Below are 139,442 nucleotides of genomic sequence, written 5' to 3'. Positions count from 1 at the left end.
ACTACGGAGAGGGGTGAGCTGAGCGCAGGCAGGGCCCACTGCTGATTCTGACCCTGGTTCCTGGGGCCACCTCTTGTGCCTGTTTGCCAGCCTTGGGTGGTGGCCCTGGTTTGCCTGGTTTCCGGCCTGACCCCACCTGAGAGTCCTCTGGGCCTGATTGTGCTGTCTGACTGGAGCCTCTGGACACACCCCCTGGAATGGCTTGTTATCTATTTCATTTTCCTGTAAATGAGGACCCAGATGCTCCTCCCTGAACTTTGGCCTGTGGATCTGGGACAAACCTCTGGCAATCCCATAATCCTGTCCCTGACCCTGCTTACAGTCAGATCCTGATCCACAGGGATAAGTCAGAAGAGGAGAGACCCGCCCCCCCACTCTGTCACTTGTTCCTGTGTGACAACTCACATCCCCTCTCTGAGCTGTGGGCTCTTCAACCTATAAAATGGGAGCGTGGGACCTCCCTCCCGGTGGCTGTGGGGAAAAATCCGTGGGAACCTGTGTACAAGCATGCTCTGGGCACAAAGGTTGGGGATTACTGTGCAGATAACAAGGTTGGTTCTCCAGGAACACATGTGAGCCTGTCTCCTATACTACACCACAAAGGGGGTCCCCTGCCCCTGGGGAGAATGTCCGGTGGGCACCTGGGTCTGCCTCTCCTGGCAGGAATTAAATACTCTCTCCTCCTGACAGGGGAGAATGTAGTCAGGAGAAATCCATCTATTCATTCATTCAGTCATTTATGCATTCGTTCAACATTCCTTAGTTCATTTGTTCATGCATTCATATTTTGCCAGTCCCTGTTTTTGCCACTGGTTTTTGTCTTGGCAATCCTACCTTGAGAATGATTTCATTACACTCTGGACTTGGAGCGGCACAGGCTGGGGAGGTGGGAGTGGCCACAGCAGCCCAGTCCTCCTGGGGGAAACCATTCCAGGCAGGGGTTAAGAGTGAGCATGTTGGAGTCAGACTCCTACGGGTCTCTGCCATTACTCTCCTTGCTGAGTGGCCTTGGGCACGTTACTTAGCCTCTCGGAGTCTCTGACAGCTCAGCTGTAAAATGGGGGTAAGAAATGGCGATCCCCCTGCCAGGGTTGCTGTGAGGTCTGAATGTAATCAGGTGTAGTCCTGAGTGACCAAGGATGGGCTCCATAAATGGGGTGGAGGTTAAGGTCATAGGAATCAGGCGACCTGTTTGAATTTCAGCTCTGCCACTTGCGGGCTGAGGGGCCTTGGGCAAGCCACTTGGCCTTTCCTGCCTCGGTTTTCTCTTCTGTTAAATGGGACTTTGTGAGGTTAAACTTTTTTAGAAGGTAGATCATGTACCACAAGGCCTGGCACGTGGAAGACCTCAATCAGTTGTAGCCAGTAGCATTATTAAATATTCCTCATGATACCTGAGGCCTTCAGTCAGGAACTTCACAGGGAAGCATGTGCCTTGGAGAACGACTCTGGCCACATGGCAAAGAGGGATTTGTCCTGGAGCTTGGGATTCCTTTATACGGAATGAGTGTCCCACACCTGTCTCCCAGTTGGCCCCACTGGAATTTCTAGATTCCTAAGTTACCGGTGAAGGAGGCACCCCTCCTCGGCCCTTGAGTTTCCAGGAAGGGTTTGGTCTCTGTTTTGGTGCTTTGTTGTGGGGTTTCCATGGGGAAACTGAGCTTGAAGATTGCATTCATCTCAGCTGCAACACCCCTGGGACCAAACCTGGCTCACCTTCCTGTGTGGGAGGGGGGAGGGGGCGGGGGAGGGTGCAGCCAGTGCTGGGCCTCAATCAAAAACCTGTAACGGATCAGCACTGCTGGGCTGCAGTTAAGCACGAGGACAGCACCATCCAGGGTCCTGCCCCTCCCTGGCTCTGACACCAGTGTTCTGTGTCCTGTCTGTTCTAGTCTGTTCTAGTTCCCGATGTCTTGGGCTGCCAAGGAGTCCAAGAGTGAATATGAGCCTTGTACCCAGGCTCCAAAACCATGCTTTCATTCACTTATTCATTCCAGAACTGGCATTTGGGGGAACAGTGGTGGACTTGCCCTCAAGCAGCCTGCTGTCCGAGGGACCTGGTCAAATTATAACCCAACTGAAACAGCAGTGTTATGACAACTCTTTTTATTTTTATTTATTTTTTAAAAGATTTTATTTATTTATTTGACAGAGACAGCCAGCGAGAGAGGGAACACAAGCAGGGGAAGTGGGAGAGGAAGAAGCAGGCTCCTAGGAGGAGCCTGATGTGGGGCTTGATCCCAGAACGCTGGGATCACGCCCTGAGCCGAAGGCAGATGCTTAACGACTGAGCCACCCAGGCGCCCCTTGACAACTCTTTAAAAAAAAATTCTTTTTTAAATTTTATTATACATAATCTCTACACCCAATGTAGGGCTCGAACCCACGACCCTGCGATCACGAGTCACATGCTCTTCCAACTGAGCCAACTAGGAGCCCCATGACACTCTCTTGTGTTTGGGCATAACCCCTTTAAGAACATGACAAAAATAAAGAAACTTCTTCCCAGGAGATGTAAGAAGGCACATGAAATTTTGCCTACAATTTTAGGATGTTTGTGGATTCTCCAGCCATCCCTTCAAGAACTTCAGATCAAGAATTCCTCAATCATGGTGGGAAAATTGCTGAGAGAGGCAAGCCAGGAGGCTGTAGAAGTGCAGTTAGGAATGCTCCGTAGTCTAGGAATTCAGGAAAGACTGCAACGAGCACTTCTTGAGCTCCTATGAAATGCTATCCATTGGTGATATGCCACCGAAGAGAAAGTCCCTCCTCTCCTGGAACTTATGGTCTAGTGGGGAAAGGCAAAAAAAAAACAAACGAGCAAACAAATCAACAGACACAGGGATGCCTAGAGGTGATGAGGAGCCTGCTTTAGGGCAAGTACCAGGCAGAGGGAACAGTTGATAGAAAGGTCCTGGGGTGGCTGTGAAAATACAGGGCTGGAAGAATGTGTGAAAGAAAGCTAGTGTGGTTGGAGCTTAGTGAGTGGTGGGAGATGGGTGAGGTTGCTGAGCAAGGGCCGAATCACACAGGCCTTGTGGTCCAGGGTAGGGATTAGGATTTTGCTGGGGAGCCCTGTTTCTCTTTTAAGTTCAGAATTTTAAATTTGTATAAATGAAAGCAGCATGCACATTTCTTTTCACAGCTGCCTTTTTTCATCCAACAGTGCTTGATAGCTGTTGAATTAATTTATCTTTATCTGTTATATATAATTATGTGGCCCATATACTTATCCATTCTCACACTGATGGGCCTTTAGGCTGTATCCTGTTTCATGATTCCAACTGAATCCAAAATGGAAGATCAGTGGGGTTGAAGGGTGTGCACATTTTCAACCTTACAGGAAGCTGCCAGATGGCTCTCTTAAGTTCATGTACTAATTTAGATTCCCACTAGCAGCGTCCGAAAGTTTCCATTTCTTTATATCCTTGCCAACAGTTGATATTGTCAGCCTTTTAAGGTTTTGACAATGTTTTGGGTGTAAAATGGTAACTCGCTTTAATTTGCATTTCCATGATTACCAGCGAGGTGAAACGTGTAATTTCGTATTTATTGGCTCTTGGGAGTTTCTTCTCTTGAGAATTGTCTGTTCATATCCCTTGTCATTTTCCCACAAGGATGTCTCTTTCTAATTGATTGGTGGAAGTTGTTTATATATTTGGGTTACTAATCCATTGTCTTTTATAAATGTTGCAAAGCTCTTCTCCCACGCTGTTTACTGGGGGGTTTTACGGAGAGGAGTGACATGCTCTGATTTACATTTTTAAAGATCACTCTAGCTACTGTGTGAAGAATAGATGGGAACGATGGGCATGAATGAAAGTGGGTAAACCCGTTAGAGGGTCATTGTTGTGGTCCCAGGATGAATGACAGTAGCCTTGACTAGGGTGGTAGGAGGGGAAATAGAGAAAGGTAGACAGTTCCAGAGTACATCTTGGAAGTAGAGTTGATAGAACCTGCTGATAGATTCGATGTGGGGCAAGAAGAAAAGATAGGAATCAGGATGACTCTTAAGTTTTTGGCCTGAGCCATTGGGTGGATGGCGGTGCCATTGACTGAGATGGAGAACGGCAGGTGGAGAAACAGGTTTAGGCTGAGAGAGGGGGAATAAGCACTTCTGTTTTCAACATATGAAGCTTGAGACAGCCTGTGGATATCCAAGCGTTTAAATCAAGAAGGCAGTTGGAATCGTGAGTTCAGGGGAAAGAGCCAGGGCTCGGGATAGACATTTGGGAGTCATCAACACACGGATGGAATTTCAAGCCATGAGACTGGATAAGATGGAAAAGACAAGAGGCTCCCAGGTGAGCCTCAGCACATGACAACATTTAGAGGTTGAGCAAAGGTGGAGAATCGATAAAGAATGCCCTAGAATGTAAACTCCACGGAGCAGGGTTTTGTTCTGTTGACTGTCCAGTGTCTAGCATAGGCCTTAGCAAGTAGTAGGTTCTTAGTAAATATTGGTTGAAGGAACACGTGACAGAATAAACGAATGAATCAAGAGATTGAGAAGGAGTGGCCAATGAAATAGAAGGAGAACAGGTACCATAGAAGCCAAGAGAAAGAGAAAGGTTTCACGAAGGCAAGCATGGTCACTTGTGTTACATGTTGTGAAGAAGTTGTGTACGAGCTGGACAGAGAACGGACCATGGGATTTGGCAACACAGACGTCACTGGTAACCATGACAAGGATAGTTAAGGCTTGAAAGAGGTGGAGTTTGTCAGATCCTGTGAGGTAGGGGGCAGGGTGGGGTGGGGAGTGAAAGGATGTTCTGAGCAGTGGAAGAGCATGGGACAATGCCAGAGGACAAGTGGGGCTGGTTCCTGTCACGGCAAGTAGTTCCAGCTGAGGGGAAGGTAAGAGAGTAGCCAGGAGAGATGAGACTGGGGCCAACGGTAAGACAGGCTGAGAGGCTGAGGGCAGCCCAGTGGTTTTGTTCGTGATCTCTTGGTCTGGAGTTAAGGGAATAAATGTCCATGTGTTATTCAAGATTCAGGGGACAGAATTCCAATTCTAGTTGACTTTTTTCCTCACGTAACTGAAAAGTCCAGGGATAGATCCTGGCTTTAGGTGCAAGACTTGGACTGTTCTTAGTTCTTCTCTCTGTGTTGGCTTCCTTGTTGGGCAGGCCATTCTCTCAGAGGCAAAAAATCTAGGCTTCCATCCTACTCCCTTAATCTCAGGGGGAAAGCCGATGGTATTTCCAATCCTGCCATCAAATGAAGTCTCATTGGTTCTGCCTGGTGGTCATGTGTCACCCCTGACCCAAACACTGTGGGTGAAGGGAGGGTGCTCTTTTCTGATTGGCCAGGCCTAGGTCCTATGAGCATCCCTGGAGCTGATGTGAAGGTGGGTCTACCAGAGGTAATTTCCCATTAGAAAATCAAAATGCCCACAGGAGAGCAGGGTGTGTGTGTGGGGGGGGTGGGGTGGGGGGTAATGCCAAACAAGTCAACCCACAGAATTTAATGATTACCAAGCACTAGAAGAACATAGATTTGTAGAATATCAGGATATTAAAAAACAGGGCCGGGGGATTCCTTAGGGAATTCCTACAGAGATTCCTTAATTCAGTGCTGTCCAACAAAAGTGGACTATGAGCCACAACTGTAACTTTAAATCTTGTAGTACCCACATTAAAAACAATAAGAAAAGAAAACAGAGGAAATTAATTCTAATAATACATTTTAATTAACCAACAAAATCGAAAATATTATCATTGGAAGGTAATCAATATAAAAAGCATTAATGAGATATTTTATATTCCTTTTTCCTATTAAGTCTTCAAAGTCTGTATTTTATACTCACAGAACATCTTAGTCCAAAATCTAAATTTTCCCCAGAAATACTTGATCTGTGTGTAGATTTTATCAAATTCACAATGGAAAAAAGTAGGTTCCCATACCCACGTTGTTTCAAATGTACTTGAGAATTCCCCATGACTTAAGACTTGTATATCTGTTTTAAAATTCAGATTAATTAAAAACGAATACAATTCCAAATTCAATTCCTCAAGTCCCACTTGAGGAATTTCAAGCAAGTGGTTACCATATTGAACAGCAGGCCCTGATCCAATGTGTTTGTCAGACGGAGGGGGAAGTGACGTCCAGGGAAGGGAGTGGCCCTTCAAGGTCACTGAGCTGACCAGGGGCAGATCCCTGGTCTGGCCTTCCGACTCTGTTGGGGGCTTTCCACTCCATCTCACGCCTGCCCTGTTCTGAGTAGGTCAGTGAGCACTGACCAAGGAAGCAGCACTAAGGCAGTGGGAGTCCAAATCTTACTGAGGCTCAAATTCTTGCTCAGACTGTAAAAAGTGTTCCTTTATTTTATGTTAATCTTGTCCGTAACCATCCCTGCTACTGGATGATAAATGTGTTTGGAATGAGTGCATAAACGCATCAGCAGACAGTATGCATTTATTGAATACCTCGTGTTCTAAGCACTGCACCCAGCCTTGGGACGTGGAGGTAAGGCTGGCCCAGCTCCTGCACTTAACGGGCTCACCATCTGGGTGGTGGGGGCAGGGTGGTAAATGCATCATTTAGGGGGCGCACAGGATGGTGTGGGGCAAGTGCTTGTGGGAACAAGCAGATCTCGTGCCTCATGAATGGAAACCACCAGCAAACAGCCTCTGGGGCTGGTTGAGTCCTTGGGAAAATCCACAGGGAGCCCACACCTGGCACTGTTGGGTGTTGGGCCTTGGCCTGTGGGCGTGGGGGTGTTTGGGTAACAGCCCAAAGGCTAGGAGGGGTTGTTTTGGTTGGAACTGAGAGGGGCTATTGTTAGGTGAAGCCTCAGCTTGTTGGTGTGTGGGGTTGGCTCGGGACCACGGGGTGGGTACAGGTTGGAGTGTCTGCCACCAGTTAACATCGCTCGCTGAGCACCCACAGCATCCTCCTCTCTGTTCACCATTGTGTGCTCGAGAGCTCTCTCTCTCTCTCTGTCTCTCACACACATACACACACACACGTGCACGCACACACACGTGTACGCACACGTGATTGCTACATGATTTAATTTGTGGAGCCCCGTGCACTACAAAAATGCAAGGGTCCCTGGTTCCGAAATGAAGAATTTCAAGATGGTGGCATGGAAGCCGCGTGTTGACCAAGTGCAGGGCCCCTAGCGGGGGGTCCTCTACGACTGCCCAGGTCCTGAGTCCCAAGTCCCAAGTCTGGGACGGCAACCGCCCACACATGCACCCCGCAAGGTGCCTGCTGGTGGTGCTGGACTCGTGCCTTCCCTCTGAAAGGCGAAGCAAGTAGGGCCAAGTGTTTTAGGGATTTGTTATCTCTTGCAATCTGCCCATATCCGGCTGTGAACGGTGACGATCATACCCACTGTACATATGGGGACATGGAGATGATGAGAACGACCCAGGACCCGAACCCCACACTTTGCTGAGTCCGAAGCTCAGATTCGTTCCTCGGCCTGCCCGCTTCTCCTGCTGAGAAGAGTAAGCCTCCTTGCTTGGTGTCCTTTCTGATTTTTTCCCTAATGTTCTTTTCCTCTGAAGTTTTAGATGGTGAATCTGATAGAAAAATGGAGTCACCAGGTTCCTCTAGCCACATGGGGTTGGTCGCTCTTCCTGTCAGTGGGTCCCCACCATGAGGACCTGTGGTGTCCCCACCCAGCCCAATCACCAAGGATTCTCCGGGGGCGGATCTGAGTCACCTCCAGCACTTGTCTGCTTCTCTCCACCCCCATGTGGACTCAGAAGCAGCCCATTTTCCTTTAACTCTTTCTCAGGGTGTTGGTCACCTGAGCCGCACAGGCTCTTTCTGAGATTTGGGCTCATGGAGAGAATTGCATCACAGAACAGCAAACAATGGGCAAGTGACATTAGATGCTTCTCCTCTTAGTCATCTCCGGGCCCCCACTGCCTCCCAGGGCTCCTTCCTGACCACGGCTTCCCTGGAACCTCCCGTGTTCCATACCTCCTTACTTCTCTCCCATTCCTCCCTGCTACCCAGGCTGTATCTCCTCCATCTTTCCAGGGATGTCCGTTCATTCATTCATTCATTCATTCACTCACTTATTCACTCCTTACTGAGCATCTAGGATGTGCCAGGCACTGTGCTGGAGATATGGGGCTGAAGTCTCTGCCTTCATGGGCTCCCAGGCTGGTGGGAAGATGGACCTGAAATGCCTGACACAGATACACAGCTTGGCTTCTGAGTTTTGATTGCTACAGACGCTATTGAAGGCAAGGAATGGAAAAGTAGAGCAAGATGGGGAAGACCCTTCTTAGATTGTGTGACATGTAAGCCGAGACCTGGAAGATGAGCAGGGACCAGCATGGGAAGAAGGAGACAGAAGGAGGTCCTTAACAGAGGGTACACATGGGCAAGGTCCCTGAGGCACGGAGGAGCTGGGGAGGTCTATGCAGAGTAGAAGGGAGCCAGGGTGCCTGGGCTGCAGCGAGCAAGGGGGACAGCAAAGGAGATGGGGTTGAGGAGCAGGTGGGGTCCCTTGGTGCAGGGGCTGGGATGTGATTCCCAGTCCAGCAGGAAGCTCCAGGAGGCTCCTGAGCATAGGAGTCACATGGTCTAATTACATTTCAAGAAAGACTTCTCTAGCTGTTGGGTGGAGAACAAGCTGGAGGATGGAAAGGACGAGTGGGAGTGGGGGACAATGGCCCACAACTTTGGGGTTCACATGCTGGATGAGGATGGCTGGGTGGGGAACGGTGATGATAGAGGTGGAAGAGGCGGACAGATTGGACATTTCTTTCAGAGGTAGGACTGGATTGTGCTAGAATTGTGTTTGGTGATGGAAGCTGATTCCTCCATTTCTGGAACTTCTTCCCTCATCTACAGGCCCTTGCCTTCAGACGTAGCAATGATGCATGACAGCAACCACCCAGGGCCCTGGGTACAAAACTGTATTCCTGGGTATTAGAGGTGGGCACGAAAGGCTGGTGGACCGTTGGATGGTGTTATAGACCCAGTCAAGCACCACGTGGAGGGGTTAAATGGGGGTGACCTTTGATAACCCTCTTTTCTTCCTTATCACTGAAGTAATACACAAAAAAGTAAAAAGATTGATGATGTCACTTGTTGTTGGCAAGGACTTGGAGAAAGAAGTATCTTGAATACCATCAGTGGGAAAACCACCAGGCAAATCTTATTTTTGGAGAGTACTTTGGGGTCATATATTTACATTTAAAATATGCATGACCATAGACTCAGCTTCTTAGAATCTTCCTTAAGAATGAGTATGTACGTACCTGCCCGTGTGTCAGCATGGCCTGGGATCTTCACAGCACTGGTGTTTGTACTAGTCAGAAATTGTAAACCAACACCCTAAATAGTCACCAGTCGTGGACAAGTAGACAAACTGTGGTCATCCATACCGTAGACATGACGTAGCAGTTAAAGTGACTGAGGTAGCCATCTTTATGACAAGCTCTCCCAGGCCACCGGGTAAGTGAAAAATCAAGTTACATATTAGCACAGCACATACGTTAGGAGACCAATTATGTAAAAAAAGAAAAAAATCTCCTAAAGAATGCTTGCTGCCTCTTTCTAAATGTACATACATATCCATGCAAAATGCACAGAAAAAAGAACTCAAAGGAATGACATTAAACCGTTCACAGCGGTCACTGATGGGAGGGGATGGGCCCTGCGATGGGGGTTAAAGATGATGCTGGCCTTAGGCGTTTTGTTTGACGGCTTCACCATGAGTCTCTTTTCGTGAATTACTGGTGTAATTAAAAAGTTCAAACTAAAACATGTATTCATTGCAAACCCTCTGAAAATGCAGCAAAATGAAGGGGAGAGAAATACCCACAAGATTACATCCCAAAGGTAACCATTATTAAGGTCTTTGTTTCCAAATCTTTCCTGTATTTTCCCATGCTTTAAAAATATGACTCTATTATTAAACACACTATTTTATGATCTGCTTTTTTTTTACACTTCATATCTTTCCATGCCATTAAAATTTTCCCAAGCCAAGTTTTTTTTTTTTTTAATGCATTGTCTTATGCTCCTGGTTTTACCATTTCATATTTAAATCCTCTATGGTTGACACATAGCACATTTCTAATTTTTCTTTATTAAATACAAACTTTTAAGCACCTCTTTATACAATTGTCCAGTTGTTTATTTAGGAGAATTTTATTAGGAAATTATATCAGTTAAGGTGATTTGGAAGCTCTTTTTTTTTTTTTTTTTTAAGTAGGCTCCGCACCCAACGTGGGGCTTGAACTCATGACCCTGAGATAAGAGTCGCATGCTCTACCAACTGAGCCAGCCAGGCACCCCTGGAAACTCTTGGCATGCAATGCCCAGTTGCTTTGCATGAAGGGGAAACCATTGCAGACTGAACAGGGCAATATGTTCCTGACAGTCCCCTTTGCCCGAAGGTTTTTCAAGAGGAGCTTCTTGTCCAAAGGGAGAAAAGGTTCCCAGTGGTGTCTTCCTCACAGGAAACCTTTAGAGAGGGAGGAGATGTAAGTCTGTCCAGGTTGGTCTTCAGAGAACTGCCCAAGGGACCCCCAAAGTCTCTCCCAGAACTGATTTGAGGTTCCAGTGACAAGAAGAATACCATGGAAACCATGTCGGGGTTAGCCGTGAGTGTGGCCCCTGGGTGGATCTCCAAAGATCCTGCCCTCAGAGGGAGGTCAGGAGTCAGGTTCCCTCGAGGCCCCCAAAGACAGAGTGTCTCCAAGTGTAACCACTGCACAAAGTGTGTTCACCTCCCCAGACAGGATGCTGCGTGTTGTTAGAGGTAAAGACAAAGCCGTGTGAGAGAAGGGTTCTGTGCTGGGCCCAGGAGGTGAGCGGTAAACTCTCTGGAGTTTGCCTGAGGGCTGGAGCGGCTGTGGACTCTGCACGTGGCTGGCAGGACCAGCTTGGGGACAGCTTCTCCAGCAAATCCTCGACTCTCCATCCTTCATACGAGCTCCCCATCGAGCCATCTTTGGTCCAGTGCACGCAACATATTGATAAAAGTGACCACTCACAAGATCACTTTGCAGTATATACAAATATCGAATCATCATGTTGTACACCTGAAACCGATATAGTGGTGTATGTCAATTACACCTCAATAATAATAGTAATAATAATAATAATAATAATAATAATAATAATAATAATAAAAACAACCTGAGGGGCGCCTGGGTGGCTCAGTCAGTTGAGCGTCCAACTCCTCTTGATTTTGGCTCAGGTCATGATCTCAGGGTCATGAGATGGAGCCCCGTGTTGGACTCCGTGCTGCTCCTGGAGTCTGCTTGGGATTCTCTCTCCCTCTGCCCCTCCCCCACTCTCACTTTCTCTCTCTTTCAAAAAAAAAAAAAAAAACCAAAACCAACCCAAACCATCCATATGATTCAAAGGTGCATCCAGAATAGTCATCACCCCCGCAGCCCCCAAATGCTTCTCTTCTGACGGTCCCTGTTCGGTTTTCTGCAAATACTAAGTGCATTCATAAGTGCCATGAAATCATAGTATCGCTGTTGACCCCCACTTTGCAGTCACCCTGAACTTCAAAGATCGCACAAATATATTCCCTCTGTACTCGCTACATCACCCCTGCCACACACTCATCATCGCCATAAGAACAAATACTCACAGAGAGCTGATCACGGGCGGGGCATTCGGTTAAGCACGGTAGCATTCGTGATTTCACTTAATACTCATGAGACCCTGGAGAGGTAATAGCCTCACGGCAGGTCCCCCCTGTCGTTTTGAGTCCGCAGTCCACACCATCCTCACAGTTGCCAGAGTACGGGGGCCTAGGTGTGGTAGCTGCATTTCCTTTTTGAAATTAAGACCATTTCAGGGGCTCCTGGTTGGCTCAGACAGTGGAACGTTTGACTCTTGATCTCGGGGTTGTGGGTTCGAGACGCATATTGGGTGTAGAGATGACTCAAAAATAAAATCTTAAAAAAAAAAAAATAAATAAAATCTTAAAAACAAAAAAGGGAATTAAGAACCTTTCATCCACATAAAACATACCTTACATGTGAGATATTAATAATGATGATGATAATGATGATATTGATAAATTCATATACCCACATCCATCTTGGGAGAGCTGACATTACAAGGTCTTGAAGCTTCACCCTTGTGCCTTGGCAGCTCTTCCTCTCCCTCCCATCTGGAGGCAATAACTACCCTGGATTTTGTATCTATTGTTCCTTTACCCTTTTCCTTATAGTTTTCTCACAGTTGGATGCAGTCTTGAACGATATATTGTCTAGCTTTGCATGTTTTGAAATTCAGAGTAATAGCATCGGACAGCATTTTCCTACAGGGCGTGTGTTTGTTGCATGTTTTGTTTGTGACATTCACCCACGTTGTTGAGTGCAGCTGTAATGTGTTTGTTTTTGCTGTCGAAACACACCGTATTGTGTGAATAAACTGCAAATCATCAATCCATTCTCCTCTTTATGGACATAGGGTTGCTGCCGTCCACATTGATTACATCTCCTGACGCACACATGGAAGGGTTTCCAGGTGAGACTCACAGGAAGAGAAATGCTGGGTAGTAAGGTGTGTGCATCTGAACTTGACCCGACGATGCCAAGTGGCTTTCCAAGATGCCTGTATGAATCTATGCTCCCACAAGCAGTGTATAAGAGCTTGCATTGTTCCACAGCCCTGACAACACTTGGTGTTGTCAGACTTCAACACTGGCGCCAGCCTGGTGGGTGTAAGTTGGCATATTATGGAGGTTTTAGGCTTGCATTTCTCTCATTCCTGATGAGGTTGGGTGTCTTTTCATGCTTCTTGGCAATATTGTTTCCTTACCTGCACAATGCTGGGTTATGTTCTCTAGTCCTTTTTCTAGCATGTTGTCTTTTTCTTATTGATTCTTTAGGAGCTCTTTATATATTAGGGTCCTAATTTTTTGTAAATTACATGCATTCCGGGTGTCATTTCCCAATCCATGGCTTATCTTTTCACTTTCTAAGTGGTGACTTCTTGTGAACAGAAGTTCTTTTTCTTTTCTTTCTTTTTTTTTTTTTAAAGATTTTTATTTATTTATTCGACAGAGATAGAGACAGCCAGCGAGAGAGGGAACACAAGCAGGGGGAGTGGGAGAGGAAGAAGCAGGCTCATAGTGGAAGAGCCTGATGTGGGGCTCGATCCCATAACGCCGGGATCACGTCCTGAGCCGAAGGCAGACGCTTAACCGCTGTGCCACCCAGGCGCCCCAGAAGTTCTTTTTCTTAACATAGGAGCATATATCCAGGTTTTTCCTTATGACGTGTGCTTTTTGTGTCTTTTTAAAGAAACTTCTCCCTCCCCTGAGGTCCTATATTTTCTTTCAAGAGTTTGCTTTGCACATTTAGGTCTTTTCGTCCACCCGAAATTGGTTTTGTATAAATAAGGATCCAATTTCAGTAATTTTCCACGTGCATAAGCAACCATCCTGGCTTTATCTATGGAATGCCTCCTTTCCTTCCTTACTTTGCAAAACCACCTCTTGTCGAGACCACATTTCTATTTATGCTTGAGTCGGCTTGTAGGATCTCTAGTTGGATCCACTGATCTGTCCTGGGCCAAACCCACGCAACTCCAATTACTAATGCTTTGAAACGAGTCTTAACGATCACTTTTGTATTGTGCGTATTGATACCTGGTAAGCCAAACTCTACTTCTTGTAATTCTTCAGGAATGTCTTGGCTCTTTTTGGCCTTTTGCTTTTCCTTATAAAGTACAGAAAGAGACTGTTGCATGCCATGAGCACCTTGTTGGGGTTTCATCTGGAACTGCACTGAGTGAAAATGGATTTGTGCAAAAATATATTTTATATAGTTAATATTTATTCATATTTACCTGTATGGTTGTCTCTTTTCTTCTCATTGTCCTATTTTGTGTTTTGGACCTTTCCTCTGGGATTATTTTCCTTCTTCCGGCGATACATCTTTATTTCTTTTTGAAAAGATTTTATTTATTTATTTGGGAGAGAGAGAGCACGAGCGGGGGTAGGATCAGAAGGAGAAGCAGACTCCCCACTGAGCAGGGAGCCTGATGCGGGCCTCGATCCTGGGACTCCAGGATCATGACCTGAGCTGCTTAACCAACTGAGCCACCCAGGCGCCATGAGATACATCTTTAAAAGTGTCTTTGTGGGGCGTCTGGGTGGCTCAGTCAGCTAAGCATCCGACTCTTGATTTTGGCTCAGGTTCTGATCTCAGGGGCATGGGATCCAGCCCTGCACTGGGATCCATGCTGGGTGTGGAGTCTGCTTGGGATTCTCTCTCCCTCTCCCCCACCCCTGCTGCTTTCTCACTCTCTCTAAAAAAATTAATTTTTTAAAAAGATTTTATTTATTTATTTGACAGAGAGAGACAGCCAGCGAGAGAGGGAACACAGCAGAGGAGTGGGAGAGGGAGAAGCAGGCTCCTAGCGGAGGAGCCTGATGTGGGGCTCGATCCCAGAATGCCGAGATCACGCCCTGAGCCGAAGGCAGACGCTTAATGACTGCGCCACCCAGGTGCCCCAGTAAATTAATTTTTAAAAGTAAAAAATAAAAGTGTCTTTGTTGAAGATTTATTGGTGGTCAAGATACCCAATATGGGCTTATTGGAAAATTTTGTCCTTGTTCTTGAAAGATAGTTTTGCTGGGTATGCAATTCTAGTTGATAGTTATTTTCCCTTGGTCTCTGGCTATAGTTGTTACAGTTGAAAAGTCAGCTGTCCTCAAACTCTTGTGGTTTTTTTTGGTTGGTAATTCTCCATTTCTCGGACTGTATTTTCTCTTTGACCATGTCTCCTGTAGGTTCATTACGTTCTCTATGGATGCGGACTTGAACTTTTATCTTGCTTCAGATTTATTGTGCTTTTCGAATTCATGATGAGCCACATCTTTCATCAATTTTGAAAAATTCTTAGCCATTCTCTTTTTGATTATTGCTTTTCTCCCCTTGTATTCATTTCTTGCGGCCACAAATTTAGTCTAAAAACAACAAAAATTCATTATTTCACAGTTCTAGGGGCCAAAACCCCTTAAACAGTATGTTTGGGCTGAAATCAAGGTGTTAGCAGGGCCATGTTTCCTCTGGAGGCTCAAGAAAGGGAATCTGCTCCTTGTCTCTTCCAGCTCCTGGTGGCCGCCAGTTCCCGTGGGCTGACAGCCATTGTAGTCCAGGCTTCAAGGGCAGCACCTTCAAACCTCTCTCTGCTTTGTCTTCATACTGACTTCTCTTCTGTGTGTTTTCAGAGCTCCCCTGTCTCCTTCTTGGAAGGACACTCTGATGCCATTTACAGATCCTGGACAATCCAGGCTAATCTGCACATCCTAGGACCCTTAACTTAATTACATCTGCAAAGACCTTTTTTTGCCATATGTGGTTACATTCACAGGTTCCAGGCATCAGGGCATGGAAATCTGTGCGGGGGGAGCTATTTTCAGTCTACCAATGACATGTGTGTCACACCCTCCCTCTAGCCCTCATGTCTTTAGTCTTTATTTCATAGTTTATCACATTGTCCCTCTGTGCTGTGTTCTAGGTAGTTTCCCCAGATATAGCTTCCATTTCCCTGGATGATATTTCAGCCCTGCATAATCCACTATTTAGTCCAGACATTGATGTTTACAATTTCACTTAATATATTTTTCTTTCTTAGAAGTTCTATTTGGTTCTTTTTCCTTTCTCCATGGTCAATTTTATAATCTCTTGTTCCTTGCTCAGCTTGATTTTCTTTTTGCAGAAAATTTTTTAAGATTTATTTATTTGAGAGAGAGAGAGAATGTGCATGTGAGTTGGGGGAGGGGCAGAGAGAGAGAATCTTCAAGCAGACTCCCCGCTAAGCATGGAGCCTGACACAGGGCTCAATCCCCAGACCCATGAGATCATGACCTGAGCCAAAATGAAGAGTAGACCCAACTGAGCTGCCCAGGCACCCCAGTTTGATTTTCCTTTTAATTGATTCAATTCTTTACATTGAATGTGGCTGGAGAAAAAGTCACCACTCTTTTATGAAATTTTCCTTTGGAAATGATCAGAGAAATGGGCCAGTAGCTGGAGAGGATTGTAGGGTCAAAGTGATAATCATGATGATGATGACAATGATGATGATGATGATGATGTTGGGGGAAGGTGGACATTTATATGGTGATGAGAATGACCTAGCAGACAGGGGTCAGTTCATGGGGCAATGTTCTTGTGTGGGGGAGAGCAGAAGGTCCAGGGCACGAAGGGAGATATGGGGCTCAGGTATGGCTGGAGAGTTCACTTCTAGCAACCAGGGAATGGCAGAGCCCAGAGTCAGATAGGTTAGAATGAGGTGATGGACAGGTGTGGGCCATCTCTTCCGGTTGCTTTGCTCCCGCAGTAAATAGGAAGGAAGGTCATCGGCTGAGAGTGAGGATGGGGAGGAGGTGTCCAACCTGTGAGAGAGAGAAGGTGTAACATGGTCATCTGTGAGAGTGGGAATTCGATTGGAATAGATCGTCAGCAGCCCAAAACACACGGGATGCTGGTGGGCTGAGTTTAATAGGAGACTGATCAGCATGGTTGTGTTTTTCTAAAGCACAGATTTGACCATGTCCCTCCCTTGCTTAAAACCCACATTCGCTCCCCTGCTCCACACTCCTTTGTGTGGCATTCAAGGTCAGCTGTAACCCAGCTCCACTCAATCCCAGTCCTGCCTTTTACACCCCAGCAACTCAGAGTTACTTGAAATTTGCCAAACAGAGTTCACACTTCTCTGTCCTGGCTCTTACTGTTCCCACTGCCTGGAACGCCCTTCCCTGCCTCACCACTTCCCTCCCACAATGAGCTCCCCTCCAATGATGAGTCTGCCTAGGGAATCTGCTTCACTTTTGCCTCTTGTTCCTCACCCCACAGTGCCCTGGATGGAATTTTCTCATCTGTTACAGCTCCCACTAAACTCCATTGGCAATCATTTATGGTTTTTTCCTTGTCTACCTCATTGAGGGCATAGACCGCCTTCTGTCCTTTCTGTGTCCCTGGCATCCTGCACCGAGCAGGTGCTAAGACAGTGTCCACCGAGAGGACTGACTGATGGCTTCTAGAGGAGAGCTGGGTCAGGCCAGCAGGGGTGTTACCCAGAGGGCCATTAGTGGGATCACTGGACTGCAGGGAAGAGACAAGAACATTAGCCAGGAAGCAGAGCCAAAGCCTGAGGTCAGGAGAAAGCAGGCCAGGCTCCCAAGTGTAGGGCTGAGAGGGAAGTGGAAGGGGAGGCTGAGGGAGCAAGCGGGGAGCCGGCGGGGTGGGGCCTCAGGGTCCATGACGCACATCTTCAAACTCTGAGCAGCTGTCAGGGTGGTTCTGCCTGTCACCTGGTCCTTGGGCTGGGGAGGGGCATGGGCTGCGGCAAAGCACCTTTCTCTCTGGGAATCTTAGCTTTCTAAAGGTAGGAAAGATGTGGGGCTCCCCCCAGCCTCTCATTTGTCAAGAACCAAATGCTCAACTCCCAACAGCTCCAAACATGTGTTTGGGGAATGAGGTCAAATGGGCATCTGGACACAGCCTGGAGTAGTGCCGGGGCGGAGCTTAGGGGTCAGGCTGCCTGTCACCCCCAAGCTGTGGCACTGTGGGGGACAGCTCTGTTGTCTGAGCCACAGTTCTCATTTGTATAAGGAGGATGACGTAGAAGACACCTTAAAAGTAGGCAAAGGAGTTGGCCACAGCATGGATGACCCTAGAGGGCATATGCGGAGTGGAAGAAGTCAGACAGAGACGGACAAACACCGTGCGATTTCACTTATACGTGGAATCTAAAAAAACAAAACAGATGGACAAACAGAAGAAGCCAGAAACCGTCTCATAAATACAGACAACAAACTGGTGGTTGCCAGAGGGGTAAGGGTGGGGGGATGGGTGAAATGGGCAAAGGGGGTTAAGAGGCACAAACTTCCAGTTCTAAAATAAATATCTCACGGGGACAAAAAGTACAGCTGAGGGAATAGAGTCAATAATACTATAGTATCTTTGCAGGGTGACAGATGGTAACTGCACTTACCGTGGGGAGCATTTTGTAATGCATATAAATGTTGAATCACTATGTTGTACGTCTGAAACGAATATCATCCTGCATGTCAGCTATACTTCGATTCATATAAACGGGCAAATGATTTGGATAGATCTACGTCCAAAGAAGACCATACACATGGCCAGGAAGCACAGGAAAGCTGCACAACCAATCCGTAGTCATTCGGGAAATGAAAATCAAACCCACGATGGAATACCACTGCACGTTTGCTGGGCAAGAGTCCAGCCTTGGAACCTTCGTGCGTCGCTGTGAGGGTGTCCCATGGGCTACAGTCTCTTTGGAAAAACATTTTCTCAAAATGGTAAACATGAAGTTAGCACAGGACCCCACAATCCCGCTCCTAGGTGTCTACTCAAGAAAAATGAAAGCAGGGCACCTGGGTGGCTCAGTCGGTTAAGTGTCTGCCTTTGGCTCAGGTGGTGATCTCGGGGTCCCAGAATGGAGCCCCGCATCTGGCTTCTTGCTCAGCGGGGAGTCTCTCTCTCCCCCTGCCCCTCCCCCTCCCCCGCTCAGGCTCTCTCTCTCTCTCTCTCTCTCTCTCTCAAATAGAGTCTTAAAAAAAAAGAAAAATGAAAGCATATATCTACCCAAAAACTTGTACGTGAATGTTCACAGCAACATTATTCATAATAGCCAAAAAATGCAAAAGATGTAAATGTCAGTTCTCTGGTGAATGGAAAAGCAAATTGGTATATCCATTCAGCAGAGTACTATTTGACAAGAAAAAAGAGAAATACGGAATAATCTATAACACAGGTGAACCTCAAGGGCATCATGTTAGGTGAAAGAAACCAGACCAAATGGTCGCACAGGTATGATTCCATTTCTATGAACTGTCCAAGGAGAGAAATCAATGGAGACGGAACATGGATTTGTGACTGCCTAGGGCTGGGGGGGAGGTGCTGGTTGGGGGATGGGGAGCGACTGTAAATGGGCAACGTTCCAACACTAGGTTGTGGCGACAGTGTCCCACTCTCTAAATGTAATAAAATACATGGAGTTGTACACTGCAAATGGGCGACTTTTGTGGCACGTAAATTATACCTCGATACAGCTATTTAAAAGGGGAGGGACCCTCACTGTGATCTATGGAAAGTCAGAAAAAATTTAAAAAGAGAGAGAGAGAAAAGGGGAGGGAGATAATGATGTTCACTTTGCAAGGCTGCGGGGGGACTGAGTGAGAAATCGTGCACAGCGTACCGAGTGCCTGGAAGGGAGTAGGCGCTCGCAGCTGGGGCAGTGGCTGCCCCTGGAGGCCATCACCCTCGCCATGGCAGAGCATGCTGGCCCCTCTGCAGGCTGCCGGGCCCCTCAGTTCTTTGCCTAGGGCTTTCTCATGCCGCATCCGCAGCAGGCACGAGGTGCTGGGGAATGGACCCCTCTTCCCAATACACTTAATGACAGCCACGAATTGGCGTATGAAGGGCTTACCGAGCTCAGCTCAGGGTCTACACTGGCTCCCAGAATTTCCCTGTTGGTGCTGGGCTCCAGCTGCCCAGAGCTTAGGTGGCTTCCATCCCCACTCCCCTACCGGCATCTCCTGGGATGACCTTTCCAGAAAGCTACAGGTTCAGGGAGTGAATCCTTACATCGGGTCTAAGGCCGCGCTCCCAAGCACTAGCTGTGACCACGGTCCTAATGGAGCTGACTTTCGTGACCCCAGCTGGCCCGTCTCCATCCTGCTCCCAGGGCGCTGTCCATCCGCCCCGGCTCTGCTCTGCTCTGAGGAGGGAGGCCTTGTCCTGGAAGGACCTGAGGCCCAGGGAGGGAAAGAGAAGGACCCAAGGATTCTCCAGATGATGACAGAACTAGATGAATTGAAGACTGACTTATGTGCAAAGTACCTCCCAAGTGTTATCCTCACAGCGGCTCTGTGCCTCACCTGATTGAGTTGGAAACTGAGGCTCAGAGAGGTAAAGTGACTTACCTAAGGGCACACAGCGATTAGCTGTGATGTCTGAACTTGGAACCAGGGCTTGCCTTCTTGGTCACTGCACCGGAGCCCTGTTCAGTAGGGACGCACCTTTTTTCTGTTTAGACTTATGGGGAGTCTGGCTTTACCGGGGAGGTTTCGCTTTGCTCTGCATGCTGCTGCGTTGGCCCCGAGCCCAGCTGTAAGGACACCATCCAGGCATGTCTTTGGTTGGGTTATTTTTTTTTTTTTTTAAAGATTTTATTTATTTATGTGACAGAGAGACAGCCAGCGAGAGAGGGAACACAAGCAGGGGGAGTGGGAGAGGAAGAAGCAGGCTCCCAGCGGAGGAGCCTGATGTGGGACTCGATCCCGGAACGCCGGGATCACGCCCTGAGCCAAAGGCAGCCGCCTAACGACTGCGCTACCCAGGCGCCCCTGGTTGGGTTATTTTTCTACAGACTTATGGTTTCGGGGAAACCCACTCTTGGGAGACGACCTGCAGACTGTCTGGGGAACAAGGACGCTAGTGTGGCCTCCTTTGAGGTCCCACTGACTCACAAACAGGGCTAGACTCTAAATCTGTTTCCCGGCCCGTAAACTGTGTTTATGGGGTACTGTCCTGGAAGGGCCACTGTGAGGGCAGCCTTTGGTGTGGCCTTGGAGCCTGGGGCCCCGGGTTTCAGGTCAGTGATCCCTGTGAGAAAGCAAAGCTGTACTTGGGTAGGAGGAGTCCTGACCCTTCCCCACCCCCATCCTCAGGCCAGTTCACTTTGTTCGGCTGAGAGCAGGGGTTGGGGTGGAGGAGAGGAGGGACGGGGGAGAGCCCACTTTTACTGCGTGCTTAGCCCAGACCTACTGTGCATTAAGCACTGAGAGCCAGTTCCCACTCCCACAGAAGTCCCGATACTTGGAGGGCAGGGGACAAAGAAACTGCCAATTACAATGACAGTACAATCATAGCAGCGTTTATTGAGCACTTACTGTATGTAGGAGCTTCATAGGCACTCTGCCATCCAGTCCTCACAGTGACCCACATTGTTGCTGCCCCCATTTTACAGGCAAACAGCCCAGGCACGGCAAGGCTCAGTCCCTTGTCCAACGGTAGAGCGAGAACTGAGAAGAGACAGATTTGAACCCAGGCTGTCTACAGGTGAAGCCTCCCCCTCTATAGCCTCACCAGAAGTGGGGGCATGGAGGCAGCCTAGGGGAACCTACTCTGTCGGGGGTGGGAGTTGGAAACACACTGGTTTTCGTACTGATGCCTGATTGGGGCTTTGAAGGATGAATAGGAGTTGGATGCAGAATGGATGGGGAGTGTGTCCCGTCAGAAGGAACAGCCTATGCATAGGTAGATAGGCCTGAGCTAGCGTGATGGGTTTGGGGAGTTCCAAGCTGTTCTGTATTGCTGGAGCATAAAGCATAAGCAGGGGAGAGGTGAGGTGAGGCTACAGACCAGGCTCTAGGCACGGAGGGCCTGCCCTGTCCTGCTAAATCATTTGCTCTTTGTATAAGTCACTGTCCCCACCCTCCAGGGGCCTTACCTGAGCCCGGGGAGGTGAGCCATATGGTCAGGAAACGATGACGAATAATCCACGGCCTTGTAGGTGCAAGTGTGGGGAGGATGGAGGAGGGAGCCTGCCCTGGGTCTGGGAGGGATGGGTCATGGGGAAGACTTCCTGGAGGAGGTGCCATCTTGCCGGGGGTCCAGAATAGGAGAAGGAGGCATACGGACAAAGGTGCAGAAGTACCAGGTGTGTTCTGGGGCCGTGGAGAGGATAGTGGGGCAGAAGGTATGGAAAGAACGGTCAGCAAGCCTGTGTTCTGTTCGGCCCTGCCTACCTAAAGCCCTTTGCCGTCTGCCTTGGGGTCAACTCCCAACTTGCTGCTTCCCACCGGGGAGACCTCAGGCAAGTCACGACACCTCTCTGAGCCTGTTCCCTTCTCATCTGTAAAATGGGTGGAAAGAAATGACCATACCCTCCCGGAGTTCAGATGAGGGGTTCTCTCAGTCCGGTACCATCACGAGGATCTTCGCCCTGTCGGCCAATCACCTTCACCAGGGGCTGGCAACGTTGTTCTGTAGAGGGGCTAACAACAGACGTTTGGGGCGTCGTGAGCCCTTTGGTCTCTGTTGCATTTACTCAGCTCTGCCATCGTAGCGTGAGAGCAGCGAAACAAAGCGAGAACGAATGAGCATCGGTGTGTGCCAACACACTGTGTGTCTGGACGCTGAAATCTGAACCCCAGGTATTTATCATGTATTCTTCTTTTGATTTCCTCCCAGCCACTTAAAAACGTAAACGTCATCCTTAGTTTGTGATCTGCACAAAAACACGCAGCCGCGGGCCCCCGTTTGCCAACCTCGACCCAGACTACGATTTCTTTAATATTTTCTTTAGCTTCCCCCTTCCCTTGCTGAAATGTATTGGAAAAGGACACTTTCTATCACACCAACGCTTCTTAACATAAATAGGAGGTGACTGTAAGAATAGCATAAAAAAGCGAACGGGCATCATTAAATTCTCACCAGATCCAGCCCTGGGGGGCCTGTTCTCTGTTAGAGCTAGAGAGACGTGTCAAGGACAAAAGAGGACAAGATTGAGACTTTCTCCGGAACAAGTTCAGGACAAAAGTGGAAGAGGAATGAACAGGAGGACACTTCATGACAGAAGCCGATGTTACTTATCTGTGTCTCGTAGGGCCCAGCACGGATGTGGTCTCCTGAGTGCCCGGCGCCTTGCCTGGCGGTGGTGCTGGGCACTGCTGGGCAGCATGGTCCTGAGAGCTTATCAAGGTCACCGACCTTCTGGGGAGAAAAATACTGCCTCTGAGCAGCCCATCGGGCACGAGTCAACGCCTGCTAACTGTCCTGAATCATCCGAAGACAAGATGATGTCCAGAGCAGGGGAATTACTATTGTTAATAAAATACGAATCATAGTGATGGTGGGTGAATTCTGTTGAGGAGACGTTAGTGCCCGAAGGCCTCAGAGCATCTTTTAAAAGCATCTCTAAAAGAAGAATTAAAATTACAACAAGGCTAAGGCAAGTTCAGAGGAACAGCTTAGGCCTGGTGAAAAAGCCAAGTGGGACAGCCCTGGGACCCCAGTGGCCCCTTCCAGGCAGAGCTTCTGGAGGCTCAGGAAACCAGACAGTGGTCAGGGAATTTTAAGGCCCCAGGTAAGATGGTGGCTTCTGACATGTGGCCTCTTGTTTGATGTTTCTGGGCCTCCGTGGCCTCATCTGAAAAATGGGGATAATAATACTTTGTGTGTGGGAGAAAGGGGCTGGACCAGACAAGCGCTTGAGGTTCCCAAGTCCTGCCAGCTCTTCCCTGATGTGCCCGGTCTCCTGGTGGCCGGATGCTTTCCATCCGGGAGAACATACCTCACTCAGGGGCTGCCACCTTGCTGCCTAAGGCCCAGATCTGGCCCTTCACTGTGTTTTATTTGACTGGGATAGTTACAAGTCAAAAACCAGGGGCGTCTGGGTGGCTCAGTCGATTACGCATCTGCCTTCGGCTCAGGTCACGATCCCAGGGTCCTGGGGTCAAGCCCCACATCGGGCTCCCTGTTTAGCAGGGAGACTTCTTCTCCCTCTCCCTCTGCCTGCCGCTCCCCCTGCTTGTGCTCTCTCTGTGTCAAATAAATAAATGAAATCTTAAAAAAAAAAGTTAAAAAACAACTTTTGGGTTTTATTACTTATTATGAGGTACTGACACATAGACAGAAACACGCACAATATGCAACCCACCAGCTCAGCGATCCGTCACATGGCGAGCAGCTGGGTGACCACCAGCCGGGCCAAGAGAGATCGCACGGCACGGAGGGCCCCCAGAAGCCCCTTGTGCCTCTTCCCGTCTCTTTTTAAATTTTTCATGATGTGGTGGCTTTGTTCTGACACCGTGTCTGCCCCTGAGCGGCGTGGGGGTTTTCCACGCAAATGCTGCAATTCTCTGAGGGCAGCTAAGCATCCAATGATTCAGTTCAGTTCTGACGCGAAAGGGCTTGGAGTGCCGGGTTCAGTCCTGCGGGATTGCCCCCCGCTTCAACACCAGTCGCTAGTCCTGGGGGGCACCTGTACTTCCGACCAACTGGCTATAAATCGAGGGTTCCCATGACCCCTTGTTTAGGTGTGATAAGTCACTAGAACAGTTCATGCAACTAGGAAGACACTTCCCTGTGTGCAGTGGGCTGTTCCGAAGGACTGAACTGAGGAAGAGCCGAATGCGAGAGCTGCGTGGGGGACCTCTCACGTGCTTGCCAACTCGGAAACTCTCTGAAACGTGTTGCTTAGGGACTTTATGGAGGTTTCGTCATCCAGGTATATGATTGAGTAAAATCACTGGCCATCGGTGATTGCTGTCCATCTCCAGCCCCTTTTCCTTCCCAGGAGCTTGGGGAGGGGAGGCTGAGAGTCCCAACCCTCTAAATCATGCCTGGGGCTTTCTGGCCACCAGCCCGCCCCCCCCACCTGTGACGCTATCTTGCCCCCCGACCCCCATGACTCATCTCACTAGTGTACAAGGGACAGTAAGTTCCAAGGGTTTTAGGAGCTCTGGACCAGGAACCAGGAACCAGAGACAAAGACCAAATATTTATTTTTTTTATTAGACCACAGACCCTCTTTAAGCAGGGGCATGCACACTCCACTTGGCCACAGGCCCCCCCACCCCCTGTTGATCTGCATGGCCCAGTTCATAGATTTGTATTACGGGCTCAGCCTCGGCAAGCATTTGAAGGGGTGATCCCTGCTTTAGAGCTGCTCTTTGTCTTAATAGTAATAGAAACAGTTGCCGTCATCATAAATAATAATAATAATAATAATAATAATAATAAAGTAGCTATCAACTGTTGGGTATTTATAACATGCCAGGGACTATATTGAAGATATAAGATACAGTATTCCATTTAATCTTCACAGAAATCCTTCCAAGTAAGGACTCTTATGTTCTGTATTTTCAGATAAGGAAAGCGAGGATCAGAGAATTTGAGTACGTTTCCCAAGGCAACATAGCAAGCAAAGCAGAAAGCTGATGGAGCCCAGACCTCGAGGTGGGATGGGGAGTGGGACCTGCTCTAACCCTTCGGGAGCGGTTTTGTATTGGGGAGTGGCACAGGTTAGGGGGTCAGCTAGGCCTGGGTTTCAGCCTTCACACTGCCACCCTGGACAAGTGACTCAGTCTCTTGAGACTCAGCCTCCCTATCTATCTATCTATAGCATGGGAACAATGACAGCAGGGTCACTGTTAGGAATGAATGAGCTAGGTATTGGGTGGACATTCCATAAATAACTCTTCTCTGCATCTGGCCTAAGCAGAGGGGTTGCTAGAAAGGTGGGATCCCCATGAAGCATCCCATGTTTGCCTCCCTCAAGACCCAGTTCCAGGCCACCTCCTCCAGGAAGCCTCCCAACATTCTCAGCATCACCACGGTTCTTGTTCTTACTTTCAAATTCTCCAAGACTTTTGTTTACAGAACAGCATCCCATCCTGCACCTGCTGCCCCTCCTAGCCCAGTGTACTCACTCCTACCTCTGAATACCTTTGACTTTCCAGAGCACCCTGGACCTTGTCACTCATCACTTTTGACTTGCTGTGGGCATCACTGGTGGGAGGTCGGAAGGTCCCATGGATGGATTCCAGCCCAATGACAGAGGTTTGTCTCCGCTGCAGGGAAGGTGGGGACCTGTCTGATTTTGGGGATCCAGGGGTAAAGGGAGGTGTGTGTCCAACCACTGCATCAGGTGGAAAAGTCTAAGGGACAGAGTGTGGGGTTCAAGAGAGAATGTGGACTTTGTAGAGCCCAAATTTGGCCAGGCCCTAAATTCGCTGTGTGACATTTACAAGTTGTTTGAGCTTGCTGGCTCTCAGTGTCCTCATCTGTAAAATGGGGAGGTGAGCACGTGCTCATGGCATCGGTATGAGGACTAAATGTTTCCCCGCACGAGTAAAGCAAAGCGACATGCCTGACCCGTAACAACTGCTCGGCAAGGTCAGCTATCATCATTTCTATTTTCTGCCCAAGGTCAAGCTGCTGGCGTTGAGCTGGGTGAGGTGCTAAACGGTGGTCTTTCCTCCCAAGTGAGGCTCTCCTCAGAGAGGGTCTGTCCTCCAAGACCCCTCTGGCCCCCGGCCTTCATTTCCCATCGTTCCCCATGACACCATCTCCTGCCCTTCTCCAAGAGGTTGGGATGGAAAGTGGTGGTTGCTAACATTCCCTGGGGTGCTTTCATTTAAAGGGGTCCTTTAAGAGCCCCAACAGCAAGGCTCAGAGTCTGGTGACTTCAGAAGTCTTTGGAGTACAAAACAGCAACAACAATAATAATAGCTAGGTATCTAAAGTGCCTACTATGTGCCAGGCATGGCTTTGAATCCCTATCACGTGCATTCTCTTATTTAATTATCCCGACATAAGCATGAAGGTGGGACTCTTATCATCACCCTCAGTTTATAGATGAAGGAAGTCAGGCACAGAAGGGTTGAGTAACTTGTCCCATGTGGCACAGTAAGTGTCAGGGAAGGGACAAAGCCCGGGCAGCCTGAGTCTAGAGCCCCCGACACCAGACGTGTTGTCAAGACGCTTTACACACGTAATTATCTCGACGGCCTCTGCCTCGTAATACACCAGACTTCCCTTTCCTCACGCCAACCTTGTGAAGTAGGTATTATTGCCCCCAATTTAAAGGTGAGAAAACAGAGGCCTGCAGAGAGAATTGCCTTCTGTTGCCTCTGCTGCTGTGGAAATATTACTTATCAAGCCAGTCTGGATTCAAAAGCTGCTTTGTCCTGAACGCGCCCTTGGGGCTGGCTGGTGGGGGTATAGGAGTGGGAGAGAAGGGGCTGGCTTTGGGGACAGGGGTCCAGATCCGGTCTCCACTGCTGCTAGTTTCACGGCTCTGGGAAGATTCTGGAGCCTCGCTGAGCCTGGATTTCCTGGGAGGGCAATGAAGGGAGTTAAGCCCATCTCGAGGGCCGCTGTGAGCCTGGAATGGCTCAGAGCAGAAGGCACATAGCAGGTGCTCAATAAATTGTTCCATTGCCCCCAGAGCTATGTCTTTGGTTCCATACTGTCTTGACACTTTGCCCCGTGCCTCTCCTGTCCCACCTACCAGATGCGAACTAGGATGCTAGTTATTTAAGTACCTGCGGCTGGAACCTTCTTGAAGTCAAGGGCCACACCCATGCATCTTTAGATCTCCCACTTGGCCTGGGGCCTTTTATGTCGCTGGATGCAACCGATTCCTTTTTCAAAGTGAAAATGGTTTTCCATTTTTCTCCTTATAAGAGTAATACGTGCTCATTGCAAAATGGGGAAAGAATTTTATCGACCTTGTCGTCTTGAGGCGAGGATTAGATGAGAGAATACTGATGAAGCGTTACCGTTGTCCCTGGCACAGAGCTTTCGACGACTGTTCTATTATTCAGAAAGTACACAATGGTATTTTTTTAAAAGAAGTAAGAACCATCAGCTGACCTTTGGGATGACCTTACAGACTTTTTCTCTGCGTATACACACAGGCAGCCCCACAGACAGAAGATAAAGACTTTCAAAGTGGAGTTTATAGTGTTTTATCGCGTGCCTCTTCACTTCAGGCTAAATGGTTGGACCCCTTCCTATGCCGATAAATATCGCGTGTATTGGCCTCTGGATTGTCTGCATATTTCTCCTTACGGGTGCGCCGTGGCTCCCTTAGTCAGTCCCCTGTTGCTCTTGAGTTGGGCTGGAAGGTGTGAGGCAGGTGCAGACGAAAGAAGCCTCTGGCGGGCTAAGGCCCTATGGTTTCGAAACAGCCATCCGGGAAATCACCGAGGCTGACACGGTGACTTTTGCAGAGAGTCATTTCGAAGTTGTGCTGAGGACAATAAGGAGCTGGTCCTGTCATCGGGCCCGGGATGAGCTCAGACACATTCCTTCTTTTGTGGCTCTGGAAGGGGCCGTCCTCCGGGAAGGCCTTTGACTCACCCCATTCTTGCTGTCGCTTCCCAGGAGGTGTCCCCGTCGCTGGGACATCTGTTTCAGCAGAAATAGCTCCATGAGGCCACCGAGGGCCTGCCCCACCTGACTGTGAGGGCTTTCCCTGACACGCGAGGTAGCTGATTGCAGACCCGAAGTCGGAGGTGAGGCAAGTGCAGATTGACCCCCCCCCCCCCCCGCTTATGGGGGCATAGCAGCTGGTGGAGGAGAACCCAGGAGGGATCCCGGGGGGTAGGGACTCCCCTGCCCTGCCTTGTGGTTTCTGGAACTGCCAGGGGTCTCCCCGCAACAATCCACTCATCCTGGTTCCCCCACAGGGCTGCAGGGCCCCGCTCCCTGACGTGGGTGTGGGCAGGGCAATTTCCGAGCAGGACCCCACCTAAGGTTTCAGACCTGTGCTCTCTGGGCGCTGGAAAGGGGGAACGAATCTAGCTGCTCCTCGCCAAGTCTCGGTTCCCCATCTGTAAGAGGGGAATGGCGGTCCTTCCCCCCGAACTGATGAGGCTGGGGTAGGCTATGCCGATGCACGTGAAGCCCTCGTACCAGGCCTTGCACGCGGACTCGGGGGCTGGGACTGAGCTGAGCAGGGGAGCACGAAGAATGACTGAGATGCCTCACGGGCAGCAGGGAGAAGGCTCTCGGTAGCTGCCGATCCTTGACATCAGGGACCCATCTCTTTGCCCATCTCTGGGCACTTCATGGAGCTTTCGGATGATGAGAAGAGCCAGGAGACTCATCTCCTTTGAGAGGCTGCAGGCTTTAGAGTGACTTCAGAGAGCCACCCCCTGCCAGGGACACTTCCCGGGACTCAATAGGTAGCATTTCAATTCATTCTCACCGCAGCCCAAGGGGCAGAGGTATCCCTCCCATTTTATAGGTGGAGAAACTGAGGCTCATTGAGGTCTGGTCTCACATACCCGGTAAGGAGCGTCTCCTGGAGCACCGGGGTCGAAATTAATTAGGGCCCCTGAAAGAGGGGGGTCCTGTGTCCTTGGGCCTGGGCTTCTGGCTGCCCTGGAAGACAGTGAGTGTCCGGGGACTGCGGTGATGGGGTCTGGCTTCTCCTTCTCAAGGGAGCAATGGGTCCCACAGATGGTGTCCTCCCCTCCGTCAAGGAGCCCTCCCTCCATGGGATGAGAGTGACAGTGAACTGGAGGAAAGGCCACGGACAAATGAACCCACACGGGGGAAGAACAGGAGCCCCCTAATCTGGCTTGGGGGGTGCAGAGAGGCTTCCCGGGGCGGCACTACCGTTCACATTCACCAGAAAGTTTAAAATGAAAAGGACCGACTGTAGTAAATATGTACCAGCATGTGGAGCAGTCAGAACTCTCACGCACCACCGATGGGGGTGTGAATTGCGTAGCCAGCTTGGAAGGCTGTTCGGCAGTATGGAGGAATTCTAAACACACACATGCCCTGCGGCACAGCTGTCCGTCCACCGCCTTATCCCCCAGAGGTGCTCACGTTCACCAAAACACATACATGAGAGCATTCCTACAGCTTTACCCTGCAGGGCCCCCGGCTGCAAAGCACCCGAATGTCCATCGGCAGTAGAAAGGATCAATGATGCAGCCTGTGCTTATGCCCCGTACCACATACACAGCAGGGGGACAGAGGAGCATACTGCTACACAGAGCTACACGGATGGATCCCACGTAGATGAGACTGAGCACGAGAAGCCCAAAACGCGCTGGATGATTCCACGTACCCGAGGCTGGCGGGGAATCCATGGCGAGAAAAGTCAGAGTCTGATTTCCTTCTGGGAGCCTTTGGGTGTGTGGGCAACGATGTTGCGGGGGTGAGTCCATTGGGGTGTGCACGTGAAGAAATGCATTGGGCTGAACATGTCACATTTGTGCAGTTATTGAACATAAGGTCAACCTCTGTGCAAAGTCAAAACGAGACGGCCCACGAAGGAGAAGTGCTACCAAACTAAGCTCAGGAGGTAAGTAAGAACTGGCCACTAGGAAAGGGGAACCGTGCTCTTGGAGGAGCAACCGGCACATGCAAAGGCCCAGGGGCAGGAGTGTGTGGTGTTGCTTCTTGCCTTGCTCTGGGCTCATTTGATGACGCCCCTGGACCTCCATTCTCTATGCCTCTTTCTACTCATTGGAAGGTTTCCACCGTGGAACAGGCTGGCAGAAATCCCTTTGACAGTTCAGCGTTCCGGTCTACGCTGCCATGTTCTTCCTTTGCGCTGTGGAGGAGGGAGCTATAGCCAGAGTGGGATGGACAGGACTTGGAGTTCAAAGCTGGGTTCAAAGCGCACCTGGGCCATGAATTGTGTGTTCTTGGGTAGCCCTCTCACCCCCACAAAGCCTCAGTTTCCCCATCTGTAAGAAGAGTCTTTAACACATGGAGTTTTGGTAGTAGGGTAAAGGGGATGCTCGACAGATGTCCGTCACGTGGGAGTCAGTCAGTAAAGCCTGGAAGCGAGGGCCACCCGAAGTCACGCCTCCCCCTAGGGTGATCCAGCATGGCACCAATTAAGCCTCTGCAACCCTTGCCTCGATTTCTTGTCACGAGGAACCCAGATCACCACCTAGAATGGCGCCTGGCGGGGTTTCAAGGAACGTTGGCTCGTGACAGCTAGCATATTATACATGCCAGGCACTGCTTTAAGCTCTTCACACATGTGGACTTGCTTAATCCCCACAGGAGCCTCACGAATGACTACCCCCCCATTGTACAGAGGGGGAAACTGAGGCACAGAGCAGTTGAGTGACTTGCCCACAGTCACACGGTTAATCGACAGAGCCTGGCTCTGGATCCCCTCCTCATCACCCCACCGCCATACAGCGAGATTATACAGTGCCGCCCAGGTTGGCCTTCATGAGACAGGCCTGGAGAAGGTGCTGGAAGCAACCGGACCCCCCCCCCCCCGCCCCAAGCCTGCTGCCCAAGATCAGCGCTGTCTGGGCAGCCAGTGGGACACTCTGGCGCCTGACGGTGGTGAAACCCACGCCCTTTTCAAGGAAGGCAAACCCACCCAGAATAATTGTTGAGACAACATGCAGCTTAAGCCGCTTATAAGCCCGGAGGTGCCCAGGAGGGATGAGGCCTGGCAACGTGCTGCTGGTGCGGGCACAGCCAGAGTCGCCCTTCTGCCAAGCCTCCTTCTTCTCCTTCTTTTTTTTTTTTTTTTTTTTTTGGCTGTTGTTGTTGTCGTCATTATTGTTTTCTGGGAGGAGAGACGGAACATCTCAAGAATTTGCCCGTGCTGCTGAAAGAATTAATTTTCACCTCCAGCATCACACAAGGCTTGCAGCCACTCCCTTTTGTCTGTGCCATCACATTTTACTGCACTCTTTCGTTTTATCAGGAAGAAACCTGATGGGAATGTTCTAGAAGCTGCGGCCCGGGGGGGTCGGGGGGGGGGAAGCAGGGGAGAGGGAGCAGTGTATTCTCCCTGGCAGCAGCACTGACCTGAGATGCCAGAGAGGGTCCCTGAGTGTTGGATGGTGGGAGATGCTTTTTTCTCCTGCCTCTTTACACATTTGTGGGCTTTCTGTAGGTGCATAAGCAAAAGAATGGGAAAAAATGAATGGTGCTAATAGCTACTATTTACTGAGCATTGACTACATGCCCATTTTACGTGTATGAACTCATTTAACCCTGACAACCACTCTATTCGCACTTGGTCCCATTTCCAGTTGAGACTGAAGTGCAGAAAAGTAAATAAGGTAATGAAGGATCCAGACTATCAAAATCTAAAAAGGGGATGTCAATCACAAGACAGGGTCATCCACGAAGGCTTCAACATGGCAAAACCATGATGCTCAGTGGAAGAAGAGAGACACAGAAGACCACGTATTGTATGACTCCATTTATATGAAATGACCCACAAAGGCCAATCCATAGAGACAGAAAGTAGATTAGTGGTCACCTGGGGCAGAAGGCGGAAACAGGGAATGACAGCAAGTGGGCACTAGGGATGTTCCTGGGAGAGATGAAATGTTCTAACACGGATTTATAGTGACGTTTGCACAACTTGGTAAATTTACTGAAATCCAGTGAAGTGAGCGAATTATATAAGTTGGTCTAGCAAGTGTTGGAAGGTTGGGGTGGGAATGGGGTAGAGAGGCTATGAAAAAGCCAGCAAGGACTAGAGAATGTACCTGGGGCTGTCCTGGGGTAGGTGTGGTGCTAATGGAGCCTAAAGGAAGCACTCCACCCCAGACCTGGAGGGTTCTGGAAGGGCAGAGATTTTATGCATGAGTTTGGCACCTGCAGGCTGAGGGGTAGTTACCAGGTGAAATGGCAGGGGAGCGGGGCGGGGAGAATGAAGTCTTGTGTCCATTCATTTATTAATTCTTTTAGTCATTCATTCAGCAACCATTTATCGAGAGCTTGCCGTGTGCTCCTAGCACTTTGACAGAGCAGGCAGGATGGCTGTGACGGGAGGCAGAGGCCATACAGAGGGACTCATGGTTGAAGTTATGCCCTTCCACTGATGAGAAAACCCATCCTTGTTCAGCAGGCGGAGGCTGGCATCCCTCTTGGGGATATTCCTTTGTCTGTGCGAGTGATCCCCCATCCAGTGAAGACCCACCTGCGCTCCCTTTGGATGATGGATCGGGGAGGTGAGGGTGTCCAGGGCTGAGGGGATGGAAACACTGACCTCACTGAGCAGCTTGGGGTGGGACTGAACATCTGCCAGGGAGTGGGCCCAAAATTCTAGACCAGGCTTTGGCACCAATTTTCTGGGTGACCTGGGGCTAGTCCCTAACCCTCTCTGGACCTTGATTCTCTTGTCTGTAAAGTGGGAGCCCTGGGCTTGCTACTCTCCGAGGTCCATCTGGCTGACATTGATCACCAGCACTTCCGGCCTCAGAAGTCTCCAGAGCGACATGGGCTTGTCTTGGTGTGCCTGGAACTTTCTGGTTTTAGCATCAAAAACCCCGCATCAAGGGGCACCCCTGGTCCTGGGCAAATGAAGATAGTTGGTCACCCAATTAGAAGGACACTGGGTTAGCCTCGCCTCTCATCTTATCGACAAAGAGCAAGACACGCGGCTTCTCACTTTGGCACCAAGTGGCCACGGCACTATTTTCTGGCCATTTTGTTTGTACATATCATATTTCTACGACTCCGTTGGAAATTCCTTTTGGCCTGGGTACTGCTTCCCCCATTTCCTTTGGATCTTCTTTTTTTTTTTTTTTTTAAAGATTTATTTATTTATTTATTTGACAGAGATAGGGACAGCCAGCGAGAGAGGGAACACAAGCAGGGGGAGTGGGAGAGGAAGAAGCAGGCTCATAGCGGAGGAGCCTGACGTGGGGCTCGATCCCATAACGCCGGGATCACGCCCTGAGCCGAAGGCAGACACTTAAACTCTGTGCCACCCAGGCGCCCCTCCTTTGGATCTTCTGGTCTCTGCTCAGCCACCTGCTCCGGGCCAGGTGTCCCTTCTTGCACCCCTCCCCCCAACCCCTTGCCACAGTAAGGTCTTTTTGGTTGTCTTCCTTAGTTCTCCCAGGACTCCTTAAACTCTTGCCTTCTATTAGCGCAGGGTCTGAGCTGAAGCGAGTGCTCAGTGAATGATCGTGGAACGTCTGAATCTCTCCAATGCCCAGGACAGGGCTGGGTGCCCCCCAAACACCCCAACTCCAGGGCAATGCTCCTGGGTAGGACATATCCTTTCCGGAACAGGGCTGCAGGGGAGCCACTCCCCAGGTGTGGCTTCTTAAACCTTTCTTTCTTTCTTTTTTTTTTTGTTTAATTGAGATTTCTTTATTATTATTTTTTAATGATTTTTTATTATATTATGTTAGTCACCATACAGTACATTCCCGGTTTCCGATGTAAAGTTCTATGATTCATTAGTTGCGTATAACACCCAGTGCACCATGCAATACGTGCCCTCCTTACTACCCATCACCGGTCTATCCCATTCCCCCAACCCCCTCCCCTCTGAGGCCCTCAGTTTGTTTCTCATAGTCCATAGTCTCTCATGTATCATTCCCCCTTCTGATTACACCCCGTTTCTTAAACCTTTCTGTCCCACAAGCCCCTGGGGCCTCTTATCAGAATAATTTTTAAAAATAGCATTAGGATTACAATAAAAACAATATTTACTAAAATACAGTTATCAAAATATTTAAACAATTTTGTGATATAGTAGTAACATATGTGCTTCTTTACTAACATGTTAAATAATAAGATTTAGTGGTGAGTCTAATATCTTAATTTCAGAGTTGTGGTAGCTTAAATGATATTTTGAGATATCTACGGTAACTGTAGTTATTGCTAGGAAAATATCTTTGATTTTTTTTTTTTAATTACAAAATCGCGGGGACTTCTGGTTGCCTGCACTCATGATCAAAGGAGATGCTAAATACTATTTAGAGATTAGTGAAAATAAAGATAGAACTTTTGTCCATCTCTGTGTCATACATTCTATCCTCGAACTTCTTGGGCGGGGGAGTGTTCCGGAACTCCTGCTTTAAGGCAAAGGGGTTTTGATTCTTTAGGCTAGATAAACAAAATCGCCAAGAGCTGAGAGAACAAAGAGTGGAGAACAGCGACCACACTGGGTTGGGCAAAGCAGAGGAAGGTTTTAAGACAGGTGAGTTTCGATGCTGAATGTTGTAAAGGTGAGCCCATTTCACAGGGAGCATGGAGCTGTGGTTGAGGGAAGGAAACACAGGGAGGGTTTGCTCTTGTGACCCAATCAAAAGCAGCAGGTGAACACAACAGCCACGACCTCATCCTGGAGCAAGCCCAACTCTCTTTTGTGTCTCTTTTGTCACTGAGAACATCAAACCATTGTTCCTGTAACACAGGGTACCTGCCCTCAAGCTTACACACGAGACAAAACATAAAAGTTAATAAGACAAAATTAAATTGCAATTCAAAAAATGCAGCTGGAAGAATATGGAACATGCCGCATGTCTGATTAAGTATACACAGTGCAAGCCACAGGCGTTCAAAGGTGTGGGTCCCCTCCCCTCTGACGTTTATGGAGAGGATCAAATGGGAAAATGCACAAGAGGCCGGCAGTGTAGGATTGCGGGTTAGAGCATGAGCTTTGGGATGGGTCGTTGCTCCTCTGGTCTCGGTGACCTGCTCTGTAAAATGGGGATAATAATGATGTATGGCACCTGACATATAGGAAGCGCTCAATAATGGAGCTATTATTATCATTTAGAAAATAATGATAGATATTTGCAGTTTGGTTCAAGAGACTCCAGGAGACTGGGTAACTTGGTCCTTTGGGTGGTAGATCCGAAGAGATTGAATGAACGAACGAATGAATGATTGAATCCTCGGGTTGGCTCCGCCCCCCAGACTGGTTCCGCTCGCAGGCTCCCCCTAAGTGGTTGGATGGAATGTACTCCAGCTGTGGGGTCCCCTGCATCTCAGCGTGTGAGTGTGCAGTGGTGGGGAGGTGGTCATTCAGGGCCGGAAGGGGCAGCAGCCCAGGCTGAGCTTTCAGGTGTCATATTCCGGTAGGGTCTCCGCTCAGTCTTCCCCCCCTCCCCCACCCCTCACTCCGCGCGGCTCCTGGGTGGGCCCGGGGACCAGCGGGCTCGGCAGTGCCCAAGCCAATCTCGGGACTACAAACTCGCGCCTATAGGCCGGGGCAAGCGGTGGAGGAGCCTGCCCGGGTCCACCACGTGGGGGACGTGCCGGCGGAAGCGCTGTCTTATCCTGGGAAGGTCGATCTAGGCCGCCCCAGGTTGGAGTGGGGGTGGGGTGCGGATGCACCTTTGGACGCTGTGGTCCCCCAGCCCTTCCAGGACACGCCTTGGGAATTTAGGGCCGGGGGATCGCGGTGGGGAAGGGAGAGAAGCGAGCCTCCTAGTTAGAGGACGTGGGGGGAAGGGGCGCCCTAACGGGAAAATGTGCGCTGCTCAGGCTGCCGGTCCCTTTAAGGGGCCGGGCTGGCTCTGCGGCGGTTCCAGCTAACCGCGGGCCCGGTGCAGATCTGCGGTCCCCGTCCCCAGGCAAAGAATCCGAGCCTGGCCAGGCTGTAGGACCCGGCGGCAGGACCCGGCGCCGGAGAAGGCGTGGTCCAGCCGGGAGCTGGGCGGAGCCAGAGCTGCAGACGGCGGGTCTACCCAGCCCAGAAAGCAGCGGAGAGCGGGAGTGGGAGGAGCCACGGGCTCGTAGGCGGGGCCCGGCGCTGCGGGCTTCGGGGGCGGGGCCTTGGGCTCCGGGAGCGCCGCAGAGGGAGGTGGGATGGGCGGGGCGAGGGCGAGGGCGGGGCCTGTGTCTGCAGTGGGCGGGGCCCGCCGCAGAGGGGCAGTGCCGGTCGAGAGTCCTCTGCGCGCTGCTGCCGCGGCGCCTCCACAGCGTCTCTGACAGCCGCGGCGCTGGGACCCACGACCCTTGCCATCTCACGCAGCCTTCGCGGCCTCCACCGCGGCCCGAGTCCCGTCCCTCGCCTCGGCGCCCACATCCGGGGGGCGGTCCGGCCCGCCGTCGCTGCGGAGGCCCCATCTGGCGCGCATCTGGAACCGCCCGGCCGGCCGCCCTGGAGCCCGCGCCCGCCCTGGCCCGGCCGCGCCGGGAGCCCTGCCCGGAGCTGGAGCCGCACCTGGAGCCGCGGGCCCGGGGCCCTGAGCCGCGCAGCCGGCGCATGGTGAACTCACTGCTGTTCGGGGAGATGGCCTTGGCCTTCGGCTGCCCGCCGGGCGGCGGCGGCGGGAGCTGCCCCGGCGGGGGCGGCGGCGGCGGTGGGGCCGGGCCGGGGCCGTCGCCGGTGACGGCGGCGCTGCGGGACGACCTGGGCTCCAACATCCACCTTCTGAAGGGGCTCAACGTGCGCTTCCGCTGCTTCCTGGCCAAGGTGCACGAGCTGGAGCGGCGCAACCGGCTGCTGGAGAAGCAGCTGGAGCAGCAGCAGAGTGAGCGCGAGCGGCGGCTGCGCTACAAGACCTTCTCCCGCGAGCAGGCCGTGCAGACCGGGCCCGAGCTGCTGCGGCCGCCAGCGCCCGGCGCGGGGCACGGCAGCGGCAGCGCCATCGGCGCGGCGGCGGGCGCCAATGCCAACACCGTGGCCCTGGGCGGCCTGCCCCCCGGCGGCGGCTCGCACCCGCAGCACTACGGCCGCTTGCCCGGGACCATCTGGAGCTACACGCAGGTGCGGCGCACGGGCGGCGGCGGCGTGGAGACAGTGCAGGGCCCCGGCGTGTCGTGGGTGCACCCCGACGGCGTGGGCGTGCAGATCGACACCATCACGCCCGAGATACGCGCGCTCTACAACGTACTGGCCAAGGTGAAGCGCGAGCGCGACGAGTACAAGCGGAGGTGAGTGGGGACCTGCCCTTCCCCCCACCCCGCAGCTCCCGGGGAGGGGGCGTCCAGGTCCGGGAGGCCGCGGAATGCGTGCGTGCGGGAGGGACTGGGGGTGGCCAGCTGGTCCTAGCAGGTGGGCTGGAAGCTGTGTTTGCATAGCGCCCTACACACGCTCGGAAAACTCACTTACTAGTTCCAAGAATGGGGGCGGGTGCTGACTACCATAGGGGACACCTTGGTGCTGTCATTGGTCGAGGCCGGTTGTTTTCTAGGTGACATAATGACCACTGGTGTTTTATGTGATCTCATTTAATCTTCACGCCAACGCAGAGTATAAGGCATTCTTATCCCCATTTTGTAGATGAGGAAACCGAGGCACAGCGATGCAAGGGCTTGCCAAAGGGGGCTTGGCCCATAGTGGCAAAACTGGGATTTGAACTAGTGAATTGAACTACTTTTGGTTAGTCTCCCACTATAGGTTTTTTCCCAAGGATGTAGGCGGCAGGATCGCCTCCCTCCACGGGTGAGAAGAAGAAACTCTTAACCAACCCCCTGGCTTTTTTTTTTTTTTTTTTTTTTTTTTTTTGTCCCTTGAATTAAATGAGATCATGTGCTTGAAAATGGGTAAATCTGTCCCTACCCACTAGGGCCACAGTCTGCCATCTTGCTCCAGCTCTGCAAGGTCTGGTTGGTGGGTCTGGATAACCAGACTACCATCGGACTGGCCACAAGCTTTCAAAAACCCCTCTCTTCATCCCTCTTCTCCACACCCCCTACGGCTTATTGAGTGCCAACACATGTAGCCCTAAAGGCGCACAGGAGGAGAGAACCTTGGGCTGGAGACTGGACGTTGACTGGACCCAGACAACCATCTCTGCCTAGTGTGCAGGACAGACTGCCTGCAGGACCGGCCTGCACATTCCTGCCCAGTCCCGATTCCCCAGCTGGGAAACTGACATTGCTTCCTGCCCGCAGCCTGGCTGACAGGACTGATGGCTCCGCTTTCCAATAAGAGGAGAGGGGTCTGTCTGTAGCCTCTCAGGCCTGGGTGGGGGCAGGGCCCTCTGCTGTCCCAGGCATGGGCAACCCTGCATTGGGAGCCTTGGCTCCAAACTCTAGGGCTTAGAGGGTGTTGTGAGAAGGCTCTTTCCTTCCACTCCTTGAGTCCTGGTGCTCACATGAGCACAGAAGTCTGCTCAGGGAGTGGGGCATGGGTCTCCTCCATCACCTGCCAGGGAGATCGTTGGACCATTTGGAAACCTATTTGCTCATCAGACAGATAGGAATAATAAAATCTACCCCCCGGTTGCAGAAGGGGAGAGTAGGTTGGTGATGCGTTTTGGAAGGGATAATCCATTGATGTTATTAAAGATGCGAGGCTCTGTCGGGCCAGCATGGAGCAGAGGCCCCGAGAGTCTCGGGTCTCTCTCACACAGGGTCTGGCTTTCTGCAGGGAGGTCTTACATCCCGCTGGGGACGAGCCGCTCTCCTGGGGCCGGTCTTCTCTTGAGGACTTGAGAATGGCTTTGTGCCCCGCCACGGCCAAGGGGAGGCTGCCTCTGCCTCTGTGGGCAGCTTTGCTGGGGTGGGGTAGGGGAGCAGGCACTTGCTCTCGATGGTGAAACTCAGAGGGATGGGCCCTTCTGTCTCCCACTGTTGATTGTGTCGTCATGCCTCAGGCTTGTACTGTGTTTGTTTTATTGTGTGTGCTTTTTGGACCTGGCTACTAAGGAGATGGAAAAACCGTGCCCAATCTCAGAGGGAGATAGGTTGGCGTTGAGCAATGCTCTGTTCAAGTTGCACCCAGGGCGTGGGGTGTGATGTCAGCTTCTGGCGCTGGCCTGGAATGAGACGGGCACTGCTGGGGCAGGTGGAGTGGGGTGCCTCTCCTCCCGTCCCCTGGGCTGTGTGAGCGCCTTCTCTTCCTCCATTTTTTGGTGATCTGGGGAGGTGCATCTTTTCCGAAGTCGATTTGGGGCTCAAGTTGGATTTTTCCAAAGCAAGTGTGCTCCCTTCTTTGGGACTCAGTTTCCCTATCTGTAAAGTGAGGGGTGAGTGGCTAGCACTGTGCTCCTTGAAGCCCCAGGCTTCGTTGGAGATGGTCTTGGGCTTCCAAGACTATTATGTAAGACTTAATATTTTAAATTCTATTACAGTGTTAATATGGTTATAAAAATGTGCTCACTTTTAAGTTCTTAATGTCAACTCATTGTTAATTGTTAACTTGTTAGTAGTTGGCCTGAAGTTAAAACCACCCCGCCTGCCTTCTCTATTTGTCTGAAGAGTACTCTGAGATTGCAGAGCAAACCGCTAAAAACCATTCCCATTTGTAGCTACTTATCTGTGTGAGTCAGGATTTTTGTGAAACTCTGCAGCCAAAACAGGAGATAGAATTAAACGGAATATGGTACTGTCATCCGTGGTCCCAGTTCTAAATGTTAATGAATCAAAATAGCCTCATCAACTTTCCGGATGGAATTCAGAACTCACGTATGTGAACTTACAGTATAAGTGTATACTAGTAACATTCTATTTTTACTTGTTTCTGTATTTGGGTTTCTCGTGAGAATTTGCTTTCGGGAGGAGGGCAGGCATCTCAACACCTTAAAAGAAAAAATTTAAAAACCGCCGGGCTAGACGATCTCAAAAGGTCTTCGCAGCCTTGACAAAATATAATCTTGAGTTTGAGCTCCCAGCCCACTTCTGGTCCCCTGTCCTCGAGAGAAGTCACCGTCTGAGGGATGGGACCACGGTGTTTGCTCAGGCTATTGGCCACTGAAGGCTTTAGATGCTTTCGGGCTGTTTAGCGCGGAGCCCCCAAACAGTGACCAGTGGAAGGGACCTGTGCCCGGAAAGGAAAGCTTCTAGGGTTTCCTTCGGTCTACCTGGAGGAACTCACAGCCTTGGACACCCCCACTTGCTTCCCCAGAGTACAATCTGGTGCATGTAGCTCTGTGTCCTCCAAGCTGGAGACGTTTGGGTTCCACCTCTGGGATCTGTGGCCATATCCATGTACCGCCACCATCTGTATTATTGCTTATGTAAAATATTCTTCCACAGCTCTATTGAGCTGTAATTTGCATACCATAAAATCCTCTTATTTTAAGCACACAATTCAGTGATTTTTTTAAAGTAAATCCACAGAGTTGTGCAACCATCACCACAACCCAGTTGTAGAAAAATTGCATCGCCCCCAAAAGAGCCTTCGTGCGCATTTGCAGTTAATCCCCATTCCCACCCCAGCCCAGGCAACACTGATGGGCTCTCGGTTTCTATATTTGCCTTTTCTGGACACTTCATGTCAATGCAGTTATGTCATACGTAGTCTTTTGTGTCTGGCTTCTTTCACTTAGGTAATGTTTTGGTGGTTCGGCCACGTTGTAGCGTGTTTCAACAGCACATTCCTTTAGATTGGTGAATAATTTTCCACTGTGCGGACAGACCATAGTTTATCGGTTCACCTATGCAGTCAGTGGAAGTTAAATGTGAAGAGTCACTCGTGCACCATCTCCCATCATCTCAGGGGCCATCAGTGGTATGGGAACCATGCTTGGGAAACAACAACCCAAACCAGAGCCCTTGGCCTGGGGTGCCTGGGCCCTGGGCCCTGTTTGCTACGGCTTTGGTTTCCCCTTGGGCCAACCAGCTCTGAGCTCTTTACCATGAGGGAAATGTGGTTGCCCAAACTGTACTATCGACAAGGTTGTCAAGCGTTGATTTGGAAACCAAAACAAACATTTCTGCTCTGTCACCACCCAGTGCTACCAAAATGTCCTACTCCGAGTTTGCAAGCTGGGGGCTTTTCCCTGGAGATTCCTGCTGAGTCTTATCTGAACTTTAAACAAGTGGGGATTTCTCTGCATCATCGCTTCTAAGAGACCCAGACTCCAGGTCTGGCTCAGCTACCAGGTGCTGTGTGACCTAAGGCCAACTGCTGCCCTCTCTGAGCCTTAGGTCCTCCACCTTTACAGAAGGGGGTTCCTTTTGGTGACCCCTCCCAATTCGCCCTATACTTTGGTCTGTGACTCAGAGGGGTCCGGGTCGGGGCTGTTCTTCCTGCCTCATGGACTGGCAGTCCTCCCTCTCTCCCACCCCAGGCCCAGTGTGGTTTGGAACTGTCTGGGTTTCCCTCCCTCCCCCTGCAGGTTGCCAAGTGTCTGTGCCCCTGACTGAAGTCAGCATGAAGGGCTTGGTTTGTTTTTCCCTGGTGGTTGGGTGATCGGAGCTTTGCCTTGAGAGCCGGGAGGGACCACAGTGATTGTTTAGCCTGGTGGTTCCCACAGGGGCCCTTTGGAGCCCTGGGATCCAGAGCTGGGTGCCTTGGGGCAATTCTGGGGACAGTGAGTGGGGGTGCTCAGCACCTGGGACTTGGCTCCCATCAACCATAGCAGCTCTATTTCCATGACTTCTGAGGAAGGTTTCATTGGAAAACAGGGTTCCACAGCTTAGGAGAGAGAGAAATTGCTGATTCAGCTGAGTTACTTTCATTTTTGAGGTGGGGAAACTGAGGCCCAGAGGGAGCTGACCCACAAAGCCGAGTTGAGAAGACCTTGCCTGCCGTTGAAAGCTTTCCCCACTGCTCTGACGTGATGCCCACATCGTCTGTCCTCGGTTGGGGTTTGGTAGAGTTTCCTCCACCTTTTTGTGTGTCTGCCTTTAAGCATTTTTTAAAAAACTACTTTCGGGGATGGGAGGGACTTTTGTCACAGCTATTTCTGATCATGAGCCGGAAGGGGCTGGGCTGGCGGCCTGAATGAAGGGCTCCAAAAAGGGCTGGTGGGTGAGCCAGCTGGAGTGTCCCCTGCCTTTCCCCATCACGCCCTGGGAGGCCCTTGAGCAGGTGCGTGCTGGCCCCTGAGTGCCCCAAAGCCAGAAGACTGCCCCGGAAAGCTGGTCACAAGGCTTCGTTCCCTGCCACTTAGTTCTGTTATTTCTGAAGTGTCACCGATACGGATTCTTTGTTTCTGATTTTCCTGGGAGGCAGCCTGGGATGGTGGGAAAAGGGTTCAAATCCCGGTTCTACCACTCTCTGTGCGACGGCGGGCAATTGCTTACCCTCTCTGAGCTGCCGGAACCACTACTTTCTGTAAAAGAGGGGGAATAATGTTGTTCCCCTAGGAATCGGGGAGGAAGGAATGAGGCTCCGTGATAAGGCACCTGGGGCTTGGTAGGCTCCGGGTAGGTCCCCTCTCTGGCTCCCCGCAATGTCAGTTCCCTTCATTTTACAGGGATTTCCTGGCACAGTGCTGGGCTGCCCAGCACATCCATTTCAGGACACGTCGCAGCTCTCTCTGTCCCGTGGAAGGCGCCAGACTTGGTGTTGGGGGCGGAGAGAAAAAGGGCTACTTCTTTGTCCAGCATCTAAGGACGGTGTTCTTCCTACTCTTAGCAGTTGATTTGTGCCTCCGGAAATCTCTGCTCCCCCCTCCCCCCGCCCTTTCTTCCAACCTCCGTTGAAAGAAACACACAAACCCCCTCCATCCAGCTCCTCAGTGTCCCAGAGTCTCTTGGCTGTGCTGGCATTCTCTTTGGGGACATATTTGGGAGGGATTTTCAGAGCCTCAAGCCAGAGGCAGGGGAATGAGGTCCCAGAAAAGAAAGGGAAGCAGGAAGCCGTGAGACAGCTGACGCTGAAGATTCCTTCCCTGAGGAATGTGAGGCGGGGCTTTTGCCTTGGCCACCGGATGCGAGGCCCCTGGGCCCCCCCAGCGCACACGGGCTCGGGCGCGCGCGTGCGTGCACACACACACATGCACACGCACACCGGGACTCACACGCTCTCAGCCTCTCTAGGCCCGTGGCCCGCCTCCGCACACGTGTGGGTATTTGAAGGACATAGAAGGGTAGACCCAGAATTTGAACATGCTCTTTGCCGCAACGAGATGCGTTGACTTCTAGGGGAATCGATTTAAAGTGTACCATGTGTCAGTGATACCGCAGGCTGTGGACTGTGCACTGCGAGTCCTGGTTTTTGATCACATCGGGGAGGCGAAGCCGGGCTGGTGTTCTGTTGACTTCCCGTGTCCTGGACGGCTGAAGGCCTGGGGCAGGGAAGGAGGCACTTCTGTCCCCTCTGCTCAGCGTGAGGATGCCTTGGGCTTCCTTGACTTTCTTCACTCAGGCGTTCCTGAGCGCCCAGTACCTCCCGCATCACAGCAGCCCACACCCTGAATCTCAGTGGCCTGGGATGTCTGCTCCCCCACCGACTGTAAGCTTGTGGGGGCCGGCTCCTGGGCTGTGTCCTGGCAGAGCCCAGCCCGGGCCTGGCCAGAGTCCATGCTGAGCAAGCATTTCGCAGAGAGGGAGGGCGCCGTGCCTGGCTGCTGCGTGCTGGTAGGCCCCTAGGACGGCTGGGGGATATAAGGCCCATGAGACCCAGAGGGTTGACACAGGCCTTACATGCGGGCACTCACAGCTCCTGGAGGGAGGGGTCTGGATCTGGAGTCAGGAGACCCGAGCTCCCGTCCCCCACACATTGGTTTTAACAAATTTGATTAACACCCATCACTTGGTACCAGATGCTGGACTCCTGGCATAGGCGTTAAAAGCTGAGCCAGGTTGGGTTAGTCGCTTTGCCTCTCTGGGTCTCCGTTTCCTCATCTGTATCCCAAAGTTGTGGGCAGGGTAAATGGGCTCATGCCACTCTGGCACTTTATAAATGGGGAAGTTCTAAAAGAGATTTCACAGGGCAGGAGCACGAGTGCCCTAAGGGGTGAGTGGTTCTGGCTTTGTGAAGCAGGCGGAAATCAGGAACCAGGCTGGAAGCTGGAGGGAGGGTGGTCTAGGCCTTTGGCAACAGCATCTGGGTGTCATGTAGCCTCTGGGCATTGCTGGTTGCCTGGTGCTTAGAGGATTCTGGGCCAGATGGGGGGGCCTCCCCGCCAGAGCTGTGCCCTCCCACCTGCAGTGGGCACGGGGTGTTCGGCTTCCTGGGCAGTGTGGTTACTTACCCTAGTTCCTGGTACAAGAGAGGGTAGTTGTCACCCAGCAGTAAACCTGGCGAATGCCTCTGGTCCCCTCGAAGGGCTGTGGCTTGGCCGAGCCCCTGGCTGGAGGCATGGGGCAGCTAGAGCCCTGTGGAGTCCAGGCTGTGCTCCCTGCTTGCTTGCGGTGTGATCTGATCTTCTGGTTGCCCACCTGGGAATGGGGGTGCTGGGAAGATCGGCCTGCCCAGTGCCCTGTGAATCCTGTTCTCTCTGTAACTTCGTTGAAGAATCCACAGAACCACATAATCTTTTGTACCTCGGTTTGTCACTCTATAAAATGGGGATACGTTTCCTTATGAGTTCTGCTTCCCAGGGTTGCTATAAAAATCACCTGAAGTAGTGGAGTGTGAAGGCATTTTGCAAAAGGTTTACAAATAAACCATAATGACTTAATAGCCACCATTGATTGAGCAACTACTACATGCTAGGCTCTGTGATGACTTCTTTAAGTGAGATTTCATCATCAGACAGCCCCAAGAGGTGGGAATAATTATGCCCATTTTATAGGTGAGAGGTTCTTTTTTCTCTTTTTAAAAGATTTTTTATTTATTTGAGAGAGAGAGAGAGAGAGAGAGGAGGAGGAGCAGAGGGAAAGGGACAAGCAGACCCCATGCTCAGCATAGAGCCTGACGCAGGGCTCGATCTCAGGACCCTGAGATCATGACCTGAGCCGAAACCAAGACTTGGGTGCTCAACCGACTGAGCCAAGGTGAGAGGTTCGGAGAGGTGGAAGACATCTGCCCCCCATCTTGCGGCAAGTGCAGTCTGGGTCTCTAGACCCCAAGTTCAGTGTTCTTCCTAGCGGGGACAGGCTGGCCAGGTTCCATGCCTCCTGAGGGCTGCTGAAGGCTGGTCCAGGGTGAGGAGGCAAGCTGAGGCTTGGGGTCTCCCCGGCGCCTGTCACAATATTGCCACCACAGGTGGCAGAGCAGGAGGCGGCTGCTACACTGGGAAGACTTCCTGCTGTCATTTGACAGTAATGATTTCTTGAGAAACCAGTGAGTCACTGGCAACGGCAGGCAGATAAGCCTCCCAGGCCACCACGGAGGGCGGTCCAGCCCCCTGCTCCCTGGAGGTGATCCTAGTGGGGGACCGGACTCTGGGTAGGGGAGAGTTCCTGGTCGGCCACAGAGGTTGCCACATTGAGGCTGGTGGGCCTGGCAGGGGGAGGAAAAGGGGGACGGGGAGCCTGGATTATCACCTGTCTGGCACTTTCCACGTGATTGGATTCAGACCTGCAGAGTGCCAGCTCTGCAGATGGAAACCCAGGTTCAGAGCAGAAAAGTAACTTGCTCCAAGTCACACAGCAAAGCTGGGGCTGGGGGTGGGTCTCAGATTCTAAGTTAAGGCTCCTTTGATCATGCCTGGCACCTAAGCACACCCAGGGCAGCGGCCAGGGCTTCTCAGGAACTGATAACAAGCAGAGAGAGAGCAACGGGTATCTGGTGACGGGCCTCTGCCCTGGGGTTGGGTCTCCCGAACTTGTGCTTTTGGTTGGTTCCGTGAACCTTGCCTGGGTGCAGGGAACTTGTTACAGTCATTCCACGCCTCTCGTTGGGGAAGCTGAGCCTGCTGGGTGTGGACATCTGAGAAGCTGGGGTTCTGTTCTCCTGAGAGTGGCTGGGCAGGCGCCGTGCGCCAGGTCCCGTGCTGGGCACTGGGATAGAGCAGACATGCAGCCCCTGCCCTCAGGAGCTCGGAGTCTGGGGACACAGGCAGATGTGAAACTGCCGTGTGACAAGTACCTGCTTGGATAGTACCTGTGTGCAGTAAGGGCACAATAACTATTAATTAATTAAACAAATATTTATATAGCATTTGCTCTTTGTCAGGCTGCATTTAAAGCAGTTTAGGGACGTTTGATTCGTGTAACCTCATAATAACCCTGTGTATTAGGTACTGTCATTAGCCCGTTTTAGAGAATGAAACGGAGCCACAGAGACACTGACAGAACTGAGCCCAGAGGCAGCTAGCAGGTGGGAAGCGAAGATTTCATCCAGGAAGTCAGGCTCCAGATGGAGCCTTTTATGCTGTACCCAGGAAGGGGCATGCGTGCTGCAAGTGGCTTCTGTGCTCTGAGCTTCAGTTTTCGCTTCTGTGAAATGGGGATAGTACCTCTGACCTCACTGAGCTGTTTGCAAGATTAAATGTGCGATGTCTGCGGAAGCACTTTATAAACTGTAAAGGGTTTGCCCTTGGGGTCGAAATGATTAGAAGCCTGGGTCCTGCCTACACTCTCACGGCTGTTTCCTCCCCAGCTTCCCTTGTAGCCTGGGGCTCCTCGGAGCCCTGGGAGATGTCCTGTCCTCCCCTTGCCTTTACATTCACATGGTTCCTGGATCCCAGGACAAGCTGCACTGGGATGTTGGACAGAAACCTGCAAAACTCAGCAGCTTGGAGCAGAGTGTACGTGTGCAGGTTGGAAGCTGGGAAAGGAGGAAGTTGGAGAGTATTTCTGCTGCTTCTCATCTGTGTGAACTTGAGAGCGTCTTTTACTTCTCTGAGAAGGGGGGACGGTTCCCAAGCGTGGGCGGCAGGGAGAGTGAATGGGAACGCCCAGAAGCCAGCAGCTGCTATCGTGGGTATTAAGTGAGGCTGGGGGTTTTGGGGAGAGGAGCAGGGGTGGGGGTCAGGTTGAATGGCCTTTGGACCCTGGCTTGGGCAGGAGCACCCCCCAACAGCTGCACTGGGTGGGGAGCTGTCTCGGAGGTCTCTCTGAGATGCTGGCTCAGCTGCACTCCGGCCTGCGTGCGCTGACTTCGGGATGTGCCCGTTCTCACAGCCCTCCCCTCCCCCCAATCCGCCACCCCCACCCCCACTCATCTGCTGCTCGGTGGAGAGACGCCCCCACAGTGGAGACACTGCCTTCCGCCCTCTTAACTGGCCATTTTTATTACTTGGGTTATTTAAGACGGTACTTGGCTCGCTGCCGCCTGTTTGCCTTCTTGGGGGAGGGGAAGAGCCTCTGGTCTAAGTGGACCTTGTGAAATTCCCCGGCAGACAGGCTCCTCTCAGGGCAGGGTCGGTATATCTTCCCAGGGCCTGCCTGCGCCTCTTCTTTGCCCCTGGCCTGCTGTGGTAATGGGCAGAAGGCCATGCTGGGCGGTAGGGGGAGACGGATGGGAATAGCTTTGGGAAAAGCTCATTGCCAAGTCAGACCACAGGACCAGAGAGTCTTGGACCTCTGGGTGGGACCCTGTAGTGCTCGAAACCCAGGGGTTCTGAAAGGTGCTTCGCTTAGGGCCAGTCAAGGAAGGCTTCCTGGAGGAGCTGTCCCCCGTGTTGGGTTTCAGAGGTCTAGTAAGAGTGGAAGAGAAGGGAAGGGTGCTCCAGGTAGAGAGAACAGCTTGTGCGAAGGCCTGGAGGTGAGGTTGCCTGCCCTGCCAGCACGCGGTCTAGAGCATGCCTGCTCATTCTTCTTCCCCTTTTCGTCCGCCCTCCCTCCTCCCCCCCCTTCTTGGCACTCTTTGTTCTGTTTTGCTGCCTCTCATCCTCTCTCCTTTCCCCCTTTCCCTTCTTTCTTGTTTTGGTGTTCACTTGGCTATGGCTGGTTCTCACCTCCCCATCCCCTGTGTGAGGCAGGGGAGGGCTGTGAGGGGGGTCCTGTTCCTGTCCCTCTGCCCACCCGATGCCAGGCCTCTGTGGGGGGTTCTTTGTCTGCTGCTGGGGCTTTGTGAGCCTGTGTGTGCACACACGTGTGTCTGGGAGCCTCGGGCTGCACCCTGCAGACTTGGAGCCCTTGGGGTCAGGACCCTGCCTTCGGCCACCCCAGACCCTTTGTACTACCCCTCGTATATCATGGTGGGGGGCAGGAGAGGCTCCCTGCTGAAAGGGATAGCTGTTGCGTCTTGGAGGTCAACGCTGGTCAAAGGAGACCTCAGCCCCAGCTCCCAGCCCCCATCAAAGATGAGCCTGGGATTAGACACAGGGAGGGGCTTGGAGGCTGGGAGGCTAGGCTGCTCGCTGGCCTTACCTCCCAGGCCTGCCTGCCCTGCCTGTCCCTGCCCCCTGTAGTGACTTCATCTTACTCCCCGCTCCGTGGGCCCAGGCTATGTGAGCAGCTCTCTGAGTTCAGTCTGTCCATCCCCCTGCTTCCAGGCAGCATTGTTCCCCTGTCACGGCAGATGAATAGACGTACCTTTGTCTTTTGAAAAAGACCTTCTGAGAGTTCGTCCCTCAGTGTTTTTACATTTTTCTCTCCAGCCCCATGCACATACCCATGACCATTTTCAGATGAGAAACCTGAGGCTCAGAGAAGGAGAGTGGCTCACTTGAGGTCACACAGCAGAGTTGGGTTTCCTTTGAAACCCTGAGCTAAGGGATCCTTCCCGGTCTTATAGACATTTAAGGAGGGGTTTTGAAAACTCCTGGAGGCTGGGGCTCTTGGGGTGAAGAAGCCTCAGAGCCTGTGAGGTGGCATCCACAGAGACTGAGCCCTGTGCCTGAGCCGGCGTCCAGGTCCTGGGGAAGAGGGGCCTGTGTCGGCCTGTGGAGGAGACGTTGGAGGGCGCCACCAGCTTGTCTCCTTATAACAAAAGGCATTTCCCTGGCTTCAGCCCCGTGGTCTTGGGGTGTTGACTGACCGCCTGACCATCCCTGTCTGCCACCGTGTGTTCCACTGTGTCATTTCTCTGTGCCTCAGTTTCCTCTTGTGTAAATGGGATGATGAGACCCCCCAGTGCTGTCGATAAGCCTCGCCCAGGGAGGGCCATTCCCATCCTTTTTTCTCTGGGGTGGGCCCTGGAGTGGGAAGATCGGAGAACTTTGCGTCAGTGCTGGAGTTGTGTGAACCAGAAAGCCGGGTCCCCCCAACCCCACGGAGATCCCCGCTCTGGGGATGTGGCTGACAAATAGTACTTTTGTTGTGTTCATACAAGTTTCTATGGAGAGTCTTAATATTCTGTTGCGATTGGTTTTACACTCGTCTTCAAAGAAAATACTGACATTTGAAACATCAGGACTTATCCAAGTTGGGGAAACTGAGGCCCTAACTCAGCAGGCTACTGGCAAGTTCAGGGGACCCCCAACTCATAGGCTGTTCCTTTCTTTTTTTCTTTCTTTCCTTCCTCCCTTTCTTTCTTTCTTTCTTTCTTGACAGAGAGAGAGACAGCCAGCGACAGAGGGGACACAAGCAGTGGGAGAGGGAGAAGCAGGCTCCTAGCGGAGGAGCCTGATGCGGGGCTCGATCCCAGAAAGCCAGGCTCATGCCCTGAGCCGAAGGCAGACGCTTAACGACTGAGCCACCCAGAAGCCCCTAGGATGTTCCTTTCTGTGCCTTGAGCATAATAAATCCGCAGGCTGTCACTCTGGTGGGAACTCTGACTCTGAATTGAGACCACCCTGAGCTTCAGGTCTCTTACCTGTAAAGTGGGGAAGACATCCTGACCTTACCAGGTTGTAATGAAGGTTCAGCAAAATAGTGCGTGCCAGGTGCTGAGTGTGGTGCGGACCCCCTGGCTGTTACAGCCCTGTCCCTTCTGTCCCGGGCCCCATAAATACGGACTGCCCACTCCCTCCCCCTTCTGGCTACAGACTGGCCTTTTGTGTTCAGGGCACTTCCTTTCCCCAGCAAAGCCGCCTGCCTGACCAGCAAGGAGGAGGTCACATCCCCTCTCCTCCCCAGGAGATTGTCTGCGCAGGGTCGCTGGGAGGGCAGGACCTCGCATTCAAGGCCGTCTAGCACAATGTGTTGCCTGGAGCCTGTGGCTTCCAGTAGCCTTGTTGGATGGGGGACTGTGTCCCTGTTCCTGCCGCTTGGAGGAGAGGCCCTCTCAGTCCCAGACTCCTTGTATGGATGTGGAGGCAGCCCTAGGAGGTCACATCCCTGGGCCTGAGGTCTCACCCTGAAGCAAGGGCAGAGCTGGGATTTGAACCCCAGTCTGGCAGGTTCTTCCAGACTACTTCCCACCACACTCCCAGGCTCAGTCTTCCAGGCTGGGCAATGGGCCTCACGTTCCTGGCCTTGGCCGCTGGTCTGAGATGGAGGAGCTGGAAGACAGGGATTTGAGTCCTCCCCGCCTCCCCCCCCCCCCCAGCGTCTCAGCAGTCAGGGTGGGGGGGGGAGCTGTTCTTCCTGCTGGAACTCTGGAATGCCATGGGAGGATGGCTTCTGGGTTCTGGTCCAGCCCACAGATTGCCTCTGTGAGGCCTTGTGAGGCACGCTTCTGGACCTTGGCAGAGAGGTGACGTCGAAGGCCGCGTTAGCATTGTTTTTCCAGGGGTGATGTCAGGGCAGCTGGTTTAGAGTTTCGTCTCAGAGACAAAGGCTGCTTTGTAGCTTCTGCCGGGTTTGAGCCCAGGCACATCACCCCCCAAGGTGGGAAAGGAGACGGAAGGGATCGCAGGGCCCAGGCAGAGAAGCCATGGGAGCCGTGGCTCACCTTCGGCTCCTCCAAGAAGGAAGTCGGGATCTCATGATTCTAGAATGCTCATTGCACGGTTTCCCAAGAGCATCTCTTACACCCAGTGCGGTTCAAAACTTCATGGACGCGTTCTCTTGAAATCACAGCACTCTTGAAGGGTGGCTGTGGTCATGCCCATTGTACAGATGAGGACACGGGGTCTCGGCAGGTGGAGTGACCTGCTGCTTGTAACAGCTAGAAAGCGGCAGAGCTGGCATGGAAACTTGGGTCTCTCTGGCTTCAAAGATCACCACTGGGGTCCACCGCCGTTGCGTCTCATTTCGAAGCCAGCTTCGGGAGTGCACTTCAGAAAGCCGAGATGCCCTGGGGGATGGCGAGAGCAGATGAGTTTCATGGCTTTGGGGGTCCAGAGCGTTTGTCCTCAGGGCTCAGAGCTGGGCCGCTGTGCTTGGACCATGTGTTGCGAATTCAAGGGTGCACTGGTAGGTATGTGCACGTGTAAGACAGAGGAGGGGATTGATGCTGGGGGGTCTGTAGTTGTGGGAAAGCGCTCCAAGGAGGACTTGTGGGCACGTGTAGGGAATCATCCCAGGGGACACCTAGGACCTTCTGCTCTTCCTTTTTAGGAATTACCCCACTTGAGCATCCATCCGTCTACCCACCCATCCATCCGTTTGCAGGGCCCCTGTGCTCAGGCCCGGTGCTTGGGCCCCCGGCAATGAGGCTGCATGGACCAGAAAGGCAGGCTCTTGTTCCTAGCCAGCTTGCCAAGTGACTGTTACGTCGGAGCTGCAGGAGTCCTGCAGGAGATGTTTCGTTTCTCCCCCAACACACACTTCAGAGACAGGCAGTGACTTGCCCAAGGTTGCACGGCAACTTGATGGCAGAACTGGCTCTCACAGCCAGGTCTGTGGCCCCCCGGCGCATTTTCTCACCTCTCTGCCATGCTGAGGCTCCACTCCTGGCTGGCACCTGTCTCGTCCAGCCCTGCCTCCTCGCCTATTTTGATGTGTTCTTGGGCTTTTCTGGAGTCCTCTGTGGCCTCTGTCCTGAAAGACACCCAGGCCCCTGGCTGCAGCTGAGCTTGGCCGTGCTCTGCCCCAAGATGACAGCCCGTCTGGAACACCAGGTTGGCTGGGCAGCCGAGTGCAGACATCAGCTTGTGGACATCAGTTTGCTATCCCCAGGGGTCTCCAGAACTCACCTGTTCCTCCCTCGCCTTGAGGTCGGGACCTTTGCAGATCCTACTTAGAGATCTTACTGCCTAGGAAGGGCATTCCAGAGTCTTCCCCTGGAAGTGCCTTGCAGCTCTTTTCATTGGAAAATGCTTCCTGGTCTCTAGCCACAATCCCATAGGCTCCATTCCCCTCTTTAGCCTTCCATGGAGTAGGGGAATGGCTGGGCATCAATCGCTTGGGGAAGACAGCACCACTCCCTTCCGAGCCCCTAAGCTTACCCTCTTCCCTCCTAAAGTCCCTTCTGACTCATGCACACTTGTTAGGGCATGCTGTTTGTGTAGGAAGGATCTGGCTGGTCCCTTTGGGATCCCACCAGTTCCTGGGAGGGTGGCACATGCCTTCTCCCGGAGTCATGCAACCCTCAGGGCTGGAAGGGGCCCTGGGGTCACTCTGGATCCACCTTTCCTGATGGGGAAACTGAGGCCCAGAGAGGTTGAGCAACATCTAGAGCCACTCAGCCAGCCTAGTGGAGCTGGGTCTCCTCTTTCCCAGGGCAGTGCTGATTCTGGGTTTTGGGCCAGGGAGTGGGTTTTCCGGCCCGGTAAAAGTGGCTGGTGGCCTTCTGGCCTGGCAGTCCCTGCCCCACATGGTTGTCCTCGAAGCAAAACGGCTGGCTCTGTGCAGCGTCACTGGGCTCCCCGGCCAGGAATCAGTGCCCTCCCCTGCTTGCCCTTTGGGTTGGCACATTCCTGGCGGTCCGGGACTGCCCTCGGGTCCCAGCGGTGGCCCCTCCTCTACTCCCACCTGTCCCATGGCTCCCTCTCATCTCACTGCCTCCCTGACTCCCTTTTGGCCCCAGGGAGGCCGCTCACCTCCAGGGGTGGAGGGTGCAATAGTGACTAAGTTGCCAGGGGGACAGTAACTTCTGAGGCTGGGAAAGAAGGGGTTAAGCCGCTCTGCCTGCTGGGGCTGGACACCCAGCTGGTGTCCTGGCCCCTCAGGCCGACCAGGCCATCTGGCTTGACAGACGCCACACCGTGTTCCATCTGTCCCAAGGCAAAGTCACCAGGAGGAAGCCCGCCTGCTGCCTTTGTCGGCTTGCAGGGGTGGGCGTGCACTTGGCTGTCTGTCCCTAGGAAGCCAGGCCTGTCGGGAAAGGGTCCACCTCTGGGCAGGCTGCCCCGGGGGTGGCTGGCCTACGGGTTTCCCAGAGGCAAGAGGAGGGAGAGCCCGAGCTGTGGGGGGCGGTCAGAGCTTCCTTGTGCAGCGAGGTCCAAAGAGGTGCTGGGACAGGTCCAGGGTCGCACAGTGAATCAGTGCAGGCAGAGGGGCAGGACTCGTACCCAGGCCCTCTCGCTGCTCTACCCCCAGGCCGCTCCTTCTTGTCCGTCTGTCTTGGACTGTCTCCTTTTTTGGCTTCTTGCTTAGTCTGGGCCAGGGGTTGTGTGACTGGGGGGGCCAAGTCTCAGGATGCAGAGAGGCCCCAGTTGGCTTTGAGCTGAGAAGAGAAGCCATGCTGGTTCCTTGGCAGGGCTGGGGGTGGTGACCCTCTGCTACCTCCTTGTCTGGGCACCTGGCAGGATCTGAGCAATGCTTGGGGGACCCCCTTTGAAGGATCTCTGGTCTCTAAAGGATTTCTTGCCCGTCGATGGGCTGTGGAAGCTGAGCCAGGGCCGTGGGAGCCTCACTTCAGGGGCCACACGGTCGGGGCCAAGTTGGGCCCAGCCTGGCAGGCCAGCATGGAAGGCTCAGCACTTTGCCCTTGGGGTTTGGAGGTGATGCAACTTAGGGTCCATTCTGACCCCTGGGAGACTGAGATACATACTTTCTGACTTCTTCCTATTATGAGGCCAGCTGGCACAGAGAACGGAGCCCAGGCTTTGGGCTGGGAGAGACTGTATTCTAATCCAGCATTTGCCACTCCAACAGGTCAGCAGAGACAGGTGAGTCTGGCGTCATGAGCTTGGGCGCTGGAGCCAGACTGCCTGTATTTGAGTCCTGGCTCTCTACCGCTTTCGAACTCTGTGACCTTGCACAAGTCGCTTTCCCTCCCTGGGCCTCAGTTTCGTCATCTGTAAAATGGGCAGAATAACAAGCATCCACCTCCTAAGCCTGTCGTGAGGACTGAATGAGTTAATAGTGCCCATCATAGACTATCACTTCATGATGTGAGCTATTTTGGTTATGTGACCTTGGACAAGTCACCTTCTCTCTGTGAGCCTCAGTTTCCCTATCAGCAGAAACGAGGGGCTCCAGTAAGGTCTCTGTCAGAGGCTCTACTGTCATAGCAGGTTCTCTGGGTGTCTGCTCCATTTCTTGCCCCTCTGTCCTTGGGGAAACGGACCTTTCTGTCCTCCGAGAGGGGTGTCCCAGCCCCATGGGTGGGCCAGAGCGTGTGTGTGTGTGTGGGTGTGTGTGTGTGTGCAGTGTCTCAGTGCCCTCTTCACTGGCGGGGCCCTCATGACGACAGGAGGCTGGTATTAAGCAGTGAGTCTGTCCCCTCGAGCTGTGTTTAGTCACTAATCCCTCTCTTGGCACAGACGATGGCAGACTGATCACCTGTCCGGCCATGCTTGGAGCCTTCCCGGCCAGTTGTGACAATTAGGGTGCTGCACACGCAGGCGGTGTCTGTCACAGCCCATCCTCAGTTGCACGAGCCCTGCATGTAATTGGCTTCCTGGGTCCATGTCACTCTTCCCTCCTTCCTCCGATTGCTCAGGAATGTCTTCCTCCCCTTACTGCCGTGTGGCAGAAAGCATCCAGGCTCTGGGTTCCAGTCCCTGCTCAGCTGCTGCCTGGCTGTGGGACCTTGGGCCTGTCATTTAACCCTCTGAGCTTCAGACTTCCCCTTGACAAATGGCCTGGGCTTCAGAGCATCCCTTTCTGCCATCCTGGGATCCCACGGTTAGAGATTTTCTTTCTTCCTTTCCTCTCCTCTCCTCTCCTCTCCTCTCCTCTCCTCTCCTCTCCTCTCCTCTCCTCTCCTCTCTTCCCCTCCCCTCCCCTCCCCTCCCCTCCCCTTTCATCACATGGAATCTACTGTGGTTGCCTGTCCTCATATAACCCAGACGGGGGTCTTTCTCCCCTATTTCACGGATGAGGAGACCAAGGCCTGGGGAGGGGGCTTGCTCAAGGCTGCAGAGCCTTAGTTTAAATCCAGGGTGGGGAATGTGCCAACTGCTGTCCGGTGGGCTCTCCTTGGCTTCAACCCCTTACTTGTACAGGCTGCAGATGTTAAGGATAACTTGGACTCTGAGGCTGCGGGCCCAGGGCTGCTTGGGGTGCACAAGCGCTCCCAGTGAGTGATGTGGCCTTGATGCAGAGATTACACGGAGCTGCAGACCCACAGTGCCTTGCGCTTACCTGCGGGGTGGCACAGTCACTTGGAATAAACAACGGGAGACCCAAAGTGCACATTAGGTTTCCAAAATAGCCTTGGGAGTTGCTGTTTTCCTCCAAGCTGTAAACATAGCTCTGGGTGGGGCCTCCCCAGCCTCCTGGGCTCAGAACCCCCAGGCCTCCTGCTTCTTGGCCTGGGTGCCCAGAACCCCTGCTGGCTTCTGGACTCGAGCAACAGCTGGAGCCCCAACATCTGAGAGCTTCTAAGAGTGCCTGATGCTGGGGAGGGGAATGGGGTGGAGCATCACTGGGGGCTTGGCCAGGCCTGAGCAGAGGGCAAAGACCTGGGGGAAGAGAGCTGTGAGCTCACCTTCCTGTCATCTGTCCCATGGGAGGTAGGCCCAGGTGACCAGGTGAGAGAAGAGGGTCATTGGAGGAGAGTAGCAGAGCTGCCAGGGACTGTGGAGGCTGGGGAAACTGAGGCTGATGGGGAGGGGCAGGCAGGGAGGTCAAGCCCAAGGCCACACCGTGAATCAGTGCTTCACTGACTCCAGATTGGATGTCCCAAGAAAGGCCCTGGAGGTGACACTCAACGCACCCTTTATCCAGGAAACATTTTTTTGGCGCCTCTTGTATTCCAGGCTCCGTGCTGGGCTCTGGAGTTGCAGCTGGGGAGCCAGAGATGGGCCTGATCTTGTGAGAGTTAAGTAGGGAGACCAAAAAGTGAACAGAAAACCTGAGTAGCAAGTGACTGGGGCTTTTGGAATACAGAAGTAGGGCACTTGACCTTGACCAAAGAGTCAGGGAAGATTTCCTGGAGGAGGGGGTATATAAGCTAGGTCCTGACGCTGGTATAAGATGAGGAGGAGTAGAGAGAGATGACAAAGGGGGCACATAGAACAGAGCTTTCCAGGCAGAGTGCACAGCACGTGCAAAGGCATTGCCGGTGTGAGGTGGCTTGGCATACCGGGGCTGGAGGGGCCATGGGGGGTGCTGTTTTATCTTGGCCCCCTGCTAGCATAAGGCTGCTTGCTCCAGGGCTCATCACACACTCCATGGAAAACCTCTACCCTTTCAGAAGAGAGATGGTGGGCCCATTTCTTAGATGAACTTGATCTCCCAACACGCTGCTCCTTGGGGGGGAGCAGAACGCCACCCCGTGAGGGTGAGGAAGGGCAGTGTTTATGACGGCGTCTTCTCCCACCAGCCTTTTGATTAATGGTGAAATTGAGGCACAAAGCAGTATTGCTGCAGGAACTAGGATGGGGACCCAGGGACCCTGTTCTTCCTTGGCTCCCTGAGCGGCTGTCCAGGCTCCAGCAGTGGCCGAGCCCCACAGGAGTTCAGCCCTGTCACACACAGAGCTTTATAGGGGCACACAAGCCTCTTCTCGGTCTGCCCCCTTGACCCAGCCACTCATTCCACCCAGATAACTGGACAGATACACAGATCTGTGTATACCAGGATCTTCTTCGCCACGTTGTTTAGATTGTTAGGACTTGGGAATGACAGTGCAGGACCCGTTAGGTCAGGGGCGCCACAGCCACCTGCTGTGTGACCGGCCCAGAAGGATGCTTGCTGTATATGAAGTGGAGAAAGCAGGCCTGAACGCCATGTCCAGTCTGATCCTGTTTTCACTTGTGAAAAATAAGCTTTCATAAGAGGGAGCTGCGAAGGACGTGCAGCCAGTGTGAAGGCGATTCTCTCCAGTGTGGGGGGCCTGGATGGGGTTTTAATTGTTTTGTTTCACTTACTTGATTTCTTTCTATTTCTGGTGTAATCGTGAAATACGCATGCAACGTAAACCAAAGGGAGAGCGAGCAGGTGTCTTTGTCTTTTTAAGATTTAAATGGTTTTGACTTTTTGATGAACGGACACATTACATCATTCAAAGTTGAAAAGATACAGGAGAGGAAAGTGTCATACACGCTACAACATGGGTGAACCCCGAGGACCTTACACTGGGTGCCAGAGGGCATGGGGAGCAGAGTGTCCATTTTGCAAGGTGAGGACTTCCAGAGATGGATGGTGGGTGTACTGAATGCCACTGAGCTGGACACTTAAAAATGGTTATGGTAGCAAATTTTGTATATGCATTTTACTATGACTTAAAAAAAAAAGATACAGCAGGGAACGAGTGACCAGTCTCCCTCCCAGCCCTGTCCCCCGGCCACGTGGTTCTGTCTGTTTCCAGTGTGGTGGTAAATTCCTGCTTTCCTCCCTCCTGCCCCTGGGTTTGACGGGGCAGGGGCAAGTCCCCTCCACTCGTGGGCAGAGCAAAGATGCTGCCCGGTCCCCACAGCCCAGGAGAAGCAGCCCCTTCTGTCCCTGCTTCTGGGGCACAAGGCAGCTAGTGCCCAGCCCTTCCTGCCCTGTGGGTTGAGGGATTGAGGACCTGAGGGTAGGGGAGCCAGAGATGCTGGCTGGAGAGAGCTCTGGAACTGGCCTCCCCGTCTCAGTGGGAGGGGGATACTCTGAATCCACTTCTTTGCCCCCCAGCCCTTGGCTCCCTGAGTGGGCACTTGGGAAATGTTTGTTGAAACTGTCATGGGGGGAAGAAGACGGTATCCAAGCCAACAGCCAGACAGAGCTGGGCTGCAGTGGATACTGTGAGGCTGTCGGGCCCTGTGACCCAGAGACACCCAGCATTCATTCTCTGGGGCGTTCTTGTGCCGGGTCTTCTGTCCCTGCTGGGATTCGGTGCTGGATTGGACACCAGGGAGATGACAAGTCTTCCTGTGTCTTTGGTCGATGGCGCCATGTGTCACCAGGCATTGATAGCGGGTTTGGCATCCAGGTATCCTGTCTGGTGCCCCAGGGCCCTGGCCAGTTCACCTAGCAGACTGCCACCCCAAGCTGAGCCATCCATTCTCTGTGGCGGGAAGACCCCATCCCATGGCTAATCAGAACTTCAGTTGAGTGTTTACTGGGATCTGGGCTCTGTACTAAGTGCTTAAAGCATACAAACTCAATACACCAGCCCCATGAGGTAGGGGCTTCCATTAGCGCCCACCTTAGAGGTGGGGAACCCGGAGTGCAGGTTAGGTGTTTTGCCCAGAGGCACACATCTGCCCTTCCCAGCAGCCCAGGCTGGTGAAGGAAAGTGCCTGGGGACCTGATGACAAGCTGCAGCCTTCCCCGACCATGATTTCCATAGAGCAGCGGAGCCAGAAGAAACTGACCATTTTATAGATGGGGAGGCTGAGACCCAGGGAGGCTCAGAGCTGGCTCGTGGCAGCAGGACAGGGCAAGGGCGCAGGGCCTCCGTTTATTCAGAGCCTGTAGCTATCACCTCTTTCACAGACTGGAGCAGCCCCGAGGAGGGTCCTTCCTGATCCCCATGTCACAGTGTCCAAATAGGGAGGCTCAGGGGCAGAAAATCATCTGCCCAGAAGCCTGTGGCCAGTCATGTTGGGATTTGAACCCATTTCGATCCGACTCCAAAGCCAGTGCCGCTTTTGCTGGTCATGTGTTAGTAGTCGGGGTGGGTGGGTGGCAGGGCTGCCCGCAGATCAGACTCACCCACTGGAGGTGGAATGCTAAGGCCTTTCTCCACCTGGGTTCTAGGGCCTCAGAAGTGAGTAAATGGGCAAAGCAGATACCCTGGCTAAGCAGCTCTTTTCCAAGTCAGTGACCGAGACCCCACGAGTACACACCTGTGCGTCTGACCCTGGGGTGTGGTACTCTGGGGTGTGCTGGAGGGCATGGTGGGGAGAGGGGTTTATGGAGCTGGTAGGACACTTTTACCCCTGAGAGGCTGCCCGGCCTGGAAAGTCAGATGGACTGGCCTTGACCTGGAGCCAGGCATTGTACCTGGACCTCTGTTTGCTCATCAGTGAGGTGGGCATGCGAGCACCTGGCTCACAGAGCTAAGGTGGGAGAAGAGTGACTAGACCAGCACGTAATAAGCATTTTCCAGTCAATGTAAGTCTTCCCCTTCTCCTAGGAGAGCGAGTGTGTGGGAGAGGCAGAGAAGTGACCGTTTACAGCTTCCTGGATGCCATGAGGAAGGCATGTGCCAGGACTGGAAACCTCTGATGGACATAGTGACTCACCCTGGGGAAATCATGAAGGGCTCCCTGGAGGAGGTGATGAAGGTGTAGCAAGCCTGGAAGATGTAATGGTGCCCCAGAAACCTCATGGTGGCCTACAATTTGGGATGCAGATTCCTCCTCACCGTGAGATGTCCTTTGAGTCACTTTCCTTCTTGGAAGTGGTCTGGTTTGTGTGGGGGGGAGGGTAGAGCCCCCTCAGGTGTGGTTTCTAGACATCGGCCCTGGAAGGAGGGTGCTGCCCAGCATGCAGCTCTGGGTTACAGGCACGCAGAGCGCCAGGTCTCTGTAGATGTTTCAATACATGCCACCAAAGTGGGAGTGGTGCTGGGAATCTGGGTGAATATGGAACACGTGACTCATAGAAACAGCCGAAACCTCAGATTGGCACTGGGGAGGGTGACCGGGGGCTTCTCTGAGCCCATGAGAATGCCCTGTGCCTGCCGGGGTGGTGTCGTGAGACTAGTTGGGGTCTGGCTGGCGGGACCTCTCCTGCCTTGGTCTCTCTGGCCGTCAGGGGGCCCTTGTCGGGACAGACAAAGGGCTGAGCACATGCCCATTCATTCTTGGGGCGTGTCTGGGGGCATGGAGGGCAGAGGCAGGACACTGGCTGGGTGTTGCTGGCAGTGGACTTGGCAGTACCAGCATCTGGTCTCTTTCCCTCTGCCACCCCTACCCCCAGGTGTCCCCGGTCACCGTCTAGCTCATCACCATCACCGTCAGCGTGATTAATACGGCGGCATAGTGGCTCTGGAGTCAACCTAATATGGGGTTCAGGTGTGGCATCTGCAGGACCCCTCTCTCGGTCCCTGGACCTCTCTGACCCTCTGTCACTGGGAGGTCAGGAGGATGAGGACGATGGCCCTGAGCGCGTGCTCATGGGGTGCTAGGCACTGTGCTAGGTACCTATCATACACGGGTCCCCTGAAGAGTTGCAAAAAGCCCTACGAGGTGAGTGGTCTTACCAAGGCTCAGAGAGGGTTGGTAGCTGGCTCCAGGATGTATGGCTGGGGACCCTCAGAGACCCTGCCCTTCTCTCTACTCCACACATTGGTTTGAGCTCAAAGACTGATATCCCAGCTGGCTTGAGACTTCGTGGTTTATCAGATCGCTTTGTGGTCAGCATGGGGTTTGTGCCCAGGGGCCGTGGAAATTGTTCTCTGGCCTGGCTGATTGGGCCCTTCGAATTTATCCAACTGCACACCGTTGCATTAAGAATGGGAAAGTGATGCTTGAGGAGGGAAGGGACTTGGCCAAGGTCACACAGTGAGTTAGGGACAGAGACAGGACCAGATTCGGGGCGTCCTGCACAACGCTGGCTGTTGTGTTGCCTGAGGACGTGTGGGCCTGGGGAATGGGGCCCAGTCCAGGGCTGGCCAGCCTCTCCCTCCCAGCTGTTTCAAGGCCTGGTGGCTCCCATGGAGAGCCCCAGAGGACAGCCAGCTGCTCTGCACAGGGTGCCCCTGGCCACCGAGAAACAGGGAGGGAGAGTGTGGACAGCTCCATGCAGCTCGCCTCCCAGTCCATGCGCAGCGCCGACTTTCCCCTCTGTGCTGGGAAAACTACGGGCAGCTGAGTTCCAGGGCTTCCAGATCCCCAGAGTCGGGGCGGGCTGGAGTAGTGCCCCTGCTCTGGGGGTCCGGGCCGTGCCACCCTGCGTCTGCCTCCCCCAGGCGAGCACAGGGAGGGTGACACCCGTTGCGAGAATGGCAATTGTCCGTCAGGTGTGCCTGTGTCCCTTCCTTTGAGCTTACTGAGTCTGCCCATGTACCCCGCAAGGGGGGACCGCCATCCCCATTTCACAGAGGGGGAACCTAGGCTCCTAGGTAGTGGTAAGCGGGCCTCTAGGAATCACAGAGTAGCAGACGGCTTTCGCAGCTTGCCTGCCCTTCTTCGTGGGGTCTGTAGAGACTCCTATCATCTTTGATTCTGGAAGGCCTGGGCTGCTCGTGGCAAGCCTTGTCCGCTGGGCTCCCTGGAGGGGGCTGCCCTTTCAGGTTGAAAGCAGGCCTATGTACGCACACGTGTGCGTGTGTGCGTGCGTGTGTGTGGCGGCAGCATGCTGGGTAGGGGTGTACACGCGGTGTGGTGGTACTCAAAGGCGGCCCACCACCAGCTCGCAGCCTGTGCCGCGGCCTTCCCCGGGCCATGACTGCCCGCCTGTAATGGACACGGCTGCCCTGGTTAAGTGTGCACATTAATTTAATCCCTCCTCCATGGAGACAATCAGTTGGCATTTAATTTGTGTTTCCTTCCGAGCATCGGAGTATGGCTGGGCCGCTGGGCCGCTGATGGGCACGTCTGTGCGGGGTCCCTTCTCTGGGTTCAGGGCTGAGCGCAGATGGGAGCGCCGGTGTCCACAGGGAGGAGGGCAGCGCGCGTTAGCGAGGCAGTGCCAGGAGGTACTGGTGAGAGCGGGGCTTGGGGACGTGGGGGGCCTCTCTGCTCCCAGGTGGGGGCCCCCAGCCCTCCTGCTGCTGGAGGGAGAAGGTGCTCACTGTGAACCCCCGGGGGGGGGAGGAAGTCAGGATGGAGACCAGAGTTCCAGCAGTTCGCTGCCTGGGAGGATGGCTGTCTTCCCAGCCCCACCCCCACTCCTTTTCCGCTCATCTGTCACAAGTGGGAATTGTTTGTGATATGAGACAAGGAGGTGCTGGGGCATGGGAAGTTGACTCAGTTGTGACATTGAAGCCATCTAGGGGGGCTCAGCGGACGCGGGGGCTCTGTTGACGTGCCCACTCTGATCTCCGTGGGCTTCGGTGAGACTGCATTAGAAGAAAAGGTCCCCCTGGTCTGTGTATGGGCCGGGCCGCCTTGTCCCCCAGCTCGATGTCAGTCTGGACCCCAGCTCTGCAGTGAGGCCAGGGGCGGGACATGGTCCATCTGTGTGGGAAGGGAGCAGTGGCTTGTGTATCTGTGAGTGGGGCTTACACAGAAGCCAGGGGGAGCGCCAGGGAGATGGGTGGGCAGGGTGACACCTGGACTGTCACGGCAGCCTGCACCCAGCTATGCTGCAAGGGGGTGAGCTCCCCGTCCTTCCGGGTAGGAATTGTTCTCTGCCACCTGCCCTCCAGCAGAGGCCAGGCCCACGCTTGGCCCAGAACAAAGTTTTCCACCACGGGCTCCAGCCTAGCCTCACGGGAGCTCGCTTCCCATCACCTGAGTGAGTCAGCCAGGGTGTGCCGGCCACTTACCTGGAAAGGTGTGGACCATTCCTGTGGCACCCTCCCAGCTCTCTGAGGTCTGGGCGCGGGATCCAGCCATGGCGTTCCTTGGTTCAGAGTGAGCTGCCCAACATTCACTCTCTGCTCTGCGCCGGGGGCGGGACTGGGTGTTTTTGCCCCTACTGCCTGCCTTATATAGTCCTCAGAACCACCCTGCAAAGGGGTGCGTGCTTCCCATCTCAGAGATAAGGAAACTGAGGCCCAGAGAGGGTGATTGTTTCACACAGCTGGAAAGTGGCCAGGGCAGGATTCGAACGTAGTCCTTTGCTGCCAAGGCCTCTCCAGGACTTTCTCCCCAGCAGCCTGTGGGCTGTCCCTGAAGCCATAATTGTTTTTCTGGGGCTGTACCCACTTTCCTCTGGAGCTGGGGCCCCGGACCTTCTTTCTCTGACGGCACAGGAAGTGAAAAATCTGTGAGTCAGTCCCTTTGCCAGTGACTTCAGCCTGGCTTTCCGCCCCGCAGCAGGCCAGGCTTTGTTAGCCCCTTTCCTGAGGCTCTGTATGTCATCGGGAGCTGATGGTGGCCGGCGACCCTGGCTGGGGGGTGGGGGTGGGGGTGGGGGGAGGCTGGCAGTGAGGCTGCCCGCCCCTCCCCCCAGCAGCCTGCCAGACTTCTTGTCCATCCTGTGGTTGCAGAGGGTGGCTCCTCTGGAATGTGGGAGACCACATCTGGCTGGGATGGGTGCCGCCACCCCCTGTCCCGGCCCCTGGCCTCACACGTGTTCTCCTTCTGCTAAGGTAGTGGCTGAGGCCCCAGACCTCAGCTGCAGAGTCATTTTGTAGGGTCATTTTCTCTCCTGGCCCTCTTTGTCCTGACATCCCTGCCTCCCCTCTTCAGCCCCTAGGGTAGTGGGAAGTGGGGGAGGGAAGCTTTCTCCTTCTGCCTGCCCCCTTCCCTCCCTGGTGGTCCCTCCCCCTGGCCTTCCTCTCCCTGGAGTGGGCAGAGCTGAGCGGAAGGCCAGTGCTGGGAACTCAGCTCCTGGGAGCCCCTAACCGGGGTGGTGTAGGCGAGGGATGTTCCAGGCAGAAGGGCTGAGCAGGAGGCCTGAAGAATGACTGTGGTTTGGATTCATTCATTCATTCACTCAACAAATCCATACAACTATTAGGCTCCCTACCAAGTGTGGGTGGGTTTTAGGTTCAGGAGCACGACCGTGAGTGCAGTAATGGGAATTATAACCAATTCTTGGCCCTGGTGGAAGGGCTGGACCCCAGCCTTAGAGCCGACTCCTCTGAGGACTCGTGATGGCGCCCCCTCCTCTGAGCCTCTTCTCCCACCTAGAACAGACATCTCACTCATGTTTCCTTCATGTCCCGTCAGGCCAGGGCACAGGGGGCGTAAGACTTCTGAGATGGGTGCTGGAGGGCTTCTCCATGCTGCCCGCACACACATCCAAGTTTCCGATTCACGGACTTCAAGTCTGAGCCCCTGCTTGTCCTCTGCACTGGCAGGCCCTTGCCCGCTGCTCCGTCCAGCCACCATGCTGTGGGTCATGCTGGGCTGCCCTCTGGGGGGCTCTAGGGGTGCCATGGGTCAGTCCCTTCCTCGCTGGGATCTTGATTTCCTGTTCAGTTCAAGGCTCCAGGCAGTGGGAGGGTTTGAGCACAGGCCACTGGAGGGATTGGGCCCATGAGTCGCAGGGGGCAGGAGGCTGGGCTGGGGCTGGGAGATGCGCCCTGAGGTCCAGTCCAGCCAGAGCTGAGGGCTGGTCACATGACCTTCAGAGAGTATGGGGACAGGATGGGTTCTTCTTGAGTGTCCCTGCTCTGTGCTGGGGCCATACTTTGTCTCATGTGTAGGTGAGAAACCCAGGCTCTGAGAGATGGAGGCAGGTGCTCGGGGAGGCTGAGCCTGGGTTCAGACTCATAGCCCTCTGCCTCCCTCCTTGTGAGCTGTGGCCTGGGCTAAGAGAGTGGAAGCACTCTGCCGTCCACTCCGTGTGTGACCCTGGGCCTCAGTTTCCCTAGCTGTACTCAGAGGTGTGGACTGGGTGAACTCTGGCCCCTTCCAGCCTTCACTTTTGGAGAGTCTCTGAGTAAAGGTGTGACATAGACACGACCCCACCCTCCTGGCCGTGTTATCTTGGGTAATGGTCTTGGCCTTCAACTTCTTCATCAGTAACGTGGAGATAATAATTGTACCTAGAGGTGACTGGGAGGCTTGTTTAAGTAAGGTTGTGCATGTGACATTCCTAGCAAGGGTGCCCAGCGCGAGGTGCATGCTGGGTCTGTGCTAACTGCTCTGTTAGTGTAACTACCCTCTTCCTCCTCCATCGTCGTCTGCCCTGCGTGCTGCAGAGGCTGCCGTGTGTGGCTGTGGACAGAGAGCCCTCGGAGGAGCTGGCCCTCTGAGATTGCTGTCCGAGGGTGTCTGCCGGGTGGGGAGGGAGAAGCTGCGGGGGGCGAGAGCAGGTCCCCGCAGTGTGCTGGGGCAGAGCTGGCGCTGGGGCAGGGCCCTGAGCTCTTTCTGGTGGTGGAGAAGATAGAGGGCAGTCCATCCCTGTCCCCCACATCGCGGCTGGCTCTTTGGGTGAGAGCCATGTGGGATGAGGTCCCATGGCCAAGTGGCCCAGGAGGGGGGATCCCAAGACCCGGCTGCCTGGAACCAGGGCTCAAGGAGGGAACTCAAGTGGAGTGGCCCCGAGGCCTGGGGAAGAGAGGGCTTTGGAGACAGTGGAGAGATTGGATAGGATTCAGGAGGCTAGGGAGGAGCGGGGGAGGGGGAGGGGGTTCCGTCTGAGCCTCTGCGTCCTCATCTGCACAGTGGGGACAATCCTTGGGGGAAGATTAAGTGGTACTTTCTATTTTACGTGTATATGAAACCCTAACGCGGTGACCAGCACCCAGAAGGTGACCAAGCAGTGTCCCTCCTCTCCCTTCTCGTCTCCAGCACTTTAAGGAAGAAAATTTGGACGTTTCATGAGCCAGTGGGTCAGGGTGGGCAGGGGTGGCTCAAGGGATTCAGTCCACCTTGGCCCTGGCTGGAGTTATTGCTTGCTCTAGGCCTTCATTTCCCCACCTGTAAAATGGGGGGGGGGGGGTCTCTGTAGCTTCACAGCCTATAGCACGAGCGCCTTTGCTCAGCGGGGGCCAAGTGTGAGAGCCGGCTTAAAGGACACAACATGGACCCCCTCCTGGCCCCTAGTAGGTGTGTCCCCTTCCCAGTGACAGTGGCTGCTCCCTGGCCTCCCTGCTGCCCATCTTTGCTTATGCGGGCGTTTCAACCCGAAACACCCGTCCTTCCTGAAACCTTATTCCCGCGGACAGATCCAGGGCAGGGGAGGGGACCGTGTCTGGGACACAGGTGTGGACATTGAAACGCCTGCAACTTGGTTGACCAGTTTTGGGTTAAGTTGCGTGCTCCCTCCAGAGCTGAGCTGCAGCGAATGCAGGGCGTCTGGGGCCCCTTAAGAAGCACACACCGCTGCTGTCCTTGCACCCCGGTCGGCCAGAGCAGCTGAAGGACACAGCTTTTCTGCACCGTCAACGCTGGCACAGGCAGGGCCAGCTTCTCCCACCGCGGCCGGGAGGTGCGTCAGTGTGGGCAGCCGATTTGGTCCATCAGGCCAGCTGCCGTGGGCACGTGGGGGTCTGTCCTAGGTCTTCTGGGAGCCGGCGTGCCAGCTGCCTGCCCAGCCCGGCTTTGAAACATACAAAGGCCCGTGAAATCATCGGTTGCAAAGCTCATCTGTCGGGATGCAGCTTAGAAGCACCAGTGAGATGTGGGGCCACTCGAAGTGCTGTGTATGGTGGGGGGGGGGGGGCGTAGCAGTGCGGCGTGTCTGCCCCACCCCAGACCTGCCGAACCCGGACAAGACCCTCAGGGGATTGCTGTGCCCATCGCAGCTCGAGACTTGCCGCTGCTTTAGCGCACAGGCAGCGCTCGAGTCCCGTCCCTGCTTACTAGCTGTGTGACCTTAGACAAGTTACCTCATCTCTCTGAACTTCAGCTCTTGCATCCACAGGACGGATTTGGGGAAAAATTCTGTACCCGAGCAGGTTCATAACACTTTGCATGAAAGCCAGTGAGCCGTGTAAGCGGCGCTGAACTCGGTGGGTGGGATGCAGCCCGGCCTGGCCCGTCTAGTGGTGGTTGCTTCTGCTGCTGTCTGGAGATCCAGACAGGGCTCGTGCTTTCGCCCAGGACTGACTCGGGGCAAGTCACTTTCCTTCCCTGGGCCGCATTTTCCCTGTCTGAACCACGGGTCTGTGGACCCCTGCGGCACGTCATCAGAAGGTTGCCCGAAGGAAGAGTGAGAGGGGCCAGGCCCTTTCTCCAGGAGCCTGTCTGGGAAGCGGGTGTGTGGGGGTGAGGGGTCCCTGGGTGCTCACACCTTCGCCCCTCCCCGCCCCCTTCCCTGCAGCTCCTGCTGTTGGAGAAGGCAGGCTGCAGCCCTTCCCTGCACCTGCTCGGCTCAGCGGCTTGGAGCTGAGTCCCCTGCCCCCCTCACAGCAGCGTGGCCAGGAGAGATGATTCAGCTCGGACCCGTGTTCTGGGCCTTGGCCTCCCTCGACAGAAGCCCCAGAAGCCCCATGCTGCCGGGCAGGTGGAGGGCGGCCTGTGAACCTCTCCCTACCTGGGATCCCTGTCTCCCACGATCGGCCTGGGGCTGGATTCCTGGCCTTGCCCCCGACATACCTGGTAACCTCGGGCAAATTGCCTGTACACTCTAGATCTCAGTTTACTTATTTGTACCATGGGGGTGCTCCGTGAGATGGTCTCACCTGGGTTTGACCCTTACGCTCTCTCATTGCCCTTGGGGCCAGGAACCCCAGCCCCCTGCCCGCCAGGTGCTGGACCCCAGAGCCCATGGCAGGGCTAGGCCTGGCTGCCATCGCCAGGGGGGGCTGGTAAAGACCAGAGGGAACGAGGGAGAAGGGGAGCGTGTGGGGGAGAGGAGGAATTTTCCTCTGTGTGTGCAAACAGTATCCGTTTTCTCTTGTTTCCAAAAGCCAGTGACGTAACGCACCCTTCAGCCATTCCTCCCTTCTGGCCTATTTTTAGCTGGCCCCGACAGCATCCTAAAAGGCTTCCAGACTTGCCTGCTCTGAGGCCATGTAGGGAGGCGGCCATAGGATGAGGAGAGAGAGGAGCTCATCTGTCTGTCCCAGGATGCAGGGAGGGAAAGAACTTGCCCTAGGCTTCCTCGGGGGAAGGAAGGGAGCTGTGTGGGGAGCCCAGTGAGGACTCTGATGGATCCTGGGTCTACAGGGAGCCTGGCAGGGGGACCAGTGCTCAGTCTGGAGCCTCCAACCTGGGTTTGAGTCCTGGCTCTCCCTGTCCTCACCCTGACCTTGGGCCCCTGACTCGGTGCCTGGCTTTCTTCATCTGTAACATGGGCTAACAGTACCGCTGTGCTTGGGGGGGGTGTTAGGAGGATTGAATTATGTCACATGGAATAGTGCCTGGTACAAAGTAAGCACTCAGTTAAGGTGAGCTGGTATTGGGATGGTGATTATGATTATTTTTTAAAAGACTTATTTATATTTGAGAGAGGGAGAGGCGGTGGCAGGGGAAGGGGCAGAGGGAGAGAGAGAATCTCAAGCAGACTCCTTGAGGAGCTCAGAGCCCTACGTGGGGCTCGATCTCACAACCCTGAGATCATGACCTGAGCCGAAATCAAGACTCAGACACTTAACTGACTGAGCCACCCAGCCGCCCCCAGTGATTATGATTATTAACATCCCATTCTACCTCCAGTTCATGTTGGGGGTACACTGTGAGCCCCTGTGTGCCTCCTGCCCTTTATTCTTTCCTGTCCAGCTTTAACCAGCATGTGCTTGGATGAGACAATACACAGAAAGCCCTGGAACAGGGACTGGCACGTCATAAGCACTGACGAAGTGAGAGCTCTATTTATTGTTAATGTGATAAAACAGACGTGGGTTTGGATTCCAGCCCCATCCACTAGCTAGCTGAGTGTCTTTGGGTAAGACACTCTCTGAGCCTCAGTTTCCTTATCTGTGAGACAGGGATAATAGCTGTGTAGGAGATTTCTTTGCTGATGAGGGTTGCTGCCGGACAGAAAGACTCCCCAGGTCATGAGGACCAGCCCAGTAAAAGTTTCTTTCTTGCGGTGCTGGCTGCAGCCTGGCTCCTGAGTGCCAGCGTCCGTACAGTGGGGTACGCTAATGGCAGGAGCGGTGGCGTTTGCACAGCACTCTACAGTTAGTGTGAAGGGGAGATGGCAGTCCCTCCTGCCTTCCTCTACCCGGGGTGTGGTGCTCATGCGGGGAACCCGGCACGTGTCACCACCGCCTGCTACTGTGGTGGTTTGTCAACCTGGCTGTCCCCCTCCCCTAGAGTGGGAGCTCCCGGAGGGCAGGCAGAGATGGATTTCTGGCTGCGCCCAGCTTGCCTTGCTTGGGTGGGTGCTGGCATGGTGTCTGAGGGCTTGACCGGCATGGGGAGGCCACCATCTGACCACCTATCCCTCTTGGCTCTTGCAGATGGGAGGAAGAGCTCGCCAAGCGCATGAACCTGCAGACCATGGTGGACACACTGCAGGAGGTGAGCATCCCCAGGGGGCCCGACCTTGAGAGGCTTGCGGGAACCATGTGGCCTAGGGGCGCGGTCTCCCTGGGGCAAAGTCGGAGGCCATCCCCAGCTCTGCCCCTGCACTGGGCTGCCTCCTGCTGCCTCAGTCGCTCCTCGATGGAGCCACGAGGCCTCTTCCTTGTCCTCTGCTTCGGACCTAGGAAGGGACGGGCATAGTGTTGCAGAAAAGCTCGGGGACGGGAGTAGGGAAGCCTGGGCCCGAGTCCCAGTGCCGACCCCCGCCTGCCAGCGGTCGGTGATGTGGGTCCGTGACTCTTTCCGACCCTCTCCTGCCACCTGAGTCCAGGACTGGCTGGTCTCTTGAGCTGCCCTACCCCAGCTTGCAGGAACTGACTTGGGGCCGAATGCCTTGGAGAGGGCTGGTGGCGTGTCACCAGGAGGGCTCCCGGCCTGGCTGGGTGAGAACATTCTCTTGTGGTTCTGGCTCCGTAGCTCTGGGTCTGGGCTCTGCTTCTCACCCACCGGCCGGGTACCCTGGGCGGCAAACTTCACCTTCTCGGCCTCTGAATAGTGACCCTATGAGAAGGCAAGGAAGAGTTCTTTCAAACATTTTAAAAAATGTTTTTTGATGTTTAAAGCACTGATCTTCTAAGAGATAGAATAAAGTAATGAGAGTACATGGAAGGGAAAGGATGAATGTCTGCCCCTGCTTTGTTTTGTAACAGAAGTCTTTTTATTTACAAACATGACATGTTCGTGGTTAAATATTTGGAAAATTCAGAAACGTACGGAGAAGAAAATAAAACTGCCCTCCAGTTCTCCACCCCCCCCACAGTTGACAAATTGCTGGGTGACCTTCTGGTCTTTTCTGTGCAAACACACGTGTACTCTACATGTTTATGTTTGGTTAGGTGGACGCACGTGGCGTTGCCGTTTTGGGGATGGGAGGTGGTCATCTGCTGGCAATTTCACAGGCATCGACCTCACATTTTAACCTATTGGAATCACTTGTTCCATTAACCTGTTCTTTTTTTTTAATTATCTCCCTGGGATTTTTCCATATGATAAATATTCCTTGGAGAAGTGTTTTAGGCTGAGCGGTGCCCTGCGGTGAACTGGCCTCAGCAGGAAGCCGGGCTGGGGTGAGGTCCTCGGCACCCCTTTCCTGGCACGCAGGTGCCTGGCCTGGTTGGTTATCGGGTGTCCAGGGCTGTGGACCCAGGTGTCCAGCCCCTCCTACCCCTCAGGGTGCCTGGTCCCCTAAACCCTCCCCCATCTCTGTCCTCCCTAGGCTGCTCAGGAGGCTGAAGCCATCCAGGAGGAGATGAACGAGAAGATCGAGCGGCTCAAGGCCGAACTAGTGGTGTTTAAGGGGCTCATGAGTGACGTAAGTGCCACCAGCTGCCGCCCCAGACGTCATGACACCCCCCCCCCAACACCCATCATGCAAAATGCTTCATTCACTCCGAGGCTCCAGAGCTCGGCTTCTAGTTAGAGTCCTGGCTGGCTGCGTTTGCCCCGTGAGGATGACGGATGCATTGAGACCAGCCCCCCACCCCACTTCCGCTTCCCTTGGTCTGAGTAGAGATGCATTAATCTGCTGCTTAACCCATCCCGCCCTCCCCTGGGCTCCTCCGACGGTCTGTTTGTGTTTGCTCCGACTCGTCCCAGCTCGCCACGTTGAGGGAGGGTGGTGGCCGTGGGCCTCGATGTCTGGGCACAGTGGAGGGCTCAGTGGCAGGTTGAAGGAGGCCCTCGGGTCTGGTCTGTGTCAGCCGGAGAGGCCCCCAGGCCAGCAGCCTACAGGAGGGTTGCTTTGTCAAGTTGGGGAAGGCCAGCATCTGCATCCTTTTGAAGACTGGAACCTCTCTGAGTGACTGTGGTTGCCGGGAGCTGTTGGCAACCAAAGCCTCCTTCCTGCTGGGGACCCGGGTTTCCTGCCACCTTCAAGCAGCAGGCCGCATGTAGGGAGGGCCATCAGAAAGGAGAAGGAGCCCGATGGCGGGTGACTCAGCCTTGGGTGGCTTTTGGTCCTGAGGGCTATGGAGCTGGGTGTGACTGGCAGAAGCCCCCTGGGGGGCTCCAGAAGGAGCCCACCGGGCTTCCCCTCACTGGGGTCCTGGGGGACCCCCCTCATCTTTGGTGAGGCCCTGCGATCAGCCATGGGAGGAAGCCTGGGGAGAACGTGGCGCCTTGGCAGGCCCCTCTGTGTGGGGGGACAGGTGGGGCACGTGGGCTCGGGCTGGGAGAGAAGGGAAGCCTTTCAAGAGTGGGAGCTGTCTTTCTTTTTTCTTTGCTCTGACAAAATAAACACTGGCACTGTGTCTGTTGAGAGGACGCCTTCCAGCCCTTAGGGAGGCCGGCAAACATGGTCTCACATTGTCCACTTGGCGCCAAAGCCTTTAGCTCCCATGACCTCTCCACCCCCTCCCCCATCCTGAGCAGCGCTGGCCCCACCCTCCCCGCCCCGGAGAAGCTCCAGGCGCCCCCTCGGACTCGGGGCTGCGCACCCCTCTGCCCAGCAGGAGCCTGGGAGCGACGCCCCCGCCCCACCCCCCCAATGCTCACTCCAGCCCTCGCTCACGTAACCCCCCTGCTGTCCTCCCTGCAGCCCATGACAGACCTGGACACAAAGATCCAAGAAAAGGCCATGAAGGTGGACATGGACATCTGTCGCCGGATCGATATCACGGCCAAGCTGTGCGATGTCGCACAGCAACGGAACTCGGAAGACGTGTCCAAGATCTTCCAGGTGAATAGGGTCACCCTGCTCACCAGCCGCCACTCCCCCCCACCCCGCCACCGCCCCCTCCCAGAGTGCCTGGCCTCCGCCCTGCATGGCCAGGCCCTCTTCCCCTCCAGTCCTGCCCACTCCCCTTCCCCCAGAGCTAGCGTCGGCCCCCACTCTGGCCTCCCCAGGACGACACAGAATCAGGGACTCGGCGACTCGTAGGCTCATCAGGCTGAATGCTTCATCCTGTGGCTGAGGAGGCCACTCACCGGGGTGGGGGGGACATGACGGGCTCAGGGAGGGCCAGGCCGCGCTGGGACGGGCACTCAGGTCTCCTGACCCTCTGGGGCTCGGTGCACAGGCCCGCTGGGCGCGCCGCTGTGGTTGAGAGCCCTGGCCAGGCTGTGGGAGCGCCGGCCGAGCCGGCTCAGCCCCAGCAGATGAGCCTTGGAATCCCCAAGAGGAAATGTTGGCCTCTGGTTTTCATTCTCACCGAAGAGTCTCCCAGGGCCCATGCCCAGCCCTCAAGGAGCAAGTGTGCGTCCTGAGAGAAGGCAGTGGGGCAGTTAGCACTGGTGGGCTGTCCTCCAGGGAGGGCCTGGGGGCGAGACCAGCGGCCCGCAGGACACGTGTCATTCTCTAAAGGCTTCTTCTTGAATTCAGGGTCGTGGTTTGGCTTTTGCTTGAGCCCGGGGCAATACCGCGTGTTGTCGCTTTGAGTGTGTGACTTTGGGTCTAGCGGGAGAGATCTGGGCTCATCCACCTGTGTGCCTTCTTGCTGCCCGTCTGCTGGGAAGCAGGGGTGACCATTCCAGGCTCTGTTTGGTCTGCTCGTGTCTTGTCTGCTTGGAGTGGAGGAAGCTTGGTGACCCTCGGGCTGCCTGCCCATTGCCTTTGCATGTGAGCAGGAGGGCTCTGAAGCATGGAGCCCTCTGGGCCTCTGGGAGGGGTTCTCTCTCTCTCTCTGGCTGGCTCTGAGACACCCCAGGGGACTCTGCGCCCCGGTCTGCCCCACTCCTCTCCCCAGATCATGGGGCTGCTGCTCTGGTGAAGGGCCGAGCTGAGCCGGCGCACCCACCGGGGGAGGGAAGAGTCCAGGCCGTCTGTCCTCCCTCCTGCATGTGTCCTGCCTCACGCTGCCTGCTAACGCCACCTGCTTCTAGAGGGACTCTGCTTCTTTCCCAGCAGTGGCCGCCCCAGCCACGCTCCATCCATCCCGTGGGATGCCGACTCCCTTCCCAGCCCACCCTCCCTCCCAGCAGAGCCTCCCACTTACCTCCATCTCTTCCTTCCCGGGTCAGGTGGTCCCCAAAAAGAAAGAGCGTAAGGTGGCTTCGGATGATGACATCTCCGAGCAGGATGGCGAGGTGAACCGGTTCTCGGACGACGAGGTCGGCTCCATGAACATCACAGACGAGATGAAGCGCATGTTTAACCAGCTGTGAGTATCTCCACGGCCCCGGCTCCCGGGGCTTCGCTCCTGTTGCCCAGATTGTTGGGGGCAGGGGTGCGAGCTGGTGGGCCTGCGCTGACAACAGCCTGCGTATATACCAGCCAGCCAAAGATTTATTTGCAACGTTTATAATTTGGGGAGTTTCACATTTTCACAAGAGGTTAAATGGTACCAGTGTGTCCCGCGGGCTCGAGCCTTACACTCTCACCGCTTGTCCTCGGGGTGGGATCGCTGGGTCAATCCCCTCACCAGGGCCCACCAGGCTGGCCAAGGGCGGGCTCCTGATATCTGTCTGCGGGCTGCTTTACAAATGTGGCTTCGGTGACTCCAGTCAACTGAGGGGAGGTTGGGTTATCACACCCCTTGGTACATGAGGACGCGGAGACAGGCAGAAGGGAGGCACTTGGCCGTGACCGCTCCACTGACACGTGGCGGAGTCGAGGTTCAGAGCCAGGTCTGTCTGCCGCCCGAGTTCTGTCACTGAGATGCTGTGGGTTAGTGGCAGTGTCCAGGGCTGGCTCTGGTCCATGGTGGGCTGGAGCCGGCCCGTACCAGCTCATGAAAGCTGATTGCTCATGTGGCTGCCCCACTCCAGGTTCAGCGATGGCACAGAAGTAGCACTGGCAGGTGCTTGCCCTCAGCTACCCTCCCCTCCCCTGCAGAAAGCTGGTTTACTAGAACCTCACTGGGTGCAGTCACCTGGGGCCAGGGAGACACTGTGGCCTTGGTCTGTCAAGGGCCATATTGTCTATGCGAATCCATCTTTGACTCTAATCCATGCAGTGCCCTAAAGTGGGGTGGGGGAGGGGAGAGGAGGGTGCAGCTGCGGGCATTAGGTGACTTACCTGAGGGCCTGGAGTCGAGGGTTGGGCTGGGACAGGGTCTCTGGGGCCCACATTTATTCCTCCTGCCCGTCTGGCTGCTCGTACGCGTTCTCTCTCTGGAGCCCCTTGCAGTTGGGCCCCCGAGCCCTGAGAACTCCACTTTCCCCCTGGGACTCTGGGTTTCCAACAGCAGGGCTATGTTCGAGCTCTCGGCTCTCACGAGTCATCACGAAACCCCACAGAACCCTCCCCAGCGGCTCCTGTCTTTTAGGCAGTTGCCTCTGACATCGTACTGGGTTCAGAAGCCAGGGCGCGGGTCTCCCCTGCTGCTTCGTGCAGAGCCCTGGGGCTGGCTTAGCATTACAGAGTCCAGAGGCCACTCAGCCCAGCCCCTTCACATTCAGGTGGGGAAACTGAGGTTCAGAGGGGCGTGCTAGGAGTTGGAACAGAGCTGGGCCCCTGACCCGTGGTTGAGTCCTTTGTCCCCAGCTAGCTGTCTTCGCACTCAGAAGAGAGTCCCCGTCGGCCCTCTCCGCAGCACCATCCCTGCCCGGGTCCCTTTGCTGCTGAGCCGGGTGACTCTTAGGGAGGCAGGAGTCAGCCCCGGGTGGGGATGGGTTTGTGTGATACCTCCTTGTACTTGCCATTCCCTGGGAACAGAACTGGGGTGGGCTGTGTTTTGGGGGCTTGCTGTTGGAGCGCAACAAAGAGACTCCTGAACTCCTGATTCCATCTTTTGACATCCCCTCCAAATGTCGCATTCTCATCCTATGCTGACGACAGGGGCTTTGGAAGGGAGCCCTTGACTGGATCCAGGTTTTCTGAACGTGGTGCTGGACATTCCTGAGCCAAAGGCGGGATTGGCCACCCCACACACCCAGGCTGGGTTCATTCGGGTGAATGAAAGGGCTTCTCTGAAGAAGTTGTCCCTGTTTGCAGAAAGTCCCCTCGGGATAATTAGGCTGCCTGGGAATGGGGTGGGCTGAAAAGAACAATCCCCAGAGCTGGGTCTGGGGGCTCCACCAGCAGCGCTACTGTTGTACAAAGGAGATCCGATGCAAAAACGGGTGCCCGGATTGACGGGTCTGAACTAGGTTCAGTATCCAATTAGATTTATTGGCTGGTGGAGTTGCCTGGGTTAAAAAAAAATATATCCTCTGATCGCCCCTCCACCCTTGCAGTGCTAGCCAAGGCCATGCTGACCCCACCGTGGGCAGGGCCCTGCACCCCCCGCCCCCCTCAACCAGCATCTCCACCGGCTATGGGCTGGGCTGAGGCCCAAGCCAGAGGCTGCCCCCGGCCAGTTCCACTGAAGTCTTTGAATAATGTGCCCCGTGTCAGGGCTGTTTTGTTTTGATCAAAATCTGTTGCTTGGGCTTCAGACCAAGGAGAAGGGGAGGAATTTGCTACTTTCCCTGCACCATGACCAGCGCCTCAGCCCCGCCCTCCCGATCTCCTGACCCCTTTCTCATGCCCATCTTCCTGTCCTTTCTGGCTCCCCATTCCTCAGCTGGGGTTTCCTTCAGATCCCAGACACTAGAAAGGAAGTGAAGTCAGCGGTTGAGTATGTGTTGCGGTGACGGTGGACCCCAGGGGCTAAGCTGGAGCTAGTCCAGGCCAGCAGTGCCTTCCTATGCAGCTCTGGCCCTGCTCTGGTCCCCGGGCTCACAGAGCCACCTATAGGCTCTGGCAGAAACTGCTTTTTGGTGGGGGACCTGGCTCCAGGGGGTGCTCTAGGCAGCTTTTAACCAGAAATTCTTCGTGGGCCTTGCCCAGTGCCCCCCCCCCCCCCAGCCTGATCCATCGTGGGATGGCAGGGAGCAGTGCCCTGGAGGATTGGGGGGGGCGTTGACAGAGAGCCCTGGGGCCCACAAACTCCTCTGTGGCTGATTCGATGGATCAAATGATTTAACCCCTGTAGACATCATCAGCCTTTCCATCTGCTCAAGTTTCCCTTCAGCTGGCGAAACCAGGGCATCTCCAGAAACTACCCTCAGTCCCGGGCAAGCCTGTAGGGTCCATTACCTTACTTCTAGTTCCAGTGAATAGGGAAGCCCTGAAATTACTCAGGCTTTGAATACAAGCCTGATTTCCAGCATGTATTGGTCCAGAAGTCCACCTAATCCCTGTGCCCTTCAGTTCGTTCATCTGTAAAATGGGAATAAGAATTATGCTCGTCTCATAGGAATGTGGGGAGGAGGGAACGAAGTGCAATTTAACGTATGCTTAGCGGCCAGTCCCGTGCCCAGCACGTAATGGGTGCATGGTGGGTTTTACTCGGGGAGGAAAATGCTGTAGGAGACATCTGGGTTTCCGCCCCGGTTTCTGTGACAGGCTAGCAGTGTGACTTCGGGCAAGTGGTTTATTCTTTCTGAGCTGCACAGTCCTTGGCTGTAAAATGGGAATGATATCAACCTTTCCGAGTTGTGGAGAACGCTATAGAGATGGCCTCCTGCAAAGTAGGGGCTCCAGAAATGAGCTGTGACGTGAATGAAAACAGTCACCAGATTGGAGTTGGGAAGAAAATATCTTTAGTCTCCACTGATTAAAGACTGCCATCTTTACAACGAGACATTTTAAATGGTATAAGTAATATATCAATACTTTCTGCATTTTAAAAGAGCTGACCCCGCCCCTCCATAAGGCATGTGTCCCCTTTGACCAGCACCCCTGTCTGTGGGATGGCTGCCTGGCAGGAGTGTACCCATTGGGGCAGTGCCCCTTTCTTCCCCCCAGCCCGGCCTCTGGAGCCTGGCTCCGGGTCAGCCTTGCCCTCTGCTGTCATCCCACAGGCGGGAGACCTTTGATTTTGACGACGACTGTGACAGCCTGACGTGGGAAGAGAACGAAGACACGCTGCTGCTCTGGGAGGACTTCACCAACTGCAACCCAACCATTGACCTGCAGGGCGAGGTGAGCCCCCGGCCCCGCTGCCCAGAGGCCGGCCAGCTCTCCTCTGTCCCCGCTCTTTCCGGCAGCCCGCGCCACCTAGCTCATTTGTCCCCTGTGCTCTGTGTCCCCAGCAAGAGGAAAATTTGGGCAACTTGATCCACGAGACAGAGTCCTTCTTCAAGACGAGAGACAAGGAGTACCAGGAAACGATTGGTCAGATCGAGGTGAGGGCTCGGGCTCTGGATGTGGGGGGATGTGGGGTCTCGACTGCAGTTGAGGGGGACAGGGGGCTAGCGGGGTGGGGTGGGCACAAGGTCGTGAGTTGGAGGCCTGCGGTTCCCTGACTGGTGCTGGGTGGGTCATAACTCTCCTAGGGCCTCAGGTGTGAGATAGATCACATGGGGGTGGTGATTCCTGTCTGTCCCAGGGAGTTTTTTAAGTTATTCAGTGGAGATGGTGATCCCAAACAATGAGAAAAGATGTTTGAGTGACATCGAGTGACGCTAGGCACTCAGCCTCCCTGGTACCCACATGCCCTATGAACGGGCCTAGAGGTAGCTAGGTGCCTCCAGCCTGCCCAGTGGGTACCGTGCACCCCATTATGCAGAGAAGGAGATGAGATTGACGGACCCAAGTGGCTGTCCCAGGGCCTCCAGCCGGAAAGTAGCCTTCAAGCCTGCTGTCTGCACCCTAGAGCCTGTGCACTTGGCCACGTCTTTCAGTGACAGTGACTGCTGGAGAAAGAGAAGGCTGGCTCTTTCCCTGGGGGCTATGTCGTTGGTAGAGGAGAAGGGTCAGAACTACAATGAAGACCTGAGAACTTTCCGAAGCAAGTCCCTATAAACCAGGGCGGAATGCTGAGTGGGGTAGGGTTGGTGGAACTGGCCAAGGCTGCCCCTAGGGTTGCTAAGCAACTATCCCCTTTCACTGGAAACAGTTCTGGAGGCCAGGGTCCAGCATGTGGAGAGCAGAGGGCGTGGTGTTCAGGGGTGGCCTTGGCACAGTCACCACTGAGGACACGCAGAGGAAGTGGCCGAGGGTTCCAGAATGAGGGTGACTTGGCCTCACCTTTCTCCCGCACTGGGGCCTTTCAGCTGGAGCTGGCCACGGCCAAGAGCGACATGAACCGACACTTGCACGAGTACATGGAGATGTGCAGCATGAAGCGCGGGCTGGACGTGCAGATGGAGACCTGCCGCCGGCTCATCAAAGGCTCTGCAGACAGGTGCCCAGCCCCTTCCTCCCTGCGGGTTCGGCGATTGCGTCCTTGGGGGGAATTTGTGGGGCTGCACCTTAGAGCCTGGCCCATTTCATCTGCCTAGCCCATCCGTCCACCCATCCACCCATCCACCCGTCCATCCATGCCTCCAGTGTTAGCCACCTGCTGGGTGCTGGATGACTTGTGCATCTGATCTCACGTAACTCCCACAACCTCCCTGCCCCCACTGATGCAGCAGCTACTTGTCCCGCGCAAGGCCTGCTCTGTGCCAGGCTGCGGGGACAGTGGTGAACAGAACAGCCACAGCCCCTGCCCTCTTGGGGCTCATGCCCCACTTTCTGCCCAATTGCCGGGCGGAGGAGGTTTGCAGGGCGCTCCTCTCCACCAGTGCTGATGGGGCTCATAGGGTCCACGGGAAGCAATTTCCCTTCCTTCCCATCTTCTGACCAAGGGCCACTGGCCTGTCCGCAGGAGACTGACATGCCCCAGGCCCCTCGTATTTGCCGGGGAATGCCGAAACAGAAACAGAGCCCCTGCCTTCAAGGAACACACAGCCTTTTGGGGGGAGACAGATATGCCAATAATAAAATGAGATGACAGGTGGAGAGTGGTGGGCACAAAGCACAGATATGTTCACTGTAATTGTTCCTCTTATTATAACTGTGGTTCAGGCTATAAAGGAGGGAGGGGCAGCTCAGTGGGAGGCTGCGTGGGTGTCTGGGCTTAGCATGCCCTACCTTTAGCTCACTGTTGCCCCCGGAACCCACTGTCATCACCTCCGTGTTCAGACGGAGGAGCAGGTTAAATAGCTTGCCCACGGCCCCCCAGCTCCTCAGGGATAGGGTCAGAATCCGAACCCAGTACTGTTAGCCACTGTCCTGTATGGCCTCCCGTTGAGCTCTGAGTTCATTGGGGTTTACTGAGCACCTACTGTGTGCCCAGACCTGCGTGAGATGGTTGGAGAGTAAGAACCGAGCTTGATCCATGGTTCCTGCTCCCAGGGAGCTCTTGGCACCCAGAGCAATTACAGGGAGTTGCAGGGGGTCCCGAGAGGTCTTGAGGGTCATGTTCAGCTTGTGAGCTTCGAAGATTCTAAGGAAAGCAGAGCGAGGGCAGAGTGTCAGGGCAGGATAATCAACGATTAGATTTTACACAAGGGGCCGCTCAGTCCTTCCCGCCCCTCGGATCCCTCCAGGAGTCCCCAGGCTGCCCTCTGCATGACCCCCATTCTCTCGTGCCTTCCAGGAATTCGCCGTCCCCCAGCTCTGTGGCCAGCAGTGACTCAGGAAGTACAGACGAGATCCAGGATGAGTTTGAGCGGGAGGCGGATGTGGAACCCATGGTCAGCTGATGACGGAGGCCCCTGTGCCTGCTGGTCTTGGTGATGGGTCCTCTGCCTCCTCTCCCCGTGGGGCCAGGAAGGCTCCTCGGAGTGGGGCTCCAGTCCTCACCACACAGACTCCCTCTGCCCTCCCTTCTCTGGAGGCCCCGAGGGACCGCTGCTTCCTTCCTCCCACCCCACCACCAACCAGTGCCCCTTCTCCATCCACCCACCCAAGGAATGGTGCTGTCAATTTCTATTGTTCTCCACATTACAAATGCAGACTTCTGTCCGGACGATGCAGTGTTAACTGTGCCTTTTCCCTTAAGCTGAGCCACTTTGAGCTCCAAAGAATTCTTCCTAGCAGGTGTTTTTATACAAAACTCTAAGGTGAGGGCGGGGCCCCTGGCGTGGTATAATGTGGATTTCTACCCTCCCACCTGCTTCTCTGATTGGCTATGAGCTCTGCCCTCCCCCCCTCTGCCTGGCCAGTGCTGACCGAGTTGGCCTTGGGGTGGTCTACCTCCCCACCCCCAGGAAGGAGCTGTGAGCCTTGGCAACCTTTCCAGGCCTGGGCGGGGGCCTCCCAAGTGTTTTTACTTACCGACAGAGAAAAGATGGAAGGAGGGAGGGAAGACAAAATTTTATTTTCTTTCTGGATCGAGTGGCGAAGCAGAGGGACAAGGCACTGTGGGGGAAAGTGGAGTCTCACTGTGTTTAAACTACTATGCAAAAAAAACAAAACAAAACAAAAAAAAAAAGCAGCTTGCCTTATATCATTGTGGAAGGTAGGCCCTCGCCCAGACTCCCGGGTTTCCCCTGGAGCTGGGAGGGAGGCCGACGCTAGGGCGATCTCTCTTGCAGCCTCTGGACCAGGGTGATGAGCACTGACTTGGGAGGGGGGTTCTGTCAAGGTCGGTAGTGAGGCCGGGGGCCTGCGAGGCCATCGGCCCACCTGACTGCTTGCTTTCTTGGGACCTTTGTGGGGTGGGAGGCGTCTTTTATTCCCTTATGACTTGATGTTTTTCTCTCCCTTCCCAGCCAATGATAAGGGGCTATGGGCCTGTAATTTCTCTGTGAGAAAGGCTGAAGGGGGCTAGGCCTGGGATCCACCCCCGTCCACAGTGGAGCTGGGTTTGTACCGCCTGCCGCCATCTTGGTTGGTTCTCCACTGCCCTCAGTCGCCGGCTGTTTGGCCACTGGCAGTCACTGGAAGGGGAGGTGGAGGGAGGCAGCGAGGGCTGCTGGCAGATCAGAGGAGGCAGGAGTGGAGCTGGAGTGAGAACCCTCCTTTGTTCTGCTAATGGACATACGCAAGCCTGTTTCCATGCTTCACTTGATTGACCGACCAGTAGGGAGTTAATCTGAGCCAGTTATGTCCCCCGACACTTGGGTGGGCCTGTGTCAGAAGGCGCTGTGTGGAGGCCACCTGCCAAATCTCAGCTTGGACCCAGCCGAGCAGGTTTTGCTTTTTTGAAAAAATTTCTTTTTGTACCCACTCCTGTGGGTGTGATTGCAGATTTTTGTTTTTTTATTGGCCCAGGAGCTCCCCCTGGAGGTCAAAGGAGCAAAATGTGCCGGAGGCCCAGAACTTCCCACCCACTGCTCTCCCGTGGAGGCGGAGGAGGGGCTCTGGCTTTAAATCTGATTGCAGCCCCCTGTCTTTCTTCCTCAGGGTACCAGCGACCTGTAAGGGCCTTCTCTCTCTTCTGTGTCCCCACCTGTTTTGCAGTCTTAAAACCATTGTACATAATATTCATATAATATATATATATATATATATATATGGAGAGAGAGAGTGTGTGTTAGTGACTGTATGTAATTTTTATTTATCAGAACTTGGTGGCTTTTGTTGTGAGTTTTTCCCTTTTTCTTCCCCTGTTGTTGTTGTCGAGGGAACCTGCTGGTTCCCTGTGGCAGTCTGGCTGGGAGGCTTCCATTCCCAGCCCAACAGTCCCTGGGGTAGGTACACGGAGGGATGGTGGTTTCAGAGAAGAACCAGCCCCTTCCCCTCCTCCTCACTGACCCTTGTTCTAAAGGTTACAGGGTTTAAACATACCTGATTATTATTGCCATTAGTGTTATAATTGTTTTAGTTTTAGTTTTATTTTAACCAAAGGTTATCAGAGCCAGTCGGGCTTGGACCTCAGCTGCTGGAAAGATTTTCCGTTTCCGGGAGGACCCTCACTCCCCCCGGGCCTCCTCTGTCCAGGGCTGAGGGGGTAATGCAATGGCGTGGTTTGGGAGGAAGAGCAGAGGCCAGCCCTGGGTTTGGTGGGGAGGGTGACAGAACTATGTTTAGTGTTAAGACATAAGGCGACAGTGTAAGAATTCGGGGGTAACTAAGGTGACCGCGACAGTCAGTGTCCAGTGGTATTATTTATGCTTGCCCCCTCATGTACATAGGACGTTTGTCTCTGGGACTAGGGTGCTTGATGTCTGTCCAAGAGGATGGAAGTGGCAGGAGCCAGAGATAGACGCTGGCCACGCAGCTCCTTCCTGCTGGTTTTCCGTAGCTGCTCTCCCCCGGGGAGCAAGGGTCCGGGGCAGGTGGATGGGGCTGGGGGACGGCAAGGGTGTGGCAGACTGGCCTCCCGGCTCGGGGCCCAACTGCCTCTCTCCCCACCAAGTTCTTTTTTGAGTTTGTTGCCAGTGGGCCCTTGCTCGTGCCCCCGCCATGAGCCCACAGCTTGCCAAGAAAGACCCCAACGCTCGCTGGGGCAGCATCGGGTCCAGTTGGGACGAACTGGTCCGTCCTTGTAAAGCTGTAAATACTCAAATTTCTATTTCTAAGCCCAGTGTCATATTGACATTGGTATTTTAAGGTTGTTCTCAGATGGGCTCTCCTGTGCTGCCCTCTCTCACTCTCCTATTTTTGGGGGTTTTATAAAAAGAGAGGATTGGGGAGGGGCAGGGAGAGTAGCTTCCTTTTGGCTCCCTGGTTGTGGAAGACACATGAGCACGCACGCACGCACGCACACATACACACACACGCTCTTCTGAGACTCCAAACGGGGAAAAAAACATTGGCAAGTAAACACATTTTGTTTTCTTGTAGCAATATATCTTGAGGTCTCTGAAGGGCCAGTCCATTGCGGATGACCTACAGAGAAGCAAACCACTTTGGCTTGGAATGGGGGAGAGGGTGTGGGGTAGGGGATAATATACGGTGTAATTTAAGCTAAATGTAATCTATTTATAAAGTAAGAGATTCTCATCTATTTTTATGAAAGGAAAGGGTTTTTAAATCTAGGGTAGGCAGTTAGGGTAGCCCAGCGTTCTCCTGTGAACAAGATGCATGTCGCTGCTGGACCGAATATAGCCAGTGCCCCTCCCGTCTCCCCGGCCTCACCGCCTACTCACCCGCACCCGTGAGCCTATCAGCAGAGCCTACGTCCCACCTCACCCCATTTCCCTGTTCCTCGACCCCCTAGCTCCTTGGTCCTTGAAAGTCTCTGGGGGGGCACTCGTGGGAGTGTGTGGGCAGTGGGGAATTCAGAATTGAGGTGGGTGGGGACGAGGGGCCGGGGGCACCCGGTAGGGGACAAGCTCTGCTTCAGAGGGTGGGCTCTGGTCGGGGACTCATGCTCTGGTCTGCCAAGGTCCATTTCCAGGTCGGTTGTGTTTGGGAGACATTGAGAAGCAGCGGACCGTGGGTGGCCATGGGATAGTTGGTTCAGGGAGCACTTGGCTTCCTTGGGGCCTGGGCCCTAATGGGTCCCAGGTGGTTAGGCAGCTGGAGCAGGAATGGAAGGGCCAGGAGATGCCCATGACCTTGGCCTGGGCTGCAGTCCTTGATATGCTCCTCCAAGGCCTGCGGAGGAACCGGGATGCTGGGAACTTCCTCAGATCTGGGTTCACCCTCTCGAGACAACGAGCTCTGGTTCTAGAAGGGCATTCTCCTGACGTGGGGAGTCTGGAGGCAGCTGGGTGGGTATGGGTAAAGGCAAATTCTCTCTGAAAGGGAATTTTCCTTGGCTGGAGGATTTCCAGGTTCAGGGTGGATTGTGTGTTAGTCTTGGGAAATCCCTCACCATTCCCGCGGCCGGGCCCTCAAGGAAATGAGGCAAGGCACCGTCCCCACCCCCAGCAAGACCCCTTCGTGGACATTTTAGCATCTACCTGATTTTTAGCCCCATCCAGGGAGACTTTATATCCCGCAGTCCCATCCCACCCCACTGTTGCTGTTTGTCAACCAGTCGGGTCTAGTGTCAAGGGGAAAGGGGGGGTTTATACTCATTGAAAGACTACTGATCCTACCGGAAACCAACCTGTTTACTGTAATGTTGTAAATATCATGCCCTTTATATCCTGTATATTGGCTTCTTTTAAATAAAGTGAAATGTCTTAGAATTGATGGTGCTGCTTTTTTTTTTAATTGAGGATAAAGCAGTGATGGGGGAGGGGCAAGAGGACTGAGGGCCACATACACCTCAAAACAAAGTCATTAGTCAGTTTTTGATAAAATAAGGAAATTTCACATCCCCTGTTATATGGGCACCTCACGATGAAATCTTTGGAAGGCGATAAAGCGGGATTTATTATCATACACACTTTACGGAAGGGAAGAGCGAGCCAGAGAGATCGCAGGCTGAGAAAAGTGGCATCACCTGGTTTGCAATTGAGGTCCTGCATTATAATCATAAAGCCCCCCGTTTGTTTAACCTCCTTTTATGGTGCCCATGACGGGCCACCTTCTGGGACTCTGGATTTGACACTGGCCAGTGTTCTAGTTTCTTCTCGTTAATGGCCAAACTCGGGGAGACACTGCCTCCTGTGAGCTGCCCCGCTCCCCACTAGGGTTTTCTCTAAGGATTCAGAGAGACAGCTGCCAATTCCAGTCTATTTTTTTACCCACTTTAAGACACGCTTAGGGGCATCTCAGTGGCTCCTTTGGTTAAGCATCTGCCTTCTACTCAGGTCATGATCCCAGGGTGGTGGGATCGAGCCCCCCTCGTCGGGCTCCCTGCTCTGTGGGGAGCCTGCTTCTCCCTCTGCCTCTGCCTCCCTCTCTCTCTCTGTCTCTCATGAATAAATGAATAAAATCTTAAAAAAGACTTGGGCTTAATGGAGCTTCCTTTTCTCCCCACTCTTTAAACTCCCCAAAGTGTCTTAAAGGGTGTGACTTGGAGAAAGAGGAGTAGCGTGAAATAATGCAGGCGATACCCCCCTTCTATAGACATGGAAACTGAGGCCCAGGAAACAAGGTATTTTGCTAATGTCCTAAGGAGATACCACAATCAGCATCCGCACGCTCTCTCCCCTCAGCAGGCTCTCCGTTGCCTTTGGAGAAAATATGAACAGGTAAATTGGAAGAGTGTCCTAAAAACTGATTTAGGAATGGAATGAATCCCAAAGAGCCCGCCATCAGGAAGTCTTCAGAATCCGATTTTTTAAAAAAAGATTTATTTCAGAGACCAAGAGCGGGCACCAACAGGCAGGTGGGGTGCAGGGGGGGAGGGGCAGAGGGAAAGAGTATCAAGCAGACTCCCCGCTGAGTGCGGAGCCTGATGTGGGGCTTGATCTCAAGACCCTGAGATCATGACCTGAGCTGAAATCACAAGTAGGTTGCTTAACCCACTGGGCCACCCAGGCGCCCCCAGAATCCAAATTTTAAATAAAGTGTTCAAGCAAACAATTTCTCCAAGAGAAAACCAAAATTTTGATTCAGGGGTTGGGGGGTGTGGGGTGGAGCTCAGGCACAACCGGTTCTGAGTGTTACAGGATTTCTTTTCCTTCAATGCCCTTGGTTCTTGGTCAGGCTGCTTGGAAGAATGAAGAGGGAGACCGGAGTGGTGCACAGCAAAGCAAGGTTTATTGAACGGAAGTAAAGTTTATTGGATGATAGAGTACAAAGCTCCCAAAGAGGGAGGGGACCTGGGAGGGTTGCTGATTTGGCATTTAGATCTAGGGATTTTATGGACTTTGTTGGTGGGCTGTTTTAATCTGATCGATCCCCCCATGTGCCTGTCATCCAATCAGATTTTTGTCATCTATCTATCACAGTGAGAAAGGATGGGGGCTCCTTCCAGGGTGGTGTAAACTCCTTTTAGGGCGGTTTCCTCTTAGGGCGGGGCCCCTTGTCCCTGCCTGCCTTTCTTCCAGCTTTACTTCATCACGAGGTCAGGAGCTTTGAAGGGAAAGCTAAGCCTGGACCGCCTGGGTTTTCTCTCTCGCTGATCCTAGTCGGCCAGGAAGCAGGCCGATTTATCTAAGCTCCGGGCCCTAAGGTGTGGGGTGGCTGGGTGTCCACCAGGTGGAGGCTGGAGGCAGGGTCGGTAGGCTCATCCCAGGGCCTGCAGCCCCGCGGGTGGAAGCCCGGGGCTGGCCGCGGTGTGGTCCCACGGGTCCAAAAGTGTGATGGCCACCACGCCGAGGGCGGACCCAACAGACAGGCCGGGATGCTCGCTACACCTGACGCCCTCACTCACGGTCCTTCCGCGGCTCCCCACACGTGTCCCATTCCGGCTCTCTCATTGGCTCTTTTCGCCCCCTCGCCGGCCCGAGAAGGCAGCAGCAAGACCGCCCATCCGATTGGCCCACAATCTTCGGTGTGTCATTCTGATTGGTCGAGGAGGCTCACGCCCCCTCTCCCCCCCCCGAGGGCGACTGGGCCACACCATAAAAGACAAGGGGGGGACATGGGTAAATGTCAGCACTTCTGTTTTGGGCTGCGTTGTCCTGTGTCGCATACTTGCCGCTACAGTGCCCTCAAAATCAGAGTTATCGTATTAACAGGAGAAAATACGGAGGCATTTTGGGTGAGTCCGACGCGGAGGAAGGCCGCGTGATCCGATCCCCCCCGCCCGCCGACGTGGTGCGCTCCGGGCGGGGCTCCGCCTTCTGGCCGTGCCCCGGGTTCAAGGTCTGTGAACAAGCCCGGGGCTCACAGTCTCCGAACAGTTCCGCCGCGAGCTCGGGATGCTGCTCCTGCCGCGAGCGCTCCGCCGTGCCCTGCTGGCCCGCCCCTGGAGGGAACCCGGGTGAGTGCGCCCCAGGCCTGCGGCGGGCGGGAGGGCGGTGCCCGGGGGCCCCTCCCTGCCAGATCCCGGCCGCGGTCCCGAGGGCTCCCCTCGCCGGGGGTCCCTTCCTCTAGCCCCCTGCCTCTCACTCAGGCTTTCCTCCCGCTGCGACAACCCCCTCTCCCCCCTGTCTCTTTCCTTCCGCGAGGGGGACCTCTCCCGGCTCCCACGCTCGGAAAGTCACCTCCTTCGCGCTCGTCTTCCCCCTAATAGGGAACCCGCCCACAGAGTGCATCTCGATTTTTCGCACGGCGCTTCTCAGCTCCCCACCCTCGGTCTCACATTCAGGACTCGCCTCTGGGATTCTCTGAGTCTCCTGTCCCCTCTCTACCGGGACTCCTCTTTCCTCTTCTCCCTTTTCCAAATTAAGTACTGGGCAGAAAAGGGACCCTTCCTTCTGATAGGTGGAACAGTAATATTTACGGAGTGCTTCTAATGTGCCAGACGCTGGGCTAGGCACTGCGTGCGTGCCTCACTGTGACGGCTAAGGGAGAGACACTGCCTGCCAAGTGCATTGATCGGTGCCTGGCCCTTACTGCCCCGTTATTATTAGGGTCATTGTTTATCACTCACATTTAAACTGTGCCGGAGATATTCCAAATTACAGATGAAGAAACCAAGATGTAGTTTCGGGGTGGATCTGCCGTGCAAACGCCCCTGCGGTGGATTTGGGTTCCTGGACCCTTGCCCACTCAGTGACACATGTTCTTAGAACTCCTCTGGGCTAGATGGGGGCGGGGGTGGGGGCGAGGGCGGGGAGGTAGGTAGGACACAGACCCTGTCCCAGAGAGGCTCAGTCTGATGGTTTCTGTGGGCCTTCCTTTCACGGCTGGGCAGCCCCCGCCCCCAGTTCAACTTTTGTTTGCCTGACCCCTAGGACTGTGACCAGCTCTGTCGCCCCGGCTGAGCTATGCCTTTTCTGTGTTAATCAGTTTCTCAAGGGTTGGTAGGAGGTGAGTGGTGCCCTGGACATGGGTCAGTTTCAATACTGCTGCGTGTCCTTTCCGGCTGGGGGCTTGATAGGTTAAGGGCACGGGAAGAGCACATGGGGGAGAAGGGCTTCTCTCCCAGGCCAAGGCTGGGGGCCACACTTGGCACACTGTCAGCACGGTCTCTTCTGCAAGCTTCTCCCTGCACTTGGACGCCCCCCCATCATAGGGGAGGAAGCCCATAGTTTCATGTATTTACTGAGCACCTGCTATGTGTCATATTGTGCTAAACCCTGGAAGAGAGGGGTACGCAGGGAACTTACACGTGGATGGGGCCTTTGGAGGGTTTTCAGTTTAATGGTGGGGGGGGTGCTTAGCCATAAAAACTTCTAATACCTGGTAGAAAGCAATCCACATTCTTTAAAAAAAATGCTTATGATAGCAATAACATCTATCAAGGAAACAAGAGCCAGACACCAGGCACTGTGCCGATAAGCGCTGGATTATCCCCATTTTTACAGATGGGAAACTTACCTGCCAGTTCAGGCCCACGGTGAGCAAAAATTGCAGTCGGACTCCATCTTCGTGCTCTTAATTACACAGCCTCGGGAGTGGAGCTAAAACCTTTTGCAACCAGATCTGAAGGCTCAGATTACCTCTTTCGATGGAACAGCTGGCCCAGTGCCCTAGACAGGGTTTCTTAACCTTGGCACTCTTAACATTGTGGGCTGGGTAATCCTGCATTGTGGGGGCTGTCCTGTGCCTTGTAGAATGCTTCACAGCTTTCCTGGCCTCTGCCTGCCCGACGCCATGAACACCCCACAGTTGTGACAATATGAAAATGTCAAGACACTGCTGAACATCTCTGGGGCCAGAATTGCTCCTAACTGGCAGCCACTGCTCTAGAAAAACAGGTTTGATATATGGCCACTTTTTCGTTTATTCAACTAATATTTGGGGGTGCACCTGGGCCATTTGTGGAGAAACAGTTTGAGAACATGTTTAATAGTATCTGTCAGTGTCCTGTTAGTAAAACTAGTGCTGAGGAAAGCCACCTCTTTTGAGGACCTGGTGTGGGTGACATTCATAGTGTTTCCCTTTTTGCTTGGAGTGCCAGGAATCTCAACCAATTTGTAAAAATACCTTTTTTCTTAATTTCTTTATAGGGGTGGGGGGAGGTGCAGAGGAAGAGGAAGAGAGAATCTTTCTTTAAAGATTTTATTTATTTATTTGCCAGAGATGGGGGGGTGGAGAGAGTGAGAGTGAGCCAGCGAGCGCGCTCAGGAGCAGGGGAAGCGGCAGGCAGAGGGAGAAGCAGATTTCCTGCTGAGCAAGGAGCTGGATGTGGGCCTCGATCCTAGGATCCTGGGATCATGACCTGAGCCGAAGGTGGACTCTTAACTGACTGAGCCACCCAGGCGTCCCAGGAAGAGAGAATCTTAAGCAGGCTCCACCTTAAGAACCCTGAGATCATGACCTGAGCTGGAATCCAGATTTGGACACTTAACTGACAGCCTAAGCCACCCAGGCGCCCCTAAAACGACTCTTGATTGTGCATTTTCCTTTTTTTTTTTTTAAAGATTTATTTATTTTAGAGAGAGAGCGCGCAAGTGCATGAATGGGGGGAGGGGCAGAGGGAGAGAGAGAATCCCAAGCAGGCTCTGGGCCCAGTGTGGGGCTCAGTCTCACAACCCTGAGATCGTGACCTGAGCTGAGATCAAGAGTTGGACGCTTAACCGACTGAGCCACCCAGGAACCCCCACTCCCACATTTTCTTTTTAATTACCGTGTATCCGTTATAAAAAGTATAGGTAAAGCAAAAAAGACAAAAGTGACCTGGAATCTCACCATGCAGAGGTAACCACTGTCCTCACTTCAATTATTTTCCTTTTAACTTTCCGTGAATATATCTGCTTAAAAAAACCCAACAGTATAAAGATGGGCTCATCTGCAAACACTTTTTTGTAGTTTACTTTTTTATTTCATAGACTTGTCTATTTTACTGTCCCCAGGGCCTCGTACTTTTTAATTAAGTGGATTATTTTACTGAGCTCCTCAGCAGCCTGGCATGGTTTTATAGGCATTAGTATTCCCATTTCATGGATTAAACAACTAAAGCCCTTGGAAATTAAGGAAAATTTGTCTAAGGCTTTAAGCTAGTAAACACCAGTATTGATCCCGTTGACTGCCTCCTGTCTCCTTTGGCCCTGACCTCCTGCTTTTTTCTCTGTTCCACTGACTTTGTCACAGGTGTCCTCAGTTATGTCTCTGCAGATTCTTGTTGGAAAGAGCCAAGATACATATTTATAGTTATGTATAAATTTAATAAGTAAAAGAACTAGCCTGGTCACATAGTAGGCTTGTACTGAATGTGAATTTTTCTCTATTATTTGCTTTTGTACCAGACGCTGCTGGGTGCCAGGGGTCCCCCGCCCGCCACCATCAGGGGGTGGGCGGGCTGAAACTGGCTACTGTCCTGTTCCCTGCAAGAATCCCGGGTCGCTTTGGACTCCTCGCTTTGGACACCTGCCTGCTTAGTTTTCGGCATTTCAGAACTCCCCAGCCCTTGTCCCAGCCTGCCTGTCCCTGGAATGGGCACAGGCTGTGCTGGGCAGGGGGGCTGGCACACCCTGTCGCTCCCTGGACGTACTCTGCTCTCGGTCTTCCTAGCTGAGGCCAGGCAGTGCCTTTTGCCTGGAATGTTCTCCCCTGCCACCTTGGTGAACCCGCACTCACCCAGTGCTTTGTGGCCTTGGCAACGTGGCTCTCCGTTGGCCCTTTAGTGTCCTGTCTGTAAAATGGGCAGATTCCCATCAGCCGTGTAGCAGAAGGATTAGAGATGATGTGACAGGTACCCATTACGTTATTGAGTGAAGGAGTAACTGGAATCTACAGTGATCCTAATAGTGGCTTCAGAGGTGGTTAGAATCCCCCCTTGGGCAGCGTTGTCGCTGGCGTACCATGAGTGCCTGCTTCTGGTGCCCAGCCCCTGGCCCGGCACATAGTAGGTGCTGCACGCTTGCTGTTGGAATGGCCTGGAGGACAGCGTGGGGTGGGTTCTGGCTCCGCCTCCTAGCCGCTCTGTGGCCCTGGGCACGTTATTCAAGCTCGCTGTGCTGCCTCGTGTTCCCATGTGGTAAGGTCAGGAGGAGCCCACCTCATAGGACGGCCTTGCAGAGGAAATGAGTTCATACGCAGAAACCACTTCGAAGAGTATCTGTACCTGGACAATGTTGCTTTTTTTTTTTTTTTTTTTTTTTAAAGATTTTACTCATTTATTTGACAGAGAGCACAAGCAGGGGGAGAGGGAGAAGCAGAAGCAGACTCTCCTCTGAGCAGGGAGCCCGACATGGGGCTCGATCTCAGGACCCTGGGATCATGACCTGAGCCGAAGGCGGGCACTTAACCCACTAAGCCACCCAGGCGCCCTGACAGTGTTGCTTTAAGTATTGATCCCTTCCCCCAGCCATGGGCTGTCCCGAGTGCTCGCCCTGGATCAGGAATATTCAGACAAGAGGGTCCCAGCGGCGCAAGGATGGAGGCAGGTGTGGAGCTCGGATGCCCTCGCTGCTCTCCCGTTGTCGTCAGTAATGACGCTGAGGCAAAACCCTTTCTGTCGGGGTTGACCCTGCGCATCCAAGGGGAGGGGGCAGACACCTGCCCATCCTGGCGGTTTCTTACCCCGCCTCCCCCCCAGGCCTTTCTTTTCCTGGCACAGAGGGGACAGCACTCGGCTGAGCTGTCGGTGCCCGTGGACAGCGAGTCACTGCCCGCCCCTTTCGTGAGCTGGGAAATGCTGGGAAGGAGGCGGCCCCAGCTGGGCCGAGAGGAGGACTGTTCCCTCAGCGGCGCTGCTCAGGGGTCTCTGACAGGTGGCAGGTGCTTCTGCCATAGCGCCCGTCTCCTGAGTGAGGAAGCCCTGGGTTCGGGTGCTGCTCTGTGGGGCAGGGAGCGGTGCCCTGAGCCATGCATGAGCACCGGAATCTCAGAAGTCAGTTTTCTCATCTGTAATAATAATAATAATAATAATAATAACAATATTAATAGTAGGAATCCTGGCACTTTCCTCATGTATTCGTAGCTGGATTCAGGAGATAAGCACTTCGCGTAGTGCCAGGCATGTTGTAAGTGCTTGATAAATATTCCTTGATGTTTCCGGGGCGATAAAGTGGAAGCAGCCGGCCTGGGCCTGATGCTCCTCCCTTCTGGACCTGCCTGGGGCCCGGCACTTTCTCTCTGCTCACCGCCCCTTATCTTGGCGATAAGGAGGATTTGCCTCATCAGGTCCCAGATAAGAGCTGGGAAAGTCTGGAAGCTGAATGAAGCAAGGGTAGTTTCCTTTCTCCTCCTCTCCTTGGCTCTTGTCCCCCCTGACCCCAGCTACTAGGGGCCTCCAGCTGTTAGCAGAAGAGCACTGGCCTGGGAGTCCAGTCCTGGGGGCTTGGTGTTGCTGTGACAACACTTTGGGTGTTCATTGTTTCCCCCCCCCCTTTCTTTTCTTGATGAGTGTGATAAGAGGTTTATCAGTGTGTTCTTTGTTTTAGAAGGTATTTCTCCAGTGCTCCTGCGTGCCAGATGGGGTGTCCGGGGGTGAGCGGCTCGGGGAGGGGGCGCTGATGGCTTGGTTGGAGCACGGACAGGCAGAGCTCCGTGAGTTGTTGGTGCTGTGACCAGAGTGTGGAGCTCAGAGATGACCCAATAGGTCCCCGTCCAGGTGCCGGAGGGTAGCATCCCGAGCAGAGGGGACTCCAGAAAGACCCAGGTGGCCTGATCGCAGCAAAGTGGGCAGAGTGGAGGGGTGATGGGAAGTGAGACTGAAGGCCTCCGTAAGGATTCCGATTTTTTGTTGTAGAAGCGTTGAGAAGGCCCTGAGTAGGCAGGTTTCACTGCCTGTGTCTGAGTTGTCTCTGTGTCCTTGAGTTGTGCCATCAGTGTGCTGATGAGAGAGGAGGAATGCAGTCCTGCCTGGAAGGGCCTCGCAGGTCCTCACAGAGGCTCCGGGTTCCGTGAGTGGTTCTCCTCTGCCTTCCCCTAGCCAAGGGAAGGGTGCTCATGTTAATCCCCAATGGCCCATGGGCCAGAATAAAAGTGGGGGGATTGGTTTTGTCAGGTGTCCTGGGATTATTTTTGGCTCTAGTTGACTCAGGCTGATCTTTGAATTCTGTTCCCCACATTCGGACGGATGGGCAGCTGGGCTTGGGCTTGGAGACTTTCCAGGCAGAGGGGAAGCCAGGGGGGAATGGGATCCTGTGGTCACAGTGGGCCTCTGCCCTGGGGAAGGTAGAGAGAGGCCTGCAGGATTTCTGTTTTGGACACTGCCTGGGAAGGAACGGGTTCGGAAGGGCTGGTAGCTACCGCATTTTAAGCTGGGGGGAATGTGGTGCTAAGTTTATTCCAGCATTATCTGTTGAGTGCCCGGGCTAGCCCCTGACTGTGGTGACCTTGGGGGCATCTGAGAACCATTTTGCCATTGAACGCCTGGCCTGGTGTCGTAACCTGCGTGTGTATATACATACATACACGTATATGGGACACATCTAAGAAGACGATTTTCTTAGAAATACAGAGGAGGAGGGGTGAGGAAGGGCAAGCATTTTTAACCTCACAATGCCCCTGCAGGGCACACAGTACCACCCCTATTTTTCAGGTGGGGAATCCGAGACCTGCCGAGTTGGTAATAATGGGCTGATGTCTTAGAGCATGTGGGGGTTTTGGTCCCACAGGTGTCTGCTTCCGGAGCTGGGCTTTCTGCACGCCCTGCGAGCCGGGGTCCAGGCTGGGGTTGGGGCACGCACCTCCAGGCTCCCAGTCCACATTCCTCCTCAGCGGCACCCTCCTGGCTATAGCCGATTGACTGATCAGTGGTGGTGTGCTGCTGCTGGAACCTTCCAGGGGGCCCTGGGGGCACACGCCGCCCCCGCTTTCCTGACTGGTGTGGAGGCTTATGGTGGCTAGAGTTTTGCAGCCACTCTGTTCCTCCCCCACTGTAGGTGGGGGGTCAGTGGGAACCTGAATTTATGGCGTACCTGTAGCTTTGTGTGACTGTCTCCTCGGCTCTTTGGAGTAAGCCAACGAAAGGGCTGGTGGGAAGCTGGCCTAGCCCCACATTTCTGCCCTTGGTTAGGGGAAGGGTGGGGCATGAGGAATGTGACCGCCCTCCTCGGGTGGGGTGGGTGCTGCCTGGGAGGTGGGGTGGGGGAGGAGGGAGAAGGCCCAGCTCGCTTAGAGCCGTTAGGCAAAATCTTGGGCAACCCGGGCCCTGCCCTCCTCCCTCCTGGGCCGCCCGGGCCCCTCTCAGCACTTCCTGTCATGCTTCCTGCTCTGGGCCTTTGTCCTTGCTCTCCTCTGTGCCTGGAATGCTCTTTCCTGTCCTTCTCGGATCCCAGATTGCACGCAGACGACACCTCCCCTGAGAGGCCTTCCCTGATCACCTTAGTTGGAGCAGCCCTACCCTTCCCCTCGTTCTCACATCTCCTCTGTCCTCACCGTGTTTATTTCTTGCCCATGGTCTCCATTGGGGGTTAGCTGCTTGTGATGAAGGATAGTTGGTAGGGACCCCCCCCCCCCCCAACAAGAGGAAACCACCCTTAAAAGGATTTTACACCACCCTGGAGGGAGCCCTCCATCCTTTCCCACCGTGATAGGTAGATGACAAAAAACTGATTGGATGGTGGGCTCAGGGGGAGTTAATCACATTAAAACAGCCCTGAACAAGTCCATAAAAACCCCTAGACTTAGAAACTCTGCTGGCGACCCTCTCAGCCCCCTCCCTCCTCGGGAGCTGTGTACAATCCCTTTGCTATCACTCAGTTAACCTTGCTTTGCTGCCCACCACGCTCGCCTACCTCTTCATTCTTGGAAGCAGTGTGACCAAGAACCCCGGGGCACCGAAGGAGAACAAATCCTGCAGCCCATGCGGCCGAGGCCTTGCTGTCGTGGTCGCTGCTCTGTCTCCAGTGTTCAGAGCAGCGTCAGAGACATAGCAGGTGCCCAGGAACCTTGCAGAATGAATGAGGGACCTGTCCTCATGGCCCCTGGTTTCGTGTCCTTCCTCCAGGCCTTCCAGGCTGGGTCCGTGAACCTCCAGACCCTTTCCCGGGGAGAAAGAATAAAAAGTATAAAAAGTGCCCCCCAACACTCAAAGCCCAAGTGACACTGAGGCCTAGAGGACCCTCCAGCTCAGGAGTGAATGACCTCAAGTCCTGGCTCTTACCCACCTGTCCCCCCACCTCGCCATCCGCAGACATGTTAGGGGCGGTGGTCACCAGTCAGTGAGGTCATAAGGTTCAAGACCGAACAGGGTCTCCGGGACAAGGAGTTCTTGAAATTCAGGACCCTGGAATCAGACCCTGAACCCCAAAAGCCGCCCTCCCCGTGGCTGTGAGCTAAGCTCAGGGTACTCCTCCAAGGTCCTGACCCACATCTTGGATGTTCTTGCCCACCCGGAGCTCAGCTCTTCGTGCCAAGGGAATCCCAGCTGGGTTCCATTCTGATGAGGCTGAGCTCTGGAACAGGCTGCCTTTTCAGCCCAGAGAAAGCAGTAACTTGGGGCCCGTTGGGATGAGGGCTGGATGGTGGGGAAGGAAAGGAAGAGCCCACCCTCTCCGTGTGCAAAACACTTAGAAGTGGTTTTGTGTTGATGGAATGTAAACTTCAAACGGCCACGCATGTTTGAATGCTGGTTCTCACAGACCCAGAGGAGGCCGGTCACGTGCCCGAGGACACACAGTAACAGGGCTGGGCCTGGAACTTGGATTTTGGACCCCAGGGCCAGTTCTTGCCCCCCCAGTTCTGTACTTGCTCTGGATTTCAGGATTCTGGGCCAACCCAGAATCCCCCCCATCTGCCCCCACCATTGGAGATAGAGGGGCCGGGTCTGGTGGCAGCTGCCACTGACCTGTGTGCCTCTGTTCCCTGCCCTTGTACCCCAGGATATGGTGGAAGCACACGTCCTCCCTGAAGGTAGCCAACGAGCCAGTCTTGGCATTCACACAGGGCAGCCCCGAGCGAGATGCGCTGCAAAAGGTAATGGGCCAGTGGGGGCACCCAGTGGGGGTAAGGTGTGGAGCGAGGACAGCCTTCAGCAGCCCCCCAGGATGCCTCTCCGTGCCTACAGCCATCACCCCCCTACTGCACCTGCCCCCAGCCTTGGAAGGAAACCGGGTCTGGGACAGCCGTGCGTCTGGAGGACGGGAGAGGCTGGAGGCAGCAGGGGGGGCAAGCTGGGCCACTTTGGGGCTCCCTCCAAAGGTCAGGGGTTGTAAGCCCACAGACGTTTTCTGCTTAAAAACATTGTCCCGTTAATTGCCAGTATTTTAAAAATCGTGAGATGTCATGTACATTTCAGATACAGTTTTCTATTCTGTTTATAATGGGAGGACCTGGCAACACTGGCCTCCCCTTCTGGCAGGACAGGAAATGACAGTGGACAGGGGCTGAGTCCTGCTGCCCCCTGAGCAGACCAGATGCTCTCTGACCTCAGAGCCCAGCCTCTTCATATTTCTGTTCTGGCCTGGGCATCTGTGTTTGCAGGCCCTCCACTGGGGTTTTAGGTGGGGCAGAGAGGGGGGAGGAAGTACCCATCCGCCCTCTTGTCCCCTCTGCAGGCCTTGAAGGACCTGAAGGGCCAGACGGAAGCCATTCCATGTGTGGTGGGGGACGAAGAGGTGTGGACATCGGATGTGCAGTACCAGGTGTCGGTGAGTCCAGTGGGCTGGTGGGGCTTGGTGTCTCCCTGAACCTGGGGTCCATCTCTCAGGCAACAGATGAGCTTGTCACACAGGGGGTTTCTGCCTCCAGAGGGGTTTATAGTCTGCTCTCAGATTTTGAATTCTGTGCGTGGATGTAAAACTTGCAAAAGCAGTCTTCGGGGTATCATCGTAGAAGATGCCGACTTCACGCCTGCCAAGGGAGTTAAAATAGTGACTGCCACCAGCTTTGCTGTCTCTTTAGAAAAGTGGACCCATGGGCCACCTTGAGGCTAGGAAGAAAGGACAGAATGTCAGAATTGCAGAGCATCCTTCCAAAGAAAGGACAGTCTCCAAAGCCCTGGCCTCTATTTTGCAACTGTTGCTCTGGGGGAAGATAAGCTCGTAGGATATGAGCACCCAGGGGGTGGCCAGGTGTTGCCTCCTCCTAGAAGCCCTCCGGCTGGAGCCATGCTCCTTCAAGAGGCCCTGTCCCATCTGCACAGTCTCCTCTTTCGGGCCTTGCCACTCCTCTTTGAGGGAGGAAGAGCAGGAGTTAGCTGCCCATTTTACAGATCAAGGGACAGGCTCAGAGATATTAAATGACCCGCCCAGAGTGGCACAGTGAGGTCCGGAATAGGGATGATTATTCCGGGTTCTGCAGAACCGCATCCCATTGATTTCGATTCAGGTGCATTTTCGAGGGAGGATTTGGAAGCAGCAATAATCACTCTTACGTTGCAGTAGGATCACCTCGCTGTGGCCTCTGGGTCATGGAATGAGAACCGTGGAGCCCTAGGTGCCGGAGACAACCCAGACTTGCCTTTACGCCTCCCGGTGACCGCAGGGAAGTGAACACATCACTTACAGTAGTCAGAGTGTTCTCGAAATAAATCCCAGCTGCACGATGGGGACAGCACAGCCCTTCCCCGTGATGGGCCCGGAGAGAAGTTTTCCCGAGGGTGTCCGAAGGACGCGGCGACGCAATAGGCAGGGTCCACACAGGGGTCTCATCGCGTGCGCAGATGTTTCGCGGAGCCACCTTTTGCACACTGTCCCTCCGTGCAGGCCGAGGACATCCCCAAAGCCCAGGGCCTGGGGATGCCGGGGGTCACCCCGCAGGCCCGTGTCTGCTGCCGGGGGAGCTTTTCTGTCTACAGTTCGGGGTGCAAACGGACAGCAGCAGCTTTGTTTCCAAACCTAATGAGGGGGAGATTTCACCTACACATTCAAACGGAAGGTGGGACCATGTGGCCGCGCCAGGCTGGCATGGCTGCAAGGCACCGCGTGGCTAGAACATGTCCGTGGGCCGCTCTCGGCGGGGGGGTTGGGGGGGATGGGGGGTGTCCCCGTCCCCCCCAGTGCACGATGCCAGCAAGCAGATGGGCACACGTGGGGCTTCAAGCTTTGTGCTGAGCAACCTGTTGCAAAATGAAAGCCGTGGTACGTGAGCCAGGTGGCCCCCTCTGTGGCAGTGTCTCCCAGAAACCTGTTTGAAGCTGGAAGAGACCCCAGCCCTTCTTTCCAGCAGGGCACATGTAAGTCATGATAATAAAACCCAGCCAGCCGGCCACGCCTCTCGGACCCAGGCCCAGGGCAGACGTGGGCTCTGCCCTCTCGGAGCCATCCTGCTAGAGAGCCGGTGGCCCCCGGGTCAACAAAGAAAGAAACGGGAATTCCAGCGGGTGAGGGACTGGGGACGGCGCGGGTGCTGTGCTGGCAACGCGGGGGCACATCAGGCAGGGCTCCCTGGAGGGGTGACCTCTGAGTCAAAGGCCGAGGATGAGGGTGGGTGGGGGTTCGCCGCCAGGCAGAGGGGCCCTCGGGCCGAGTCCTGGAGCTGGGAAGGGGCTCAGTGAGTTGCGGAACAGAGAGGAAGCCAGTGGGGTGGAGGGGTGGGTAGAGGTGACTTCCTGAGGTTCTTGTCACCTGTGGTTAAGGAACCTATTCCGAGAGCGCTGAGGAGTCACTGGAGAGGGTCAAGGCGGGGCGAGACTTTCTGGAAGAGCCCCGTTGCTCCTTACAGGAGAGTGCTTTCTAATTTCAGGACAGAGTGAAGAGGGGAGGGCTTGGCAGGACCTGTGAGTCCAGACTTAGACCTGTGGGTGTCCAGGGCTCCCGGGTGGCCGGGCAGTTTGGGGCGGGAAGGTGAGGAGAAGGCCAGGTGAGGAGCCGGGATGCAGGGGGCCGGGAAAGAGCCCAGAACAGAGCCTGGGGAATGTCAGTCCAAGGTGGGGAAGTGCTGCGCACCTCTGTGGAGGGTCTGCCCAAATCTGTGGGCTCCCCGCCTGCCCCCACAGTGGTGGGTGGTGGGTGCCTTTGAAACCATGGGGTTCCATTCCCTGGGGCTGCTTGACCCAGAAATGGGCACCCAACCCCAGGTGGGCCGGTTGGATTTACGGCCATGGCACTTAGAACGGGCAACTGGCATCTCGCTTTGAGGGGTTAGAAGCTACGGGGAGGACACCTTCCACCTCTGAGACGCGTGACCATGGTGGGTCTCTTGAAAGGTGCAGGGCACCGCCTGTCAGAGGAGCAGAGAGGACGAGAGCACCTCACAGTTTTCTGGCCGGGTTCCTTGAGTCTTCCTGAGGCCCAGCTGCAGGCCATCCGCGTCACCATAAGGAAGTCCCTGTGTGTAATAAGTTCCCCTTCCTGCCCGCTGCCTGGTCATGAAGCTTTGGGCTACTTGACCTCCCTGTGCCTCAGTCTTCGCATCTGCAAAATGGGATAGCAGTCGTGCTGTGTAGGGTTGTTGTCAGGGCAAATGGATTGATCCGTGCTGAGACTCGGTGCCCGCATGCAGACCGCTGAACAGACTTCAGCTGTGACAGCAGCTGTCCCTGTTTCCCTCAGAGCCTGTAGCTGGTTCATCAAAAAAAGCACTAGGGGCAGACCCGTCAGTGTTTCAGACCTCAGGAAGCCATTCACCGTGGTGTCGGGAGGTTTTCTCCTGCAGGTGTGGTGTGGGTTTTCTGTGGTGTCACTCACACACCAGATGGCCACGCTGCCCAGCCCATAACTCAGTCCTGCCCACAGGCAAGGAAGGGCCTGAGGAGTTCTCACAGCAGCTTCCATGATTCCCGATGGATTTCTCTAAAAGGGAGTTTCGGAGCTAATGGTGGGCTAAGCCTCATGCTGACATTAGCCTAAGAAGCCACCTGCTCAGGGTTCATCGAGCCAGGAACTGGCCTACACTTTGGATGGATCAGGAAACTCCTAGATCTGTAATTTGGGGGAGTCAAGGGTTGGCCCTTCTGCGGATGGGGGAGGCACATTCTGGCTCTGTCCAGATGGAACCTTGATCAGGTGCGTGCAGGGTAAGGCTGAGGACCGTGGGCCCCCAGCTCTTAGGGTTCTGAGGGTGCCCCGGGGCAGGAGTTGCCCACCCACAGGGGGCGTCCTGGAGCCCCCACTCCTGGATCAGCGACCAGAGGGTCCCAACACCTGGAGCCCTGGGAGCACAGGCTGGGATCACTCAGTTCACCCGGCCCCTCTGCGCTGCTCCAGCTTCCCGCTAGGATTTTGGTAACTCTCTGGGCGGGCATTTCCCATTCTCATGGCCCGTGGTGCCTCACTGACCTGGCCACACGGTAACCGGGGGAATGCAGGCATGGGAGGCAGCGGCCAGCGCCTGGCTTCTGGCGTAGGGGAGCTGCGGTCCGCTGGGGCTTGCTGAGTCGAAGGGCCTGGATCTGAGCTGCCTCCTCAGCCCCCGAGCATCACAGGCCAGTCTCAGGTGTGGACAAGATACAGGTGACTCTGCTGGGGGGTCAAAATGAGGGGGAAAGGGCACTTTCTCCTGAACCCTAGACCAGCACTGCCCCAGTAGAACTTCTCTGCAGTTACAACGATCAGTATCCACACGCTGTCCCACTACGGCAGCCACGGGCCATGCGTGGTCGTCCGGCCCATGGAACGTGGCAGGTGCAGCCGAGGAACGGGGTCGAAATGTCAGCAGGCACGTGTGGCTAGTGGCTGCCATGTTCGACGGGAAAGCCGCAAACAGCCCATTGGCAGACTGCTAGGTGGCGAAAGTGTTGAGGAGTGTGGTAGAAAGAAGTGAAGTTTCTCCCCGCTTTATTGCGCACGCTGGCTTCTGGCGCTGAAGGGTCCATTTGTGTTTGTGAAGGATCTTCCCTTTTCGATGAGTATATCTGGGTCCCCTGCCAGGGGCTGGAGAAGCGGTCGGTGTATCCCCCGGGCACTTGGGACAGCAGAAATCCTGAGCGGCACCCATGCCTGAGCCACAGCCGCGCACCGCACCCTCCCCGGCAGCATTTTCACCCGTGAGCCCATTTGGCCCTTCTCCCCATGCTGTGAGGCAGGGGGTCCCCATTTCCCACAGAGGGAGACTTGGAAAGGGAACTCACTTTACTCCGGCCCCCAGCTAGTAGGCGGCAGAGCTGGGATGTGAACCCGTGTCTGTCTGACCACAAAGTCCACACTTTTCCTGAAAGACTGTATGGTCCATGCCTTTCTCTGGGACCGTGAACCTGCCAGAGCGGGGACAGTCTTACTCACCAAACAGCAGGTGCTCCGTGACCCTGTAGTCAGAGAGATGGATGTGGGGATTGGAGGAGAGAGGGCGAGGGTGCTGAGGACTCTGGCCTGGAAGGCGAGCTCTGAGCCCAGCCATATCCTGTCCTGGCACCTCCCCACTGAGCAATGACCTCACTCTTCTCTCATCTTGCAGCCCTTCAACCATGGACACAAGGTGGCCAAGTTCTGCTATGCAGACAAGGTAAGTCCCTGATGACTTCGGGCTGGGGCACTGGCCCTCTGTTCCCCTCCTGGCTGCTGGCATGCAGGCGGATGTCAGTCGCTGCTTCCCTCTCTGGCCGTGGAGGGTGGAGTCTTTGACAAGGCTGGGCCTGTCGGGGGTTAATTCAAGCCAGATGAGAGCTGTGTGGGCCGCGGCTGACATCCCCTGATGTGCCTATGGCCTCGAGGCAGCCTGGTTTCCAAGGGGGGTAGATTCTGCAAGGCTGAGTCAGGGACATCAGAAGCACCACGGATGGGAAGGCCGACAGAGGATCGGCATCGTGGAGGGGCAGCGAGAGGGGTTGGCGTGCACTGTGGCAGGGGGGCTAGGAGCTGGCGTCATGTGGCAGCGAGGGCATGCCGGCTGTGGTTCTGGCCTGGCAGGTAAAGGCCAGGCACCTGACCTTGAGGGCTGGAGGCTCTAGCCGGTGGGATCGGGGGCCCCAGGAAGACGGTGAGGCCCTAATGAGACCACAAGAGAAAGGAGAGCTGGTTTAACAGCTAAGGGACTCGATGCCAAGTCCCTGGCATGCAGACCTCCCTGGCAGGTCCCTCAGACCTCCAGACGGCAGCAGGACAGGCTCGGAGCCTGCGGTTGGCTAGCAGGTGATGGGGACACTGTGTTTGCCACTTAGCCACTGGGGCCGAGGGAGCCACGGGTCCGTGGGTGGAGGGTGACCTCCAGTCTCCCTGGCCCACTCCCCCGGAGCCCTTCCTGCTGTGGGAGATAGCCCTGAACCTTTTCCTCTTCATTAGGCCATACTCAACAAAGCCATTGAGGCCGCGTTGGCCGCCAGGAAAGAGTGGGACCTGAAGCCTGTTACAGACCGGGCCCAGATCTTCCTGAAGGCAGCGGACATGCTGAGCGGGCCGCGCAGGGCAGAGGTCCTTGCCAAGACCATGGTGGGACAGGTGAAGTACCCGTGGGCACGGTCGGGGTGGGGTGGGAGGCTGTCATCCTCCGTCCGATACAGCAGCCATCGGCTGGGCTGCTTCTGGGAGCCGGGATGGCCCCGTGCCGTCCTCCAGGCTCAGTCAGACCTCCACAGCCCTCAGAGTGGGCTCTCTGACACCTCCAGCCAGTCACTCCAGGCTTACAAACCGCCACGGTCTCTCTGTCGCCGACAGTCCTGTCCCAAGTCCTGTGCGCAGCGCTCAGGGCCCTTTGTTTCCGGCCCGTGTCCAGCTTGCCGGCTGCTCGGCCCATGAGGTCACCCGTCTGGATTTAGCGGGACCCTGGACACTGCAGTCACCCCGTCTCCCTGCCCTGCCTCTACCCCAGTGGCTGTGCCTGGAATGCTCGCTCTCTCTTCTTTGTCTTGTGAACTCTTCCCTTCGAGCTCCAGCCCAGATACCACCTCCTCTGTGAGGCTTCCAGAATCTTCTCTGTCAGGAAGGGTTCGTCCCGCCTCTGTGCTCCTGTAGCATGCTGTTCATTTATCGGTTACAGCTCAGATCGTGTTGGGTATAATGAGTTCCTGTGTGTGTGTCAGCTCTTTGCAAGCTTTTTGGAGAAAGTAATCCCGAGTTAGCTCTTCTCCATCATCCTGGGCCTCGCAGCCTGTCTTTCTGGCGTTGTAGAAGCTCCTGGTAGACGGTTTTGTGAGTGCATGTCTGGCACTCGCAGCTCCAAGTGAGAGCCCAGGGGGCCCAGGGAGAAAGGGTTAATTTCACCCTCTCCTGGAGGGAGCCTTAGGCTCTTGGTCCCCTGGCAGGGTCAGCGCCCCGTCCTGTGGTGAGGGCCCCCTCTGCTGCACAGAGGTGGTATGACAGCTCCGTACCGGCTAAGGGTCTCCTGATTCTCAGCGGCTCCTGGGGTAGTTGTGGGCTCCGCTGTGTCCCCGGTGAGCCACACACACTCGACGGCCAGATTAAGGTGCCTTATTAATGGACTCAGGAACTTGTAGGAAGGGTGGTGGCCTCACAGAGCCGGGGCCAGAGCATCTTAGCTGCTGTATCTCCAGGTCCCAAGCAGGGTGACCGCTGCCAGTGACCCTGTGCGCCAAGAAGGAGCTGCCCTGATCGAGAGAAGCCCCATTCTTGCAGCCCAGAGGCTCTCCCCCGACCCTCACGTCTTTTGGGAGGAACGGGCAGCGGAAGGAGATGTTTGCTGTTGTCAGACCTCCTGCTGCTTGTTCAAACGCCTCTACCGAGGGCACCTGCTCACCTGGGGGAAGGAGCCGCCAGCACCGTGGGCACACGGTCAGTGTTGGAAAAGGGCCAGCGGGAGGCATGTCTGTCGTGGCTGACCCTCTGGTTGTCCTGCACGCAGGGTAAGACGGTGATCCAGGCGGAGATCGACGCGGCGGCTGAGCTCATCGACTTCTTCCGGTTCAATGCCAAGTTTGCTGTGGAGCTGGACGGCCAGCAGCCCCTCAGCGTGCCGCCCAGCACCAACAGCGTCGTGTACCGGGGACTGGAGGTACCCACAGGCGGCAGGGTGGGCAGGAGCCTGCAGGAGGAGCCTCGAGCTTGGCCTCACCACCTCCTCATCCCCCTTCCCCAGGGCTTCGTGGCGGCCATCTCCCCCTTTAACTTCACGGCGATCGGTGGCAACCTGGCTGGGGCGCCAGCCTTGATGGTGAGATGGTGACCTTGGTGAGATCGGGCAGGGTGGTGGGCAGGGGCAGGCGTGCAGCTCTCATTCCTGCCTCCACAGACGACAGGGCCTGGCCCTGGCTGCGGGGAGATGCCCAGAAGGCAGAGGCAGTGCCAGCCCCTGGAAAGGCTTTGGGGTCCGAGACTGGGGTGACTCCCAGCTCTGCCCTGCACTGGGGGATCCCCAGGCAAGCCCCCAAACTTCTGAGGTGGTTTCTTCCTCCTCCTCGAGGTGGAAATCTCAGCAAGCCCAGAGTGCAGGGTTGTGGGAAGTAGGTGGAGCCGCGTGTGGGACACACGCGTGGGACACGTCTGGCCCGTTGCAGGCTTCGTGTACAGGGACTGTTGATGGTGATGGCAGACCACGTTCCAGGCCTACTGTGTGCCCCGCGAGTGATCTGTCAGGTCTAGGAAATGACCACACAGATAAAGATTCGGACTTAGCTTCCAAGGCCCCAGCTTCACTGGCCTTGTCAGGGAGAAGGTGGCTGTCGCCCTCATGAGCTCCCGCCATAGGGGGTGATGCACCCCTGCCCTTAGCGGGCCTGTGTGGCTCGTGGGGCAGCAGGAGGAGGGCTGGCAGGTGGCGGGGGCCTGGGCCCCACAGGGGGCGGCTGGCTGATGTCGGGGCTGCTCCTGCCCAGGGCTGTCCTTGCGCATCTGTGTGCAGACAGACACACACTTGGGTGCCCGTGTGTCCTCAGTCAGGACACGTGCGGGGACAGCCCTGTGAGCGCTTGCCTGCCACGCCCAGTGAGCACCCAGCGATGTGGAAACACCCAGAACAGACCTGCCCAAGGGGTGCTGGCAGGACGAGTCCATACAGGCTTCTAGAAGAAGGGGGCCTTAGCCAGAGTGGGGGGGGCAGGGTGTGGTCCCACTGGCGGGGGTTTTTGGAGCCCAGTGCCTGACACCTGGAGCAGTAGGGACACCCCGGCCTGCCGAGGGGCCTGGTGGCTCCACGTGAGCGATGGCTGCGCTTCAGGATGGGGTGGCAGTCGGGGGCGGTGACCCCTGGCCCTGTGAGTCATCAGCATGCCTCCCGGGCAGGGCAACGTGGTCCTGTGGAAGCCCAGCGACACCGCCATGCTGGCCAGCTACGCTGTCTACCGCGTCCTCCGGGAGGCTGGCCTGCCCCCCAACATCATCCAGTTTGTGCCAGCGGACGGGCCCACATTTGGTGACACTGTCACCAGCTCGGAGCACCTCTGTGGGATCAACTTCACAGGCAGTGTGCCGTAAGTCCCTGGGGTGGGGTCGGGTGGGGCAGGCAGCGTGGGGACGTTCGCCAGGCGACGGCCTCATGACCTCTGCGGGAGCTGGAGGTCAGGTACTGACCGTACCCGCTGACTCGCTGTGTGGCCGTGGGTGGCCCACTTCACCTGTCTGAGCCTTCATTCCTTGATCTGTTCAACAAGAATATGGTCCCTACCTCGCAGAGCAATTGTGAGGGGCCAGTGAGTTAACAAAGAGGAAGAACTCTGGGCTGGAAGCAGCCGGCAGACGTGTGGTGATGCTGATTTTGATGCCACCTCTGTCACTGGGAAGGGCACAGGGGAGCTTGGGATGAATTGGAAGAGGAGAGTCAGGAAGGCTTCTTGGAGGAGGCGGTATCTAGGCAGAGGAGATAGCCAAACAAAGAGGGGTAGGGAGAGTGCTGTGGGAGAGGGAACAGCACACGCAGGGCCTCAAGGCTAACACTCCTATGCTCGGGGAGCCGCTGGTGGTTCCGCGGGGCTGGAGTGTGGGGTGCCGGAGCCGAGCTTAGAGTGTGGGCAGGAAATGGTTCAATCGTGACTGCTCCTTTATTCAGTAACGAGCAGGTGTATATGTCCAGTGAACGTGTGGACAAGTCCTGATTCTTAGAGGGTTTAGTCCCGTGACTGTAAGGCCTTGTGAGCCCGCAGAAGTGTCTAGACTTTATCCCGAAGGTGACTGGGAGCCACGGAAGGTTTTACACAGGGTGTGCGTGAAGCAGCTTTGTTTCAAACAGGTTGCAGACGGTAGCTGTCTAGCTGGACCTGGCAGGTGGTCCTGTCTGCTCTGACTCCTAACTGAGACAGACCGACCTCGTACGGTTGGCACAGTTCCATGCAGAAATCCTTTTGAGATTCCAGGCTCCTTTTGAGAACCTACCCCTCTGGGCCTGCGTGTCCACAGGGCACCGCTGGCTGGAGGAGGGGTGGAGTGCTGGCCGATCCTTACCAGCCTCCCCAGGCCCTGGGCCTCTGTGTGCCTGGTCCTTCTTCCCCTGCCTGGCCGCTGGGCCCTGCATTCGCAGCCTCTGTCCCAGGTGATCGCTCTGGCTGCTCTGTGCTCAAGTCACCAGTGGCCAGAAGCGGGAGACCAGTGAGGAGGCTGTCCACGTCCAGGAGGGGACAACAGAGGCCTGAAGCAGGGTGGAGACGGTGGGAATGGATTCAAGTGAGCAAGCAGCAGGGAGACAGGAACCCACGTCCATGGGGTTGGATAAGTGGATGGGGGTGTCCATGGGAAGGTCCAGGCTCTGGGCAGAGGGGGGCCAGGTGGGCACCTGGGTGGTGTGGGTGGACACGACTAGTCCCATGCCGGTCCCTTGGAGTGTGAGGTGCCCGAGGGTCATCTGAGTGGAGATGGCGGGGTCTGCATTAGGCGGTCCTTCCCGGTGTCCGTGGGGCACCTGCAGTGGCTTCCAGTCTCCCTCGCTCGGCCTCAGGCTCTCCTACCCCCCGTCCCCAGGGTTTGCCAGGTGTGATGGCGGCATTAGAATTGCTGAGGAGGACCATTTTCCAAAAAAGCCCACGCTGCCAAGCGCAGGCCCCACGGGTCCCCGCCTGTTAGCGGGCGGAGCGGGCCTGGCCCCCATTTGCCATGCTCTGATGAGCAGCAGGCTTAAAGGTAGGAAAGTCATAAATTAGTATTAGCTACTGTGTCGCAGGCTCCCTGGTGATTAGCATTTTTATTGTCTTGTGGCGCTAAGGTTGGTCACACTTCGGAGCTTGGGGAAGGGGGGGCTGCACTCCCTCTCCTAGGACCCTCCTTGGTTTGGCCTCCGGGGCTGGGGCGCTGGGCTGGGGACGCCCCTCCCAGACCATGGCGGTGTCTGTCCCCCCACCAGGCACCTGCACCGTATCTGACACGGACCTAAGCACTTGACTCCCATTAGAGCCATCCCAGAACAGCTCTGCCAGGTGCGACTGTTCTCTCCAGTTCCCAGATGAGGTGCACGATTTGAGGTTGAGTGATGAGTGCAGGCCATGGCCATGTGGCCATGAGGGTCAGAGTCGGGACCCCTGGCCTTGTTGGCATGATCTTGCCACCAAACCTACCTTTACTCCTTCCCCACGGGCCCCAAATGGAGCCTGTCTCCAGCTGCCCCCGCCTACCCCGTTCCCCCCCCCCACTCCAACGCTCGCTCTGACCCCTGTTCCCACTTGCTGGGCTTTGGGGCCCCTTCATCTAGTAGGGCCTGCTCCCCAGCCCCCAGGACCCTCCCTGTCCCAGGGCCCTGAGCCTTGCCCTGTCCTCTACTTTCAGCACCTTCAAACACCTGTGGAAGCAGGTGGCCCAGAACCTGGACCGGTTCCGCACCTTCCCACGTCTGGCCGGAGGTAAGGGTCCCCTCTCCCAGCGCCCTCCCTGGGGCCCCAGGGAACCCTCCCTGACTGTCCTGAAGGAGGAAGAGGCCGAGGTGGTGCCCCCGTGGGGGGGGGCAGCCCTGCAGGAGCTGAGCAGTGAGGGGCCTCCGGGGCGGAGCCTCGGCTCTGCTAGATCCTGGGGCTTGGGCCCTAGAATGTGCGGTTCATTCATTCACTCATCATTCAGCAAATGGAATATTAAGCCGCTGTGGAGGCACTTTCTGGACACCAGGGATGCTGGGATGGCGAGAGGCGCAGACCCAGCCCTCGGAACTTGTGTTCGGTAGCAGGAGGCAGATGGCAGCACACAGATGGTGTGGAGAATCCACAGAGAGGAAGACGGCGTGCAGAGACCCCCGGGCGGGCGTCATCTAGGGTGGTGGGTCGGGTGGCCCTCTTCAAGGAGGGAGCCTTTGAGCTGAGACCTGGATACAGAGAGGAAGCCAGCCAGCCTCGCAAAGGTCTGGGGAGCCGAGCCGTCGCGGGCCCGGCGCTGTGTGGTGGAACCTTGGGTGCTGATGGAGATGTGCCGTGTGTGTGTGTGTGTGTGTGTGTGTGTGCGCGCGCACGCGTGCGCTGTGTGGCCCGGGGGCCGGAAGCCGCAGGTGCCTGTCGAGCACTCGAAAGGCAGCTGGTGTGACCAACGAAGTGAATGGTTGGTTTTGCTTCATTTAAATGAGTGTGAATGTGAGTAGTCCCGTGTGTCTGGCGGCGGCTGTTCACCGAGATGGTGGCAGAGGGACCTGTAGGTGCCGGGGCCACGAGGTGGGAATGAGGCCAGTGTAGGTGACGTTGGGAGGCAGGGGGCCAGCAGGACAGGGGCCCGAGAGCTCCGCAAGGCTGGAGCTTAACTGAAATACTGCGAATTTTCCCACAAAGAAACACGTGCATGGTCAAGGAGATTTGCTGTGTGGAAGCAAAACAGATTCCTTGTCTGCAGGACTTCCCAGAGCCTTTAATGCTTTTAAAGGCATGACGTATTTTTAGGAGCAAGGACTGATACACGTTTCCTAAACTCTCTGGCCCCCATGGACCAAGATTTTTGGGCAAAGGGCTGAGTCCCTAAGAGAAGGCCGTCCAGGTGGAGGGGGCTGGTCGTTACACGTTCTTGCTCCTGGGGATGACGTGGGGCCCACGGGGAGACTGGACCCACTCCTGAGCTGGTGGACGCTCTGATGGGGGGTCAGGGAAGGTGCGCCCTCAGCCAGCTGTGGTGTCGCCACCCTAGTCTACCCTTCACAGGGTGGGAGCAGTGAGCTGTGTCTGGGTTTCTGTTTTCTGCCCCCTTCCCGCTGTGCCCCGAGGGAGGGAGGCCGCTGCTTCTCGACCACCTCCCAGCCTCCAGGCTTACTCTGTGTCTCTCTTTTTTAAGTATGTATTTAAATAATTTCTACGCCCAACGTGGGGCTTGAACTCACGACCCAGAGAGATCAAGGTTGCATGCTCTTCCGGCTGAGTCAGCCAGGCGCTGTTTTCTTGTCTTTAGAATGGGGACGACAGGGTTGCTGTGGGGCTTTCAGGAGACAAAGCAGGAGGTGCTCTGAGCGGAGTTTGGCAGGTGGTTCGTGCTCTGTGACCAGGAGCTGCTGGTCACTAATGTTTCATGGAGGGAGGAGACCAGGGCCCAGGGGCTGAGAAAACGAGGGGGAGGCGGTGTTTGCTGCCGTGAGTAGGGAAGAGGGACCATCCCTGGTGGCCGACGTGGAGTAGACTCCCTCCTTCTCCTCCCACCGGGTTGGGGGTCGGGAAGGTGCCAAGAAAGCTATGTCCACTTCTGGGAATGGATTGGCTCCTGGGAGCCTCAGATTCTGGTCCTTCTGCCTTGATGGTGGGAGTAACCGTGCCCCAGCCTCAGTTTCCCCAGCCATAGGGTGGCAGATGGGCCTGGCTCGCCGGCTTCCGGGGTGCTGTCCAGCCATGACCCGGGGTTGGGGCTGCACACACCTGTGCACAGGTACAGGCGGGGCTGGCCGGGAAGCTGGCTCCCCTCACGCCCCCTCTCCACTGCAGAGTGTGGGGGGAAGAACTTCCACTTTGTGCACCACTCGGCTGATGTGGACAGCGTGGTGAGTGGGACCCTGCGCTCGGCCTTCGAGTACGGCGGCCAGAAGTGCTCAGCCTGCTCCCGCCTCTACGTGCCGCAGTCGCTGTGGCCGCAGATCAAAGGGCGGCTGCTGGAGGAGCATGGCAGGATCAAAGTGGGCAACGTGAGTGGCGCGTCCTCCCCGCCGCGGCCCAGCGGGTGGCTGATGGGATTGGAGGCTCCTGGGCGATGGCGGTGGCAGTGGCAGTGGCAGCGGGGCTGGGGTGTGCGGGGAGGGGGCTCCTTTGTCTGCGGCCCGTGGTGACTCCGGCTCTCCTGGTGTCTCCCTTGCCCCCAGCCCGCAGAGGATTTTGGGACCTTCTTCTCGGCCGTGATTGATGCCAAGGTACGGGCAAGAAGCAGGTGTTCCTGGGGGGCCGGGCCCCTGCCCTGGGTGGGAGACTGGGGGCCTTGACTGGGGGCGACCCAGCCCCACTGCTCCGGGCAAGGCAGTCCGATGGCCGCACGGGCGCCCCCACCCTGAGCTTGGAAACCGGCAGAAACATCTGTAACCAGCTTCTTCCGTGCGTCCTGCACCCAGGCTCGACAAACCCGCACAGAGTGCCCACATGCACACAGACAGGCCCGTGTGGCTGCAGTGTGAGCCCGAACACGAGCACGTGCCTGTGTGTGCCCACAGCACACTGATGAGCTCGGTGCGTAGGCAGGCGTGTGGGTCACCCGCAGACACACGCCCACATACACACCAGTGCGCCATCTCCAACAGATACACCTCCGAACAGATACACCTCGTGTGTGCACACGTGTGTTCGTGTGTGTGTCCGTATGTATATCGGTGGACGTCGTCTGCATTCATACACGTACGTGTAACACGGGCACATGTATAAACACGTACTTAAGCATGAAGGCTTGTGGTCATGCATATGCCTGTGTGTACATTCGTGTGTGTTGCGTTTCTGTACGTGTAATTGTGGTTCTGCCACACACACACACACACACACACACACTCACACTCACACTCTTTCTCACGTGGGCGTGTACGTCTGCCCCTGTTTCTGCCATGGCTTAGTCAGACTCTGGCTTTGCCCTCTCCCCATTCCAGAATTTGGGCCCTTCAGGCACAAATGCTTTGGGGTGAGTGTGGGTGGGGGGCGCTGCTGCTGGGGATGGCCTCGCAGCCGGTCTGTGACACCCCTTCCCCCCCCCCGCCAATCCCAGTCCTTCGGCCGCATCAAGAAGTGGCTGGAGCACGCCCGCTCCTCACCCAGCCTCACCATCCTGGCTGGGGGCAAGTGTGACGACTCTGTGGGCTACTTCGTGGAACCCTGCATCGTCGAGAGCAAGGACCCTCAGGAGCCCATCATGAAGGAGGTGAGTAGGGCGGGCAGCCTGGGGTGTAGAGAACAGTCTCTGCGCCGAGCGGAGCACGCACAGGACCCTGGAATGTGGCTTCTTGTGGTGTTACTGCATTTCACAGATGGGAGTGTGAGGTCCCAGAAAGGGAGTGTCTCACTCCTGGTGAGAGCAGAGCCAGGCCTGGAAGTTAGGCCTCCTGACCCCAAATCCAGGGCTCTGTCCTTGACACTGTTGAGCCTGGCAATGTCCCAGCACTTCCACTGCCCGTGGCCACTAAGGCCACTGTCCCCATCTTAACTCTGGGCTGGCCGGGCCCTTGACTGAGAGGAGAGGGTGTTATCATTCCCATCTTACAGATGAGAAATGGAGGCTCTGAGGGGTCAAAGCACTTGTCCAGGATGGCAGTGGAGGGGTGGCAGAAGGGACAGTGATATTGCCGGGCAATTCCTGTGCCAGCTGCTGCCAGGAGTCTCGCTCTCGGGTGTGGGTTTGGTGGTGCGGAGAGCCAGAAAGTGTCCTTGGATCTTTGCCAGGTTGGGATGCGGTGGACAGGGCAGGAACTAGGACTTTGCTCTGTCCTAAGGGAGCCCAGCGGGAGGTGCCTGGCCCTTCGAGCTGTGTGGACTGGGAGGGGGGTGGGGGGGGAGGCAGAGGCCAGAGCAGGGGCCTGAGAGGCTTTGGGGCTCTGGTCCCAGTGGGGTCTGACTCCCGGGCTTCTGTCTCAGGAGATCTTCGGGCCCGTCCTGACCGTGTACGTCTACCCGGACGACGAGTACAAGGAGACGCTGCGGCTGGTCGACAGCACCACCAGCTACGGCCTCACGGGGGCAGTGTTCGCCCAGGATAAGTGAGTGGCCACCGCCCTTCTGCTCCTGTCCTGGTGTCCTGCCCCACCCTGTCCCGAGACCACCCTCCTGGACGAGGATCCTAGTACTAATGCCACCCCTTCCCCTCACTTCAGCCCCCACTGGCAGGCGGGCAGGCAGCCCAAGCACGGGGACAGAGGCAGCCGGGCTCTCTACGGAAACGCAGATTCTGGGGTCCCATTTTGGCCACGGAAACTAGATCTCTGGGGATGGGGCCGTGGAATCCGAGCTTTGGACCAGCTCCCGTGGGTCTGATGGGGCCCCACTCCGCAAGGTCATTGCCTCCTGCTGCCGAGCAGGAAAGCTGGGCTCGGGCCAGGGGCACGCTGCTCACCCTGCCGCAGCTGCGTCTGAGCCAGGACACCGTGGTGCTAAGCCCTCGGCTTCTCCTTCCTCCGTGGCACTAGCTGCTGCCCCCTCTGCCCCTAAGAGGGTGGAGAGGAGATTGGAACCTGGGGTCAGGGTGGGGGCTCAGGGGTGGGGGCCACTCCCTGAGCGCATGCAGCCTGATGCTCATCTTCCCGTTCAGCTCTTGCAGCAGCCCTGCGGGGGTGGGGGGGGGCATGCTAACCACGTTCAGGAGGAGGAGGGGGCGCAGAGGCTCTCAGACCCTGCCCGAGGGGTCTAGAGCCCCTGGGGCCGGTCCCCGTCTGCCGGGCAGCTGGCGTGGGCTGGGCAGCTGGCTGCTGGAGGTCGGATGCGGGGCTGGGGGCAGGCGAGCCGGGGCCCTTGCTAACACCGCCCTGCTGCCTAGGACTGTTGTCCAGGAGGCCACAACGGTGCTGAGGAACACGGCCGGCAACTTCTACATCAATGACAAGTCCACTGGCTCCGTGGTCGGCCAGCAGCCCTTTGGGGGGGCCCGAGCCTCTGGTGAGTGCGTCCTCCTTTCCAGGGCAGGGGCAGGTTCTGTCCGGAGACTCTCAACCCCTCACTTCAAGGGTGTTAAGAGTAATAATAGCAAACGCTGTGGGGCGGAGCTAGGGAAGGTACCGTTGTTCTTCCCATTTTACAGAGGGGTAAACTGACGCACAGGGAGGGGGAGCGACTTGCTCAAGAGCACGTGGCTGCGAAGTGGTGGAGCTGGCATTTCGGTTCAGCACCCACGCCTTTTACCACCGTGCTCCGGGGTCACTTGAGTGCAACTCCTCCTCTTTACAAATGGGGAAACTGAGGTTCAGAGAGGGGGCGGACAGTGACTTGCCCTAGATCACAGCTGCCTTGGTGCAGAGCCAGGGCCAGTGGGTCCCAGTGGAGTGCACTCTCCACAGTGCTCCCAGACACCCCTTGTGGGTGGGGCGCACGGCCCCGGGGAGCCTGGGTCCCGCCTCACCTGACCTCTGACCGAGCGCGCCGCACAGGTGAGCTCAGGAAACCCTGTCGTCGTGGACACATTCGGTTTTTGTTGAGCTGCTTATTGCCTGTGCCGGTGCCCGGGTTAGTCTGTCAGCTCTTCCCACCCCCTTCCCTTCTGCGCGGAGCTGCCGTATCTCTTCAGAGAAAAACAGAACTGTCCTTTCCGCAGGAACCAATGACAAGCCAGGGGGGCCCCACTATGTCCTGCGGTGGACGTCGCCCCAGGTCATCAAGGAGACCCACGAGCCTCTGGGGGATTGGCGCTACGCCTACATGCAGTGAGCCCCGCTTGGCACCTCTGCTGTCTGTCCACCTGTCTGTCCGGACGGTTGACCTCAGTGCACTGGCCCCGCTCCAGCCCCTTTGACCTGCTCCCCGTGGGACGGCCCCCTCTCCGGGGCCGAGACTGCCCCCTTGCCCTGCGCTGGGCTATATCCTGGCCTGTCCCCTCCTCAGGGGCAGGTGCGGGCTCTGATTGGAGACCATGCTGGGGAGGAACAGGGCTGCCACCCCTTATCTCACGGCTGTCCTAGAGGTTCTTTCTGGCAGGTTCTCCACCTGTTTTCTTTCTCTGCACTGTGGCCCAGTGGCTCAGGGACCTGGGGAATGGCAGTAGAGTGCCTCCCAGGGTCCCTTTGGGACAAGGAAGCAGCTCTGGGCCCCTTGGCAAACCTGAGCATCCAGAGACTCCTGGCCTTGGCCTTGGTTCCCCCAGGACTCCAGGATTAGGTGTGACCCAGGGTGGCTGCAGGGCATGGGGGCACCAGCGGGCCTGGCCCTCTTTGGTCCTGGCTCTTCCTCACCAGGGCTCAGCCCACGCCCAGCTGGGCCAGCGGGTACCTGTGCCTGACCATATGCCTTAGACACCCGTGTGCCTTTCTCCAGGGCACCTCTGTTTTCCGGAGGCCCGCATCATTCCTGGCCGTCTCCGTGTGGTGGGCTTGGGGGCAGGCTACCTGCTGAGGTGCAGGATGGGTGGTCCTTCCCATTTGGGCTGTGGTTTTGGAAGACCCTCGGTGGACCTTCGTGCCATCTCAGCTTGCCATCGGCTCTCGGCTCTACCTTCAGAGACGGCCGTGCTCCCCACCTGTGTTGGCCCAGGGTTTCCCGCAGGAGCTCGGCCCCCACTGGCTGTGGTAGAACAGGCCTGGGGAGACTGCTCCCACCTTCTCCCAGCCTCGACACCTGGCCTTGGGTTCCCGTCCAGCCTGGGCCGAGGATGGCCCATAGAACCTTCCCTCCTTTGCAGAGGTGGCTCTGTGAGTGGACTGGTCCCTAGGCGGCCTGTTCTGCAATGCAGCTGGCTGGTGGACACACAGAAAAAACCTGCCAATTGGATTGCAGGGGGGGTTGGGGATTGATAAGGGGTGACTTTGGGGGACAGTTTTTAAGGGGCCCTAAGAGTGCTGGCCCTTCCTCAAGGTCAGCCAGCATGGGTCCCCTGTGGGGCTGGCCGCCGAGCACCATGGTTGTACACTGTGGCCTGCGGTCCGGTGGTCACACCGCCGGGGCGGGGCGTAGGATCTGCTTCCTTCCACGTTCCTCATCGCTGCCTGGCGCGGCCAGTCAGCTGGGGAGAGGTGCTGGAGGTGGTCCTGGTTCTACTGATTCGACACTGGGAGGTGGCGGTGGGATTCGCTCTGCTGCCACCCTAATAAATGCTTGTTATGTAATCAAATCGCTGGTCTTTCCTGTCGGGGTGTTGGGGGCTGGCCAGCTTCTCCCAAGAAACGCTGATATACGGGACATTATGTTGCTCGTGTGTCCTTCACGTCAGGAGCGCGGGGCCCCCAGCGTGATGGAAGGAAAGGCGGGCACTGATGTTTGGGAATATGGGCTGGAGGTGTGGGAACTGGAGTCAGATGGGTTCCAATCTGGGTTCAAATCCTGCCTCTGTCCTCAGAAAGTTGTGCAACCTCTCTGCACTTCTCTCTTTATCTAAGGTGGGTAATTATACACATACGCACATGCACGCAGGCTGTCCTGACAACTGAGTGAGTTAATCCATGTAGTTGTTTAGAACGATGCCAGATACGGAATGAATGATTCAACCATGTTAACCATGTATGTACATTGTTGTGAGAGCCACTGCTACTGTGTCGTGATGGTTAAAGTGTATGTGACAACTTAGCTGGGCCGTGGTGCCCAGGTATTTAGTTAAATATTCTGGATGTTTCTATGAAGGTGGTTTTTGGATGAGGTTGGCATTTCAATCTGTGGACTCCGAGGAAAGCCCATTGTCCTCCCTTCTGTGGGTGGGCCTCATCCAATCAGTTGAAGGCCTTAATAGAACAAAGACTGACCTCCTTCAAGCCAAAAGGGATTCTGGTGATGGACAGCCTTTGGACTCAGCTGTGACTCTTCCCTCTTCCTGCTGGCCGCTCTGCAGATTTTGCACTTACCAAGCCTCGAAGATTGTTCAAGCAGTTTCCTTATGGTATATCTGTATATTCTGTTGGTTCTGTTCCTCTGGAGGACTGTGTGTTTTCTCACAGCTGCCTGATGGAGTACACGCTGCCATGCTCCCATTTGGCAGAAGAGGAAACGAGTGCGGGGGTGTGGGGACTTGCCAAGGGTATGGCCTACCGTGGGGATGGTCTGATTCCCAAACCCATTCTCTGTCCTCCCCCCAGATGTCCATACCTGGCACTGATCTGTCTTGGAAAGACCTCAATTGGCCAAATGACGGGGGCGGGAGGGGGGATGGTGGCGAGCAACCACGGCCAGTTAGCTTGAGCCAGAATCTGTGGGTCTAAGTCCACAGGGGCCGGCTGACTTGGAGGGGAAACTGGCCTGGCCTGCCCCCAAAGGACATAAAATGAGCTCCTAGCCACGTGACACCTCCCCGTCCCAGGGTCTGTTGAGCCACGGGGTCCATTGGTCGGGGCTGTTGGCGGCAGGATCTCAGAGCTGTGGGGAGGGGATGGAGACTCTGCCCTTGGCAGCACCCCCCCCTGGCTTCCCCAGGTGGGGATTTGTGCCAGAGGGGGCTTCTCTCAGGATGTAGGGCAGCCCCCAGAGGGCCCGGGCTGGAGTTCCCTGGCAGAAAAGGTGGCAGCTGCGTTTCTAGAGGCTGCGTAGGGCCCGTTAATGTTTGGGAGCAAATGGAGTGGCTTGTTCAAGGTCACGCTGACACAGCAGAGGTGGCTTTGTCTACGTGGTCTCATCTACCCTGACATTGACCTTACTGGCCAACCGTTATCTGCCTTCTGTGGAAGGGCTAGTAAGGGGTCCCACGGCTTGTTCATAGGGGGGCCGGAGTTTGAACCTGGGGGCGAGTGCCCACCCCCCGTGCTCTCTGCCAGCTGCTCTGTCAGGTCTGTGATTTCCAGCCGTTCCTCTTCCACTGCACCCCCTCCCCGCCCCGTGCCTTTGCCTCCTTTTAACTGGGGGGGGGGGGGGGGAAGCTCCAAGCCCTTGCTTTACCTTCCTCTGCTCTGGCGCCCCTGACTCGCAAGGCTGGGGGCTCCTGTGGGCCCAGCACCCGCCCTCTTTGCATGGCCACCCCAGGAAGGGCCCATGTCCGCAGTGGCCCGAGGATCCTCTTCATTTCCCTGTGGTGGTCGGGGGCCTGGCCACCAGTCCAGGCTCAGAGCGTGAACCATTTGACTGAGGCCGGATGTCCCTGCCACCGCTGTCCCACGGGCTGCCAGTCGGGCGTGCGCTCTAGGGAAATGAGGGGCCACCTGTGCCGGCTCCTGGCCTTCCAAGCTTACCCAGAACTCCCGGGCTGGGGGAGGGGGGCTCGAGGAAGAGGCAGGGTGGAGACCCACCCTCTTCACAAGCTTGCGTCTTCGTTTTCATGAAGCCACCATGGGCACCGTCCCTGTGTGTGGTCTGTTGGGGGCCGGCATGGTAAACAGCAGGAACCACGTTATGTGGGCGCAGTCTGTGTGCCGGGCCTTGCACCATGTCTTTAGAGCCTCGCCGCAGCCCCTGAAGGCACATCTGCTACTCCCCTCTTACAGATGGGGAGACTGAGGCACGGGTGGGTGAAGGCACTAGTACACCAGCAGGTGGTTCCCATCTCCGCCTGCCAGGCCTTTGCTCATAAGCACAGCCGCGGCGCCTCGGAGTGCATGCAGCCCTGGCATCAGGCAGGCCTGGGCTCCAGTCCCGTCTTAGCCCCCCCATTCCCTGAGCCCTGGACCCCACTCCCACGCTCAGACTTGATTGACATTTCTCAGGGAGCTGAGGATCACATGACGTGCCCTGCAGACTGAGGTGAGAACCTGCTATTTCCCACATGCCCTCACACCCGCGTCCTGGATACCTGTGCCCAGGCGTCACCGAGCACCTGTTACTGGGCCAGCTGCTCCCTCCAGCTATCGGGGGCCACACGGGCCTGTGAGGGAGGCGGTATTCTTTCAGCCCCATTTCCCAGATGAGGAAACAGGCCCAGGGAAAGAAGACCTGCTCAGTGAGGGGCAGGGACAGAACTTTTCCTGGTGGCCATAACAGCACCCCCTGGTCTCTTTGCCCTGGTCCCTTGTGGGAACCCAGTGGCTTCGGGGTGGGAGCCATCCAGCGAGTGGGTGGATGAGGCACGGCTGTCACGGTGGCTCCAAACACAAGCAGCCCATCTCCACTCTCACTCGTGTGGTTGGCAATCACCCTGGATGGTGGCACAGGCGCCGTACGACCCCCGGGTGCCCGACGCATGTCGGAATTCTGCCCGAAGGCTCTGCCATGTCCTCCCTCCAGGCCCCACGTGCTCAGGCAGTCGCCCTCAGCCGCTGGAGCCCTTGGCCCACGGGGGCCGGGGCACAGCGAGGGAGCTGAGGTCCTGTCGGGCACCCGCTCCGTGATGCGTATCCAGGCAGGCACTGGGAGCAGAGCGGGGCTCAGAGAGGGACATGCCTGGGGGGGCTCACACAGCCAGTAAGTGGCAGAGCCAGGACTGGAAACCAGGCTGGGCAGATCTGAACCTTAGAAGGGTTGTACCGAGTCCTAGACCCCAGCCTTTGATCGGGGTTAAAATCGGGAGCCCCACGCCAGGAGCAAAGCCTTCGACACTGGGGTGCGTGATGTTTGCTATCCTGCACCAAGCAGGTTCCTGACGCCTTCATCTCATTCACTCGCCCCATCGAGGATGGCTGGGGCCATTTAGCGGCGAGGAAGCGGAGAGGAGTCACAGCCTGCTGCCTGGCCCCTGGCCCCTGGCTCCTGGGCTGGGCTGGGCCCTTAGAGCCGTAGGGAACAAGACCACCCCCCTTCCCCATCACGGCCCTTTCCTCTCCTGGCAGGAGCTCCCTGAGTCTTCCTCCCCTGGGCTCAATGTCCCCATTCCTTCACCTCCTCCCTGCGGGACGCGGTTTCTGCTTCTTTCTCCAGCCTGTGGCCTCCTCCAGGGGCCACGCCGTCCGCTCCACTTTTACTTAGAAACTTCTCTCAGAGGAGTGACTGGTGAGGCTGGGGTTCCTGAGAACTGGCTCTGAGGCCTCCCCAGGGACCCTCCACCGGGGTGTCTCTGAACTGGGCTGGCTGGAGCCGCCTGTCTGCCAGACCTTCCTAGGGGCGGAGGCCCTGCTGCCCCTGTCCCCCGCTGAGCCAGACCGGAGCTCGGTTTCCAGCTGCCCAACTTCGTCCTAGACGAGGCGGCACAGGCAGGAAAGAAAGAGAAGGAAAATGCCGGGGTGGGTGGGTGGGTGGGAGGGCAGTTTGGGGGGTGCAGAGCAGCAAAGGGAGCGATGGGCAAGTTGGTAGAGAGATTGGAGGGTCGGGTAGAGGAGAGGAGCTGATAGAGCCCCAAGTCCCTGGGGTCAAGCCTCTCTTCGGGGCGCCCCCTGTGCTCCATCCCCCTCCGACCACGGCAGCAGGGGGAGGAGGGAGGTTTGGGGCGGCTCCTTCTAGGCCAAAACAAATGTGGCCAGTTTCTTTCCGTGAGCACAGGGGGAAGCAGATGCAAGGCAAATGGGCAGCTTTTCCTGACCCCCATGTCCTTGTCCCCTCTCCCCCGTGTACTTTGCATAAGCCTGTCATGGTTCTCTGCCACCTTGGCTGCCGATGGCCACACAGGTGTGGACACGGGGACTCGGGCCTGGACTGGGCCATGAGGGTGACTGTTGTGCCGGGTCCTGGCCACCTTGGAGCACATGCTGTGCGTGCAGCCTTGAACGAGAGTCACAGCGCTGCGGGTTTCCTGGGCGCCTGTCCTCAGAGCTGCCAACCCCCCAGCCTCACCCACCTGCCCCTCTGTGTGTGTCCGTGTCCAGGCTTTCGTCGGAATCTCAAAGGGATCCTCGCCCCTGAAATGTTAAGAAGCACTGGTAGGGAGACTGCAGCCCAGAGAGCAGCGGTAACTGGCTACAAGGGTAGTTAGGGCAGAGCGGGCCCGGAAGCCAAGACTCCTGACGCTCTGTCCTGTGCTCCTTCTTCAGATTTTGGTCTTCAGAGAGATCATCCCTGTCAAGGGGGCCCCTTATTCCTTTCTCATGGGAGCCCCTCAGGTGCCACCACTCCCTGCAGCCCCCATTAGGGTTTCAGATTTCTCCAAGCCACATACTTGCTGTGTGGCTTTGGGTAAGTTGCTGTCCCTCTCTGGACCTCATCCTTCTTATCTGCCAAGTGGAGACATAACAGTAGCACATCTGGAAGGATGAAGTAGATGGAGAGGGCTCCACTCAGTGCCTGGCACGTTGTGAGCCCACAGAAGACATCAGCAATGGAAGTGACCATGTGCACTGCCACCATCGTCCCCCCAGGCTGCGTGGCACAGACCCTGCCTCCCCCACGGAGGCCATAGTCCTGTGTGTCCCTGCTGTGTCCCTTGGACCCCACCTGGCCCTGCCACATGGTAGGCTCGCCCGTGCCCACTGGGTGAATGGCTTTCTTGGCCATCCCCGTCTTCCACGCCCCCCGCCCCCCGCAACCTGGTGTCGGACCCTCACCCAGGGACTCCAGTTCATTTAGATGCTTTCTTTCTCTACCATCTGCTTACCGCCCTCCCCCCAAGCTTGGCTGATTTTTCTGGGAGTCTCTAGAACGTCCCAGAGCCTCTCAGCAAGCGGCATCTTCCTTCCCCCTCTTCAGAACTGCCGTGTGCAGTCACCGTGCCCTGGAACTGATGGGTCCTTCTCCAGCACCTTGGCCTCCAGGCAGACCTGCAGTGGGGGAGGGCAGCACCCCCCCCCACCTTGGTGGGCATCATGGTGACAGCTGCTATGGGAAGACCACACTAAAGTCAGGTAGCTTGGGAGTTAAGAGCTTGGGAAGTCTGGGTCTAAGTCCTATTCACTGTGTGACTCTTGGCAAGATGTTTAAACTTTCAGCCTCAGTTTCCTTGTTTTTTTTTTTTTTAAGATTTTATTTATTTGAGAGAGAAAGAGAGCATGAGCAGGGGGAAGGACAGAGGGAGAGAGAGAGAAGCCAACTCTCCGTTGAGCAGGAAGCCCAGCTCAGGACTCGATCTCAGGACCCTGGGATGATGACCTGAGCCCAAGGCAGATGCTTAACCCACTGAGCCACCCAGGCGCCTCTCAGTTTCCTTGTTTTTAAAATGGGAGTAAAAATGGCTACTTTGCAGCGTATTTGAGAGAATTAAACAATATAATGCATATAAAGTGCTTGACACAATGCCTGGCCTATACCAGGCCCTGGAAATGTGCTCTTTTGTTATCCTCCCAACGGCCCAAGTGTCTGGTATGGCAGGTGACTGGTCTCGGAGGCTCCAGCAGGCCATCCTGGGAACAGCCTCCAGGGACCCCATGCCGAGGAGGCCAGTGTGGGTGTGGTTTGGGGCACGTGATGCAGGAGAGAGCAGGCTGCAAAGGCAGGGTCGGAGACGATGGAGGAGCTGGGGCCAGGCTGGTGAGGCCTCAAATGCCAAGGCCAGGAACCCAGCCATGGTCTTGCAGGCCATGGGGAGCCCCACGAGGTGGTAGAGCGAGGGATAGAGCTATGCTCCAAACGGTCAGCGTGAGGCTGACAGAGAGGTCTAGAAAGGAGGCGAGGAGGGTCTGAACTTGGGTGTAGCAAGAGGGGGACAAGGGGTCTGGAGACAACCCCAGGTACAGAGGGTGAAGTCGGGCTGGGGCTTTGGACTTGCTGATGAGGTGGGGGTGGATAAGGGCAATACAAAGAGGGCCTCCCCTTATACGGATGAGGAAACTGAGGCCCGTGGAGTTGAAGCCAGGTCCAGAACCCACCCTTCCAGACAGCCAGGCACGGCTCTTCATTTTGTTTTATGGGTTGGGTCTCCCCTCCCAGGCACTGGTTGACATGGGCCCAGAGAGGGGCGGGGACAGACTCAAGATCACACAGCAAATTCTGCGTGTTTCCACAGCACCAGAAGGCTTTCCCTGTCATTCTAATCGTCTGTGGGACGACTCCGTCCCAGGAGGGGTCCAGGTGAGGGAGGGGTGCTCCCTCTGGAGCTGCTAAAGACATCCAACACCTTTCAGGGTAGCTTCTCGAAGCTTTGGGCTCTTTCTGCAAGGTGTAGCGTCCCTGGTGCCAGTCCCCAGCTCGCGGAAGTTCGTTTCCTTACAGGAAGGGACGGTGTTGCACTTCAGCCAATTTACCTTTCTCTGGGGGCTGCTCTGCACCCCCCGGTTCCCGTGTGCCGTCTTATGTAATACCCACACCCATCCCATCAGGCTGGAATTATGGTCCCCGTTTCAGAAGGGGAGAGAGTGGAGGCTCAGAGAGCTTAGTACCTGCCTGTGAGCACACAGCAACAGCTGCTGTTCACTCCACGTTGGCCAGAGTCATGTTGCCTCAAACGCTAGGACACAGTCATCGGCGGGAACCAGTCAACCACACCAGGCTGTGAGCTGTGCCCCGTGACGACGCGGACGGGAAGGTCAGCTCAGAGCCGGGGTGGGTCCTGTGCACTCGGGCCAGGGACGGTCTCCCAGAGGAGGCAGGGCTCCGACCAGCCCTTGAAGGAGAACACGGGCTTGGCTGGAGTGGGACAGGGCGAGACCGTGGGGTTTGGGGTCAGCTTTTTGTGCATTGAAGCCTCCTTTCCTCATAGCGCTGGACCCCGGGGGGCCCCGATGGGACCTGTCTGCTTTGAGACTTCCACAACAGGTGTCCCAAGGCCCCTGCTAGGCCACGCATCCTTTGGGCGGGGTCTCTGATTCAAACAGGTGCCTGGTTTGCTGGAACCATCCCCCTCCATCCCACTCCTTGGGTGTAGTCACCTTTGAGTTTGGAAATTTTCAGCTTTCATTTTTGACGGTGCCCCCGTCCCTGGTGCTGGGTGCAGAGGGGGCTCGCTCAGCAGAGCTGATTGATGGATTGTTGGGCTGACAGAGGGCAGCTGCCTCCCACCTCCCTCCCATTCTCTTTGCTGCTGCTCTGCTATTTTTTTCTCAAAGGAAATAACTTCATGATGTAATATATCATGGCGATTAAGAGCCAGGCCCTAGAATCTGACTGTGGGATTTGAATCCCAGCTTTGCTGGCTGTGCAACCCTGGGCGGGTTTCTTAACTTCTCTGTGCCTCAGTTCCCTCATCTGTGAAATGGGGCTGGTAACAGTCCTGGTTATTGCGAGCATTAAACGAGATGGTGAATGGCAAGCACGCAGCATGGTGCCTGGTTCTTATTGACAACGGCTGCTACTTCTGGAACACCTGCTGTGGGTCACATGCCATGAATTACTATATGCCAGGCTCCACTTGATCTGGCTCTAAAGCTCGGGCTCCATTTGCCAGCCTACTCTGTCTCCTGGGTGAGTATCTGTGTCCTTGACTCCCAAGTGTCAGAAACATTAGGGGCATGAGACCTGTCCTCAACTCAGTGGCAGAAGGCTAGGGAGTGTCCAAGTTAGCAGGACATGCTTTCTCTACTTCCAGGTGGGGGTCTTCCAGACCACCCAGGTCCCAACATGCCCTAGGAAGGGATCATCCTAGTTCCAGCCTCCTCCTTTTCCCCCGGAGTTCTCAAACCTCTCCACCTGTCCCAGGTGCTTTCCCTGCCCCATGAGCCATAGCAGAGCAGTCATTATGTAAATGTCTGTGCAAATCCCCTGGTGTCAAGCTGCCAGCTCTCTGATGAGGCAGGGCCACCTCCAGGGACCCCCACTTCCCAGCCATGGAACCCCGGGCCAGGGCGGTCTGCTTCCTGTTCATCCTGCTGCAGGTCCTGGCTGTGCCGGCTGAGAACTCAGACTTCTACCTGGCTGGGGATTACCTTCTGGGTGGCCTCTTCACCCTCCATGCCAACGTGAAGGGCATCGTCCACCTCAACTTCCTGCAGGTGCCCCAGTGCAAGGAGTGAGTCTCCAGTGTGAGGCTGGAAGTGGTGATGGGGGTGGGGTGGGAAGCCTGTGCTGATCCTGTGGTCCTCAGGGGACCAGGCCAGGACCCAGGGTTCGAAATGCTCCTCCTCATTCATTGCCAACCCCCCATCCTGGATTATCCCCACTGGCCCGCAGGGAGAACCCACAGTTCATGTTACCAAGATCCGCAGCAATTGTGTTCTGAAACACAGAGACCTGGTTGTCCCAACGTCACATCTCTTAATAAAGAGTTACAGGATATTTGAGCCTGGAGGGGTTGTAGGGACTATCAAAACCACCCCCACCTACTTTGGCAAGTGAGTCCACGTCAGGGCCCAGTCTAGAAACCAAGGGTTATGCCTTTGGAAAGCAGAAATGTGGTTTTTCTGTAGGAGGTTCTCAGACTGGAGGGGAAGGTTTGCATTTCCCTAGGGCTGTGGTTAGGTGGGTGGGGATGCTTCCAGGACTGGAAGGGATTTCCTTTACCTACCCTTCCCCTGTGAGCCCCACGGGGTGGCAGCATCATTCGAGATTAGGTGGGCTATCTTTATGGAAGCATAGGACTATGAATTAGTGACCTGGTGCAGAGAGGGTGAAGGCATTTTGAGAGAGAGAGATAAAGGAAGGAGTGTGCAAAAGATGATAAAGGACTGACTCTAAGAAATGCACCCTTTCTGCGATGTGGGGGAAGGTTATATGCTGATTTGAGAATGGTGAGGGTGATGGTGCCAGTGATGGGACTGGGCACATTATTGAATGTTCTGATGACTGTGATGATGATGGGGAGTTCCGTGAAGTGACGGTGGTAGGGTTGGTGATGCTGATAATGTTGATAGCAGTAATACTGATGATAATGCAAATGGTGAAGAGTATGATGATGATGGTGGTGGTGGTGATGGTGTTGCTAGTGGTGGTGGTAAGGATGGAGGTGGTGGTGAAGATGATGGTAATGATGGTGATGAAGATGATGATGGTGATGATGGTGATGAAGATGATGGTGATGATGGGGGTAGTGGTGGCAGTGGTGGTGATGGTGGTGATAAAGATGATGGTAATGATGGTGATGAAGATGATGATGGTGATGATGGTGATGGTGATGATGGTGGTATTGGTGGCAGTGGTGGTGATGGTGGTGATGAGATGATGGTAATGATGGTGATGAAGATGATGATGGTGATGATGGTGATGGTGATGATGGTGGTATTGGTGGCAGTGGTGGTGATGGTGGTGATGAGATAATGGTAATGATGGTGAAGATGATGATGGCGATGATGGTGATGTTGCTGGTGGTAAGGATAGTGGTGGTGGTGAAGATGATGGTAATGATGGTGATGAAGATGATGATGGTGACAGTGGTAGTGATGGCAGTGGTGGTGATGGTGGTATTGGTCGTGGTGGTCACAGATATATGGTTTTAGTGATGGCAGAGGTGATGGTATTGTTCATAGGAATAGTAGGTTTGACAGTGTGACAGCAATGAGAGTGACGACAGAGATTGTAGTGGGTAATGGTGATCACATTGGTGGACATTGATAGAGCAGTGATAGAGATCATAGGAGGGTGGTAGTGGTGACAATGGTAGTGACTGATGGTAGGCACAAAGATCATAGTATGAGAGGTGGTCATAGGGATGATGGTGATTCTAGAGCTGTGGTACGGTGTGGCGACCATGATGTGATAAAAATGCCACAATCTTCTGGAGAGGCTCCTTCTCAGACAACTCCTGGATTTCTTATGGGAGGCAGAAGGGACAAGCTGGCTCTCCTATCCCTGCCCCTTCTCACTGTGGACCTGCACCCCCCGCCCCGTGTGGCTCCCGCAGGTATGAAATGAAGGTGCTGGGCTACAACCTCCTGCAGGCCATGCGCTTCGCAGTGGAGGAGATCAACAACCATAGCCACCTCCTGCCGGGTGTGCTGCTGGGCTACGAGATGGTGGATATCTGCTACATCTCCAACAACGTGCAGCCCGTGCTCTACTTCCTGGCTCAGGAGGACTATTCCCTGCCCATCCAGGAGGACTACAGCCACTATGTGCCCCGTGTGGTGGCCGTCATCGGCCCTGACAACTCCGAATCCACCGCAACTGTGGCCCACTTCCTCTCCCTCTTCCTCCTTCCCCAGGTGAGGCCCCTGGCTCCTGGGGGAAGGAGCAGGGGAGGGTGCGGAGGAGGGGTTGTCCAGAGGACTCACTTCCCCCACTAGTCATGGGGGCTAGGAGGAGGCAGGAAGCAGAGTTGGGATGTCAACCCCGGCCCTGCGAAGGCAGCCCGGCTGGTGGGTTAAGAGCTCAGGCTTTGGAGGCAGACAGACCTGGGCGTGCATCTTGGCTCTGAGTCTTGGCCATGGTGAGGCCTTGAGAAAATCTCTTAATCCTTCCGAGCCTCAGCTTCCCCACCTGTAAAATGGGATGGTAAGAGTTCCATCCCAGGACTGTCTGAAGGTTAAAGGATTTAACCTCGGTAGGAGTTTGTGTGGTACGGTAGCTCGTCAGCGCTGCAGTGGTCATTAGGTAAAGCACTTGGCACAAAAACGAAGACTCAGAAAGTGCTCATGGTTATCCTGTACAGTTGCCTAGCAGAGGATCTGCCACAGAGCAGGTCCTCGAAAAAGGGCCATTAGTATTAGTGCTATTATTGTAAGTGTCATCGTCATCATGATTAAAAATGCCTCAACCAGAATTGGTCTAAAGTTTTTATGCGTTAAGGCACAGGAAGCCAGCCCATAGTAGGTAGTTAAAAATACTATAATTTTTGCCATCATTTTTATTATGTAAAGCACCAAGGGTCTGACACATAGTAGGTGCTTAGTAAATGTTAATATGCTTATGTGAGACATCTAGTCCGGGACTAACCTCATTCTTTCATTCACTTAACCAATATTTATTGAGCACCTCCTGTGCTAAGTGCCGTTGTCGGGCTGGGGATACAGCAGGGGACAAAATGTAAGAGCCTATCTCCTAGCGGGAGAGACAGGCCATGTCAGTAACCACGTGATAATGCTGCGGGAAAGTGAGGAGTTCAGTGCACAGAACTGAAAGGCAAGCAGGGTCCGGGAGGCTGGACAGGTCGGTGGGCAGGTGGAACAGGTAGAGGGGACTGCAGTTTCCAGCAGGGTGGTCAGGCAGGTCTCGTTGACAACTGGACCAAGACCTGAGGCAGGTGAAGAGGTGAGGGTGGCTAGAAGAGCCCTCTGGGACGAGGGGGCAGAGAATGCAGAGGCCAGCAGGTGCCTGGTGCATTCACAGAACCTGGGAGCAGAAGCGGGACCCCGGGGGAGAGTAGGAGGAGATGAGGTCGGAGAGGAGAGGGCTGGGGACAGTGATGGAGCCCTCTGGGGGCCACTAGGACTCTGGCTGTCCCTGAGTGACTTTCGGAGCCATTGGAGGGTTTTGAGCAGAGAAGTAAGGTGACTGACAGGTGCGTGCCGGGTCACCCGACTGCCATGTTCAGCAGAGACCACAGGGGGAAGGATGGGGGGGGGTGCTGTGGGGGCAGGTGGGGCGACGGTGGCCTAGGGAGGCCCTCGCTCATGCTGGCGGCGGTCCCCTCCGGCAGATCACCTACAGTGCCACGAGCGACGAGCTGCGCAACAAGCAGCTCTTCCCAGCCCTGCTGCGCACGGTGCCGGGTGCAGATCACCAGATCGAGGCCATGGTGCAGCTCATGCTTCACTTCCGCTGGAACTGGATCATCGTGTTGGTGAGCAGCGACGACTATGGCCGCTACAACAGCCAGCTGCTCAACGAGCGTCTGGCCACCCGCGACATCTGCATTGCCTTCCAGGAGACGCTGCCCATGCCACAGCCCAACCTGGAGATGACGCAGTGGGAGCACCAGCGCCTGGAGGCCATCGTGGACAAGCTACAGCAGAGCTCGGCACGCATCGTGGTCCTGTTCTCGCCCGACCTGGTCCTGCACAACTTCTTCCGCGAGGTGCTCCGCCAGAACTTCACGGGCGCCGTGTGGATCGCCTCTGAGTCCTGGTCCATCGACCCGGTCCTGCACAACCTCACCGAGCTTCGCAACACGGGCACCTTCCTGGGCATCACCACCCAGAGCGTGCCCATCCCGGGCTTTAGCGAGTTCCGCATGCGCCCCGCCCAGGCCGGGCCGCCCGAGCCCAACAGGACCAGCCTGGGGGCCACCTGCAACCAGGAGTGCGACACCTGCCAGGACACCGCAGCGTCCTTCAACACCATCCTCACGCTCTCCGGCGAGCGCGTGGTCTATAGCGTGTACTCGGCCGTCTACGCCGTGGCCCACGCGTTACACAGCCTCTTGCGCTGCACCCAGACTGCCTGCTCCAAGAGGGTGGTCTACCCCTGGCAGGTAAGGCCCCGCCCACGGACAGTCAGGGCCCCGCGGTCAGGCGTGGAGTGGTTGCCATGGAGACCGCCAGGTGCACGGGCTCTGTGCTGGCCTTCCCGTCTTCTGCTGGGTTCTGGGCAAACTGGTGGGAGAGGCCATGGGACCATGCCCTGCCTCCAGACACATAGAACCAGACAGAAGTCCTTCATGGTGACAAAACTCCTTTTTGTATTAATGTAATCATTGCCATCCAAGATGGGAGGAGATTTGGGTGAAATTCCCTGGAAGGAAGCCTGGCAGGCAGTGGGCACCCCAGGTCCCCTGCCGTCTCTCTCCAGGCTGAAGGCCTTGGGGGTGGACCTGTGTATTCCGTCTGCTCTCTCAGGCCCTGCTTCTGGCTTATGCATCTTCTCTTGTCCCAGCTTTGTGTTGTCTGGATTCAGACTCGGAGTTTAAATCTGTGTTTTTCTGATTTGCACACACACACACACACCCCAAACTATGAAGTCTTCCCGGGGGTAGAAGGTTTTCCCAGGGGTCTGGAGGAGCACAGGGGATTTACATCAGAGATGTTCACTTCATACCTTGCTATCCAGCATCTCTGTGCTTGAATGGCTCCCTGGCTTTTTCATACTTTGGGGTTCAAGCACTCCCCCAACCCTTGCCTATATTCTGTCTTTATTCTCCCCTTCCTCGCTTTTCCTGATCCCCCAACTCTGAATATCTGTTCACTTCCTTCACAGAGCAATTGAGTTCGCTCTTTCAAAAATTCCCCCTTCTCTTCATCTATTTATTTGTACCTCTCTGCCCCATAATCTCAGAGCCTAACTTTGCAACTCTAAGTGCTTATTTTTTTGAAAAATGCAATTATTCTTTAAAAGGAATTCTTGTGCCAGCCAGCAAAATATTCTATTTTATTGCATGTGCTGCTGCGTTAATATACATAATTGTCACGAGTGTTTTACTGTCTTTCGAGCCTCAGTTGTAGGCACTGAGCCCCTGGTATACATCGCCCAACTCGTGGCCATCCTGCGAGGGTGGTAGTCTACAGATAGGAAGACTGAGACAGGGAGTCAAGGTGACCCATCGGGGAAGGTTTTAGTGGTAAGCGGCAGACCATGGCTTTGAACGCTGGTCGGCCCTTTGACCCCACCATGGTGTTCCCACCGCGCTCTGCAGCTCTCCCAGCCACGAGTGCAGTGGCTGTGATGAAGGACCAGTCGACTTCTTTCTTCTCCTAACAGTGGAGACCCAAGAGCTCCGATCATAGCAATCAGAACACAACACGTTGACTGAGCTAACTTCTAGGCCCTGGCTGGGCACTGTGGGAGCAGCAGACCCTCACCCTAGGAGGGACGAGAAAAGCCAGTAAGATCCGTCTCTGCAGCAGGGGGTCAGAGTTGCACTGTGTGTTCAGGGGCCGGGGAGGTGTTCAGGGGGCATCACTGGGAGCGAGAGGGGTCAGGAAGGCATTGGACATTCCAAGAAGAGAGTGGTGGCCTGGTCGTGTGGTCAGGCCACTGAGGCCAAAGGACAGGGCACTAGGGGAGCTGCAGGTGACATTGGAGGGCATCACGTGCCAGATGAAGGAGGTGGCGCTTTGTTCCGGACTCAGTAGGAGCCCACGGAGAGTTCCAAGCCAAGCGCGGAGATGCTGTTTTTGAGGTGATCCAACCAGCCATCTGGGGTTGAGGTGGAGGGGGGACAGAGACAGAAGCAGGGAGCCCAGCACTCCCTCTGTGGATGTCCCCCAGGATCTCCACTGGTGCGAACAGTGTCACCGTGGGAATTAGGAAACAATGCCCTTTTGTGCGGACCCGTTAGACCATGAGCCACTTTGCTCAGGATGGACGCCGCCCTACCCCAGGAGCGTGGCTTGGAGGGGGGTGAGCTGGGCTCCAGCTGTCCCTCCCCTTTGTCCTAACAGACCCACTTGTGCGGGACCCTCCACCATGGCTGGGTCATGCCACGCCACCCTGCTGATTTTTGTCATAACACTGACCCCAAATTATTTTATCGTGTTTACTTCCTTACTTGTTTATTGGCTACTCTCTACCCTGCCTCCCCCTTCCCCCCACACGTAAGCCTGAGAGAGCAGAGACCTTTCAATCCTATTCCGTGCAGTAGCCCCAGCTGCTGGAACTGGGTTTGGCTCAGAGATGACTTTCAGTGAATGTTTATTGAATGAATGAATGAACTGATCGAATGAGCAGTTACCGTGTGCTAACCCCTTTGTGTGAATTGCCCTCTACCCCCAGGTAGGCTGTGAGTAGACACTGTTACTCGGTGATTGCTCTCCCACATGCAGGTTCAACGATGTGATGGTCACCCAGCTAGGGAGTGGCTGGGGGCTGGTGATGCACAAGGGCGGGGGCAGGGGCGATAGAGGGGAGGGCAGCTCTGGGGTGGAGGGGTGAGGCAGAGGGAGAGGCCTTGGGTGACGGGAGACTCGTGGTTGGAGGCGGGGAGGACACCCGGCCGTGGTGATGGGGGGTGGGGTTGTGCTCAGGGTCAGGCTGGGGAAATCCAGGCTGGTGAATGGGAGAGGGCTGGGCAGTCCCTGGGCAATGTTCGGCAGGGTATGGAATCACAGAGGGTGGGGATTGCAAGGTCTTCTCAGACTCTTAGGGTCCAATCCTTTCGTTTTCCAAATGGGGATGAGGATGGGGCCCTTGGGGCTCTCACAGCCACCGGCCAGCCAGGACGGCACGCTTGGTCATGGTCACCTGCTCGCCATCCTCACTCGCTCTCGGCTGCGCCCTTCTCTCTGCCTCGGTCCGCCCAGCATCGCAGCCACGGCCCATCTGTGCATCTGTTGGGAGGCCGAGCTTTGTACCCAGGCTGACCTGGGTTTGAATCCCAGCTTTGCCACCACTAGCTGTGCAACCTTGGGCAAGTTATGGGATATCTCGGAGCCAGGGATTTCTCATGTGTGAATAGAAGGAATGATATGCACCTTGCTGAGTTCTGGAGAGGACTGACCATGCTGTGTGCCTGGGACCTGGTGCAGAGAGAAGCTGAATGTCTTCCTCTTTGTCTGCATTCATTTCTGACACCAGTGTCTGGACGATGATAGTCCAGGCCTCCTCCCACTCAGGAGAGTGGCAGGAACTTTCTTTCTTTCTTTCTTTCTTTCTTTCTTTCTTTCTTTCTTTCTTTCTTTCTTTCTTTCTTTCTTTCTCTTCTTTCTTTCTTTCTTTCTTTCTTTCTTTCTTTCTTTCTTTCTTCTTTTTCTTTCTTTCTTCTCTTTCTTCTTTTTCTTTCTCTTCCTTCCTTTCTTCCTTCTTTCCTTCCTTCCCTGCTTATCCTTCCTTCCTTCCTTCCTTCCTTCCTTCCTTCCTTCCTTCCTCCCTTCCTTCCTTCCAAAAGATTTTATTTATTTATTTGTCAGAGAGAGGGAGAGAGCACAAGCAGGGGAGGTGGCAGGCAGAGGGAGAAGCAGGCTCCCTACTGAGCAAGGAGCCTAATGTGAGACTTGATCCCAGGACGCTGGGATCATGACCTGAGCCAAAGGCAGATGCTTCACCAACTGAGCCACCCAGCCATCCCAGGGACAATACTTTCTGACTGCCTACCTTGGAGCCCTGGAATCCCAGGTTGCTCAGCCTGGCCCAGCCATGTCAGTATGGGGATATGACCTGGACACCAGGACCTGGCTCCCCGCGGACCTTCACCATCTTGAACCCCGTCCAGAGACCTACCACCTGGGAGGAGCCTCCCTCCTCTCAGCTCCCAAGACCATTGCCCTCAGTCCTAGCAACATGTGCAAATGCCAGAGAAGCTTCCAGATTCAGGACCTCGCTCCCTGGACAGGGTGGGAAGAGGGCTAGGGCCCGGTTTCCTTGACTATCTGTCTGTCGGACCCAGAGGAGAGGTGAGCTCCGGGCCCCCAAGATATAGCCCAATAGACTCTTTCATTTATGGAGGGAAAATCTAGGAGCCAGATTGATCGAGCTGGAAGCTCTTTTGGGGCCAGCTCAGAGAGGCTCAGTGACTTGCCCAAAGTCACACAGCACATTGAGAAAAGAGCTCAGATTGGAATTCAGGCCAAATGATGCCCAGTCCAAAGCATGTTCCAGTTTGTACCAGCTTCTGCATACTCGGAGTGATGGGGGATGGCATGGGGAGAGACTGGAGAGTGGCTTCTAGCGGTGGGGAGGCAGGAAACACCCAGGGGGCAGGGGCAGGTTCAAGCCGGCCCTTGCGGGTGAGAGAGGCAGCGGGCTCTGGAGCCCAGGTGATAGGTACCCCAGGGATGGCCGAGGTGACTTCTAGGGAAAAGGAATACAATCAACACCTGGGCCGGACGTGAGTACTTACTGGTTTTCAGGCACTGTCCTCAGTTCCCACCATAGGTAAACTCACTGATGGCTTCAGAGCCCAGGAGACAAGGTTTTTGTTGTCCTACTTTGCCGAAGAGGAAACTGGGGCTCACAGAGGTCAAGCGACAGGTCCAAGGCCTCAAAGCGGGTGGCAGAGTTGGTGTCTAAACCCAGAGGTATCTGACTCCAGAGCCAGCGCGCTCAGCCACTGCCTCCTGGACGGCCACCTGTACACTCCTACAGCGCCCTTGGGCAGGTGTGGGAATCAAGGCTAGGGGGGTGGGAGAACTTCCCCCAGGCATGGCCCAGGCTTGATGCCAGCCTCCCTTCCTTTCCCTTTGGCCCCTGTAGCTGCTTCAGGAAATCTGGAAGGTCAACTTCAGCCTCCTGGGCCACGAAATCTTTTTCGACAAGCAAGGGGACGTGCTCATGAGTCTGGAGGTCATCCAGTGGCAGTGGGACCTGAGCCAGAACCCGTTTCAGAGCATCGCCTCCTACTACCCTGTGCTGCGGCAGCTGAAAACCACCCGCAACGTGTCCTGGCACACCGCCGACAACACGGTCAGCTCTCCGATGGCTTCCAGGGGAGCCAGGGCCTGGGGTTGGGCGCTGGCTGGAGCTGGGGTGGCCCGGGTGCTTCGGACCTGAGATCCCTTATCAACAGCCGGTGGGGTCTCTATTTGTGGGGGGAACGTCTGGGCCCTGTCCCTCCCAGTGACTAAGCACTGGGGATGTCTAGGGCTTTCTGGCTCCTCAGGACCCAGGGACTCAGGGGCTGTGCCAAGTGAACGTTTCTCCTTGCAGGTGGGTCTGTCTCCCAATCTCCCCTTTTATAAAGACATCAGTCGTATTGGAGTACGGGCCCACCCCACTCCAATAGGACCTCATCTTAACTAATTACATCTGCAATGATCCTATTTCCAAATAAGGTCACAGTTTAGGTCCTCAGGGTCCAGACTTCAATCTATGAATTTTGGGGGAAGGCGATTCAACAAATAACAGTGTCTTTGCCTGGGTTTCTCTTAGAAAGCAGAGCCTGAGGCAAGAGTTTACATGCAGATAGTTTATTCCAGGGTATGTTCCATGGCAACAGGAGTAGGTGATGGGGGAGAGCTCGTTAGGGACACAGGGAACGTCAGTAGAAGGAAAAGTTCTCAAGCTGGACGCTGCTGTGAGCTCAGTCTTACCAGGACCTTCTGAAGGACCACTTTAGAATTGTCCCCAAGGGAGGGAAGAGGATGGGATGGATCCACGGGTCTGTACCACCCCCCACCCACCATAGGTCAAGGGTCTCCCCACGGGGCTTCGACTCTCTCGTGCTTCCTGGTCACACGTGTGTGAGTGCCCAGCAGTTTCCCACGAGCATCTCACACCCTGGCCCCAGGGCAGAGAGCGAAAGAGACTGAATGTCACTTAGGTGAGGTGCTGACAGGTAGCATCCACACAAAGTGGTTACTGTGGCTGTGGCAGGAATAAAAGGAGGTTTGAGATGTGAGGGAGTCCACAGAGACGTCCATTCCTCGCTGCGCTCACTGTGGTGTTGTCTTTCCCCTGGCCCGTGGGGTGGGGCTTTGAGGGCAGCAGCCAGCCCAGTCCCCCTGGTGGGAGCTGAGCGGACCCCCCACAGGCCCTGCTGCCTTAGCGGGGTCCCAGGTGGAGCCCCTACTCCTCATGTCTCCCTTCTGCCACCCATCGTGGAGTGTCCTTCACCCTCAGCCACTTGGCTGCTGGGGTGATCCAGACACTCATCCCCAGGTGTCTGAGCCCGTGGTTGCCTTGTCCTTGCTGGCCTGTGGCTGTGGCAGGTGTCCAGCGGCGGTGGGGACTGGGCCACCGTGGCCAATCTCCCGGATTCCAGGCCTACTCCTTCCTTTCCCCTTGAGTACCAGCCACCTAGCTGCTCACATGAATCCAAGTCAGTTACCTCCTCCTTCCTTGGCTGTCTCGTTCACTGACATCAGGCCCCTGAAATGACCAAGGGGGGACCAGACAGCCTCTTTTGTCTGCTGGTGGAAGTATTCCCTCTTTGGAGACCAGAACCTGTGTTCTAGCAGAGTCCAGGCTTGTGGGGATGAGACGCACCAGCCCCATAGGGAGCCCCCGAGAACCATGGTGAGTGTGGTTAATCCTTCCACCCCGTGGTTGCTGGACCCCCGTATTCTAGCTGTTGGGGCCACAGTGCTATATACCAGCCTCCCAGTCCATGTTTATACCTCATCCTAAAGGGCAGTGGCCCTACCCTCAAGGTGTTGTCCCCAAGCTGGACCTTACCTGAACCCTTAGTATGCCATTCCATCATCTCATTAGGCCTGGTACTTCCAGGTGACATGGCATATGTTGGGATCAGTGGATCTGGGGGTCACATGCCCATGTCACACCCCCTTTGCCATATAAGGGGTCTCTTGTCTGAGGTGATGTTCTGGGGGGACCCATGATAGTAACTCATTCAGTCCCTCTGGCCTCGGATCGTGGCACCCCACTGAGGACGGGGGAGGCGAGTTCTTACACGGACGCATCAGTGCTCCCTCCAGGGAAGAAGACACCCGATGTGGTAGACATGCCAGGGTGTACGTAGACTGGAAGCAAATCCAGGGCTCAGCGCGGTCTCTGGGCTGGAAGGTTAGGTGCTTGGCAGTGGCTATAGCTACGCCGACCATGGAGAGAGGGGCCCACACTGCTGCACTCATACCCACACCCTCCATCCCTGACACTGTGGGCGCTCTATCTGTGGCCCATTGTGTGAGCCCTGGGGTGACAAGGGCAGAGGCCAGCCGACCTGTGCTGGAGGCCTCATCCTTTCTGTCTGGTTTTTATGACTCCCTGCGTTCTTGGATTGGCATTCACACGAGACACAGAGGTTTGAGGAATGTACTTGTTCCCCCTGGCTCTGCTTTGGCCTCATCCAAAGTGCATCCTTTCCATTGCATGGGGACCTGCCACTCCTCCTGCCCGACCCCACAACTCCGTGCATCTGAGGGTCACTTGAGGTCCTGAGGCCACGTGCTCATTTCCCACAAAGGCCCAGCAGGACACGGGAGCTGATTTGCAAACAGTGAGTTGTACATTGTGGAAGGCGTGTTGTAGCGGCACCATGCAACTCTCTTCCTAGGGCTTGCCCATCTTGTCCTCTGCACGTGATGTTCGCGTCGACACATCTGCCTGCCCAGACGGCCCGAGTGGCAAGGAGAGCGCGCCCTGCACCCAGGGCCGCCTTCAGAATCTTTTTGTAAGCTTGTCATTCTCTACCTTGAAAGCAGAAGCCATCTGAGCCGCCTGCTAAATGTGGGTTGGAGCAGTATCGCCAAGAGCAATTAATGTCCCCCACCTGGAGAGGTCCATCAAGGGCCATACTTGTTTAATGGTATGAGGTGTAAGAGGTAATGACTCGTCCTTTAGCGTTGAGAGGATGTCTTGGCATTCCCCAGACCACGGGACCCCTAAAAGCATCACCAGTGTGGCAGGCCCCCTTTGAATCTTTGAAAGGTTTATCCTGATCCCTAAGGATTCATGTCCTGGTGGGGCATAAAGAGTACTTGCTACTTCCCACTCACCAGATTCAATGAGTGCGATGCTGTGGATACAGCGGACCAGCATGAGGTACTGAGGAATGCCAGAGTGATCTAGCTCCGTGTAGACCAACCCCTGATGGAGAGAAGTGTAAACGTAACCTGTGAGATAGTAAACGCTAAGGACTTGAGAGCTTTCTTCTCTTTTCAGTAGGCATTTAGGGCTGTGTCTATCCCTCTAAGTACTGTGTTCACTGCATTCTAGAAGCTTCGGTATATATTAATTAAAAATGGAAATTATGGTTAAAAAAACCAATTTTTTCCAAATTTTTCTATTGTGGCAAGATATACATAAATAGTTTACGTAATTAAAAATGGAAATTATGGTTAAAAAAACCAATTTTTTCCAAATTTTTCTATTGTGGCAAGATACACATAAATAGTTTACATCTACACCATCTGAAAGTGCACAGGTCAGTGGTAGTAGGTGCATTCACATTCCTGTGCTAGCACCACCAGCCTCCACCTCCCGCACTCTTCATCTTCAGAATGGAGACTTTACACCTGTTCAACACTAACTCCCCATTCCCACCTCTCCCCAGCTCTGGAAACCACTGTTCTACTTTCTGTTTCTATGAGTTTGACTAAGGATCTCCTATGAATGGAATTACTCAGTAAGCCAGTTCTTGTGACTGGCTTATTTCACTCAGCATCATGTCCTCAAGGTTCATTCATTTTGTAGCGTGTGTCAGAATTGCCTTCCTTTTTAAGACTGAATAATCCATTCAATCAATGGATTATGACTATGAATAATCATAATCCAATAAAAAAATGTCACATTTCGCTTATCCATTCATCCATCAATGGGCACACTCAGGTGGCTTTTACCTTTAAGCTATTGTGAATAATGCTGCTATCAACATGGGTGTGCAACTATCTCTTTGAGACCCTGCTTTCAATTATTTTGCGTATCCACCTGGAAGTGGAAACTGGATCATGACTTTATTCTCTTTTTAATTTTTTGAGGAACCGCCATATTGTTTTCCACAGCGGCCGCACCATTTTACATTCCCAGCCACAGACAAGAGGTTCCAGTTCCTCCACACCCTCGCCAACACTGCTTATGTTCTGTTATTATTATTATTATTAATTATTATTATTATTATTATTATTATTATTTTGGTAGTAGCCATCCTTTTTTTTTTAAAGATTTTATTTATTTATTTTGACAGAGATAGAGACAGACAGCGAGAGAGGGAACACAAGCAGGGGGAGTGGGAGAGGAAGAAGCAGGCTCATAGCAGAGAAGCCTGATGTGGGGCTCGATCCCATAACGCCGGGATCATGCCCTGAGCTGAAGGCAGACGCTTAACCGCTGTGCCACCCAGGCGCCCCTGGTAGTAGCCATCCTAATGGGTGTGAGGTGGTCTCTCGCTGTGGTTTTAATTTTCATTTCTCTACTAATTACTAATTGAACATCTTTCCAAGTGCTTATTTTTCACTTGTATCTCTTCTTTGGGGAAATCTCTACTCAAGATCTTTGTCCATTTTTGAATTGAGTTATTACGTTCTAGGAGTTCTCTATATGTTCTGGATATTAATCCCTTGTCAGATATATGATTTACAAATATTGTCTCCCATTCTGTGGGTTGCCTTTTCACTTTCTCGGTAGTGTCATTCGATGGACAGAAGTTTTAAATTTTCATGAAGTCCTATCCAGGACATCACTGCCAGATCCAGCATCATGAAATTTGTGTCCTCTGTTTTCTTCTAGTTGTTTTTATGGTTTTAAGTCTCCCATTCAAGTCATGGATCCATTTTCAGGTAATTGTATATGGTGTTAGGTCCAACGTTATTCTTTTGTATGTGGATATCCAGTTTTCCCAGCACCATGCATTGGAAAAACGATCTTTCCCGCACTGAATGGTCTTGCAACTCCTGTCAAAAATCATTTGACCTTATGTGTGAGGGTTTGTGTCAGGACTCTCTATTCTATTTAATCAGTCTGTATGTCTGTCTTTATGCCATAACCACGTTGCTTTGATTACTGTAGCTTTGTAGTAAGTGTTGAAATCAGGAAATGCGAGTCCTCCAGCTTTGCTCTTTTTTTAAGAGTACCTTGGGTATTCAGGTCTCTTGAGATTGCATCTGAATTTTAGGATGGGTTTTTCTATTCCTGAAAAAAAAATCACTGGGATTTTGATAGGGGTTGCATTAAATCTGTAGATTGCTTTGGGTGCTATTGACATTTTCACCATGTTAAGTCTTCCAAGGCATAAATGTGGAATGTCTTTCCATTTACTTGGGTCTTAGTTTCTTTCAGAAGTGTTTTGACCTCTTCTCCTCTGTTCTGCTGCTGCCTATTTAGCTGGAGCCACCACTGTTTCTCACCTGGGCTATTGTGACAGTATTCTACCTGCTCCCTCGCTTCTGCTCTTGTCCCTCACAATTTAAACTCAACATGGAACCCAGGACATCCCTGTTAAAAGGAAGTCAGATCCTGTCACTCGTCTGCATGGAATCCTCTCATAGTTTCTCATTTCACTCAGAGTAAAAGCCCAAGTATTTTGACACCACCTCTTTGAGTTGATCAGCCCTGATCAAGCTCAAGCTACACGCCCTTGCTGCTCAGTGACCATGCCACGTGCCCCCTGCCACGGGGCCTTTGCATATGCTGTTCCCTCAGCCTGCATAGATCTTTTCCTGGCTTGGTCCCTCACAGCTTTTAGGTTTCTGCTCCAGTGTCAGCTGCTCAGTGAGGCCATTCTTGCTACCCCATTCGAATTTGCAATCAGCCCTTCCATCACTTTCCATCCCCACTGCATGGCACGACTTTCCCTCATGATATTTATCACCGCCTGTCAAGATACATATTATATGTGCGTTGTGTCTTTTCCCCATGAAAGTATTAATTCCTTAAGAACAGAGACTTGGCCTCATTTGGTTCACTGCTGTATTCCCAGTGCTTGTCATCGGTATGAGCTCAATACCTTTTTGAATGAATGAATGAGTGAGTGAGTGAGTGAGTGAATAGCAAGCTGAGAGTCCATGAGTAAGAGTAGGATGAAGTTAGTTACTTAGGGAATAGCGAAGAGATGAATTTGGAAGGTGGTGGTGGGGACAATCCATGGCAAAAGGGTGGTAAGGTGTAGGTCTGGATAAGGTGATTGTGCGTGTTGGTGTGCACGTGTGTGTGGTCCCGTGGAGGCAGAGGAGACTGCCGACAGCCTGGAGAGGCTGGCAGGGGATCAGATGTTTCATTTTGGCTGATGGAGAGCCCCTGAGTTTTATCCAAGAAGGAGCTGCAGGCAGGAGAACAAGACGTCTGGAGATATCGTCTGATGGCCGTGAGCAGGAGGGATGACGGGTGGAGCAGGAAGACAGGTGACCTCTCAGAGGCAAGAAGGGAGGGGCTCTGGGATCAAGTGGTCCTACTGTAGCTCCCCTTGTCTGGGCCCTGGCCCTTCATACGTGTGCTCTTGTAACACCCTCCTATTTAGGCATCAAAATGACTTTTGTACCACCTGAATCTAATCAGGCTGCTCCCCCACTCAGACGCCATCATTGCTTCCCACTGCCCCTCCATTCTTAGTGTCCCCCACATGAGCCTTCAGGATGGGGCTCTCCCACCCTCCACCCTTCTCTCAGAGCATGCTGACTCCCTTCCATTCCCATGCCTCATTGTCCTTACTGTTCCCTCTGTTTGTAATTCATCCATGGGCTCAATAAACCATCAGTGGGGGCTCCTCTGTTCTCTAGAAATAGAGCAGTAAGAACAATAGACATGGCCACTCCCTACCCACTCTTGTTCATCTGAAAACCCCTGCCCCTCCACAAAGGCCGTGTTAATTAGACTCTTAGATGGCAGAAGGTGACATCATTGAACACTCCAAGGGTAGACCATGAGGACTTCAGGCACGGATGGATCCAGGGTCTCTCTCCAGATCTCAGTTCCTTCCTTGGGAGTGTTCCCCCTCTGTGGAGACAAGGTGACTGCTAGCAGCCCCAGAGTCACATCTTATCTGCCTGGGAACCTCAGAAAGTCTCAGTCTCAACAGTTGGGTGCTGTTAACCTGAAGAAGGTGAATTAGGTCTCAGGGAGGCCAAACTAAGATCGTCCCTACAAAGGTCCAGTTCTAATGGCAGTCCCTGCTCCCTCCCCATCCCAGACAGGGGCCAGGTTTTCTTCCCCTGAGCATCCTGCTAGTTGGGCTCCAGGTCTCTTGTCCTTTTCCCTCCAGATCCCTGTGTCCATGTGTTCCAAGGACTGCCGCCCTGGGCAAAAGAAGAAGCCGGTGGGCATCCATCCCTGCTGCTTTGAGTGTCTTGACTGCCTTCCTGGCACCTTCCTCAACCGAACTGCAGGTAGGACTTGCAGACCCGCACCCCTGCCCTGCCTTGCCCCACCCCACTCTGGGCTCTCAGAGCCCTTCATCTTTGGGCGGGGGGTTTCTGGAGTCTCCTCCAGGGACCCTGTCTGATTTCAGTGTATCTCCCTAGGAGCTGGTGTAGAGAAAAATCTTCAATGCACACTGTTAGGGAGCTGATCAGCTGTCACTGATCCCCACTCCACACACATGTAGCCGAGGGCCCAGGGGTGTCAGACCAGAGAATGTCCACTGGACGGATGAATGAATG

At 54.9% G+C, this 139,442-nt stretch overlaps 3 protein-coding genes and 1 non-coding gene across 5 annotated transcripts in view; 3 read left to right on the top strand and 1 right to left on the bottom strand.

Annotated features, from left to right (window-relative positions):
- Positions 1 to 2,362: 2,362 nt before the first annotated feature.
- TRNAT-CGU (transfer RNA threonine (anticodon CGU)) lies at positions 2,363 to 2,435 on the bottom strand. Its single transcript has one exon. It is a non-coding gene; the product is annotated as a tRNA-Thr (tRNA).
- A 33,703-nt stretch (positions 2,436 to 36,138) lies between these two features.
- Positions 36,139 to 83,548, top strand: IFFO2 (intermediate filament family orphan 2). 2 transcript variants are annotated; one of them, XM_026519703.4, is made up of 9 exons: positions 36,139 to 37,133; positions 68,713 to 68,773; positions 70,053 to 70,148; positions 71,373 to 71,513; positions 72,794 to 72,933; positions 76,562 to 76,682; positions 76,793 to 76,885; positions 77,756 to 77,886; positions 79,126 to 83,548. In XM_026519703.4, exons 1-9 carry the CDS (start codon positions 36,463 to 36,465, stop codon positions 79,229 to 79,231), a joined length of 1,560 nt encoding a protein of 519 aa, XP_026375488.1. In that variant the 5' UTR covers positions 36,139 to 36,462; the 3' UTR covers positions 79,232 to 83,548. The 2 variants fall into 2 exon arrangements, with proteins under 2 accessions (XP_026375488.1, XP_057161278.1); XM_057305295.1 differs by lacking the exon at positions 71,373 to 71,513.
- Positions 83,549 to 85,852: 2,304 nt separating this feature from the next.
- On the top strand, positions 85,853 to 114,118 carry ALDH4A1 (aldehyde dehydrogenase 4 family member A1). The gene is made up of 15 exons (XM_026519705.4): positions 85,853 to 86,184; positions 95,084 to 95,177; positions 95,759 to 95,851; positions 100,536 to 100,583; positions 101,360 to 101,515; positions 102,876 to 103,025; positions 103,110 to 103,184; positions 104,252 to 104,439; positions 106,718 to 106,791; positions 108,829 to 109,025; positions 109,200 to 109,247; positions 110,081 to 110,233; positions 110,944 to 111,065; positions 111,839 to 111,957; positions 112,610 to 114,118. Exons 1-15 carry the CDS (start codon positions 86,123 to 86,125, stop codon positions 112,720 to 112,722), a joined length of 1,692 nt encoding a protein of 563 aa, XP_026375490.2. The 5' UTR covers positions 85,853 to 86,122; the 3' UTR covers positions 112,723 to 114,118.
- Positions 114,119 to 122,480: 8,362 nt separating this feature from the next.
- TAS1R2 (taste 1 receptor member 2) overlaps positions 122,481 to 139,442 on the top strand; it is an 18,723-nt gene continuing 1,761 nt past the window's right edge. The window contains exons 1-5 of the mRNA XM_026520176.2: positions 122,481 to 122,662; positions 124,490 to 124,790; positions 126,224 to 126,997; positions 131,650 to 131,859; positions 139,046 to 139,169. Coding sequence (XP_026375961.2) covers positions 122,481 to 122,662; positions 124,490 to 124,790; positions 126,224 to 126,997; positions 131,650 to 131,859; positions 139,046 to 139,169 — 1,591 coding nt within the window. The remainder of the gene's footprint in view (positions 122,663 to 124,489; positions 124,791 to 126,223; positions 126,998 to 131,649; positions 131,860 to 139,045; positions 139,170 to 139,442) is intronic.

This window comes from Ursus arctos, unplaced genomic scaffold (assembly GCF_023065955.2).
Source record: "Ursus arctos isolate Adak ecotype North America unplaced genomic scaffold, UrsArc2.0 scaffold_32, whole genome shotgun sequence".
Lineage (NCBI taxonomy): Eukaryota > Metazoa > Chordata > Mammalia > Carnivora > Ursidae > Ursus > Ursus arctos.
The sequence above is the reverse complement of the archived record's forward strand: the minus strand, read 5'-3'. Positions and strand labels throughout refer to the sequence as shown.

What these genes read in the sequence shown, in the direction of transcription:
- IFFO2 (XM_026519703.4), top strand. Translation starts at nt 36,463, where the DNA reads ATGGTGAACTCACTGCTGTTCGGGGAGATGGCCTTGGCCTTCGGCTGC. An exon ending in CGCGACGAGTACAAGCGGAG is followed by an intron (nt 37,134 to 68,712) that starts GTGAGTGGGGAC and finishes TGGCTCTTGCAG; the next exon opens with ATGGGAGGAAGAGCTCGCCA. An exon ending in AAACGATTGGTCAGATCGAG is followed by an intron (nt 76,886 to 77,755) that starts GTGAGGGCTCGG and finishes GGGGCCTTTCAG; the next exon opens with CTGGAGCTGGCCACGGCCAA.
- ALDH4A1 (XM_026519705.4), top strand. Translation starts at nt 86,123, where the DNA reads ATGCTGCTCCTGCCGCGAGCGCTCCGCCGTGCCCTGCTGGCCCGCCCC. An exon ending in CGGCCGTGATTGATGCCAAG is followed by an intron (nt 109,248 to 110,080) that starts GTACGGGCAAGA and finishes CGCCAATCCCAG; the next exon opens with TCCTTCGGCCGCATCAAGAA. An exon ending in TGGGGGGGCCCGAGCCTCTG is followed by an intron (nt 111,958 to 112,609) that starts GTGAGTGCGTCC and finishes TCCTTTCCGCAG; the next exon opens with GAACCAATGACAAGCCAGGG.